This window comes from Nicotiana tabacum, chromosome 6 (assembly GCF_000715075.1).
Source record: "Nicotiana tabacum cultivar K326 chromosome 6, ASM71507v2, whole genome shotgun sequence".
Taxonomy (NCBI): domain Eukaryota; kingdom Viridiplantae; phylum Streptophyta; class Magnoliopsida; order Solanales; family Solanaceae; genus Nicotiana; species Nicotiana tabacum.
The window spans coordinates 31,051,669-31,195,847 of record NC_134085.1 but is presented as its reverse complement, the minus strand read 5'-3'; the positions used below and the strand labels follow the sequence as shown (position 1 = coordinate 31,195,847).

General features: G+C 40.1%; 1 protein-coding gene across 17 annotated transcripts; it reads right to left on the bottom strand.

Moving 5' to 3' along the window:
* Window positions 1-36,096: 36,096 nt before the first annotated feature.
* On the bottom strand, window positions 36,097-69,849 carry LOC107832737 (uncharacterized). 17 transcript variants are annotated; one of them, XM_075254649.1, is made up of 15 exons: window positions 69,742-69,849; window positions 69,422-69,524; window positions 68,708-68,809; window positions 68,518-68,596; window positions 68,194-68,415; window positions 67,793-68,052; window positions 62,091-62,244; window positions 61,396-61,505; window positions 61,200-61,287; window positions 50,562-50,897; window positions 50,411-50,485; window positions 49,543-50,153; window positions 48,564-48,672; window positions 48,289-48,468; window positions 36,097-37,287 (listed from the first exon to the last, which is right to left on the bottom strand). In XM_075254649.1, exons 5-15 carry the CDS (start codon window positions 68,356-68,358, stop codon window positions 37,111-37,113), a joined length of 2,265 nt encoding a protein of 754 aa, XP_075110750.1. In that variant the 5' UTR covers window positions 68,359-68,415; window positions 68,518-68,596; window positions 68,708-68,809; window positions 69,422-69,524; window positions 69,742-69,849; the 3' UTR covers window positions 36,097-37,110. The 17 variants fall into 17 exon arrangements, with proteins under 17 accessions (XP_075110750.1, XP_075110747.1, XP_075110753.1 ...); XM_075254646.1 differs by having other exon boundaries at window positions 69,437-69,524; XM_075254652.1 differs by having other exon boundaries at window positions 68,711-68,809; window positions 69,437-69,524.
* Between the last annotated feature and the right edge of the window lie 74,330 nt (window positions 69,850-144,179).

Here is a 144,179-nt window from a genome sequence, read left to right as displayed (position 1 = left end):
ACCAGTATAATGCGGGAATACTTTTAAGTTCTAGGTCGCCCACCAGTATAATGCGGGAATACATTTTAAGTTCTAGGTCGCCCACCAGTATAATGCGGGAATACTTTAGCTCTAGAGTTTGGAATCAGTAGCCCCACCTGAAGGCGGAAGGTTACAACAGAGAGCCCCAAGTAGGAAAAACAATAAAATCCCCAGCACCAAGAAGCAGACAACTGCAGAGGCAAGCGCGCAATTCAAAAGGAAAAGGGAATGCGTCTCAAAAGAAGCAGTTTGGGAACGCTATGGCATGCCCAACATAACAATTCTGACGAAAAGCCATACCGCTGAAGAAACCATTGAAAGATTTAAGGAAGAAAGCCATGTTCCCAGCAAATCAAGCAAAGTGATGAGAACTGACATTCAGAAAAGGTGAAGGACCAGCATCATCTCCAAGTTCACAAAATAAAGGCATCAGAGGAAAGCGTTAGCCGACAAGAAAGCAAGACAACAAGAACAAGTGGGAGATAGATGAGATCTCATACTCTAGCTTAACTTCTTGTTTTTCCTTTTAGAGCAATGTAAAAGGGAGATCGGTTTGAGCAGTAGCATCCTACAGTAGCATGCAACAGCGCACAACAGCAGCAAGCAATACAGTCACACGGTAGTCCCAGCTACCAAAATTTCCCGAACTACATTGACCTGATTCCTGTTTCAGCCCAGGATATGTAGGAAACCTCTGAAGCAAAGGTTCGGTCAAATCTTTTTCAAAAAATGCTTCACACGGAGTATTCGGACGGGCAAAAATCGCTCGCTTATCTTTGCGTGAAAACCCTTCGTGTCTTCGTGCAAAGAGGGGCAGCTGTAAGCACGTGATTTTTGCTTTACGAGCAATCGCTCCAAAAGAAAATAAAAATAGTAACAAATGGTTTCGCTGTACAAATGTTTGAGTTTTCGTGACATGTGTTGTTAGTCATTTGTGGATCTGTCCATTTTTGTATTTAACCATTAACAAACAAAATATGTATGTCAGGATGATTAAACCATAATTCGGTCAGTAAAAGAAAATTCAAAAAATAGATATATATGTGTGCATCGTTTGTTCTAGGTTTTTAACTTACTTAAATAATTTTTGTGGTAATTGTGTTAAAATGTTGCATTGTTGTTTAGTTTTAATTTCGTTATTTATTATTTTTATTTCTATTTTTGTTTTAAAAGAAAAAATGAAATTAGAAAAACAAAAGTGAAGGAAATCGGTTTGGGCCAAAAATTAAACAAAATAACTGGCCCAACCAGCACTCAGGCCCAGTCCAAATCCGGTTGCCCAGACACCTCCTGAAACGACACCGTTTCAGGCCAATCCATCTCAGCCGTTCCAATCAATCCAATCCAACGGTCCAGGATCATTTTCAGCAACCCGTGTTCAAACCCGACCCAATAACCAATCCGACCCAACCCCTCACTTAAACCAAACGACCCCGTTTAACTACCAAACGACCCCGTCTCATTTCTCAGTATCAGATCTAAGTCGTTGAGATCATCTGATCTAACGGCTCAGATCCAATCAGCCTCCCCGTATATAAGCCTCCTATCATACCCCGCACCCCCTATACCAACTCCACCCTTCATCATCCCCAAACTCAAACCTGAAACCCCCCGAACCCTAGCAGCCGCCCTAGTCTCCTTCGCTATTAAAGCCGGCGGCACGAACGCCGGTGACCACCTCCTGAACACCCTAAGACCCCCTCACTCTCCTGAACATGGATCTACTATCCATTTGCCTCGAATCACTTTCGTTCGTCTCGAATCTTCATTTGAAGATTTGAGTCGAACCCGGACCTATGCCAAGTTACCCCATCTTCGTACCAGACACCCCCCTGACCTTCCTCGTGACCAAACCAAGCTTGGTTTGGTCCGAATCTACCCACAACTCCCTAAAAATCAGATCTGGAAATCCAGACCTTAGAACACATGCACCTGGGGAATCCGGCCGGTTTTTCGACAAGGGTTTGAGGTCTAATAGACCTTAATCAAGGTGTTCTCATGTGAGAACACCCTGATTAAAGTTTGTTCGGCCTCAAGAGTTCGAAGTTGAGTCTGACTTGGGGTCCATTTTGATTTCAAACTTTGTCGGTAAGTTTTTCTTTCCCTTTTCGTTTATATCAACTGCTGATTAAGTCATTAGCATGCTTTGTGTTGATTTTTTGTTACTTTCTGATAGTTTCTTAAATTCTTTCATCTCTGTAAAGACCTTTTATTTGGTCGATTGGTTTCTGTGTATGATTTAAATGTATCCTATGATAAGCATGTCCGATTAGTATAGTCGTCGCATGAATAAACTTATATAGGTTCCTAGTGACTGACCAAGTTGTCCGAAGCCCTTTAGGTCCCTGTATGTGTTGTTTATTTGAACGACTGATTATTACCTGTTATAATTAGTATAGTCGACTCGATAAATGTCGTCGATCAGTTTTCTATAACTAATGAATCGAATGAGCTAATAATGTCGCATGACTAATTGAACCTTGCCATTGACTGAATGCCCCAGCATTGTTTGAAATGGTTTGTTTGCATTGTGAAACTGACTGAAAAGGTTCAGTCCAGGCAGTCTTGAATTTGAACTTTCATCAGTTCAAAAATGCCCTGATGCTGCAATAGGCAGGGCAGTAATAATCAAGGTTAAGCAGGGGTATTCTGGGGTTTGAAAAAGGCAGAAAAGGTTAGTTTAAATGAAGCTGACAAGTAGGGTACTAATTAAGATTAAACTAATACTAATGGGGAGCAAGACATAAGAGTATGGGGCTTAAAATGAATAAATAAAATGAGCCCATAACTCTTGATTAAACAAAGACCAGGCGTGGGGAACAAAGGGGCTGGCACCAAAGATGCTTAGGCATGGGCTTAAAGGGTATGGGCATTCTGCCAATTGGCAGGGCAGGCAGCTTAACTGCACTTGGTCATTTTTGCTTATAAATAGGCCATTTGAGAACTTAAAAGGGGCTGGAATTTTTAGTCTTCAGAAAAAGAGAAAAAAAGCTGGAATTTTTAGTCTTAAAGCTGAAACTTTTAGTCTGAAGAAAGGTTTACTGAGTTTAAAGAAAGCTGAAAAACATAAGTTAGTTTCCAAATAGATTGTAACCAAACACCATCTGAAAGTTGAGTAAGAATTCATATTGGTCAAGTTGCCTTGGCCAAGTTCTGTCGTCTGCATTGACTGAGCTGTTTGTTGGTTGCTGAACTGTTGGTATTTGCTGCATTGAACACTCTCTTACTTCTGGTGTTTTCATTACTCTTCGTCTGGAATCACTGGTTTGGTATTCGACTATTGCTGGTTTCTTTCGTTCTGGGAATTATTGTGGGTTGTCTGAGGGCTGTGGAAAACATTTGATTGTTGGTTTGTTGCTGTGCTGTTGCTGTGTATCTGCTGTTGCTGTGTTACTGCATACTGCCCAGCTGATCACTTCTTTCTTCTTTGTCCTCTATACCAGGTACACAATTAATACCACCAATGTAACTGAAAGTTTGAGCATGAATGCAAAAGAGAGGACCTGCAGATTGTTTTTTACATATACATGAACTGTTACATTAAATGTCATGAAAATGTTACATTTTCGTTTGGATAATAGAAGTAGCCTACATACTCAGTATATCAATGTAGGTTAATGAATGCTAGTCATGTATGTATACTGTTAAGTGAAAAACATTCCCAGTGTAATAACTTGTATTTTAGACTTAGTCTGATGGTGTGGTATATTCTCTAACGTAGGTCAAAATAGGAAAACTATCCACTTTAATTAAAGTACTTTCCTCTCTGGTCAGATTGTCACATACAAATTGATAAACTCATTTACAGAACAAAGAACCAGTTTTGGGCCTCAACCTCATGAAGGTCGAGCCCAAATCGAAGCAAACCAAGTAGGCCCGCATCGAACAAGCAGAGGCCCAGGTCTGGCCTATCACGCATGGGCTGGATTTGGGCCTATGATTATTTGTTCGGCTGACTGTACATGCAGCCTCATTTCTGATTTGTTTAGCTTTTCTGAATGTCATTACGAACAACTTGCAAGCATGTAATTAATTAGGGTTATCTACTGTTTCCAATTGATAAGGACAAACAAGACAAGAAACGTAGTTGTACAGGATATCCTTTTAAATAAGAACGAGATGAGCCTCGATGAAAACAAACAAAACGCGCAGATGCGGGGCCCTTGTTAAATGTATATTATTGAAGCATTTAGTTTCCAGGACGGGTTGCTTAGCAAATCTCACAACCCTCCTAAAATAACAACACGTTAGTCTCTTTAGGATACGCTTTAATAAACCTTACCTTCTTAAACTCGGGTGCACATTTATGTGACCCAAATCCAAATCTCGACGGATTCGAAATGTGTTTCTAATCACGGGTACATTGATTGTGACGTGGTTCGAGATGCATGTCCATGACGTTGCAAGTTCACTAAAAATAAGAACGAGACGAGCCTCGCCAAATAAAAATACAAATTGCGGGGCCCTCAGTAAATATCTGTTTTTTTTATTTGGACTTCGGGATGGACCGTTTAGTAAAATTCCACGGTCTTACCCAAAATGAATACGCTAGTCGCTTTAGGCGCGTCTTTAATAATTTAATTTCCTTAAACTCGGGTGCGCATTGATGTGACCCAAATCCAAATCTCAACGGAGTCAAAGTGTGTCGACGACCACGGGTACATTGATTGTAACGCGGTTCGAAATACATTTTCACAACGTTGCAATTCCTGATAAAAACAATAGAATGATAAAAGCGGTTAAAAGTTAAATTTTGCACATAAGTTCACACTTGTATAAAATCAGATAATCAAGCCGAATATGACAGTTGAGCGACCGTGCTAGAACCACGGAACTCGGGAATGCCTAACACCTTCTCCCGGGTTAACAGAATTCCTTATCCGGATTTCTGGTACGCAGACTGTAATATAGAGTCATTATTTTCCTCGATTTGGGATTAAATTGGTGACTTGGGACACCCTAAATCTCTCAAGTGGCGACTCTGAAATAATTAAACCAATCCCGTCTCGATTGTCCTTTAATTGGAAAAAACTCCCCTGCGCCCCTCGGGTGCGTAAAAAGGAGGTGTGACATGCTAAATGTACCAATTTCAACTATTGCATTAGAAAGCGCATTTAACCAAGCAAGGCAAATCTATGAGACACCTGTCATATTGGGAAGCAACAATTTGAAAGTTCTATTATGTTCCAAAGACTCGAGTAGATCGGAGCGAAGAAATCAATGACATGAAGATCTAGATAAATCGGAGGACGTGGAACTTACAAATATATTAAGGAATGATTGACCATCTAAATTAAACACTCCAGAAGCCGGACAAAATTTTCATATTGACACGAAAGAACTACAAAGGGTGATGCAAAACTTTTGAAAACTATATCCAAATTGGAATGTACTCTTTTTAAATTTAGTTTAGTTGTTGTAAAATATAAAATTTAATTTGCAAGAAAAACTTGCAAATTATAAGTGAGAAGATCTTCATATTTAAGGTATTATTTTAGTGAAATATAAGGCTTTTAAGCTTTTGAAATTTTTATCTAAATATTATTCTTAGTAGTTATGTTTTAAATTCACTTAATATAAATTAAAATTATTATTAAAGACTTTAAGTTTTTAATACATTATTTGTTAAAGTTTGATGTTTAATTTATTTATTTATAAGTTAGAATTTTCATAACATTTGTTGAGCTGAGAACCTATTATGTTTTGATGATTAGCAAACTATAATGAGAACCAGGTTTCAGGATTGAGTCTAGCGTGTTGTAAGACTACTGTGCAAATGAGACAAGATGATAATATTTGAACGTCAAAAGAATCAGGTTTGCGGCAGGCTAGCTGAAGTAAACAAGCCAGACGCGAAAGATTATCATTCCCACGCGAGTAAGGATTTCTGGAATATCATACCCGTGTCCAAAATGGATTACGCGTCTGGGAGGACTTCGTGCAATAAAAGGAATTCACAAATATAGAAAATACTCGTGGGAAGCAAGAAGGATGCAAGTTGTATTTAAATAAGGAAACCAAGCCTAAACGGGAGAAGATTTCTTTAATCGAAATATTTTAGGTTTTGGAGTATTAATTGAAGAAGAATTTCGGCCAACCTTGCACCTATAAAAGAAGACCTTCTGCCACAATTCAAGACTACTGTTATTGAGAGAAATCATGAGAATACTTCTGACAATAGAAAGCAAAGCAATAAGGTACTTCTGAAGATTCAACTCAATCAACTGAAGAACATGTTCTTGAAGATGAAGCTGCTCAAGTCTTTAGTTATTAGGTTGAGTCTTTTGTTCTGAACTGTAACCTATTTGCTTTTATAGAAGTATATTAATAGGTTATTGTTGAGACTTTATTTTTGTTAGCTTTTTAGGCTAGAGTCACTCTAGATAGGGGTTGCTACAATTAGGTTGATTGTAGCGGTTAGAGTATTAGGGTATTAGAGTTAGTCCCTTTGGTTATTGAGTTGTAACCTAAAACTACTCTTTGAAGTTAGTGGAGATTTGAGGAAAATCCTACTGAGTAGGTCGTGATTTTTACTCCCTTGATCGAAAAGGTTTTCTACGTAAAATCTCTGTGTTGATTACTGTTTCCTAATATTCTTGTTTGACTTTGTTTAACTAGTTCAAAGAATTAGGTTCTTTGAAAACGTGAAAATCATCAAGCACAATTCAACTCCTCTTCTTGTGTCTAAGTGTAGTCTAAATTAACAACATTCAAATTAAATTCACATTGTATTATACTTAATAACTTTATAAAAATATTTTTTTACAAACCCGACCCGACCCAGTCCAGGCAAGATTTAGCACATAAAAGACCAGGATCAGTAGATCCTGGTAAGATCAGCCCGGTAATGGACCGGTATCAAGAAACTAGGTTTTTTTTCTTTTTTTTTCCAGGACTGGCTCGAACCGGCTGTCACACCTCCTTTTTACCTACCCCGAAAAGGGTATTAAGGGAGTTTTTTCCAATTTAAGTGACAATCGAAATGAGATTATTTCATTAAATTCAGAGTCGCCACTTGAGATAATTTATGGTATCCTAAGTCACCGGTTCAAATCCCGAATCGAGGAAAAGATTGACTCTGTTTATGTCTGCGAACACAAAAATTCGGGTAAGGAATTTTGTTAACCCGGGAGAAGGTGTTAGGCATTCTCGGGTACCGTGGTTCTAGCACGGTCGCTCAACTGTTATTATTGGCCTAATTATCTGATTTTAAAACACTTTAAACCTATGTGCATTTTACTTCAAACTGCTTTTAATTATTATAAGGAAGATTTCAACGTCATCTAAAACACGTCTTTGGACCACGCTACATGAAATGCACCCGCAGTCCGAGACACATTTTATTTAACGTTGTTAAGATTTGGATTTGGGTCACATAAAATGCACACCCGAGTTTAGGAAGGTAATTTTAAATTACGCGCCTAAAGCAACTACGCATTTTCAAATTAGCGAGGGCCATGAAAAATTCGCTAAATGGCGCGCCTCAATTTTTAAGGATAAAAATATTAATTAAATGAGGGCCTTGCATTTAATATTTTTGTTTGGCACGGCACGCCTCGAATTGTTATATCAAAGTATTTCTAACTTAGCTCATGAGGGCCATAAATTATATATTTGGCTAATATGGCGCACCTCAACTTATTTAAAGAAACTTAACTAATTATGAGAAAAAACTTAAAGAAGTCCATCTACTAATCTTTGCTGAAAATACGGACTCAACTGGCTACCAATAGGCACCATATCGAATAGGCAAGTATCTAGAGCAAACATTGCTTCCACAACAAAGCTAAATAAAGACAAGGAGTCGACAGAGCAAACAGGCCCAAATGATAAAACGTGAACATTCCCATTTGTTGCAAATGTCTACGGGCTCACAGCCAAAGTAAGCCCAAATCCGATTCATAACCAATGCAGGGAAGCAGGGATTCACATCGATTCCCTTAAGAGGGAGACCTTTGATATATAAACTCCATAGCCCAATCTGAGCTTAAATTGACCATGTAACAAAGCCCAGACATGCTTTGAGTCTTTACTAGGCTCTCATGAAGCCCAATACGCATGCTAAACTGGCAGCAGAGCCGGTTTGGCGTGACTGGGCCAATGCTGAAGCCCAGGTCATGATTAATTCCAAAAAAGAGATGAGTCAAAATTTCCATAAAAAGACCTTGAAATGAAGCAAACGTTTGACAACCTTTGCAATTAAAAAACATGCAACATGTATTCTGATACCATCTTGTGAGAAAATGTAACCACAAACCTATACGTAATTTCTTATTATTTTTGAGGTCTAATGCAGCTTATCATTTCTGACCAAAAATGGCTAACTAAATGGGACTGTTTACTAGCATGTATTCCCATCAAGCATCTATACACATTACTTTAATAAAATTGGAATAGAATCATCATATAGCATTAATTCCTACAAACTTAAATGAACATGAAGCAGGCTTGATTCTACTGAAGTTTACTATCCTGATTCTCATAGTTCATATATACATACCAAGCTCCAAACATTCCTAAGCCATTCAATAGAAAAGCATCACAGTAACTAAAACATTGAAATGGGTAAAAGCAAGGAAGGATAATCAGACTACATGGCCCAAAAGCAAGGTGCAAAATAAAGTCCTAAAACAAAGAAACACCTTCTGATTGATTTCAAATAAGGAACAGGTCTTTCGCTTGACATTCAGCACTTCATTCCCAAATTCATAGTCAAATTAATACCTGGAAATAGAAGGAAAAAGAAGTGAGGAATCAACAAAGTAGTAGAATTCAGCTTGGAAATCAACCAATGCAACAGTATTTCAACCCAACAGCTCAAAACCAGGCTTCAAAATTCCCAGAACCAAACCATTTTCTCAACCAGATGTAGGAATTTGAAATGCTTTCAAAATTCTCGTTAGTAAGGAGGATTACCAAACCTAAACTAAGCAGAATTTGAACTGTTTTGAATAAGGAAATGTGACGAATTTCAGTGTTGATTCAGAGTTTCTCCAAAATTCAGCCGTTTCAGTTTTTTGCAAGATTTTTATCTCATTTTTTTTCTGACTTGAATACCAAGTCATGGTACCTTTATAGGCAAGACATTAGGGCAGCCTCAAAGAATTCAATTTTGCACTTAGAACCTTTTGATATTTTTATTTTAGCTCCAATACCCTTAGTTCAAAAATTAAACTTTCAAACTAACCCCATCCCAGCTTCCTAGAAACTTCCCTAGTATGTTACTGAAACATTCCCTACGCCAATTACCGGGAATAACCCTCAATACCCCTATTTTTACTGCAGGAAACCAAATGGGTCAATGCTGACCCAAGGTCCAAGTTCTAAAACTGGGCCTGCCAATCCGGCTTAATCCCTTTTGGGCTTCTGAATTTCAAATACCCAATTTAATCGACAATCAAAATTACCCAACTAAATGACCTACAGAGTCATAAAGACTCCTAAGGTCTCGGGCTCAAAGAAAGGTAGAAACAGACAAAACTTAAACAAAAATCTAACAAAATCATGCTAATTAAGACAAACTTAATACTATCATGCATAAACAATGACTATGAAGAAATTGGGAAAATAAGAGAGAATAACAAGGAAAGCAGGAGAGAAGAAAGAAGCAGAAGATAATGAGATGAAAGGAAAAACCGAAGAAAAGATTAAACAAAAGAAAAAGGGAAGATACCTAAAACAACTCGGATAGTAAAGAATGGCAACGAATCCAAATCTTCAAATTTAAGCTGAGTTTGACATTAATCGTGTGTTCTTATCAAGAACGCACGAATAATATCCAACTAGACCCCAATCTTCGCGGAAATCTTGATTTTGAGGTTTTTTGAGATTTTAGGGTTCGAACTTCGATTCAAGATTCGAATGGTTCTGGGGAGATTCGAAGAAAACAGAATGGGGATTTGGAATGAGGGGGCCTTGGAGGTTGCGTGGTGTTAATTTGGGGTCATAACTAATTTAAAACCAAATTTAAAGAAAATCTACCAAAATTAAAAATCAAGAAGTGCAAAAATAAGTTATTTTTGTGATTTTCTCATTTCTTATAAAACAACTAATTTGCTAATTAATCTGAAAAATATCAAATTAAATCCTAAATGCAAATGCAACATATTTTTTATTTTTCGTGAATTAAATAAAATAAACGTGCACAGACAAATGCAAACAGTCGACAAAAATTGCCACAAAAATCTACAAAACTGCAAACAATGGGAGAAATTTGTTTTCTTGAATCTATGGGAGTAATTCATATAGGGCAAAAATTACGTGATCACAGCTGCCCCTCTTTGCTCAGAAACACGAAGAGTTTTCGTGCAAAGATAAAGTGAGCGAATACGAGCGATTTTTGCCCGTTTAAATACTCCGTGGGAAGCATTTTTAAAAGATTTGACTGCACCCTGCTTCCGAGGCTGCCTACATATCCTTGGCTGTAAAGAAATTAGGTCAGTGTAGTTTGGGAAGTTTCGGTAGCTGGGACTACCAGAAAACTGTGATTCCACTATTGTTGTTGCTGCTGCTACTGCTTACTGAACTCCTTATTACACCACGACAAATATAAAAGAAGCTAGACTAGCTATGATCTATGCATTACAAAAATCCTATCTATATCCTCAAACTTGATCTTGTGATTCCCGTTGCCTTGTTGACTTGTATTCTCCAAGTGAAGTCCCTTTGTTTCCGACTTGAATTGTAATCTGAGATGTTTTCCCTTTTCTTCAGGTGGGCTCATGATTACTAAACTTGAACTGTTTTCCTTCGAACATTGCTGTTTTCCCTTCGTTCTTCAAGTGGGCTCCTGATTACAAACACTTGAATCGCTTTGTTCTCCAGGTGGGCTCCTGATTACCGACGCTTGAATTTCTTTGTTCTCCAGGTGGGCTCCTGATTACCAATGCTTGAATTGCTTTGTTCTCCAGGTGGGCTCCTGATTACCGACACTTGAATTGTTTTGTTCTCTAGGTGGGCTCCTGATTGCCGACACTTGAATTTCTTTGTTCTCCAGCTGGGCTCCTGATTACCGACACTTGAATTGCTTTGTTATCTAGGTGGGCTCCTGATATCGACTCTTGATTTGCTTTGTTCTCCAGGTGGGCTCCTGATTACCAATACTTGATTTTCTTTGTTCTCCAGGTGGGCTCCTGATTACCAACACTTGAATTACTTTGTTCTCTAGGTGGGCTCCTGATTACCGACACTTGAATTGCTTTGTTCTCCAGGTGGGCTCCTGATTTCCGACACTTGAATTGCTTTGTTCTCCAGGTGGGCTACTGATTACCGAAGCTTGATTTGCTTTGTTCTCCAGGTGGGCTCCTGATTTCAACAAAATAGACAAAACAAAGAAAATTTCCTGCCCCAGTTTGATAGCTGGGCACATCGGTGAATGTTAACTGAATCATGTTACCACATATTAATAAGAATTTGAAAGCTAGATCCCATTATCCAGGAAGGTCCTGAAAACTCCTAGTTAAATGACAATTTTAAATCTTCTATAGGTATTGCTTCCGCTACATCTTGTTATCTAAGAAGATCTTAAAACTACATCCCATTATCCACGAGGGTCCTAAAAATAAAAAATCAAGTCTGATCTTAAGAGTGACAACTTTTACGGCTGAATTATACTACCCTACAACAGAACTTACACTAAATCTTATTATCTAATGGAAATCTTAAAGCTAAGTCCCATTATTCAGGAGGGTCCTGAAAACTCCTAATTGAATCCTATCTCAAACATGCAAACTTTGAAGCCAACTTATATTCCTTTGGGGTACATTTATGCTAGATTATGCTACTCATGATTGTTTTGAATTTTAAACTAGGTCCCATTTTCCATGAGGGTCCTGAAAATTTACTGTCAAACCTGTCTGGTGCTTGCTTTTCCCCTATAGAGGGTTTCTCCGAAACAAACAAAATTTTCTGCCCCTGTTTCAATCAAAGAAAAATCTTGTCAGTTTAAAATGTGGTGATTAGTTTGTGGCATTCTTGCTGAAGGTGGCCTCTCCGCTGTCGTGCTTTGTTTTGACTGGCTTCCCCGAACTGGCCAAGAACCGCTTGACTTTCTGACTGCCTTTCAATCATATGACCATGGATGACCCGAGTGTTCTATACCCAAACCGTTGTGTTACATCTCTGACCCATCTATCTGAACCTCTGCATCTCCCCCGAAATTACTAAACCCTTTCACCGATGGAACTTTTGGTGACCCTTTATATCCCATTTCACATCATACTATCTCTAGCAATGCTTTGGCCGCCCTGTGCCTTTGTGCAACTTTGGAAGTTGGTAGTGAGCTTTGAAACTCTTTCTTATTTGCTTAAACAAAACTGACATTAGAAACATCTTAGAGAAATAAACCCGAAAGAAATGAAATGCAATGACTTTGAGAGTTAGGGATAAGACAAATCCAAAACTGGAAGACTGTCTTGAAGGAGAAAAAAGAAAAGAGACTTATCTGAGTAGAGCAACTGGTACCAATGATCAGGACATGTATTTCGGATTAATCAACCCAGTCTATCCCACCAATCAACTTTTAGTTGTCGTACGTTATGCCCCGAGACCTTCAAAACCCAATTTCTTTACCAAAACCTTGTCCTTGTTCGGCCTGCGGTGCCCCGAAGGGTTTTCACCAACAAACCTCTCTCATTTATTCATCTCTCAACTCACTTTCGCCTTAAGGTGCCCGTGAAGGTTTTCACCAATAAGACTCTCTCATTTTTGATTTCTCTCAGCTTCTCATCGCCTTACGGTGCCCCTGAGAGTTTTCACTAATAAGACTCTCTCATTTTTCATCTTCCTTGTTTGGACTGAAGAGTTACCCCTGATATGAATCACCTCTACTTGCTCGACATGGCATCTCTCGAAGACTGGTCATAAGCTCTTTCTTTGGACCGTAATGTGGGCTTTTGGATAGGGTTAGAAAGAAAGGGTATCACGAAGGCTCAAAACAACTTGAATGGGTTCAAACTTACAACTTTTGGAATCAGATCTTTTACATAACCACAACTTCTACCCCAGTTTCTTTGCTTGGGGACTTTTGAATTTTTATTTTGATGGGACCGAACCGTGAGGCTTCCTACGTATCCTTAAAAGGAATCAGGTCGAACGTAGTTCATGACATAAGAATTGCTTTATTTTGTTGTGATTTGCTCTTTTCTTTTCTTTTCTTTCTCTTTTTTCTTCTTCTTTTTTTCTCTTTTTGTTGTTTTTTTTCTTTTTTTCTCTTTTCCGTTACTTATCTTTTGATTTCGCGTTTCTGAACTTTGCTACTGATTCCAAAAGAGGGGTATGAAAGGAAATAAATAAGGCTCAAAGGGGTAACAAAGGATAAAGTGTTTAGATAGTAGAACTAAATGCCTTCGTCATTCCAATCTTCAAAACATGCCAAGTACAAACAAATATAATTTAACCAAATAAATCATACATAATATCTTGACCGCATCACAATTGATATCCATTTCTACACATTTGCCTTCTATATCTGTTAAATACAAAGCACCATTGGGCAACACTCTCGTTACGATGAACGGCCCCTACCAATTTGGGGCGAACTTGCCTTTTTCTTTAGCCTGATGTGGAAGGATACGTTTCAATACTTGTTGACCCACTTCAAACTTCCGTGGATGCACCTTCTTGTTATATGCTCTTGCCATTCTCTGTTGATACAACTGGTAATGACACACTTCTGCCAATCTTTTCTCATCGATCAAACTCAATTGCTCTAGGCGGGTTTTGACCCACTCATCATCATCAATTTCAGCTTCAGCGACAATCCAAAGGGATGGGATTTCAACTTCTGCGGGTATCACTGTTTCAGTGCCATATACCAACAAATAAGAAGTTGCCCCTACTGAAGTGCGAATAGTAGTGAGATAACCCAATAATGCAAAGGGAAACTTTTCATGCCACTGCATGGAACCCTCTACTATTTTTCGAAGTATCTTCTTTATGTTCTTATTGGCTGCCTCAGCTGCTCCATTCGCCTTGGGGCGGTATGGGGTGGAATTGCGATGCATAATCTTAAACTGCTAACATACCTCTTTCATCAGATGACTATTGAGATTAGCATCATTATCTGTAATGATCACCTTTGGGATCCCAAACCGACAGATGATATTTGAGTGCACAAAATCGACCACCGCTTTCTTGGTCACAGACTGAAAGTTTTAGCTTCAACCCACTTGGTGAAATAATCAATGGCTACTAGGATGAACCTGTGCCTATTGGATGCTGCTGGCTCAATCGATCCAATGACATCTATGTCCCAAGCAACAAAAGGCCATGGTGCAGACATTGTGTGCAATTCAGATGGCGGAGAATGAATCAAGTCTCCGTGTGCTTGGCATTGATGACATTTGCGCACAAAACTGATACAATCTCGCTCCATGGTGAGCCAATAATAACCTGCTCGGAGAATCGTCTTTGCCAGAACGTACCCACTCATATGCGGTCCACAGACTCCAGAATGTACTTCGGTCATGATAGCTGTGGCCTGTTTAGCATCTATGCATCTTAACAATCCAAGATCTGGAGTTCTTTTGTACAAAACTCCTCCACTGAAGAAAAATCCACTTGCCAAACGACGAATTGTTCTCTTTTGATCACCTGTGGCTTGTACCAGATATACTTTCATTCTGATGTATTCCCTGATGTCGTGGAACCACGGCTCACCATCAAGTTCTTCTTCCACCATGTTACAGTAAACATGCTGATCATGGACCTGAATATGCAAAGGGTCAACATAAGCCTTATCTGGGTGATGTAACATTGACGCCAGAGTAGCCAAAACATCGACAACCTTATTATGAATCCTTGGAATATGCCTGGACTCTACTGATTGAAACCGCTGACAAAGATCATCAAACATTGTCGATACGGTATTAGTTTCAAATCCCGTGTTTCCCATTCCCTCTGAATTTGGTGCACCAGAAGGTCCGAGTCTCCCAAGACCAAAACTTCCTGGACACCCATGTCAGCAGCTAATCTCAAACCCAAAATGCATGCCTCATACTCTGCCATGTTGTTAGTACAATAGAAACGAAGCTGAGCCGTAACAGGGTAGTGATGCCCTGTTTCAAAAATAAGTACAACTCCTATCCCAACGTCTTTCATGTTAGCAGCTCCATCAAAGAAAAGTTTCCAAACTGGCTCTTCAGCTTGTTCCAACTCATCAATGTGTATTACCTCTTCATCAGGGAAGTAAGTCTTCAAAGGCTCATATTCTTCATCCACTGGATTCTCGGCCAAATGGTCGGTCAATGCCTGGGCTTTCATCGCAATCCGACTCACATAGACAATGTCAAATTCTGTTAGCAAGATCTGCCACTTTGCGAGCCTCCCTGTAGGCATAGGCTTCTGAAAGATATACTTTAGCGGATCCAAACGAGAGATGAGGTAAGTAGTGTAAGATGACAAATAATGCTTCAACTTCTGTGCTACCCAAGTTAGGGCGCAACATGTCCTTTCCAGGCGAGTGTACTTAACCTCATAAGATGTGAACTTCTTGCTGAGATAATAGATGGCCTGCTCCTTCCTGCCGGTGATGTCATGCTGACCCAACACACAACCAAATGAATTGTCTAGGACCATCAAATACAAAATCAAAGGTCTCCCCGGTTCTAGTGGCACCAACACAGGTGGGTTTGACAAGTACCCCTTTATCTTATCAAATGCTTCTTGACACTCATCTGTCCACTTGACCGCAACATCCTTCTTCAGCAGTTTGAAGATAGGCTCACAAGTTGTCGTAAGCTGAGCAATAAACCTGCTGATGTAGTTCAACCTCCCTAATAAACTCATCACCTCAGTCTTGTTCCTTGGGGGTGGCAATTCTTGGATAGCTTTAATCTTTGACAGGTCCAATTCAATACCTCGACGACTGACTATGAATCCCAACAGTTTTTCAGACGGCACCCCGAATGCGCACTTTGCAGGATTGAGCTTAAGATTGTACCTGCGAAGCCTTTAGAAGAACTTTCTTAGATCTCTGACATGGTCAGACTGCTTTCTAGATTTATGATTACATCATCCACATAAACCTAGATTTCCTTGTGTATCATGTCGTGGAATATGGTCATCATTGCCCTCATGTAAGTTGCCCCAGCATTTTTCAAACCGAAAGGCATGACTCGGTAGCCGTATATTCCCCATGACGTGATGAATGCCATTTTTTCTGCATCCTCTCATCCATTAGGATCTGATGATAGTCTGCATAACAATCCACAAAAGACCCAATATCATGTTTGGCACAATTATCAATCAAAATGTGGATGTTTGGCAGTGGGAAGTTGTCCTTTGGACTTGCCTTGTTGAGATCACGGTAATCAACACACACTCTAGTCTTACCATCCTTCTTTGGCATAGGCACAACATTGGCTAACCAAGTGGGATACCGCGTGACTTGAATGACTTTTGCATCGAACTGCTTTGTGACCTCTTCTTTGATCTTCACACTCATATCGGTTTTGAACTTCCTTAACTTCTGTTTGACGGGAGGAAATGCCAGGTTAGTGGACAATTTGTGAACTACCAAGTCAGTGCTTAGACCCGGCATGTCGTCATATGACCATGCAAAAATATCTTTGTACTCAAACAATGCTTTAATCATCTCTTCCCTGAGTTGAGGTTCAAGGTGGACACTTATCTTAGTTTTTCTGATATTATATGGGTCCCCTAAATTGATTGCTTCGGTATCACTCAGGTTGGGCTTGAGTTTTTCTTCAAAATAGTTTAATTCTTTACTAATCTCTTCAAAGGTCTCATCCTCATCGTATTCTGATTCATCATAACACTCTATTTCTTGAATTATTATTTCATAAATAGATTGGCTTTTAAGACTGGACCAAAGATTCCTCATGCATGTCATGTCATTGAAACCAGCATAAAAAGAACTGTACAAAGAAGAAAAGAAAAATAAAAATAAAACTATCAGGAATGATGGAAAAGGGAGATTGCATTTCATTAAATTTAAAGGATAATAAGGTTTATACATCCAAACGGACGGAACATAGAATCTGAATTACAACCCTGGAATAATCCAGATAAACTGAAAGAAAATCAAAGCAAACTACCAAAACTCCTTCTGGGTAGGGAGAGGAGTAGCTTCCCAATTGTTAAGCTTTGCACTTGGCCCGACAAATTGCACATTCGCCTTGCTAGGACCTTCTCCAGCTTCCACCATGTTCACATCGTTGAACAACTTTTCGAACCTTTCAATCAACTCTTTATCAAGATCAACCACAGAACTGGGAGGTGTTGTTACTGGGTGTTTCCTGGTGCCAGGCTTGACAAACGATCTGGAGAGACATGGGACAGGTTTTGGGAGGACCCATGCCCTCTGTTTCAACTTTCTGGATATTTTCACGTCTGCGGCTGTGGGCTTGAATCCCAAACCAAATGTACCCAAGTTTTCAGGGAGAGACACCGGTTGTATGGTACCTTGCAGAGATGCACCAAAACCCTTACCAGGTACAAAACCATTTTTCGGCATTTCAAAAGCTACCATGACTGATGCGGCAGTTACCCTCGGCATTGGAACGCATTTCCCTTATAGAATTTTCTCGACTGATACTGTGTCAAAAACCTGATAGACCCAAGGTCCCTTGTCATCTTCAACCTCAATGAACGGAACAATGGCATCACTGGGACACGCAAATTATCTTCGCCGTGCACAACGATTTCCTATCTATCCCATTCAAACTTGACTATCTGATGCAGAGTAGACGGGACTACTTTGGCAACATGAATACAAGGTCGACCTAACAACAAATTGTAGGAAACAGCCAAATCCAGCACCTGGAATTCCATGGTGAATTCAACTGGTCCTATTGTCAGCTCAAGGACTATATCACCGACTGAATCTTTCCCTCCACCATCAAATCCTCGCACGCAGATACTAATCTTGTGAATCCTTTCATCATCCACTTTCAACTCGTTCAGAGTGGAGAGAGGGCAAATGTTCGCACTGGAACCATTGTCGACCAATACCCGGGTAACCACAGAATCTTCGCATTTCACTATAAGATATAGGGCTCTATTGTGCTCAGTACCCTCCACGGGCAACTCATCATCAGAAAAAGTGACTCTATTTACCTCAAATATCTTGTTGGCTATCTTTTCCAAATAGTTTACTCAGATTTTGTCAGGAACGTGGGCCTCGTTCAGGATTTTCATCAAGGCCCGTCGATGCTCGTTTGAATGGATTAACAATGACAACAGTGAAATCTGAGCAGGCGTCTTCCTCAACTGCTCTACAATGGAATAGTCTTGCACCTTCATCTTTCTCAAAAACTTTTCTGCCTCTTCTTCGGTCACAGCTTTTTTCACTAGCACTGGGTTATCTTTGGAGGTTTTAGCTTTTCTTAACTCCTCGGGGGCAAAGCATCTCCCTGACCGAGTCAATCCATGGGTCTTATAGACTTCTTCTTTAACTTCTTTGCCTTTGTAAGTCACTGTCACCCGTTCATAATTCCACGGGATAGCCTTGCTATTGACTATTGGTAACTAGGTTACAGGCTTGATAATGACCGGATCTGTGCGGGCACCTTCCACAATTATGGCAGGCTTGTTCGCCATTCCCGGAACAACCACTTTTACCCTTTCTTGTTTCGCTGCAACATCACTTGAGAATCCCTTCTTGACTACCGCAGATGGTTCACTATATGTCCCGCTCAACTTGATCACTGATCTCTCACTTGTTGATTTTTCAACCAGCTTGACCTCGCTGGATCGAATCATCATGATGGTCTATGAAGGCTTCTTATGTTACCCTCCATTATGAACTATCTCGATCATATTTGTCTCCTGATGGGTTGGCAACGGGTTCTGGTTGATATTGGGTGCCTCCAAAGCTTGGACTTTAATCCGATTTGTATCAATGAGCTCCTAGATAGCATTTTTCAAATGCCAGCATTTCTCCGTGTCATGCCCCGAAGCACCAGAACAATATTTGCAGCTTACAGAATAATCAAGATTTCATGGGGGAGGATTTGGCAATTTTAACTCGATCGGCCTCAGCATAATTGTCTTAGCCTGTGGAACAAACTAGTATAGGACTCGCCCGATGGAGTGAAGGTTTTCTTTCTCTGCAACCTCTCGTTCTTAAATGCTTAATTAGGCCGGAAATCTAGTCTAGGAGGGTTTTTGTAGGCTCGTGGGGGCGGGTAGGTGTTTTGTGGGGCTAACGCACACCATTGTGCGTAGGCGAGGGGTTGGTTATATGTTTGGGCGTGGTGGACAGAAAAATGGGGGTCTGGTAGGGGGTAGTAGTGTTGGGGTGGATTATATGGGGTATGGGGGTAGGTTTTGTGGTGGGGTTGAGGCTGATTATAGTGGTGAGATGAGCCCCTAGGTCCGAACCAAGCTCCTGAATCAATCGTTTCTACATCCTCTTTCTTCTTCTTTTCGATTACTCCCCCAGTTCTGCTCTGAATGGACTGGGTAGTTGCTTTAATAGCCGAATATCTCATAATTTTGTTTGACTTGAACTATTCTTCCACCATACCACCCATCTTCACTACTTCATTGAAGGACTTGCTTATAGCTGATACCAAATGGCCGTAATAAGTAGGCTCTAGGGCCTGCAGAAAATAATCCACCATTTCACTTTCTTTCATTGGAGGGTCAACCCTTGCTGCCTGTTCTCTCCACCGAAAACCATACTCCCTGAAGCTTTCATTGTGCTTTTTCTCAATATTTGTCAAATACAGACGATCCGGAATAATCTCGAGATTGTACTAAAAATGACAAGCGAATGCCTGGGCTGGATCATCCCATGTATACCATCTGTAGTGATCCTGCCGAGTGTACCACTCCGGTGCTGAACCACTAAGACTTTGACTGAAATATGCCATTAGCAACTAGTCTTTCCCGCCAGCTCCCCTCATTTTGCTACAGAAACCTCTCAAGTGAGCCACCAGGTCTCCGTGCCCATCATACAAATCAAACTTGGGCATCTTAAACCCCACCGGCAACTGAACATCTGGAAATAAACATAGATTTTTGTAAGCCACGCTTACCTGACCTCCCAACCCATGCATATTCCTGAATGACTGTTCCAGGCTCTTAACCTTCCTAAACATCTTCTCTTGTTCAGGATTTTTAGATGGTTTCTCAGTTTCCACAGGGAGATCAAAACGAGAAGTGTAGGAATAGGGTTCTGGAGCTTTGAAAGTGGGCTCTAGGGGGTAATATTGGTTGTCGTGGGTTTGGAATAAAGGCTCGCTAGAGGATCAGTGGAGTGTAGTGGGTGGGAGTGCCACGAAAACAGGAGTGGAGGAGGGTACGGAACTGGTTTGGGTGGTGGAGCTTGTGGTGTTAAGTAGTACCTTGATAGTGATGGTAAATGGGAAAGCCCAGGGATGAATCGGCCGTGGGAGGTTCCTGTGACTGAGCCAATGGCGGTACAAAGGCAGGGTTGGCGGGGTAAAGTGGTGGAGGGTGTCCTTTTACCCATGCTTGGTACATCTCGGCGATCTGTTGTTTCAGCTTATACATCTCTTCTTTCAAATTAACATTCGACTATTCCCCCTCTCTCGAAGGATCAATAACACTCGCATTAAGTTCCTGGTTGGCCATGATCGACTTGTTTTTGGACCGGGTGTTGTATGGGTGAGTTGCCAGAATGCCAAACAAACTAACCACCTGACTGAACTTGATGACAACAACAAACTTGCTAGCGATCAGGGTTTAACATATAGGCAATCGCACATTTGGGGAATGCAATGCACCTAAGCACTTAACCGTTTCTTTTATGCATTTGATCGGTTGCTTGCATCATCCCGGCTTTTCCTTATTTCCATTTGAAACTTCTTCTTCTTTCTTTTCCAATCATGCCTTTCTCTGCTTTTTATTCTCTCATTTCTCTCTCTTTTTTTGCCATTGTTTCTTTCCCACGGCTTCTTTGTTTTCTGTCTCTTTTCTTTTCCTCTCTTATTTTTTTTCTTTTCTCCCCCCCCCTCTTTTTTCTTTTTTCTCTTTTGATTATGATCAAATCCTATGGAGATTGCCTACGATCATGACCCCACATGAATCAGACTGAGCGTAGTTCTGGGGGATAAGTGTAAAAATAAATACATTTTGGGATTTTCAAACTTTCCATAAAAATAAAACATTTTAATTACAACGACTCCTCTTTCCGAATTTTAACCATAAAAACTAACAGACTCGGAAAAAAAAAGGAAACTAACAGACTCCAATAGAAAGATGAAAATAAAGACTCGAAAATAGACTGACAGACTTCAACAGAAGGGCAATATAGACTTGAGTAAAAATTACGAATACATCAATGCCTCAAATGCTCCTAGGGCCCGTGGGACATCATTCGGTCTCGCCACAAGCCTACGTGCGAGATCCCCTTGAAGTCGCTCCAAATCACTTATTATCTGGCGGACAAGTGTCATCACTACAGCGAAGAAAGTAGTATGAGTCATGTCCTCACATGCTTGGCATTTCACAACAATGTAGTCGGCAATAGCTCTAACTCTCTCTTGGATTCTACCCTTTTCCTGAAGCAGACGCCCGACCTGCTGATTCTGAGCTTCTAACACCTGAGTGTCATGATGGTTTTGATTTTGCAACTGTTGCATTTCTTCCTCCATCTGAACCATCAAAGCATAACAATGTTCCCTATCAGCTTTAAAGTCCTTGGCCTGCTTGGCTGCCTCATTCTCAAGGGTAGTTACTTTTCTCTTCAGATTGGTGATTGTCCCTTCATATTTGTTGTACAAACCGTGCCCGCCCTTCTGCATTCTTTGCCAATTGGGCCCAGACTTTCGCTAGACTGGCCTCAGACTTTTCTAGGTCATTTTGACACTCTAGTGCTTTCTTTCTCAGACTGCTTATAAGCCTTTCATCCGCTCGGCTTCTTTCCGGGTTTCTAACAACTATTCTCATTTTATGGATTTGAGCTTTGAGAGCTTTATTTTCCTGAGTCAGCTTTTTCTTTTCCCCTTCATCTGTGGCCGCCTGGATACTGTTGCCAAACTTAAGGTCCCTGATTTGTCCTTCTAACTTACTTATTTTAGCTCTGTAGCTTTCTTCTTTTGCTAACCAGCCCCACTGCTCCTGCGAGTCGTTAGTAAACTATTGGACATAAGCTCTCTTAGCAGGTCTCTCAGGAATCTGAAACCTTTTGCCGAACCAAATAACGTACTTGGGGTCTACCTCACCTTTAGCTAAATCCCGGACCATGGTCTTAGGTTCAAGAAATCTACATTCATTCCACACCTGGCGAACTCTTCCTTCCGGAAATGCAGCCTTTGGGCCCAATTCGATGACAAGTCTACTCAAATCCTCGTCATGGGGAATGGTTTGAAATCTGCCTAGTTGGCGCAAAACCCTGTGAGGAGCATATGGCTGGATGCTCCGGATGACCATAAGGAGAAGATAACACACTTCGGCTGACATTTATACTGCTTCGGTGACAGGAAGCCATCCGAACGCCACTCAATTTTATCGGCAATCAAAGAGCTCAAGAGTGCAAACCGAGCCTCAATACCCTTGGGAAAGGCAATACCCACCATTCGACTTTCAAATTCTTCGATGCATTTCAAACTGGTCATACCGTGGTTCATATACCCGACATGGTGGCAGAGATGTTCCTGTATCCACAATTGTAGTAGTAGATTGCAGCCTTGGAAGAACTTTACCCCTTCCCGACAAATGGTCAAAGCTCGATAAATCTCAGACAAGATTAGGGGAACCAAGGTGCCATTAGCTCTCTTAATTGCCACATCAACCATTCCCACGAGGCTCAATTCTATGTTGTCGTCGTCTCGTGGACAGACTGCAGTACCCAAGAATGCTACTATAAAAATCAGACCTCGCCTTGCCTCCCACTTATCTTTATTTTCGGCATGAGTCAAACCAGTGTTTGGTGCTTCGAAGCCTTGGGGGTTACCATAGCGATGATACAAGAACTGGAAAGTGCAATACTCTTCAGACAAACTCCCATCTTGAACGTCCCGGCTAATACTCAACATATCGAGAAATTTGTGGGGAGATATCGGTCTTGGTGAAACAAGGTAAAGACTTCTAAGGTTTCCACTAAGGTCGGCGTAACCCACAATTTCCTCTAGCGTGGGTGTGAGCTCGAAGTCAGAAAAGCGGAACACATTGCGAGTCGGATCCCAAAAAGGTATCAAGGCTTCAATCACGTCCAATCTTGTCCTGACGTTCAAAAGTACGATAAGGCCACCCAAAACCTTGACCACGGTTCCTCTACTGTCTTTCCCTAAATCGTTCCACCACATGTGGAGTTGTAAGGGGATCTCTTTAAGAGCTGAGAGGGGTTCATTTTCATCTATGCTCATCCTGCACATTTATTAGGGTGATTTTAGTTAGGAGAAAAATTAAGACTCATTTGACTCAAGAAAAAGTTATCACTATTTTTCAAAATTTTCATAAAAATATCCAGCTTTGCCAATACGACCTTTCAGCACTTCGAGGAAGAAGATTTTAAGGCTGTGTTCGCTAACCCGCCAAAACCTTGAAAAATGATCAAAGGCGGTTGTTCTTGCAAAACGGCCTTCCAGCGCCCTTTTGGGGACATTCGGCTATTTTAGACAAGAATGGCATCACCCTGCTTATTTACAATAAAAATAAAAATTTTGTTTCTTTTTGGGCTATTTTCGCAAAAGGGGAAGTTGGACTCGATGGGGGTTGCCTACGTATTCCACATCCGGTGAGAATCAAACTGGCGTAGTTCGGGTAGATTTGACGGGAAAAAAAAACTATTTTTTTTCCAAAGAAAAAGAAAGAAGAAAAGAAAAAAAACAGAACAGAATTTTGGCAGAGTTTCAGTATATTTTTGGACAACGATTTTTAAAAACAAATAATTATCTCTCTAAGCCCTCACATTGACTTTTCTTTTCCAACTCTCCTCTAATTATTCATAAGCCGGTCAACATGCAATTCCGAAGCAAATAAATGCACAAGCAGCAAGTAGGATGCATCAGGATGGTCTTTTCATTTCGAGTACACCTGTCCTAGATAGACCCAACTCCTGTGTTGAGTCTTCAAAGTCAAATGCACGTGATGCAAACAAACGTTCCTACTAGGGATCCAGCATGAGGCTTTGTTATACTAGGTTTAAAACCTGGGTTTATTGTTCTAGACCTGGCTTACCCGAGTGGACAACTCGAGTCGGGGGGGGGTAGCGTACTGGGAATACATAAGCTTCACCGGCTTTGCAACTTGTCCGAACCTTGTTCTAAAATTGGATAAGACTCTAGACAGAAGAGAAGTCACATGAAGTGCACCCTTCTCAAATGATTTAGAAGACTTAGAGAGAATATGGGTTTCGTAGCAGTTTATATATAGTTCATAGAATATCAAAGCGGTAAAAGCAACACTTAGCACATTAGGCCCAAACATGTAAATAAAACCAGATAATAAATAAAGCCAAATATAACAATTATTCTAAGCTCGAATTCTTGAACCCTGAACCAGAGATTCTAGGTTCGATCCCCAGCAGAGTCGCCAGAGCTGTCACACCTCCTTTTTATCTACCCCGAAAAGGGTATTAAGGGAGTTTTTTTCAATTTAAGTGACAATCAAACGAGATTATTTCATTAAAATTCAGAGTCGCCACTTGAGATAATTTATGGTGTCCCAAGTCACCGGTTCAAATTCCGAATCGAGAAAACGATTGACTCTGTTTATGTCTGCGAACACAGAAATCTGGGTAAGGAATTCTGTTAATCCGGGAGAAGGTGTTAGGCATTTCCGGGTTCCGTAGTTCTAGCACAGTCAACTGTTATTATTGACCTAATTATCTAATTTTAAAATACTTTTAAACCTATGTGCATTTTACTTCAAACCGCTTTTAATTATTATAAGGAAGATTTCAACGTCATCTAAAATACGTCTTTGGACCACGCCACATGAAATGCACCCGTAGTTCGAGACACATTTTATTTAACGTTGTTAAGATTTGAATTTGGTCACATGAAATGCACACCCGAATTTAGGAAGGTAATTTTAAATTACGCGCCTAAAGCAACTACGCATTTTCAACTTTGCGAGGGCCATGAAAAATTCGCTAAATGTCGCGCCTCAATTTCTAAGGATAAAAATATTAATTAAATGAGGGTCGTGCATTTAAGATTTTTGTTTGGCACAGCACGCCTCGAATTGTTCTATCAAAGTATTTCTAACTTAGCTCGTGAGGGCCATAAATTATATATCTGGCTAATATGGCGCACCTCAACTTATTTAAAGAAACTTAACTAATTATGAGAACAACCTTAAAGAAGTCCATCTACTAATCTTTGCTGAAAATTCAGACTCAACTGGCTACCAATAGGCACCATATCGAATAGGCAAGTAACTAGAGCAAACATTGCTTCCACAACAAAGCCAAATGAAGACAAGGAGTCAACAGAGAAAACAGGCCCAAATGATAAAACGTGAACAATCCCATTTGTTTCAAATGTCTCCGGGCTCACAACCAAAGTAAGCCCAAATCCGATTCATAACCAATGCAGGGAAGCAGGGATTCACATCTATTCCCTTAAGAGGGAGACCTTTGATATTTAAACTCCATAGCCCAATCTAAGCTTAAATTGACCATGTAACAAAGCCCAGGCATGCTTTGGGTCTTTACTAGGCTCTCATGAAGCCCAATACGCAAGCTAAAATGGCAGCAGGGCCGGTTTGGTGTGACTGGGCCAATGCTGAAGCCCAGGTCATGATTAATTCCAAAAAAGATATAAGTCAAAATTTCCATAAAAAGACCTTTAAATGAAGCAAACGTTTGACAGCCTTTGCAATTAAAAAAACATGCAACATGTATTCTGATACCATCTTGTGAGAAAATGTAACCACAAACCTATACGTAATTCCTTGTTATTTTTGAGGTCTAATGAAGCTTATCATTTCTGACAAAAAATGGCTAACTAAATGGGACTGTTTACTAGCATGTATTCCCATAAAGCATCTACACACATTACTTTAATAAAATTGGAATAGAATCATCATACAAGCATTAATTCCTACAAACTTAAATGAACATGAAGCAGGCTTGATTCTACTGAAGTTTACTATCCTGATTCTCATAGTTCATATATACATACCAAGCTCCAAATATTCCTAAGCCATTCAACAGAAAAGCATCACAGTAACTAAAAACATGATGAAATGGGTAAAAGCAAGGAAGGATAATCAGACTACATGGCCCAAAAGCAAGGTGCAAAATAAAGTCCTAAAACAAAGAAACAACTTCTTATTGATTTCAAATAAGGAACAGGTCTTTCGATTGACATTAAACACTTCATTCCCAAATTCATAGTCAAATTAATACCTGGCAATAGAAGGAAAAAGAAGTGAGGAATCAGCAAAGTAGCAGAATTCAGCTTGGAAATCAACCAATGCAACAGTATTTCAACCCAACAGCTCAAAACCAGGCTTCAAAATTCCCAGAACCAAACCATTTTCTCAACCAGATGTAGGAATTTGAAATGCTTTCAAAATTCTCGTTAGTAAGGAGGATCAACAAACCTAAACTAAGCAGAATTTGAACTGTTTTGAACAAGGAAATGTGACGAATTTCAGTGTTGATTTAGAGTTTCTCCAAAATTCAACCATTTCAGTTTTTTGCAAGATTTTTATCTCATTTTTTTCTGACTTGAATACCAAGTCATGGTGCCTTTATAGGCAAGACATTAAGGCAGCCTCAAAGAATTCAATTTTGTATTGAAGCTTCCCTAGTATGTTACTGAAATATTCCCTACGCCAATTACCCGGAATAACCCTCAATACCCCTATTTTTACTGCAGGAAACCAAATGGGTCAATGTTGACCCAAGGTCCAAGTTCTAAAACTGGGCCTGCCAATCCGGCTTAATCCCTTTTGGGCTTCTGAATTCCAAAAACCCAATTTAATCGGCAATCAAAATTACCCAACTAAATGACCTACAGAGTCATAAAGACTCCTAAGGTCTTGGGCTCAAAGAAAGGTAGAAACAGACAAAACTTAAACAAAAATCTAACAAAATCATGCTAATTAAGACAAACTTAATACTATCATGCATAAACAATGACTCTGAAGAAATTGGAAAAATAAGAGAGAATAAGAAGGAAAGTAGAAGAGAAGAAAGAAGTAGAAGATAATGAGATGAAAGGAAAAACCGAAGTAAAGATTAAACAAAAGAAAAAGGGAAGATACCTAAAACAACTCGGATAGTGAAGAATGGCGACGAATCCAAATCTTCAAATTTAAGCCGAGTTTGACATTAATCGTGTGTTCTTATCAAGAACGCACGAATAATATCCAACTAGACCCTAATCTTCGCGGAAATCTTGATTTTGAGGTTTTTTTTTTGGGATTTTAGGGTTCGAACTTCGATTCAAGATTCGAACGGTTCTGGGGAGATTCGAAGAAAACGGAATGGGGATTTGGAATGAGGGGGCCTTGGAGGTTGCGTGGTGTTAATTTGGGGTCATTTTGCGGTGGCGCCGCCGGCCCAGGCCGGTGGAAAATCAGGGCGGCGGATTAGGGTTACTAATCTGATCTCTGAAGAGAGGGGGAATGACAGAGACGATCGAGGGGGGCTAGATTCGGACAATCAAATAGCTAGGGGAAACTAGTTCCGGTCCGTTGGATGAAGAGGGATGAAGGGCTCAGATCATTTGGACATTAGTGAATTCGAAACGACATAATATTGGCTTTATACTACGTCGTTTGGATGGTCTGAAGGATCAGCCGATTTGGACCGGGTGGGGCTCAATTTTGGGCTCAGGTAGACGGGTTTGGGGAAAATGATTTGGGCTGGGGAATTTAATCAATTTGGCCCAAAGTTTTGATCCTCTCAATTCTTTCCTTTTCTTTTCAATTCATTTTTCTTCAAAATTCTTTTCCCCTTTTTTTCAAAAATTAAAATTAAAACCTAAATTTAATCCTAAAACCAAATTAACCTATCAAAATACTAATTAAATACAAATAATAATTATCATAACTAATTAAAAACCAAATTTAAAGAAAATCTACCAAAATTAAAAATTAAGAAGTGCAAAAATAAGTTATTTTTTTGATTTCCCCATTTCTTATAAAACAACTAATTTGCTAATTAATCTGAAAAATATCAAATTAAATCCTAAATGCAAATGCAACATATTTTGTATTTTTCATGAATTAAATAAAATAAAAGTGCACAGACAAATGCAAACAGTCGACAAAAATTGCCACAAAAATCTACAAAACTGCAAACAATGAGAGAAATTTGTTTTCTTGAATTTATGGGAGTAATTCATATAGGACAAAAATCACGTGCTCACACCGACCCGACACATTGACACCTTTATTTTTAGCTTCTCTAGATTTCTTGGAGATAACTCTTATTTAGAAATATATATTACATCAGTATTAGAACAATTTTGTTTCTTTAATGTTCCATGTGATGTGTTGTGAAACTTGTACATGTTTAATTAGCAGAAAGTCAATTGGTCCTATGTACTAAAACTGTAGCTCCACATGAGTGCAGATGTGGTAAACTAGGACTATGTATTTACAGAAAAAGTAAAAATTAATCACTTTCCTAAATGTAAGTCTATTAAGAAGAATATAGTATTGTCTTTATTGTCTTGACATATAAGTTAGAGCACTTCATCACATTGATACATACCTTTCAACTCCTAATAGTTGGTTCCTTTTTTAAACTTTGGACCCAAGAATTACGAAGAGACAAAAAAAATAAAAGTAAATAAAATAACTATTCCCTTCTTTTTACTCCACAACCATAGCATGAATGTAGACTATTCATTCTGTTGTTTGTTTTCACAAGAAAAAACCAACAAGAGTTTAAGAAGCTTCAACAAGACAGGTGTCAGTCAACTATAGGTTCAAAAATTTGTCATTTTTCCATACAAGTACCAATGGTTTTTATTTATTTTACTGTTTTGGTGGATAGACGTGGAATTTTGTGTATTTGTCTTCGTTCCTTTGACCTCAACAACCTGGAGTTCACATTTAAAATTTATTTCCAAGCCTCACGTGAACTAAAAGATGTTTTTGACAAAAATAATTAAACCTTGAAACAAACACATATATCTGTGTCAAAACATATTTTCTTAAAAAGTCATTCAAACAAGAATACTATATTTACCCGTCTTGCATAAATTGACATGCTCCTATTTTGGACATTTTTTTTATATACATATACAACCCATCCAACTTGGCACCATTTTTCATTTTGGCACTCTATCTGCACATTGTTCCATTTTAGCCCTCTAACCTTATTTCTTATGTTCCACTTTAACACAAAAGCTGAAACCAGGCAAAAAATATAGCGCGTGTGTATACACAAATCTAAGGTATAATAAATATCCAATTAAATGTTGCCACCTAATTTTTTTATCCATGTCAAACGGGTCAATACTAAAATACCTGAATTCGACCGTATTTTTTGTGAATATATTTCATCTAAATGGGCCAAGTATGAAATCGGCAGATGAAAGCTTTGCAACTTAGAGAATAAAGATGGAGCAACAGTGGATGAAAAAATACGGTCGGGTTCGGATATTTTAGTATTGACCCATTTGACATGGATGAAAAAACTAGGTGATAACATTTAATTGGATATTTATTACACCTCAGTTTTGTGTATACACACGCGCTATATTTTCTGCATTGGTTTCAGCTTTTGTGTTAAAGTGGAACATAAGAAATAGAGTTGGAGGGTAAAATGGAACATATAAAATAGAGTTGGAGGGCCAAAATGGAACAAGGTAGAGATAAAGTGCCAAAATAAAAAATGGTGCCAAGTTGGATGGGTTGTATATGTATTTGGCCCTTTTTTGTTGGGTTGAAAAGTAGCATATCCATGTGAAAGAAGTAAAAATTGCACGGGGCGCCCTATTTGGTCGCCCCCATTTAACATATACCTATATTTTTTTTTAAACTTTTAACTTGTACCCACTTTTTAAATAACTTCAGCCTCCTTTCTTCTCCTCCTTCTCCTCCTTCATTTTCTTCTTCAAGTTACAAAACAAACTGGTATTTATCTCCAGAAGCAACGCTGCTTTAGTTATAAGATCAATTTTTTTTAATTGAAAAGTTCGGCAGTTGTACTTCTGCTCCAAATTTACAGCAAATTAGTCTTAGGAAAAAGTTTAAGTTACCAGTAGGATGAGCTGTAAAATTTTGGAGTTTTTGTATGTTTATTCGTGTTTGAGCTGAGAAGATGTACGCTATTTTTCTTAAAAAATCACTACTAATTGTGGTACTTCAGCTCTAGAGCTAAAGCTTACAAACAAAAACTTCAGCTCTAGAGCTGAAGTTCGCCAGTTACAAACAAAAACTTCAGCTCTAGAGCTGAAGTTCGCCAGTTACAAAACAAAAACTTCAGCTCTAGAGCTGAAGTTCGCCAGTTAAAAAACAAAAAACTTCAGCTCTAGAGCTGAACTTCAGGCCCGGCTACTAGAATTTTGAAGTTTTGTGTGATTGTCTTTGCTACTTCAGCCCCGTATGCTGAAGTTATGCAAAAAAGCGGGTACGCTTGCAATTGTTTTTGCAAAGCGGGCACAAGTTAAAACGTGACACAAAAAACGGGTATAGATGCAAATGCGCCGTGAAAGAACACTCAATGATTAATCTTTTTGGATAGATAAAAAAAGGAATAATAAATATAGGAAAGTCAAACCTAAAACTAGAAGACGTACAGTTCTATATTTAATTTTCTATATTTTCTAAGGATTAATCCTGGATAAAGTATAAAGTATACTCTTTTACTCTTACAACTTTGCCCTTTAGTTTCTTTGGGGCCAAAAGATAAACTCCCCAAAAAGGGAGAAAAAGGCTGTCAAACCAACCACTCATTATAGATTATTGTATCAACAAAAAATGGAACCCTTTTGCCTTAAATTTTTTTTAAACAAATGAATTAAAGATAGTTTGTAGGAATCCAATGATTATTTTTGGGTAGTATTTGTACCTTTACACGTGTGTTTTGAAACTGCCAATTTGTCCCAAGCCCTTCAGAAAAAGTCCTTGAAAAAATAATCTACTCCAAAAAGTTATTTAAAATTCTAAATTTTTCCTCGAAAAAGCTCCATATTATTCCCCTCTCTAACTTGTATTCTTATCTAGAGCCCGATTGGTCATGAATTTTTTGTTTTCGACTTTTTATTATTTTTTTGAAATTAACGTTTGACCATATAATTTTCAATTTTCACTTGAAGATGAATTTTGAATTTTTTAAAAATTCAAAAAAGTTATTTTCAAAATTTTCACTCAGATTACTCACAAAAATTTAAAACAATCCAAAATTATATTCATGTCCAATCACAACTCAAATTTTTAAATATCATATTCACTTGAAATTTTTTTTTCTTCACTTTTTTTGAAATTTTACAATTCTTATGTCCAAACGCCCACCTGGTTTGGTCAATGATTATTACGTTCAGCAACTGTAGTATTATATATAAAAATAAAAAAAGAACAATAATATATATATATACACACACATTATATCTATTTAAATAAAGTTTCTCTCGATTAAATATCAAAATATTTATTCCCTCACAGCATATAATTTTATGCACCAACGAATGTTAGTAATATATATATTTTTTTTCGTTCTCATAATCAACTCTCAAAGAGAAAATTCCAAAATTTATTTAATATAAAACGTAATATTCAATGGTATCTGCTAAGAATTTTGGTGGGGTACGTGTATACCTAACAAGAACTGGGAAAAAAATAACATATTTCATTTTCAAAATGATCTAATATGCCAAAAATAATATTAGGTTGCCAGCATCATTCTGTTTCTTTCTAATTAGCCAACAAATATAAAAGTTGGAAGTTGTAGGTTGTAATCTTTTGGCTCCACCATTATTCATGCAGACAACTGACTTACCAACTATTATTATACCAAACCTTATTATAAACCTAATATATTTATTGAAAATGACCACTCATATGTCTTAACAAACAGGATTTTTCTTTTTTGTTCTTTCTCTAATTCTTTCAATAATTGTACAAAAATAAAAACAACAATGAAAATAAACCGTCAATCGTGAAATTTGAGGTTTTATATATTTGTTCTTTCGATTATTGCACTAAGTTCTTATTACCTCCATTAGTACATGTATTAGGTGACACTATACACCAGACTTTGGACAATGAAAAAAATACTGTAAAGTAAAGGGAAAATAATAAATATAAAATACTAGAGTTGCATGATTAAAGTATCTCACCAAACGGCCTAGATGTTGATGTCAGTATCAGCTAACTAATAAAGGTCACTATTTGTCTTCTAATATACTTTCCATAATAAGTCCAATTCAATACATCACACTAAGATACTATAAAGTATTGCGCCTTCCCCCCCCCCCCCCCACCCCAACCCCAACCACCCAAAAGAAAAATTAAATAAAGAGAAAGGCAGAAAGCTGCTGTTTTGTAATTTACAATCAAAATCATGACCCTCCTATCTCGGAGGAAGTACACGGTTAGTCACTAATAACACATGTATTTACTTTTAAGTCACTGTTTAAAATGTTTTTAGTCTTTAGCCACTGCTTTAATAAACTTTAACTGTCCGGACGAAAATACCCTTCTGCTCATGTCCTTAACTTTTGAGCTTAACTTCAGGACATTAGGATTACATGTCCTTAACTTTTGAACTTGTAACTCTAAGTTTAGGACTTCAGGACTACATGTCCTTAACTTTTGAACTTAACTTCAGGAATTGAGGACTACATGTCCTTAACTTTTGAACTTGTAACTGTAAGTTCAGGACCAAGTGTCCTTAACTTTTGAGCTTGTTAGTCTAAGTGCAAGACATATTGTCCTTAACTTTTGGGCTTCTTAGCCTAAGTTTAAGACCAATTATCCTTAACTTTTGAGTTTGTTAGTCTAAATTCAGGACTTCAGGACCTATTGTCCTTACTTTTGAACTTGTAACTGTAAGTTCAGGACCTATTGTTCTTAACTTTTGGGCTTCTTAGCCTAAGTTCATGACCTATTGTCCTTAACTTTTGAGCTTGTACCAATAGATCCTTCTTATTTGATTGATTCACATTTTCATCGTCATCACTGTCATCCTCATCAAAAGGCTTTTCCTTGTGAAATATACAGCAAATCTTAGAGCTTTTCTTGTTGAGGAACTCGTTATCCACTGTACCTGGCTTCCATGAAACGCTCTTCTTCTTCAGTTTCAGTTTCAGAGTTAGGGTTTCTGTTGTATGTTGCTGATGCTATTCGGACGATGATGATGAAGAGGATTGCGATGAGTTGTTTAGGGTTAAGGTTATTGTTGTTGTTGTTGTTGTTCCGGTGGTCGCCGGTAATGGTGATTGTCTTGCGCTTCTCGCCATTATCGGGGCTCCGGTTCTATAGAAAAAAGGGTAAAAATGTCTTTACATATTAATTTTAATAGAGTAGTGGCTATTTTTGCTCAACATTAGGATTGCCAGATAAAAAATAAATACCACCTTAAATAGTGGCTATCCCACGCCATTTCTTCTCCTATCTCTGATCTCTCCCAGGGAAACCAATAGAGCAGGTTGCATAATTCTAAGAGAAATATTCGGGGTATTATCACTTTTCGCCTGCGCCAGAAACTATTTATATTAGTTAGTCGAAAAAGTGTATAGAATTTATATAATTTTTATATATAACATACAAAATGTATATATACAAAAAATATATATTTTTTGGGCTATTATTTTGAGAGCGGCTACACAATATCATTTTCCCGAAATAAATTATCTCTTTATTTTGGTATTGTGATTCAATTTTATTTTCTTTTTGCTAAATCTGGCTCATAATTCAATAGTCCATGTTACGCACTGTACAAATAGTTGGTAGTATAAGTTTGTTTTTGGTGTTAGATGAAAAAAGATCAGTCCATATCACCAACCGGTTTTTATTTTTTATATTTATAAGATAATATAAAGAATGATGATCTCCATCCCACCTAAATGTTAAATGGGAACTAAGGAAATCAATCTAACCACTAGACTCTGAACACCAGATTTTCAAATGAAAACTTTTTCTATCTTAAATTTGTACTAATAGTTTATAATTCTCTCCTCATTAAGCTTATCATCTTTTCCAGAACTGAAAGGGAAATCACGGACTCGTTTTTAAATTCTCCACTTAGTAATTTCATATTTCTTATATATTGTTGTTATTTTTATTACGCATTTTTATGGTACTAATATATCATCTCCTGTTGCTTTTTTGAGCCGAGGGTCTCCTGGAAACAGCCTCTCTACCCTTCGGGGTAGGGGTAAGGTCTGCGTACATATTACCCTCCCCAGACCCCACTTGTGGAATTATACTGGGTCGTTGTTGTTGTAAGTTTTCCAACTTCTTATACTTTCTTCTAATTAGTATTTCTGTTTTTTTAGTTTTATAGACTAAGAAGATGGAACTTCAGAAAATTTCTCGGTGTGCAACTCCGGGGGATACGACTTCCTTCTTTTAGGCCTACTTGGCGATTGCATAGGTAAAGGGTTCAAAATGCTCCTAAACTATTGAAAAAAGGTTTAAAAATATCGTTCATCCATCTATTGGGATAAAAATACTCATTCATCCACCTTTTTCGTTCACTTATGCCCTTTGACCGTTAGGTTAATGCTGAATTAAAAATAATTACTTAAAAAAATATTTTGCAAAATATTTTTGTTTTTTTAAACTAATGCACCAATAGTCCACTAATTTAATAAAGTCTTTTTTTCCAGTTTTTACAAAAAACAATTCCATTTTACAAAAAAAAATTTTTTTTTTCATTTTTTCCAATTTTTTTTGTAAAAAACAGAAAAATTGTAAAAACAGAAAAAAATTGTTTTTAATAAAATATTTTCGTTTTTCAAAAACTGAAAAAATATTTTCAACAAAATAATTTCGTTTTTGAAAAATATTTTTTTTTCAGTTTTTTTAAAGAATTTTTTTTGTAAAAACTGGAAAATACAAATTTGTAAAAACTGAAAAAACTATTTTCGTTTTTTAACAAAATATTTTTTTTTTAAAAAACTGAAAAAACTAAAAAAAATATTTTTCAAAAACGAAAATATTTTTTCCAGTTTTTAAAAAACGAGAATAATTTTGTTAAAAATAATTTTTTTTCTATTTACAATTTTTTTTCAGTCTTTGCAAAAAAATGCTTTAAAAAAACTAAAAAAAATGGATTTTTTTTTTTTTTTGTAAAAACTGAATTGTTTTATTTTTTTTAAAACTGAAAAAAGAAGACTTTACTAAATTAGTAGACTACTTGTGCATTAGTTTAAAAAAACAAAAATACTTTGCAAAATATATTTTTTAAGTAATTACTTTTAATTCAGCATTGACCTAACAATCAAAGGGTATAAGTGAACTAAAAAGGTGGATGAAGAGATATTTTTAGCCCAATAAATAGATGAAGGGTATTTTTAAACTTTTTCCAATATGATAAGTATAATTCCTATGAGACTTTGATTGCAGAGGTAAATATGATAAGTATATACAAAGTCATGAGTTCGAACTCTGAGAAAGATGGTAAGGAGAATTTTACCGCCTCCATCGACAGGGAAAAATAAAAAATAACCTGATTTACAATTGCTAATTGAAAATTAGCCATAATTTCGAAAGTAATTAAAATTTAGCCACTTTTTTCATGTAAAAATACAATCTAAACGAAAACACCTTTAAAAATCTGGAAACCTAGAATTCGATTATATATATACACACACAAATATATGATATTACAACATAATATGTTGGAAGTTTATACGCAGTGGCTCCATAATCCAACATATTATGCTAGAACGTTTCATGTTTCAACTATTTCTCCAGATTTTATCTCAGCATAAAAGAACAACTATTTTTAATGACTTTGCAAATGCTGGTTATTTTTTAATTACTAGTCCAAAAACTGCCAAACTCATGCTATTTTCACTCCATGGACCTACTCGGCCAATATCGAGTGACAAGAGAAAAAAGAAAAAAGAAAATATCACCTCCATTGTAGCCATAGACCTACAACACCAAAAAACAAGTTTGTACAAAATTTGTTCTATATCAACATATACTAGTACAATTCAGATGGCAAGGACAAAGGCAAGTTGTTAAAAGGTCACTTTACTATTGCTGGGAGTTCACGAGCAATTAGGTCAATTTCACATCTAATATGGAATTAGTGTATAAAACATGAGTGTCATTTTCTTCATCACACCAGTTCATGTGTACCCTGCCCTATCCTCTACCCAAAACACCCGACAAAAGGGTAAAGAATCTAAAACTTAGAAATTCAAAAGAAAAAAAAGGAGTAAATTACTACATTCATGTCCTATTAATCAACACCTCAAAGTTTTTTCTCCAATACATGTTCCAACTGCACACTTAGCACAATCCAGCAACAAATAATCTACCATGGCTTTGACTTAGCCAATCACCAGAAGCCACCAGAAGACCATTGGCTAGTTAGGACAAATAACGCAAGCCAAAGCTCACTCCCCCCTATCATCAGCAAGAAGCAGCAAACTTTATGCTCAATTCATCATGCCCCCTTTTTGATACAAATCTTCAACCTAGCTTTCATGGATCTCATTGTCAAAGCAAGGTTGAAGATAACTCCCTCCGGTATCACATGTAATTTGTCATTCTCTCTAGGGAACTTCTACACTTTCATTAGATGTAGACTTGTTTGTATTTGGAAGATAATCCTCCAACTCAAAATCTTGGTAGAATTAGGTTTACATGTGTTTTTTTGTATGGTTGACCTAGATTTACTTCACTCGGATTTTGCACATCTAATTGATTATCAATGTTTGATAGTCAACTGGATCATCATCATAGGTCCAATTCCAGGTTCTCTCTGGTCATTATGTTTACATGACCAGGTGCCTATGTATTATATTTTTGGAGGTCAGGTTTATGTCCCCCTCCTATGTTGTACTTCGCTTATTATTTATGAAAATCAACCCTAGGCACAATGCCTAGTGGATTCAACTAAAACAAAAAAAAAATACATGTTCCAAGTTTCCTCCAAAACCCCTATAGCTTATTTATGTCTGTTTAGCACAAATTTACCTGTATCATTCAAAACTATGACACTGAACAAAAGGTTGGTCTTCGAGGGGAAACAAAGGGTTCAACTTCTTGATTTATGTCAAGGTGGCCTCAAGCAGTAATCACTGAATTCATCTCAGCAAGACAACGGCTATATGTTTGGTGGTCAGTAGTGCTATTGAACCCAGGAATGAAGTCTGAGAAAAATCTAAGAACTGCAGCCAGGTGTTGCGAGTCATTAGAAGCATAAGCTGCTTCAAGAAACAATGAAGGCTGAACAGTATTCACCTGAATAAAACTCAATTATGTCAGAATCCTCAGTTGTACAAGAACTTTTTTCTCAAGTTTGTATAGAGTAAAATCACAACAGAAACGGAAGATAAAGCCCAGCCAGAAAGCAAATAATATTGGCACATTACTGAAACAGTGTAATCAATAGATGTAAAGTACAGTTGAAGTGGTCAGGCAGGAGTAGTTCTAATCTCAACAAACCAATACTATATCCAAAATTGGCATCAAGTACAGAAGACTTAAAAGAATGGAACCTTCAGGCTTTCGCACATGTAAACTTAGCATGCACATATAAAAGAGCTGAACTCAAGGTTTTTTTTTTATCTTTATTATTCTAGTTCTTTGGCAGGATTGACGGTTAGGTTTTGGAATGTAACGACCCGACCAATCGTTTTGAGCTATAGCGCGTCGTTCAGCAGTTTGAGGCCATGAGCAGCTTCACTTCAGGTATTATGACTTGTACGCATGGTCGAAAATGAATTCCGGGAAGTTCGGAGTTGATTTGGAAAAGAGAATTCTCATTTCGGAAGCTTTAAGTTGAAAGAATTAACTAAGACTGAATTTTTGAGTAAACAACCTTGGAATTGGGATTCGAAGGTTCCAGCAGGTTCGTATGATGATTTCGGACTTGGGCGTATGTCTGGACCGGGTTTTGGAAGACCCGGGAACGTTTCGGCACCGATTGTGGAAGATAGCATTTTGGAAGAATTTCATAAGTTTGGGTTGAAGTGCATTTCAGTGTTATCAATGTCCGTTTGGGATTCCGAGTCTGGGAATAGCTCCGTATGGTGATTCTGGTGTTGGGAGCGCGATGGAAGTGAAGTCGGAGGTCCGTGGGTCATTTTGGAGTCATTCGGCTACAGATAGAAATTTGAAGGTTTTCGAGAAGTTTGACCGGAAGTGGACTTTTTAATATCGGGGACGGAATCCAATTCCGAAAGTTGGAGTACGTCCGTAATGTCGAATGTGATTGTGTGCAAAATTTGAGGTCAATCGGACGTGATTTGATCGGTTTCGACATTGAACGTAGAAGTTTGAAATTTTAAAGTTCATTAAGCTTGAATTGGAGCGTAATTCATGATTTCGATGTTGTTTGATATGATTTGAGGCCTCGAGCAGGTTTGTGTCATGTTATGGGACTGGTTGGTTTGATTGGACGGGGTCTCGGGGGCCTCGGGTTTGTTTCGGGGTGGTTTCGGATCATTTCGGGATGTTTTGCTATAGCTGTTGCTGGTGTCTGGTGTTGTTCTTCGCGTTCGTGAGGATACTCTCGCGCTCGCGAAGAAGGTTTGGGCTTCAGGGATTTTGTCCTTCGTGTTCGCGAAGAAGAAAATCTCTGTTGCGCAGGTCTGACTTCGGAGGCTCATATCTCACAATCTATAAGGAATTTGGAGATAATCCAAAAATGAAAGTTGTAGCCCTTTGTGTCTAGTTTTCAGAAATGTAAACCATTTAGCATTTGGATTTGTGTACCAAAAGTTATGGCTGGTACACTACAGGCTGTCCGGGAAGATGAAGAAATTTGTGTTGCACATGGCTGAATTTGGAGGCTTATATCTCAAAATCTATAAGGAATTGGGAGATGACCAAATCATGAAAGTTGTAGATCTTGGTGTCTAGTTTTCAAAAAGTTAAACCATTTGTCATTTGGAGTTTTGTACAAAAAGTTATGGCCATTATACTAGAGGATGTCTAAGAAGAGTTTGGAAAAATGATTTTTGGGAATTTTCTTCTTCGCGAACGCGAAGAAGAGTCGTCTGGGCAGTGTATAAGTGTAAAGAAATGGGTTTGGCTCATTTCATCTCATTTCCTCCATGGGAGCCGACCTAGGAGCGATTTTGGAGCTCCATTTTCATCATCCATGTCAAGGTAAGTGATTCTCACCTATTGCAAGTTAATTACTTGGATTATATCTAGATTTTAACATGGAAAATCATGTAAATTAGTGGAAATTTTGGGATTTTGAAGAAAACCTAGGAAATTTGTATTCTTGGATTTTGACTACGATTTTTGGACATGAAATTGAGAGCCAATTATATATTTGCGTTCGTGAGGTTGTGGTGAAATTTATCTTCGGAAAAATTCAGAATCCGGGCACGTGGGCCCGAGGGCGATTTTGTCAACTTTTCGAGCGGAGTTGGGATTTTATATAAATTGAATTGTTATGAGTATTAGGGTGTATTTTCATTGGTTTGCCCGTTATTTGGCTAGTTTTGGAGCGTTGGGGCATCGGTTTGAATCGTCAGAAGGAGCTTGGAAACCGGTTATTGGACTTCGGAGCGAGGTGAGTCTCCTTTCTAACCTTGTAAGAGGGAATTGTCCCCATAGGTGAATTAATTGGATATGTGCTCCAATTTGCCGGGGCTACGTACGCACGAGGTGACGAGAGTCCGTGCGTAGCTACTATTATGCTTAAGTCCGGGTAGTCTAGGGCCCAACAACATGCTTCACTTGTAATATTGCAACCTTGTTGTCAACTTAAAAATGCTTAAAACATATCGAACGTATAAATAAATTTTTAAAAGGCTAGACATCATTTCTTGACTTTTAAAAGAGAAGCTTGCCTTTTCCTGAATAATTGCTCCTTGATAAATTCTTGATTTGATTGTTTGAATGTGTTTATCTATTGTGGAACGGGCCGAACGCCTCGGTAGATTAAATAGATGCATCTATGGTTCGCGCCATTTGACCCTCGGGCAGTGCACATTTTAAATATTGTTGGATCGGGTCGTACGACCTCGACATGATTTGCGCATGCTTGTATTGCTTGCCTTGAGATTTATAGAAATTGATATTTGCTCTCCCTGACTTGAGATAAATTGATAATTAATAGGTTATGAATTCGGAGACTTTTAATATAAAAAGGAACGTTTACCTATTTCGTGACTTATTTGAATTTACTGCCGTTTTTAATAAATCCCTGATTATTCGTATTAATAATATATTACTATTGGACCACTAGTAAGTGTCGAAGTCGACTCTCGTCTCTACTTCTTCGAGATTAGACGGGATACTCGCTGGGTACACGTTGTTTTCGTACTCATACTACACTTGCTGTGCATTTTGTTGCACAGGTTCATGTGTGGCTGGTGACTTAGTGGCATAGCGGCATGGTTGATACGGAGACTTAGGTGAGCTGCATTTATCAAGACGACCCGCAACCAGCAGAGTCCCCTTTAGAGTACTGTACTGTATTTTATTTCTGTCCATTTTGTATTCCGGACAGTTACTGTATTTTATTTCATTCCTAATAAATGCTCATGCACTTGTGACACCGGGTTCTGGGATAATTATTGGGTATTCTTTTATTTACCTTGTAAGGATTATCTTTTACTAGTAGAATTGAAGGAAAATCATAGCTTTCAAAATTATTAAAACGAGAATTTAATTAAGTATTTTGGTTGCTTTGCCTGACAGCGGTGTCCGGCACCATCACGACCCTTAGTGGATTTTGGGTCGTGACAACATGGTATCACAGCACTAGGTTCCCTTAGGTCTCACGAGTCATGAGCGAGTCTAGTAGTGTCTTGCGGATTGGTACGGAGACGTCTGTACTTATCTTCGAGAGGCTACAGGATTGTTCGGAGCACTTCCCTTCTTGATTCCTCATCGTGCGATTTGATTCTTTGAGGCTTATGCCCTTGCTTCCTTCCTACTCAATCTTATGCGACGTGAAGCGCTTGTCATAAATCGAGAATTGAATAATTGTATTGGTACCACAGATGTGATGCGGGATGTTTCTCCCGGTATAGTTGATTGGGCTATTGTCGTCGCCTTGCGGAAGGATATCTTGTCATTTCAGCTCAGTAGCTGTACTTCTGGGAGCTTTGAGTCCATGCACAGGTTGCTTTGATGCTCATGAATGATTATCACACAGTAGTGACGTGATGGTAGGATGCATGTCCATGTGTCGGGGCAGTGAATGACTTGGAATGAGGTTTGCACAGTGCATGGTTCCGAGATTCAGTATCTTATTTTCGGAGGGGAAAAGCAATTGGCTTATGAATGCCCAGATTTAGGTAGAGGAAGTAACGAGACTTGGTATTTTCGAGCGTGGTGGAATTTTCATCAGCGATGTAGTGTCGTCGTCCTCAATTGTATGTGTTAAGTTCGCCGATGTTATGGTCTTCTGCAATTCGCCTTTGGGGCAAGATATTGTGAAATAATATTGGAGAAACGGTTGTCAGAGATCGCGGGGTGCGGTGGTTCAGGATTGAATCGGTGTTTCTAATGTTGACGGTCCGAGAAAGATGATCTTCGGAAAGGTTTAAAGTTAGTAGCGATTTGTGGGTTCAAGTGCTACGAAGATATATTTTATTTAGGGCAACAACTGAGCAACAAAGGAAGAGGAAGGACATGTGGGAGTGTCAGGCGGTGGTTAAAATTTCTAGAAGGTCAGATATAAGAAGCGAAGGTCGAGTAGTTGATTAAAGGAGTGAGTTCCGCCAAAGTGGGAGAGTGGCGGAGTTGCATATAGGTTTTGTGATAGGATGACAACACACCTTAAGGAAAGTTTTGAATGATTTAGGGATTTTAGCGGTCGATGATTGGGTCTAGGGATTTAATTTGAAGTATTGGCTGTTATGCGGTGGAGATTGGATATGACGGAAAGGAGCTGTTCGATATGGAGAAGGATACAACATAATTTTGAATCGGAAGATATTGTCGCACATTCGGTTGATGTCCACAAGGAGTGAATGGACTTGTGCAGCTGGTAAATGAGCACGGGCTCAGGTGGGTTATTTCCTGTGAGCAGATCAACGGTCGCATGGTTGGCGAAGCTCCTGCGAAGGATTTTGCTGGCTATCCGGTAAGAGGTCGAATATGTGAATATCGCTAGAGATTTAGAGTATTCATGAAATATTAACGGAATGATTTCAAGGAATCTGGCGGTTTGATTGCGCAAGGTCATGTCAATAAGAGAGAAAGGATCTTAATGGATTCCAGAGTTGTGTAATAGTGGCTTCAAGCTAAGTGGGAGAGTCTCACCGCCTACGGTTGGATTGCATGGTCGTCTATTTATGAGATTTCCGGTTATTAGCATATTGATGGGTTATTTCAGCTAAGGGAGAGTAATATAAGAGGTGATCTGAGCGAAGGAATTGTTAAAGGTGTGCTATGGTTGGCCTTATTGACTTATGTTCAGACTTGGGGAAGGATTCAAGATTTATGCCTTGTATAGATGCGGGTTTCAAGGGAAGTGATTCTACCGGGTGCTTCGTCGAGAGGGTATTCATGTGCTAGAAGATTCATGGAGTTGATTATATTCGGGGCCAAGTTAGAGCGGGTGGCTCTCAACAACGGTCCTAGTGGATTCAAAGGGGTAAAGTGTGGTGCCTAATGATTTCTAGCCTATAGGTACGGTTAAGAATCAACCTTTTGTAGCAGCTTATGAGAAGAGGCCCAGAATGTTCTATGATGTTTTGACTTGCAGTGTAGCATTTGGGAGGTATGAAATGGTTCGTGGGATTTGAGACAGCATGGTCTCGTGATTCAAGGTCACTCGGGATGAGTGCGGATGGAGTGTATTATGTGTTGAATGGAGTTGTCACTATTTCTAAGGCAATCAAGGAATTGGAAGAAGATAGACTGGTTAGCCATAGTTGAGTTGGCATATTGGTGGTAGTGATCAGTTCCTTCAGCGTGATCAGTTATGCAAGTGAATTGTGACGGTACGTGTGAGGTTTGCCGGCCGCTGTAAGTGATGTTATTCAGAAGTATTCTATTGTTATGGCCTGTTATGTGTAGGCGGATCCCGGAAGGGCTATGGTGGCTTAGTCCACTACTCAGAGATTTGCATATTCTACGGTTATGAGAATTCATCTGTGTGTTGCTATGGTCCTCCTGGAGTGAGTTAAGTGAAAAGTTTTTATATGATGAAGTGTTGATCTGTTAGCGGTTCCGGAGTTATGATGAAAATTGTGTCCTATCGTATATTGGCATAATGGGTGCAGTGAGTGGTATGGAATTCAAAGTGAGGATCAAGGTTGCAGTTCGGTATTGACAAGGATGTCACGAGCTCGGATGAGCAGGAAAGGAGTTTCGATGTTTAAAGGAAGTTGGTATTGTCTTCAGCGTCACATGAGATCGGTGTTTTGTGAAAAAGGATTTGTATCCTGGTTAAGGATTCTTGATCACTTTTCAGCGTTAGTGCGGCCGGTGGTTTGGATGTACAGACCTGTATCTGTTACGGAAGGTTGTGGGAGCGTGCCCCACGGGAGGGTTGTATAAGTGTGGCATGTAGTCACTGGATTGATTGAAGAGTTAAACCAAGTATAAAGATTGTGGTAATGTCGTTAAATTGAGAATTGATGCCCGGAGGGCACTCGGTTTATTGGGTTGTGGACTGTGGAGGATTACTCCAATTATGATGGTTGTTCTTGTGTGTTATGAGAAAAAGGGGAGTTATTATGGACCTTCGAAAGGTTATTAGCCTAGCTCAGTGCGATTAGAATCAGCTGGAGGTTTGTGGATGGATTTAAATGAGAATATGGGCTCTATATCAGGCCAGATGTGTTCATTTCAGCAATGCGCTCCTTATGGAAGAGTAGTCGGGGTGTTATTTCGTCGTCAGCTATTTCATGTAATGATATATTGCACCGTGTGAGTTGTGAGACAGCTTGGTAAATTTCTTATGTGTTAAGGTTCCGCGGAGAGATGATGTTATATGAGCAGAATGACTCTTGAGATTCAGATCGTATATCGCACCTCAGCTGTGCTTGAGCTTTGTAGCTTATAGCGCTATATGTCTCCCCAAGGATGGTATTATGCACTTAGCGTGCTTGTGACCGATATTCGGTATTGTGTTGTAATGCGCAATTTAGCTCGGTGTGTATCTCCTTATGTGAGTTTTATGTGTGGATCGGGTGGCACGCCACCACGGGTATGTTATTTGGATCGGGTTGCGCGCCGCAACAGTGTGATGTTGAGTACAATTACCTATATTTGTTTTTATGTGTTTTGTTTTTTATTTTTATGAGAACTTGTATTAGCTATGTGAGTTGAGTAGTCCCTTCCAGAGTTCGCTTTCATTTTGAATCGCGTTCGAATTAGTAGCCTATTGGCACATTGTGGCATCACATGAGACTTTTGGTCATGTCTGAGTGGTTTAGTTGCTGAGCAGTTCATTCTGGGTGAGATGAGATTATTGGATCTAAGATCAGTGCAATCGGATTATATGAAGAATATTAAAGGGCAAATACCATTATTTGGTTCAGAATGGGGTGATGGTTCTTGTCAGGGGTATAGACTCAATGAATTATTGACTCGGCAGTTGGTTGTGAATTTCTACGCGCATCTTCCGTCATGGCGGTATTGTAAAAGTTAGAGCAAGATGTATGTGGGTCGTGAGATGCATTGGGAGCGTCAGATTCGTGGAATTTCGACTAATTATGATCAGAGGATATTATTATGGTTGTGTGAGTTATGCAGGGCATAGTGTGAATTCAGCAAAGGTATGCAATCTTGTATCGGTGCATCGTGGGGTGATTGATGCGGTGTTCATATGTTGAAAGCAAGCCTGGCAGAGAGTTCTGGATGTTGGAACTGGGCTCTAAGCTTATTTGCCTGAATAAAAGAGAACATCTTCAAACTTGCTCGAACTAATGTGCTCAACCGAGTTGTGGTAGCACGGGTAGGTGCACGAGGTGTTAAGCAATGATTTCAGACAACTCCAGCGCAGTTCTTAGCACATTCGAGGACGAACGTGAGTTTAAGTGGGAGAGAATGTAACGACCCGACCGGTCGTTTTAAGCTTTAGCGCGTCGTTCAGCAGTTTGAGGCCATGAGCAGCTTCACTTAAGGTATTATGACTTGTACGCATGGTCGGAAATGAATTCCGGGAAGTTCGAAGTTGATTTGGAAAAGAGAATTCTCATTTCGGAAGCTTTAAGTTGAAAGAATTAACTAAGACTAGATTTTTGAGTAAACGACCTCGGAATTGGGATTCGAAGGTTCCAACAGGTTTGTATAATGATTTCGAACTTGACCGGGTTTTGGAAGACCCGAGAACGTTTCGGCACCTATTGTGGAAGTTAGCATTTTGGAAGAATTTCATAAGTTTGGGTTGAAGTGCATTTCAGTGTTATCAATGTCCGTTTGGGATTCCGAGTCTGGGAATAGCTCCGTATGGTGATTCTGGTGTTGGGAGCGCGATCGGAAGTGAAGTCGGAGGTCCGTGGGTCATTTTGGAGTCATTTGGAAATTTGAAGGTTTTCGAGAAGTTTGACCAGAAGTGGACTTTTTGATATCGGGGTCGGATACCAATTCTGGAATTTGGAGTAGGTCCGTAATGTCGAATGTGACTTGTGTGCAAAATTTGAGGTCAATCGAACGTGATTTGATAGGTTTCGACATCGAATGTAGAAGTTTGAAATTTTAAAGTTCATTAAGCTTGAATTGGAGCGTGATTCACGATTTCGATGTTGTTTGATGTGATTTGAGGCCTCGAGCAGGTCTATGTCATGTTATGGGACTGGTTGGTGTGATTGGATGGGGTTCCGGGGGCCTCGGGTGTGTTTCGGGGTGGTTTCGAATCATTTCGGGCTGTTTTGCTATAGCTGTTGCTGGTGTCTGGTGTTGTTCTTCGCGTTCGCGAAGAAGGTTTGGGCATATGGATTTTGTCCTTCGCGTTCGCGAAGAAGAAAATCTCTGTTGCGCAGGTCTGACTTCGGAGGCTCATATCTCACAATCTATAAGGAATTTGGAGATGATCCAAAAATGAAAGTTGTAGCCCTTTGTGTCTAGTTTTCAGAAATGTAAACCATTTAGCATTTGGATTTGTGTACCAAAAGTTATGTACAGTTATGGCTGGTACAGTATAGGCTGTCCGGGAAGGAGGCTCATATCTCACAATCTATAAGGAATTTTGAGATGATCCAAAAATGAAAGTTGTAGCCCTTTGTGTCTAGTTTTCAGAAATGTAAACCATTTAGCATTTGGATTTGTGTACCAAAAGTTATGTACAGTTATGGCTGGTACAGTATAGGCTGTCCGGGAAGATGAAGAAGAAATTTGTGTTGCACAGGGCTGACTTTGGAGGCTTATATCTCAAAATCTATAAGGAATTGAGAGATAACCAAATCATGAAAGTTGTAGATCTTGCTGTCTAGTTTTCAAAAAGTTAAACCATTTGTCATTTGGAGTTTTGCACAAAAAGTTATGGCCATTATACTAGAGGTTGTCTGAGAAGAGTTAGGAAAAATGATTTTTGGGAATCTCGCGAAGAAGAGTCGTCTGGGCAGTGTATAAGTGTAAAGAAATGGATTTGGCTCATTTCATCTCATTTCCTCCATGGGAGCCGACCTAAGAGCGATTTTGGAGCTCCATTTTCATCGTCCATGTCAAGGTAAGTGATTCCCACCAATTGCAAGTTAATTACTTGGATTATATCTAGATTTTAACATGGAAAATCATGTAAATTAGTGGAAATTTTGGGATTTTGAAGAAAACCTAGGAAATTTGTATTCTTGGATTTTGACCACGATTTTTTGACATGAAATTGAGAGCCAATTATATATTTGAGTTCGTGAGGTTGTGGGTGAAATTTATTTTCGAAAAAAATCGGAATCCGGGCACGTGGGACCGATGGCGATTTTGTCAACTTTTCGAGTGGAGTTGGGATTTTATATAAATTGAATTGTTATGAGTATTAGGGTGTATTTTCATTTGTTTGCCTGTTATTTGGCCAGTTTTGGAGCGTTGGGGCATCGGTTTGAATCGTCGGAAGGAGCTTGGAAGCAGGTTATTGGACTTCGGAGCGAGGTAAGTCTCCTTTCTAACCTTGTTAGAGGGAATTGTCCTCATAGGTGAATTAATTGGATATGTGCTCCTATTTGTGGGGGCTACGTACGCACGAGGTGACGAGAGTTCGTGCGTAGCTACTATTATGCTTAAGTCCGGGTAGTCTAGGCCCCAAAAGCATGCTTTACTTTTAATATTGCAACCTTGTTGTCAACTTAAAAATGCTTAAAACATATCGAACGTATAAATAAATTTTTAAAAGGCTAGACATCATTTCTTGACTTTTAAAAGAGAAGCTTGCCTTTTCCTGAATAATTGCTCCTTGATAAATTCTTGATTTGACTGTTTGAATGTGTTTATCTATTGTGGAACGGGCCGAACGCCTCGGTAGATTAAATAGATGCATCTATGGTTCGCGTCATTCGACCCTCTGGCAGTGCACAGTTTAAATATTGTTGGATCGGGCCGTACGACCTCGACATGATTTGCGCATGCTTGTATTGCTTGCCTTGAGATTTATAGAAATTGATATTTGCTCTCCCTGAATTGAGATAAATTGATAATTAATAGGTTATGAATTTGGAGACTTTTAATACAAAAAGGAATGTTTACCTGTTTCGTGACTTATTTGAATTTACTGCCGTTTTTAATAAATCCCTGATTATTCGTATTAATAATATATTACTATTGGACCACTAGTAAGTGTCGAAGTCGACCTCTCGTTTCTACTTCTTCGAGATTAGACGGGATACTCGCTGGGTACACGTTGTTTTCGTACTCATACTACACTTGCTGTGCATTTTGTTACACAGGTTCATGTGTGGCTGGTGGCTTAGTGGCATAGCGGCATGGTTGATACGGAGATTTAGGTGAGCTGCATTTGTCAAGACGACCCGCAACCAGCAGAGTCCCCTTTAGAGTATTGTACTGTATTTTATTTCTGTCCATTTTGTATTTCGGACAGTTACTGTATTTTATTTCATTCCTAGTAAATGCTCATGCACTTGTGACACCGGGTTCTGGGATGATTATTGGGTATCTTGTATTTATTTCTATACATTCTTTTATTTACCTTGTAAGGATTATCTTTTACTAGTAGAATTGAAGGAAAATCATAGCATTCAAAATTATTAAAACGAAAATTTAATTAAGTATTTTGGTTGGCTTGCCTGACAGCGGTGTCCGGCGCCATCACGACCCTTAGTGGATTTTGGGTCGTGACATGGAATTAGTGGATGCAGGGAAACTTAAGAATACCTTAGTTTTCCGGGCATAACGTAAAGCTTCAAGATAGTATCCATCTTGAACAAGTAGCAACACATAGTCATGGTGTAATGTGAGCTCTCTGAGCATATCCAGGCCCAACTTCTTTGTTTGAAAATTCTGCCTGCCTGACGCCAATAATTGCATTGCAACTTCTTTTGAGGGCTCAATTATCTGAAACACAATAAACACAAGTTTAGGGCTCATATAAAGTGTTTATCACAAACTCTTGGCATTTCTTAAAATATACACTACCACAATTTGCTAACCTTATTCATGATCAACAATCCAAGTTCCGCATAATTTTCGTTCCGTGCTAGCAGTTGTATCATCAATATATAAATATTCGGAGGCACTTTCAACCTTTCCAGGTTAGCACTGAAAGAATGGATACATGATCTATAAGATACAGAAAGAACAGTCCATGCATCAAAAGAAGATAACTGATCAGAAAGAAGAACAAGCAACTTTTTGTCCTTTTACCAGCAGAAAGAACATGGTACAACTGTAGCAGTTCAGACGGATGAGGATTTAGTTACAGACAAGGTGAATCCTATATTTTAGGAGAATTGGATGGGGTTTGAACGGTTTGGTGGTAAATTTTTCTTAATAAGTTTTCTTTCGGAAAATTTTCTGAAAACCAATGAGTGTTCGGATCCAAAAGGGATTGGATATTTTAACAATACTATAAACTAATTGGCAATCATTTATTTTTTAAGACTATCAATCAAACATCCACATTACTAGTTCATCCAGATCATGTTAGCATTGTAACAATATTCCTGAACAAGCATTAGACTATTAAGTAAATTTGTAACATAAAACAACATAGAAAGAAAATTTAAAAGAAAACAGATAGTAACTTTTCTTTTAAACAAATACATGAACTGGAATAAATTATAAAACTTTTTTGATTATAACAATATGGATATAATGTAGGTAACTTTTTAAAAAGGATAATAACGTATAAGAAAGGGGGCAAGGGGAAGAAGTGAGATCATTTAAATACCTGTGACCTACTGTTGAGGTAAGATTGGTTTGACTCTAAACTTCCATTGAAAAAGTTTTGTATATTTCTTTCGGGGTCAAAAATGGATCCTCACAGATGAACTATCTTTTATTAACAGCAGACTTATTGCATCCTCTATTAGTGAATGTAATATTCAAACTGTTTCTTTCTTTCTAAATGTGATTAGATAACGATGGCATCATGGCCGTTATTTATGAGATAGCTCCGAGAGAGTGTACCTGCGTAGGAACTCAACAATGACAGCAACCAAGTAAGACGAATCCCCGGCTATTTCTTCTTCTACAGGAGCAAACACAAAGCTGCACAGATCATCAGGGGATATTGCAGCAGAAGTTACCAGAGACTCCTGCTGCTCATCAGTTCTTAGGGGAGTGCTACCTGTTCCAGGAGCTTGAGGTCGTATAACAGAAGGCTGAGCTTCAACACCAGATATATCTGTGCCCACTAAGTAACCTCCATCTTGTTTACTACTAGACAAATTGATATTTTTAGATTTGCCTCTATTTGGTGCAAAGCTAACATTGTCCTCAGAGTCCGAAGTAAAGGAAGAGGAATTGACAATAGACTTGTCGTGCATGCCACTAGCGCTTTCTTGTTTTAGTGACTTTTCAGATGCATCTGTTTGATTGATGGATTCGCCAACAGCACTATTAACATTAGAACCACTGGCTGTTGAACTTCTCTCCACTTTTGACCCTGCCTGATATATTCCAGTTTTTATTGAAAGAGAGAAAAAATTCACTAAGACGTCTATTGCCCTCGCGACCATGGGCACAGGTCTTCGTTCGAGAATAATTGTCCGAGCAATTGCCAAACACAACTGTTTAGCCTGAAACAGACAATTTCAGATGGTGAAAATATTAACTTAGTGCAAAATATTCAACAAAGACATTTCTGGGAGGTACTATTGATACAAAAATATTAATGTCTCGATGGAAACTGCTTCTATCCCAACAAATAAACCAGAGCAAATCATCCATTATTTTTTGTAACACAACATGTTCATGCATAAAACAGGAAAAATCAACATTTGTATGTGCGCAAGCAGCAGTTGCATTAAAAGAAATTAGAACCGAAAGATGAGACCTTATTTGCTTCCAATTTCCTCCTCTGCAAAAATTCAAGGATTGTTTGCACTTCTGAGCTGCTAGCGGAAATGGCCTGTAAAAGATAAAGACAGTAGTACAGTAACTTCCGTATCGTGATATTGACTAGCAATCAGAGATTCAGAATTTACCTCCAGATCTAAATTGATCTTCCACAAAACTCCATTGGCAATATCACATATAAGGTCTGGAACGAGAAATACCCACTCGTCTGCATAGATGACTGTTTCACCATGATTTGAGTCCTTTCCCGCCGGACCTTCATCATTTTGGCACATCAATTGAGAGGCTGCAGCATTTGCTCTAGAGAAACCTCTAACTAATAATGGAAGTGGAGCAGATACAGGCGCTCGAGAATCTGCAAATATATCATATATAATAACCACCTTCGCATCCACTTGGTGAACAAGCAGTACATTGTCTACCACACTGACAGTTATCTTATTGGAATAAACTGGCAAAGAACCCTGGAAGTATAATTAGGAGTCATCAGAGAAGAAGGAAAAGTTATTTCCGACAAATATTAAATGAAGTTGGTATCTGCCAATATAAATGCAAGCAGAGCAAATACCACATGAAATCCTCCAAAGTGTAACTTTCACCTATTTCATTAGGTTAATGCATTTATTTGACCTCAAGTTCTAGAAGAAAGCCAACCTCTCGGTAATACAATCAAAAAGCAGACCAATATATGTTTTAAGGACAAGCAGCTCTAGAGATGAACTAGAAGTATGAGCAATTAAACACAAGACATCATTTCAATTAAACAAAACCCATAAAAGGGGATGAAAAAATAGAATGTCATATGAATATCAGATACACCATATTCTTCTCAGAAATGTTTAAAAAGAGACATTCTGCCTACACTTGGTTCTGATGCAGTTGGTCACCTGAATGTTGTCCATTCCTAAGAACTAGTTCAGCATCACTTGTAAAAATCAAATTAGGAGCAACACACAAATTTATACAGATTATAGAAAATTAATGTACTAGCATTTTTATCGTCAGATCAAGAGCGGATGGGAAGAGCCAAATGATCTGGTCAGAAAACTTAGAGAATAAGCTAAAGACAAAACTAGAAAGTTTGAGTAGGCATGAGAGATGTTAGATTAGGGCTTCAGTCAAACCCTCCACACCCCGCAAGAATGCTACCAAACCCTCCATGTGTCATCATGCACCGCCAGAACCTCCTAGACTTTGTCATTATGCAATGAGTGTAGTCTGCCTCGATTAGTTTCAAGTCCACTTTGTTGGATTCTTGGTGGTGGACTCCTCTTCCAACTCCAACTTAATTTTAAACTTCCTGGTGGTTGGAACCCTATTCCGCCAATGTAGACTTTCCATGCAAATCGTTCACTTTCTAGCCATTCCAGTCTTTTCCATACTGCAGCTCGAGGGTCGATTCAGGCCATTGTGCAAAATTTTTTGGCTACTTTCTGGAAAAAAAAAATTCCAGCAATTTCCTTTGGATTAAAATTTCCAGCAAGTTCAATTTAGGTGGCATTTGTTTTGAAAAACTAAAATTCTTTTTCAGTTTTTGCAAAAGGCATTCACAAAAGAGGAGGTGTTGGAGAGTTAAATTGGTAATGGAGTCAATTTCAAAAAGGACTACAGTACCCTCGGATAAGGGAACCGGTTTGGTTGAGTAGGATGAATCAGTTCACTAAGTCCAAAACTGCCTCAATACCCAAAAACCAAATGGTTTAAAGGACCAAAATCGAACCGATATCAAACGCAGGGGAAAGAAGGGAGGTTAAGGATGGATCAAGGGGAAAGAAGGAGGGGGAGATTAAGGATGGGAGGTCTCCATGAGAGTCAATTAAAGCATGGAGCATGCAGAAACCAACGCAAATCAGTTTAACTGGGGGAGAAAGGAGGAGGACAGCTGTGGGCAGACTCTAAAATTTAAAGATCCTTCTCCGTTGGCCTCTAATTTCGCAAAACCGGCCTCCCAAGGATATTGCCGAGTCACTAATGGTTATCACCATCACGTACCTTTGCAAACTCTTTCACTTCTTTTTCACTGAATGGTTTTTGTAGCCACACTCTGCCTCCCTCGCGTAAAACTGGTAAATTACCAACAACAACAACAACAACCCAGTAAAATCCCACAAGTGGGGTCTAGGGAGGGTAGAGTGTACGCAGACCTTACCCCTACCCCCGAAGGGGTAGAGAGGCCTACGTGGTCTTGGGCAGTGAGGGAGAATTTTCAATTGGGTGGAGGTGAGCGTTGGAAGTGGTGTGGTAAAGGATCAAGTAGTTGAGTACATGGGTAATCTTAGAGGAGAAAATGTGGAAGTGGAGGAGAATATCCACTCTTAGCAATCTTCAAAGGTGGAAGGAGATTGTCCGGATTGGCGAGGGAACAAATACCTCAACTTTGGGGAATTTTTGGGTGTTACTTTTGAAGGTCTATCGGAAACAGCCTCTCTGTCCTTCTAGGATAGGGGTAAGACTGCGTACATCTCACCCTCAGACCCCACTTGTGGGAAAATATTGGGCTTGTTGTTGTTGTTGTTGTTTACTTTTGATGGCAAGGGGGATAGGGCCATACAACTTCTACTTGACATTGAATATGACCCAAAGGAGGTAGTGGGGAATAGGAGAGGGAAAGCGAGGATAGCAACAGAGTGGGAGTTGACTAGAAGACATGACGGGAGGGGGGAACATTATGGTGTATACGAAAAGGTTTAGGGACAAAAGGAGGGGAAAGAAGGAGGGAGGAATTAAGGATGGGAAAGGAAAAGCAGTAGTTAATGAATATTAAAATCATTACATGAAACGTGAGGGGGATAGCAGTGTTATCAAAGAGGTGAAAAGCGCAAAAAAGCTCTAAGGTCCATTGGGGCTTTAAGCGCAAAGCGCAAATAAAGCGTGGGCTTTAGTGAAAAAAGGCGCAAATGGAGAAAAAATACAAATACATATGTGTAGTCCAAGATTAATAATTATAAAGCAAGAATAACAAATATAAATTGTTTAGTGTAACCTCTTTAGGATTACACTCATTGGTAAGAAAAAGTATTCCTTAGAGCGTAGATTACGACACCGAAACGCCAGCTAAGTGAGGCAAAGCGCTCAACATGTTTTTCGCTCGCTTCAGGGCTTAAGCGCACCTTTAACAACAGGGATGAATGACCCAAACAAAAGAGCTATTATCAAGGTGGGAGTTAAGGAATTTTTTTTTGGGGGGGGGGGGGAGGGAGGGGGCAACCATCCTTGTACTTCCAAGAAACTAAAATGTGAGAGATGATAGATGCTATGGAATCTAAGACCTAGAGAAAACTCGGAAGATTAGCAAATAGAAGAGTTCAAATCTCCTCAAATCATTTTAAGGAAAAAATGATCATTCATGGATCCGGACATGCAGACATGGAAGGGGATATAGCAAAGAGCTATTGACGCTGCAGTCTTTTCTATCCTAAGCTGCTGGTGAGGAAGACCAAGACATTCCCCATTGTTCGGAGTGACTCTAAGAGCACCTAAAAGAAGTATGTTCTTTTATATAGCTACCAGCATGTAACAACTGCTAACTTGAGAAAGAGGAAAAAGAGTTCACATAAGCTGGTCTTTCATGAGGCTTGTTTTTTAAAAAAAATTCAAGAGCTAGCTATCAGGATAAAATTAAGCTGGTCTTTCATGAGGCTTGTTTTTCTAAAAAAAATTCAAGAGCTAGCTATCAGGATAAAATTAAACTATATGTTGCTTCACTATCAGGTACCACAATAGTTATGAAGCATAGTATGAAACTTGTTCGAAATCGAATGTCAATGTCAACCACAGTAAAAGATTTGCTCAAGCAGGACTCTTAGGAGGAATAGAGCACAGGAAGTAGGCCCCTACCGACTCATGAGGACTATCTGGAAGGAAAGACACAATAATCACAAATTCACAATAACTTAGTCCATTTGGTGATATATTTTGTGAATTTTGGAGCAATTCTGACTATAGATAGTCTTTGAAGAAAACCACATTTTTGTGTGAGATTTTCTACTTTTTGTATTCCCCTTTTATATTGGGACAATCATAACTTCATCACAAATAAGCTGTTGAAGGAAGTAAAAGGCTTGAGAATACGCGAGAGCAGTTTTTCTTAGAGCCCTTGAGACTTTTAAGGATTCCTTCTCTCATTAAGGGACACCCAGTCGCATTGATAATGATATAATATTCCTACTTGACTTCTTGATTTCTCTAACTATGGGATAACAATAGTTTTGGGTGACCTATTCACAATCAACGGAAACTATTGCCTTCTAATCTAGAAAATGCCAACTAAAATCAGCCTCATTTGAGCAACTAGGGTCTCCTAATAAAGAGGCGGGTCTAAGATTTTTAAAACATGGGTGCACCACTAAAGAAAAGAGAGAAAAAAAGTACTAAGTTGGAATCCATCCCTATTCCTTTGGGTAAATAACTTAACCTTCAACAAAGTGCACCATTCAACCTTTTTGGAGCATGGGTGCCAATAAATAATATTAGATAAATTTGAGGAAATATATACATAAAAGACCTAGTTTGACGGTGAAAGCATGGGTTCACGTGCACCTTTATTTTGGGCTAAATCCGCTCCTGTCCTAATTTGACTTTTTTGTCCATCAACCCGTGTTGAAGACCTTTGACATTTAGGCCAAAAGTTTTGACTTCTAACTAACTTATACTTATAGCTAGTTGGTTCAAACTCCCTTACGCAGTTTATCAGCTAACATTATTGAAGGAAAAAAATTAATCCTCTTGACATAGCAACAATTACAACTACTCCTCAGTCCCAAACAAAGTTGGAGTCGCCGATATGAATCCTCACTTCTTTCTTTAAGCTCAACTCATATCATCGTCATGCCAAAATAAAATAATAGTTGTGAATATATATATATATATTTTTAAGAACAGTAAAAGTTCTTTAACAAATTTAAAGCCTATTCCTATCTAGTAATTATAACATATACGGATTTTTTTTTTCCATTGTACCCTATCTTTAGCTAAATCTGCATTGATTCCAAGGATTTGTAGGTCTTCCGAGACAACTTCCTTCCATGTGATTTTACGTCTATCTCGTCCATTTTTAACACCTTCACTCACCATAGTTTCACACATACGGACCAGTGCTTCTGTAATGCGACGCAAGACATGACCAAACCATCTCAAGCGACCTTCTCTTATTTTATCCTTAATGCATGCTACTTGCACCTTTGGTGAATTTGATCATTTTTAATTTTATCTAATCTTGTATGACCGCCCATCCATCTTAGCATCCACATCTCTGCAATACTTATCTTGCGGATATATTGGACTTTAGCAACCCAATATTCACTACCATATAACTTTTTAGAATAGATATGATAGTTCATTGGAAATAGCTTCCAGCAAATGATCGGTGTATAAGCTTATTTATCCATATGTTATAAGAAGCATATTTGTGAGAAGGCACGAGAGAAAATATGATATATATTGATATATATTGTGTGTGATGCAATACAAGAGGTGCTATTTATAGTTACTCTATACAAAGGGGATACTACTCCTATTCCAATGTGGGACAATTACATAGCTATCTCTAACACTCCCCTCAAGCCGGAGCATATAAATCATATGTACCGAGCTTGTTACATATATAATCAATGCGAGGACTAGTGAGGGACTTGGTGAAAATATCTGCAAGTTGATCATTCGATCTCACAAACTTCGTAGTAATATCTCCTGAGAGTATCTTTTCTCTGACGAAGTGACAATCAATCTCAATGTGTTTAGTTCTCTCATGAAACACCAGATTTGATGCAATATGAAGTGCAGCTTGATTATCGCACACAAGTTCCATCTAACTGATTTCACCAAATTTCAACTCCTTGAGCAATTGTTTGGTCCAGACTAGTTCACATGTTGCCATAGCCATTGCTCGGTATTCTGCTTCTGCACTAGACCGAGCAACTACATTCTGTTTCTTACTTTTCCAGGACACCAAATTTCCTCCTACTAAAACACAATATCCAGACGTAGAACGTCTATCAGAAGGTGATCCTGCCCAATCAGCATCCGAGTACCCAACGATCTGCTCATGACCTCGATCCTCAAACAGTAATCCTTTACCTGGAGCCGATTTTATATACCGGATAATGCGGACAACTGCATCCCAATGACTATCACAGGGAGAATTCATAAACTGACTTACAACACTCACGGGATAAGAAATGTCGGGCCTAGTCACTGTGAGATAATTTAATTTACCAACCAGCCGCCTATAGCTTGCAGGATCGCTAAGCGGCTCCCCTGTCCAGGCAGAAGTTTAGAATTCGGATCCATCGGCGTGTCAACAGGTCTGCAACCTGTCATCCCTGTTTCCTCAAGAATGTCTAACACATATTTCCTTTGAGAAATAACAATACCTGAGCTAGATTAAGCAACCTCAATACCTAGAAAGTACTTCAATCTGCATAGATCCTTAGTTTGAAAGTGCTGGAAGAGATGCTGCTTCAGATTAGTAATACCATCCTGATCATTGCCCGTAATAACAATATCATCAACATAGACTACCAGATAAATACATAGACTTGAAGCAGAGTGGCAATAAAACACAGAGTGATCAGCTTCACTACGAGTCATGCCAAACTCCTGGATAACCGTGCTGAACTTACCAAACCAGGCTCGAGGAGACTGCTTTAGACCATAAAGTGACCGACGCAAGCGACATACAAGGCCACGAGACTCCCCCTGAGCAATAAAACCAGGTGGTTGCTCCATATAAACCTCATCCTCAAGATCACCATGAAGAAAGGCATTCTTAATGTCCAACTGATAGAGGGGCCAATGACGAACTGCAGCCATGGATAGAAAAAGGCGAACTGATGCCACTTTAGCCACTGGAGAGAAGGTATCACTGTAATCTAGCCCAAATATTTGAGTGTATCCTTTGGCAACAAGACGTGCCTTAAGTCGATCAATCTGGCCATCGGGACCAACTTTGACTGCATAAACCCAACGACAACCAATGGTAGATTTACCTGAAGGAAGAGGAACAAGCTCCCATGTACCACTTGTATGTAAAGCAGACATCTCGTCACTCATAGCATGTCGCCATCCTGGATGAGACAATGCTTCACCTGTAGACTTAGGGATGGAAACTGAGGACAATGAAGATATAAAAGCATAATGGGGAGATGACAGACGATGATAACTCAAACCAACATAATGAGGATTAGGGTTTAGTGTGGTCCGTATACCTTTTCGAAGTGCAATCGGTGTACTAGGAGCAGGATCCGCAGTAGGAGCCGTGTCAGGTGCAGGACGAGAACCAGATGGGCCTGATGTAGGGCGCGAACGACGATGATAAGTCAAGAGTGGTGTTCCTGTGGCTGGGGAACTAGGAGGGATAACACTGGACTCCTCAAAAGTTGGTATTGGTGAAACCTCTGTGGTTGAAGGTGGAGGAGGATTACTAAATTCCTCAAAAATCGGTATAGGTAAAACCTCAGATATGTCATGGTGGTCAGCAGAAGTGACATTAGTTGTGAAGAAAGGTTTAGACTCGAAAAATGTGACATCAGCTGACATAAGGTACCTATGAAGATCAGGTGAATAACAACGATATCCCTTCTGAACACGAGAATAACCAAGGAAGACACACTTGAGAGCACGAGGAGCTAACTTACCTTTCCCCGGGGCTAAGTTATGAACAAAACATGTGCTCCCAAAAACCCGAGGTGGAAGAGGGTATAAGGCTGACTGGGGAAACAATATTGAATGTGGAATCTGACCCTTGATGGGAGATGAAGGCATCCTATTAATCAAATAACAAGCTGTGAGAACTGCATCGCCCCAAAAACGCAGCGGAACACGAGACTCAATTAGAAGTGTGCGAGCAGTCTCAATAAGGTGCCTATTCTTTCTTTCTGCAACCCCATTTTGCTGAGGGGTATAAGGACAAGATGTCTGATGAATAATTCCATGAGAAGACATAAACTGCTGAAACTGAGAAGATACATATTCTAAGGCATTATCACTGCGAAAAATGCGGATAGAGACACCAAATTGGTTTTTGATTTCAGCACAAAAACTCTGGAATATAGAGAATAACTCAGAACGATCTTTCATTAAGAAAAGCCAAGTACATCTTGAGTAATCATCAATAAAGCTAACAAAATAACGAAATCCCAAGGTTGAACTGACTCTACTAGGACCCCATATATCAGAATGAACCAAGGAGAAAACAGACTCTGCATGACTCTCAACACTACGCGTAAAGGAAGCTCGGGTATGTTTCCCAAGCTGACACGACTCACAATCTAATCTAGACAAACTGGATAAACTAGGCACCATCTTTTGAAGTTTGGATAAACTCGGATGTCCTAAACGTCTGTGGATTAGATCTGGAGGATCTGTAACTAGACATGTTGTGGAAGGACTGAGCGAGTTAAGGTAATAAAGACCTTCTGATTCACGACCTGTACCAATTGTCCGTCCCGTACTGCGGTCCTGCATAATAAAAGAATCATCAATAAAATATATACCACAATTGAGGGCACGAGTCAAACGACTAACAGATGCAAGACTAAAAGGACAACCAGGAACATAAAGAACGGAATCTAGGGTGATAGAAGACAATGGGTTGGCTTGTCCAACTCCTTGTGCCTTAGTTTGACATCCATTGGCTAAAGTAACAGTAGGAAGAGACTGTGTATATAATATATTCGACAAAAGTGATTTATTACCAGAGATATGATCAGAAGCGCCTGAGTCCATGACCCATGGTCCAAGAGTACTAGACTGGGAAACACAAGCAAAAGAATTACCAGCAATAGGAGTATCAGTCTGGGCAACTGAGGCTACTTGTGGAGATGTTTGCTTACTTGCTCGATACTGAAGGAGCTCATTATATTCTTCTTTAGATACAGAAAAGCCCTGGTTACTTGTAGTCTCGCTCTGAGCAACGTAGGCATTTTTGGATGGACGGCCATTTAAGGAATAACACATTTCGCGAGTGTGTCCAAGTTTGTGACAATAAGAACACTTGGGTCTAGATCTCCCAAAACGACCGCCTCCTCGTCTATTCTCTATAGCTTGAGATGCCCGAACATCCACTGTCTGGGATGCAAGAACAGAGGAATCAAGTATCTGTGATGAAATCACTGGGTGACTTGGTGCTGCAGCAAGGCGAAGTAATCGAGAGAATAATTCATCAACTGTAGGGACAGTCGGACTCGCCAAAATCTGGTCTCGTACTGAATCAAGATCATGAGGAAGTCCAGCGAGTGTAAGAACTAGAAACATTTTCTGTCGCTGCTCTTGTTGTTTTGACACACTAGCAGAAACTGGCATCAATGTCTCAAATTCCTCCGTGACTGCCTGTACCTGACCCAAGTAAGTAGACATATCTAATTCTTGCTTCTTTAAGTTTGTCATCCGTGATATCACATCATAGAAGCGAGATATATCATTAGTGTATAACGTACGAGCCTTTGCCCAAACCAAATAACATGTCTGGAATGGCCGAAACAAAGGCATCAACTTAGAATCAATAGAACGCCACAAGATGCTACATAATTGAGCATCAATTTTTGCCCAAAGCGCTATCGCCTTTTCATCTCCTTCGCTAGACTGTTTAATCAGATGATCTTGCACACCTTGACCTTTACACCACAACTCGACAGATGAAGCCCAAGCTAAGTAGTTTGAACCTCCCATTAAAGGTTCCGAGGTAATCATAACATTAGAGTTTCCAGAACTCATGCTTTTAGACCCAAAAACATCAATTCCCAAAGACATCTTGTAAATTATTACCAAATAAGAGAAATAATCAACTGTAATCCACTGAAAATAGAGTAAGGAACACTGAACCAGAATAGGAAACTACTGTAGCAGTTGGAAAGTTACTGTTGCAGCCGGAAAATATTCAAAGTGGTCGGAATGAAATAAAAACAGTAGGAGTAGGATCGGAATTACCAGAAGACCCAACTGTTCTGAAGGAACTTTTTCAAAAAATGGCCGGATGTCCACCTTTTTTTTTTGAAATCACTATTCACGCCGGAAAAATAAAAAAGTTGTCGGAATTTGGTGTAACCTGGATAGGTAGGCTCGGAATTGCAAGGGAAACAATCTGTCCTGAAGAGTCGTCGCCAAAAAAATGGCCGGAAGGTGACCCACGCAACGTTGGAACTTCGCCGCAAAATTTTCTTTGGACAGCTACAGTACCGCCGGAGATTTTCACTGGGATTTAGTCGCCGGACAGTGACTACTCTTGTGGTAGTGTTGGATTTTGTGCACAACACTGACCGAGACAAAGCAGACACAAAACAACTTTGAAAGTCGCCGGAAAAAAGGGTTCCGGTGACTGATTTTACTTCCCGGAATCGCTGGAATTTATGCACATCGATAAATCTCTCACGATAGCTCTGATACCATGTGAGAAGACACGAGAGAAAATATGATATATATTGTGTGTGATGCAATACAAGAGGTGCTATTTATAGCTACTCTATACAAAGGGGATACTACTCCTATTCCAATGTGGGACAATTACATAGCTATCTCTAACAATATTCAAATTTAGACCTTTCTGTTATTTTGAGAAGCTACAACACTGTCTCTTAGATAATTAGAATCATCAGTACCTTTTTTTATAAGTATTAGAACAATCAGATACCATAATCATAGAGCACTAGTTTTCTCTTAATCTATCTTTATAGCCACTACTACTTCAATGTAAGTTCTAAATCTCAAGGGTCAAGAATGCTATGACGTCATTGCGTAAATATACGTATATCTTGGTGTTGGTAATAGCTTACCTGTTGTATCACAGCATCCCGATAAAATCTGTAACAATGGAGCTGCATTGCTATTCTATCAAGTTGCAGGCAGTAGATCCTACCATAACTGCGAATTAACAGGGAAACATATCTTAATTTAGGTGAAAAATCTACTTAATGAAGAAGATTAGTTGAAAGATCTCTCTTAAGGAAAGAAAACAGGAAAAGCTCTTACACTGTGACGATATGAATGTCTTCTGTGGCAAGGACAGGCTTATTATTTGCGTCAGATTTTGCCATTGCCATGTCAAACCTTGGCAGTCGGACTATTCCCACTGATGAAATCTATAAAACAGAATCAAAACTAATGTTAAACTATCAAAATCAAAAGGATTTTCATGATGAATCACACATCTCACGAATTCTGAACACAAAGGATTTCATCTATTTTAATCATACAAGGCATAATAGGACAAATGATATGCCGAGTAAATGAAAAGATCTCACTTCTAAAAAAGAATTCAGCGACAAGCGGGCTTATCATAAAATCTGAATAACCAGTAATGATCCTGAAAGGTGAAGACATGGATATTTCTTCCTTGGAGAACAGATAGTGCTTTCCTACCAGTGAAGCTTCATATACTTCAGCTCTGAAGCTTAAGCTTGAAACCACCAATCATGAGAAACCTTAAAGACTAGGATGGTAAACTATTCAACCCCACTATAATTTGGATCTAGAGAATATTAAACCAACCAAAGCAACAAAAAAAACTCTGTTTATGTTTACTATCAAGAGCCTTTTTAACTGTTGCTTCATTTTATTTATCATGTATCGTCAACAATCATGCTTCTGCAGAAGTGATGTAAGGTATTTTCATCCCAACAATCTAGAGATCTAAACAGAAAAGGCACGAAAGACTATAAATAAACCTGATATCCTGTAAAGCTCTTGCACTGCATTCCCGAGGCAAGGAGCACCAATCTACTCTCATGAGTATAGACATACCAGCTCACATTCAATTTCTTAGTCTCTACCAATTGAAGCGCTCTTGATTCAAAATTGCATGAGAATAACTCCAGTCCGCTGCAGTTGCAATCTAGATCAGAGACGCATGCCAATAATGTTGAAAATGTTCAAAATCATATATATTTTACTAATTTAAGCAAAGCTTGTTTGGAATTGAGACGTGGTAATAATTGTTTTTTTTTTTGATGAAGTGAGATGTTTCATTGATGGCATCCAGAAGATGCAGAGATACAAAATAGGCCATTGTTAGCTCCATTACAATGTGTTTCCCGTCAAAGAGCTAACAAAAAATCAAAAGAATAAAAGTATGGCCTAAGTCAAAGTAAGTGAACTGATAAAATCTAAATAGGAGGCAACATTATTTACAGGGGTTAGGTTGCTCCAACTAAAAAGGTACACTAGACCTTTAGCTTTCAAAAAATGGGAAGGAGTTGAAACTCCATCAAAACATCTGTGATTCCTCTCTGTCCAAAGAACCAAAAAGATGCAAGGAGGGATCATCTTTCAGATTTTTCTGATGGCTTTGTCAACTTTCCACTTGTTCCACCCTTCAACTGCTTCCTTAATGCCCTGAGGTAGGGTCCAGCTTATTCCCATAATGGAAAAAAACATAGACCACATGGAAGTGGCTACTGGGCAGTGAAGAAGAAGGTGGTTAATAGACTCTGAGTTTTGTTGGCACATGTAGCATCTATTAGCTAGTTGGAAACTCCTTCTACAGAGGTTATCTTGTGTGAGACAAGCTCCCTTTAGAGTTGTCCATGAGTAGCAGATGACTTTTGTGGGCACTTTTGTTTTCCAAATCAGTTTCCAGGGCCAGAAATCAATGATTTCATTCTGCTCACAGAGGTGTTTGTAGCCTGCCTTCACAGTGTAAGAGCCTGATTCAGAGTTACCCCACCTGAGTCTGTCTGATGCTTGTTCATTCATGAAGAAGTTCCCAAGTCTTCCATACAGTTCCAGAAGACTTTCTAGTTCCCAATCCTGCATGTTCCTTCTAAATAGGAGGTCCCAGGAACCTTCTAATCTGTTTTGAACTATTGTTGAGTCTGGAGCATTGGCTATTTGATATAGGGATGGATAGCTGTCTTTCAGGGTGCTTGTGTCTAACCATTTATCCTTCCAGAACTTGACATGTAACCATTTCCAGTCTTGAATGATATGTTCTGGGAGAATTCCTCCCACAGGATGCTGATGTGCTTCCAAGGGCCTACTCCATGAGGTGCTATGTTGTGTTTAGTGCACCAGTGGGACTGTTGTCCATGTTTGGCAGCAACCACCTCCTTCCATAAGCTAGAGCTTTCATCTCCAAATCTCCCTAGCCTTTTCATTAGCATGCTCTTGTTGTGCTTTGCTAGGTCTCTGATTCCGAGTCCACCCTGGGATCTTGGTTGTATTACCCTGGACCATTTGACAAGGTGGAACTTATGATCTTCAGAGTTACCTTTCCATAGAAAGGTTCTTCTAACTTTGTCTAGTTGTTTTAGGACCTTACTAGGCATAGGAAAGAGTGACATGCAATAGGACGAAATGCTGTCCAAGACACTATTTATCAAGGTCAATCTGCCACCCATTGAGATGTATTGTAGCTACCATGTTGCCAGTCTTTTTTCTACCTTTTCAATGACTCCATTCCACACATCGGCTGATTTGTATCTAGCCAAGGGGAGGCCCAAGTAAGTAGTTGGAAAGGTACCAGTATCACAGCATAATATATCAGCCAAAGCTTCCAAATCAGGGACTTCATCGACGGGGTATATTACATACTTTAACATATTGATATGTAGGCTTTTGAAGAATTTCCAACACTGAACCCTTCTATCCATTGTAGCTGCTTTGCTTTATCTAGCATCTGACTGAGTCCTTCCATGGCTAGAATGAAGAGGAAGGGAGATAAGGGATCTCCTTGTCTTAACCCTTTTTGTGGAGAGAAAAAGCCGACCTGGCTTCTGTTAATAAGAACTGAGAATTTGACCGTTGTTATGCAGTATTTTATCCACTTAATCCATCTGTGCCCAAACCCCATTTTTCTAAGCATTGATAGTAGATAAGACCAGCTGACTTTGTCAAAGGCCTTCTCTATATCCAACTTACATAGTATGCCTGGAATTCCACTCTTCAATCTGGCATCCAACATCTCATTGGCTATTAAGGCTGCATCAGTGATTTGTCTGTGTTTGATGAATGCATTTTGCACTCCTGATATGAGTTTCCCTATCACTAATTTGATCCTTTCTGCTAGTAACTTGGCTGCTATCTTGTAGACACTGCCTATAAGACTTATAGGCCTGAAAAGTCTTTGAGTTCTAAGGCTCCTTTCCTTTTAGGGACTAGAGCTATGAAAGAGGCATTGTAGGATCCGACCATGTAGCAATTTTGATGGAAGTGGTTTAAGGCCCCCATTATGTCATGCTTGATTATGTCCCAGGTACCTTGGAAGAATGCCATAGTGTATCCGTCAGGTCCAGGAGCTTTGTATGGTGCACATGATTTGATACTAGCTAGAACTTCCTCTTCTTCAAATGGCCTTTCTAGCCAGTCCTTTTCATCACTGGAGATAGATCCCAGATTACCAAAATCAGCAGTAGGCCTCCATTGCTCCTCTTCCGTGTATAGACCCTGGTAGAAAATGAGTATTTCTTCCTTGATTGCATCTTTGTCTTCTATCACCGCATCACCAATCAACAATTTATCTATAAAGTTGGATCTCCTATTGGAATTTTCCATTCTTTGAAAGTACTTGGTAGTCCTATCACCTTTTTTGAGCCAAAGACACCTAGACTTCTACCTCCAAGATAACTCTTCCTCCTTTGGTTATATTGTTGTTATTGAATAGCAATGCTTATATGATATAATGGCGCAATATACGATATAATTGTAATGCTTATAAGCAGAAGGTTTGAAATCTATAAGCATAAGGGAAAATGTCAAAATTTGCTCCTATACTATCCGAAATTGCTCAATTTTCCACCCACCATACTTTGGCCCATTCATACAGTTGTTGTTAGCAAAATAGTCTCGTACTGAGTGGACTCCACGAATTGAAATCTTCCAAGAAAAAGGTCCAAAATTACCGACTTGACTATGGTTTAAAATTACCATCTGCTTGGAGCTCCATTAGGGGTCAAGAACAAAAATGAGCCCTTTTCCTAATGGCCAGGGTAATATGAGACCAAAAGCTAATGGAAGACAAAGTTGTTCAATCTCGGATAGTACAGGGTAAATTTGACCCTTTTCCCTAAGTAGAAAGCATTCTACTTTGCAGAAACTTTATCTCTGAGAAACCTTTTTTCTCACTTAACCGTAACACTACAAAATTACCAATACCTTGTCCACAGGAGAATCAAATATAATACAAAAAAACTTTTCAGTAACTATCTACCAAAATGCTCACGTGGACAAAGATTTTTAAAGAGGAAAAAGGGCAGCCTAGTGCAAACGTTCACGCAGGGTCCAGAAAAGGGCCGCACCCTAGGGAGTGTGATGTAGCCAGCTTATCTTGACGCGAGCATCAATTGTTGCTTCCATGGCTCGAACACGGAGACAGCTTTGTCGTTGCTTCAAGGCTCCCTATCCGAGACATATTCTATCTTCTTCCTTGCTCCAGATTTTTAATCTGTCAATAGTCTTAAGTTACTTCACAATTTCTAATCACCATGTCTGTTACTTGGACCAAGTTTGCACACTCAAATGTTAAGTTCACATTTAGACAAATTCATTGTGCAAATTATGTGAAAGAATCTAGGCATCCAACATAGCACCTTAAGGCCATGGTGGAGATTGTGGAGTAGGCGCAAGACCTTTATAAACCCCTTTGGATGCCCTTATACAATCCATGAGGTATTGTGCATGTGTAACCCAAAACGGGGTTCAAACATGAACAGTAAATGCAGAGGGGTGACCTTTAAAGGCAGAGTTATGGATCTGAGAATGGGTTTACAAAAGGTTCTGATAACACGTAAAAGAGAAAATGACCAAAATGGTCCCCTAAGTTTAAAAGTTGATCCAACTTTGTCCTTCAAATTTCATATTGAGCATTAAATGTCCTCCAAGTTTGCATTTTTGGGTCATTTTTGGTCTCTAGCAAATAGAGTGTTAACTTTAACAGAAGAAAACTAGAAACATGCAACAAAATGCAGCCATTCTCCTTCATGTGCGGAAACATCTTTCTGCTATAGCAATTTTTGCCTCATATAACCCATCTATACAACAACAACAACCCAGTATAATCCCACTTAGTGGGGTCTGGGGAGGGTAGTGTGTACGCAGACCTTACCCCTACCCTGGGGTAGAGAGGCTGTTTCCAAATAGACCCCCGGCATCCTTCCCTCCAAGAACTTCCCACTTTGCTCTTGGGGAGACTCGAACTCACAACCTCTTGGTTGGAAGTGGAGGTTGTTTACCATCAGAGCAACCCCTCATATAACCCATCTATAACAGATGATAATGAATTAACAGCAAAATTTTGCTCTTCTTTAGGAAAATGCTCCAGCTTATCCCGTGCAGGGTTAACCTTTTCATCAGTATCGAAGCACATGCTAATCAACAATTTATTAGAGATTGGGTATTAATATATTTTATCATCTGCCAACAAGTAAACCAAGGTGCACATCTTTATACTTATTTCCTTCACATATATAAAGAGATAATCTTTCCCACTTTCTCAAACAACTTACCGGCATCGGGTCTTCTCACAAACACAAGCAGCCCATTAGCCACCTATTGCCCTTTCAGGCATACGAAACTTTTTTCCACCTATGCAAGAATGTTTTTCTTTTGTCCAAGTCTTCACCATTTCCCAAAGAGCATAGGCATTCCCACCTTCACTGCAGATTGTCTAACCAAGCAACTTTATTGCCCTTTCAGGCATACGAAACTTTTTTCCACCTATCCCCACTTGGAAAAGGAATCAAATTCTCCCCAGGGGAAGAGAGGCTCTTCGGGACTGACCATAAACTTTGCAGTTATAGCCAAACTCATTACCTCAAGGCTACACTTTAGTGATCCATCAACAACACTGCTGCTCTGCAACAGAGGCAATACACTCAAATTTCTGCCAATCTGCTTCTTTTATCCCCAAAGACTGCATTATTTTTCCTTCCATTTCAATTGATTCAGCGTTAGCTCTAAACCCAAAACCACTATGAACTGCAACATTATTCTCCAACTCCATTAAATAATAACAAACATTCTTCCGGGCTTCACAATAACAGGCTGTTTAGTTTGGATTCTGAAACTGATTTCTAGATAGTTGATTATTGCCTCATTAAACAATTGTCAGCTGTTTGCTGAAAAGTGATCCTTTCTCTTTGTACCAAACTCTAGTTATGAGCATGAAAACGACTAAATTCTGAAATAAATAAGGTAAATATACCCAAACTAAACATGCGAATATACCGAATAGTCATAAAGATCTATCTGAGGAGGTTAATTTTAAAGTCAATTATACCAATTTCAGAAAGACAAAAAGTAGCTTGAGTTACTAATGCAAATCCATTTTTTCTTTTCTTGGGTAAACATTTAAGAACCATGAAGTAATCAAATAGTTATGTTTAAAAGCCAATAAAGACAAGAAACTTAAGAGATAAGTATTTGTGCTATATACCTGGTCTTCACAAAGACAATATCACATGTCGGAGAATCTGTCCAAAAGAATCCAAGAATCCTTTCTGATTCAGACCTGCACTTGTGACTGAAAGTATCCCCACTCTCTCTGTTCTGGATATGAACCTCATGAGGGGATCGTTGTACAGCCAAAAGCTTTAAATCTAAAGAATATCGAATGGACAAAACTGGACCTTCGCCTATTAAATCAGAGGACGGAGTCACATTTGGATCAAATGGAGTTGTTTTCCAAGAAAAAACCTGCAAAAGGAGTGACCGCTATTTAGTTCAATGATAAGAGACAGCAAAGAAATATTGCAGCATCATTTGTCAAAACGTCAATGCTGACCATGTTTGGTTGAGTACAAATTTTGAGTTCATCTTTCCTTCTCGGCATTTTACCTGATCAGATGTGAGTACAATAAGCTGTTTCGTGCCATCATCATAAAAACTATTTCTTGCTCCTGGGATTTTGCTTCTTAAGGGTGGATGCTGGATATACACATGTGATAGAGCACCAGAACTACCAAAACCAGAAGGCTGAGAAGAAGATGCTTTTGTTGACATGTTTCACTTCCCCCTATGTAGAACTACTGACCTGAGAAACACCTAAACTATGCCGAACTGCAAATGAAAAAACAAATATAATGGTGCAACAAGTTATATGCTAAAACATTACAATTAAACGAACAATACTATCCTTCAAAAACAACTAAAACGTCAAACCTTTTCACGGATGATTTAATCTTTCAACAACAGCTGCTTACACACACATACTATTCAACTTTCAACACTTTCTTCTTAGCTGTTAAATAAACAAGGTAAACATCAGGCAAACGAAGGAATGACATACTACCCTGTGGTACACACTTTGAGAACTTTTCGTTATCAAATAATGATGGTGAGTTTGTCATACTACACTCTGCATGCAGCTCCTTAATTCAAGGAATTCTTTTAAACACATGTCACGTTCTACTTCTGGAACCTTTGCTGCAACACAACTGCCGTACACTTTCGCCTGTGTTTTATGAAGAGCAATAATAATAAGTTGTTAAAAGATCCTGATGCTTTCAATAGTCTTCAATCTCTGACAAAATGGTTATGGAAACAATTGAAACACAACAAGCAGGATCAGCTAGGTCTGGGGGCAGGTTTCATTTTAAGTAATAATCCGTCTCCTACATTATCCGTAAGTCATCAGGTCATAATTTAAAATACACACATAAAAAATCCCTCCTTCTCCTTCCACCCTTTCTGAAACTAGAGTTAATTCCAATTACCACAAGCCTCAATTGTCATGTAACAAAGTCTTGTAAGAGAGACCACCAAATATATCTTTTTTATGTCATAATTCTTTGAACTATCCTACTCATTACAAATCAAGTATACATGATCATATAAAACCAAAGAATATCAAGAAAACATAAAAATTCACCAAAGGACAAATAAAATTTAATTCTTCAGCTATATGTATAAAATATAAGAAAAAACAAACAATGAAAAGAAAGGATATCAAGAAAACATCAAATATTTACCATGGGACATAAAAAGTTTACTTCTTTAGCAATATGTATAAAATTTAAGAAAAAATAAACAAACAATGAAAAGAATAAAGGAAGTTAAGGGATACCCGTATTGGACAAACCTGAGCTGAACAATTCAACAATACTTTCTTGAAAATTGACGTAGTAGCAGCAGCAGCTGTTGGGTTCTTCTCTTTCATCATCACATGCCTAAAACACACACTTTCGGATCCTCAACAAACATTTCCTCAAATATTTCAAAAATTAACAAAATTAATGAATAAATTCACCTAAATCGTTGAAAATTAGTTAAGGCTGTTAAGCATCTGAATTGAAACTACTAGTAATTTAGTGCACTTTTTCTGACTCTTTTCTGCAAATTTCCGAGGTGAATTTCGAGAAAGGAAGCAGAAAGCTGAAGGTCTACCTAACAGTCTTCGCCTCATGTAGGCCCGATGCCAAATAGACTACGATTTGGCCCAAATTAGTCATGTTAAGGGGCGAAGGGCATAAATAGCCCTTTTTAGGAACCCTATTTAAAGAATAGCCGATATTTATAATTTTAAAGTTTAATTGCCTATGAATCAACTTTGGACATGCCGGTTTGAAGTTGAAAATAGCGAGTCTGAAGTTTTCAAGTTCAGTATTACGATTATGAATTTAAGATCCGCCAAAGCTTAGAAATTCAAAATCAAACCTTGAGCAGAGGTTTGAAGTTATAAGAGGAAAAATGAATGCTTTTACGTTCAGTCTAAAGTTTGTAAAAACTGACTAAACTTCAAAACAAAATTAAGAATTGAATATATTTAATCAGTATTTTAAAGGTAATTTTCTAGGCGTGCCTTGGAGCGAGGCGTACTAAAAACGCATTGAAGTATACTGGCGAGGTGTAAGTACCATAGGGCGTAAGCCTCGATATTCCAAGCGTTTGCCTAGGCATAAGTTCGTTCTCGGTGTTCATTTGGTGCATAAGCCCTTAGAACTTTTTCAAATTTGAGCTAAGATTGCTTAATATTTTTATTTTAACTTAAATATCCAAAAGTTAACTCTATTAATTTTCAAACTAAAAATCTCAAAAGCTAATTTTTTTTCTTTCTAATTGTTTATTTTAATTTCATAATTTACTAATGAATAACAAATACACATTAGACCTTTGTTTGCAAAATACAAAGAGTTTTGTCCTACAATTCTTACTTTGCTTTCATACTTGCATTTTGCTTCTTTATACTTCATTTTCCCTAAAAATATTTGTTATACTTTTTATTTTTTATTTTCAAGTTAATTTTTGTTTTTAGAATTTCTTTCAATATCTCTCTAGTCTGTCTATATCTATATCTATACTATATTAAAAGCACAAACCTCTATCGAAATATGATTTGATTTTTTACCCCTTTAGAATAGATTTTACATAGTATAAAATTATAACTATAAATTAATTATTTTTCTAATATTTAGGAATTTCAAATCAACTATAATATTGGTTATTAATACATTCCTTATTTGAAATTATGCAAAGTACCTAATATTTAGGAACCTCATTCACATAAGGAATTTATATCGTTAACTTTTTTTTAAAATCCTAATTAGACTATCTAAGACCATACGTGTGGATGAATTTTAATTAATAAAACAACAACAACAATAACAACAACAATAATAATAATAATTAGTTATAATTACATAACAATTAAAAATAACATCGATCAATTTATGAAAAACCACTAAAAATATTTAAGTGGCTGATATGATTCAAGTACATTAATGATTCTACAAACAAAAATTCAAAAAGTCAAATATCGAATTATTTTATTTTACTATTTGATAATACAACTTAGATAAAATTATAACCATAACTAATTACTTAAAATTGGATGAGCAAATACGAAGAATTTGAATTAACAAAAAATAATTATTTTCTTTAATATTAAGAACAAATAATTAAGCCTTTGAATTAACTAATTAACAAGAATCAATTTAATTATTTTTTGAATTCATCATATAAGTAAGATTATTTTCAAATTGACAAATCTCATAGGATACATAAATTTGTTATGATAAGAATAGCATTTGCATATGGCAAAATTGGTTATAATAGTATTAAGAGTCAAATTCGTAAAAATACAAACTTGAAGCAATAGGAGGAAACAATAGAATACAAACTATATTCTAAAGGAATTGTCATTTATTATTATTATTATTATTATTATTATTATTATTATTATTATTATTATTATTATTATTATTATTAATATTATTATTATTACCCAAAATCCATTAAAGGTTGTGATGGCACCGAACACCACTGTCAGACAAGCCAACACTAAATAGTTATTTAAATTCTCATTTTAATATTTCTGAAAACGTAAATTTTCTTCAATTTAATTAGTAACAATGAACTTTAAGGAATAATATTAACGTTTCCCAATTTCAATAGTAAATATCTCATAATCATCGCAGCCCCCGGTTGTCACGACTCAAAAACCAACCCGGTCGTGATGGCACCTATCATAAAACTAAGCCAGCCGACACATTTCCAAAGTAGTGCAACATTTCGTTAAATTTAAATAACAGCCTTTTTCAACTAAAATTTCCATAAAGATATAAAGTCAAGAACCAAAATGCGAAAAATAAAAGCACGACCTCAGGTGTCACTAAGTCATGAGCAATACTATAATTGTTCCGAAACATAACAAGATCAAAATAGTCTAAAAGTAGCCAAAGTATACTAGAAGGAAGATAAAGAAGGAGAAAGGCGGAACTGCGATCGCTAGGCAACTACCTTGCTATCTCCGGTGATAATCTGCGACTGGAATAGTCAACAGTCACTACCGTGACCTGAGATACCTGGATCTGCACACAAGGTGCAGGGGTAACGTGAGTACACCAACTCAGTAAGCAACAAGTCCAAACTATGGACGGATAGGTAGTGACGAACTAAACCTCAACAATTATAACATATTTAAATTGTACAGTAAAGTAGGCATGCTGGCAATTCAATTATTCAACTCAACAGTAAAGCAAAATACCAATCCGAACAATGTGAAGTATAAAGCTCAGCAAATCTCTACATATCAGTGCCAAAAATGTATGAAAATGCATCGTGTGCTCCCACTCTCAAGTGCTCAACCACTCGGTACCGCATATAGCCATCTGGCCCAGGGAAATCCATCTCGGAATATATACAACACTGACTTCAAGTCAACCAGTATTGAGGAACAAGGGTAATCCAACCCTGAGGAGAAATCCATCTCCAGGTATCAATACTTCAGACAAATTTGTGTCCAAGGAAATCCATCCCTCAATAATGTCATCCACGCTCACTGGGGGTGTGTAGACTCTGGAGGGGCTCATTTCAGCCCAAGCGCTATAACAAGCCAATGAAGGCATAATCAATAATCTGTTGCGGCGTGCAGCCCGATCCCATAACTGTCACTCATATTCAGGCTCTCGGCCTCACTCAGTCATCGCTCTCCAGTCTCACACACGAGGGCTCACAATGCTGTGAAATTAGCCCGAAACAATGATATAATGTGCCAAATAACAACAAACGATATTGAGATATAATATGATATTCATGAACAAGACTAAGTACAGAATATAAATGAAACTAATGAGATGACAGCAAGAAACGACCACTCGGGTCTCAACAGTATTGGCGTGAAGCCCTATTATTATAATTAGCATGATTTACAGTTCATTTCCTTAATCATATAATCATAACACAGATATCAATAAGAAAGAGTAACTAAGCGGTGCCATGGAATAAACCAGGCCATAATCCTCACGGTGCACGCCCACACGCCCGTCATTTGGCATTTGCGTCACCCCAATATAACACATAGTTCGGGGTTTCGTACCCTCAGAACCAAGTTTAGAAGCGTTACTTACCTCAAACCAAGCCAAATCCTACTTCGCTACGCCTTTGCCTCTTGAATCGGCCTCCAAACATCCCGAATCTAACCAAAACAATGCAACGCAATCAATATAGGCCAAAGAATCAATTCCAAACAAAAAACTATCAATTCAAACCAAAATCCCGAAATTCACCCAAACCCGGCCCTCGAGCTCAAGTCTCGGAATCCGACAAAAATTGCAAAACAAGAAACTTCTTCCACTCACGAGTCCATTCATACAAGATTTATCAAAATTCGACTCCATTTGATTCCTCAAACCCTCATTCAAAACTCTCCAAAATCCCAAGCTCTAACCCATCATTTCACCCTTAATCACCACTAATTACATGATTAAACCACAGAAAACTACAATAATAACGAGTATTAGTGCTCAAATTACTCACCTTAGTGAAAATCCCCTTGAATCTCTCTTCAAACTGCTCCCAAAAGCTCCAAATCTGGATAAAAATAGTGAAGAATGACCAAAATTCGTGAAGGGTCCTTTTTATACATTCTGCCCAGCACTTCCGCATCTGCGGCCAAATTCACGCACCTGCGGGACAAACACCGCATCTGCGCATTTTACTTAAATTCCCAGTTTTCGCACTTGCGCCTCAGGCCTCACACCTACGGGCTCGCAGATGCGGTCCAACTTCCGCTCATGTAGTCCTTCTCCGCTTTTGCGGCCTAGTTCCGCTTCTGCGGACCTTGAACCTGCGGTCCCCAATCCGTAGTTGTGAAAATGACAGAAGCAACAACTTCAGCTGCTCAAACCAATTTCCAACCATTCCGTTAACCATCCGAATTCATCCCGAGGCCCTCGGGACCTCAACAAAAAATACCAACAAGTCATATACCACTATTCAAACTTATTCGAACCTTCGGAACAATCCAAACAACATCAAAACACCAAATCACGCTCGGATTCAAGCCTAAGAACCTCTAAACTTCCGAATTTTGCAAACGATGCCGAAACCTATCAAACCTCATCCGAATGACCTGAAATTTTGCACACACGTCAAAAATGACACTACGGACCTACTCAAATTTCCAGAATTATATTTCGACCCCGATATCAAAATTTTCACTACCGACCGAGAACTCCAATTTCGCCAATTCAAGCCTTAATCTACCACGGACCTCTAAATTACATTCCGAACACGCTCCTAAGTCCAAAATCACCTAACAGAGCTAACCGAACTGTTAGAATTCACATCCAAGATCATCTACTCATAAGTCAACATCCGGTTGACTTTTCCAACTTAACTTCAAAATAGGAAACTAAGTGTCTTATTCCTCTCCAAAACCACTACGAATCCGAAACCAACTCGATACCACAAAATATAGCTGATCAGCATATAAAGAAGCATAAATGGGGAAAACGGGGCTATAACTCATGAAACGATCGGCCGGGTCGTTACATCCTCCCCCTCTTAAACAAATGTTCGTCCTCGAACAAGTCTAGGTACATACCTGAAATATCAAATAGGTGTGGATATCTTCTCAGCATCTTCTGCTCGGTCTCCCAAGTAGTCTCCTCCATGGGCCGACCTCTCCACTGCACTTTCATTGACGCTATATCCTTTGATCTCAACTTTCGGACCTGCCGCTCCAAAAAGCCACTGGCTCTATGTCATAAGTCAAATCACCGTCTAACCGAACTGTGCTGAAATCCAAAATATGAGACGGATCGCCGATATACTTCCGGAGCATAGAAACATGAAATACCGGATGCACCCCTAACAAGCTAGGTGGCAAAGTGAGCTCATAAACCATTTCCCCAATCCTCCGAAGCACCTCAAAAGGCCCAATGAACCGAGGGCTCAATTTGCCCTTCTTCCCAAATCTCATAACACCCTTCATAGGTGAAACCTTCAGTAGAACCTTCTCCCCGACTATGTAAGACACATCACAGACCTTTCTGTCAGTATAACTCTTTTGTCTTAATTGCGCTGTATGCAACTACTCTTGAATCACTTTCACCTTATCCAAAGCATCCTGTACCAAGTCTATACCCAAAAAGTCTAGCCTCACCTGGCTTAAACCAACCTACTAGAGATCTACACTGTCTCCCATATAAAGCCTCATATGGAACCATCTGAATACTCGACTGATAACTGTTGTTATAAGCAAACTCTGCGAGCAGTAGAAACTGATCCCATGAACCCCCAAAATCAATGACACAAGCGTGCAACATGTCCTCCAATATCTGAATAGTACGCTCGGACTGCCCATCCTTCTGAGGGTGGAAAGCTATGCTCAACTCAACCCGAGTACCCAACTCTCGCTGCATGGCCCTCCAAAACTGCGATGTAAACTAAGTACCTCTATCTGAAATGATGGAAACTGGGACACCATGCAGGCGAACAATCTCTCGGATATAAATCTCAGCTAACCACTCTGAAGAATAGGTAGTACACACAGGAATGAAGTGCGCGGACTTGGTCAACCGATCCACAAGCACTCAAATAACATCGAACTTTATCAAAGTCCGTGGGAGTCCAACTACAAAATCCATGGTGATCCGTTCCCACTTCCACTCTGAAATATCCATCTACTGAAGTAAGACACCCAGTCTCTGATGCTCATATTCCACCTGCTGACAATTGAGACACCGAGCTACAAATCCCTACTATATCCTTCTTCATTCTCCTCCACCAATAGTGCTGTCTCAAATCCTGGTACATTTTCGCGGCACCCGAATGGATGGAATACTGCGAGCTATGGGTCTCCTCAAGAATCAACTCCCGAAGCCCATCTACATTGGGCACACATATCCAGTCTTGCATCATTAATACCCTGCCATCACCAATAGTTACATTCCTAACATCACCGTGCTGAACTCTGTCCTTGAGGACAAGCAAATGAAGATCATCATACTGGCACTTTCTAATACGATCAAGCTAGAAAGACCGAGAAACCACACAAGCTAAGGTCCGACTAGGCTCCGAAATATCTAACCTCAAAAACCAATTGTCCAAAGCCTGAACATCAACTGCAAGAGGTCTCTCCCCAATAGGAATAAATGCCAAACTACTCATACTCACCGCCTTCCAACCCAAGGCATCGACCACCACATTGGCCTTTCCTGGATAATACAAGATAGTAATATCATAGTCCTTTAGCAGCTCCAACCATCTCCGCTACCTCAAATTGAGATCTTTCTGTTTGAACAAGTGTTGGAGGCTACGAATAATCAGTAAATACCTTATAGAGATAGTGCCTCCATATCTTCAACGCGTGAACAATGGCAGCTAACTCCAAATCATAAACAGGGTAGTTCTTCTCATGGGGATTCAATTGATGAGAAGCATAAGCAATCACTCTACCCTCTTGCATCAACACACACCCGATGCCAACCCGAAAAGAATCACAATATACCGTGTAAGAACCTGAAGATGATGGAAAAACTAACACTGGAGTTGTAGTCAAGGCAGTCTTGAGCTTTTGAAAGCTCGCCTCACACTCATCCGACCACAGGAAATGAGCACCCTTTTGAGTCAACTTGGTCAAGGGTGATGCTATAGATGAAAATCCCTGAACAAATCGACAATAATAACCCGCTAAACCAAGAAAGCTACGAATCTCTATGGCTGAGGACGGTTTGGGCCAACTCTGAACTGCCTCTATCTTATTCGGATCAACCTGAATACCCTCACTAGACAACACGTGCCCCAGGAATGCCACTGAACTGAGCCAAAACTCACACTTGGAGAACTTTGCATAAAGTTTCCCCTCCCTCAACTGTTGCAATACAACTCTCAAATGCTCAACGTGCTCCTTCTGACTACACGAGTACACCAGAATATCATCAATGAATACAATAATAAACGAGTCGAGATAAGGCCAAAACATGCTATTCATCAAATGCATGAATGCTGCTGGGGCATTGGTCAGCCCAAAAGACATCACAAGGAACTCATAATGACCATATTGGGTCCTGAAAGTTGTCTTAAGAATGTCCGAGTCCCTGATCTTCAACTGGTGATACCCTGACCAGGAGAACACTCTCGCTCCCCGAAGCTGGTCAAATAAATCATCAAAATGAGGCAAAAGATACTTGTTCTTGATTGTGACTTTGTTCAACTGCCTGTAATCAGTGCACATACTCATAGTGCCATCCTTCTTCTTCACAAATAGGACAGGTGCACCCCACGGTGACACACTCCAACCAGCGGAGTTAACAATTGAATCCGATTTTGACCATTATTTTCATATCCGTAATAGTGCAAAAAGAAGGCTTGGCTCCAAGTTGTTCAAGAATAGTGGCATTGAGTTTCTCGACCCTTTGACTTAGGATTAGTCAGTTCTATTTCTCGATGGGGCGGGAAAGTGATATAACTCAGCGATAGAGTGTCACCTTGACGTAGTGGAAGTCATTAGTTCGAGCCTGATTATCCCTAAGCCCAATGTGAGTTTTTCTAGTTGGATTTTCTCCCCCGCCGTCGTTCAATAAGAATGGATAAGAGGCTCGTGGGATTGACGTGAGGGGGAAGGGATGGCTATATTTCTGGGAGCGAACTCCGGGCGAATATGAAGCGCATGGATACAAGTTATGCCTTGGAATGAAAGACAATTCCGAATCCGCTTTGTCTACGAACAAGGAAGCTATAAGAAATGCAACTATGAATCTCATGGAGAGTTCGATCCTGGCTCAGGATGAACGCTGGCGGTATGCTTAACACGTGCAAGTCGGATGTGAAGTGGTGTTTCTAGTGGCAGACGGGTGAGTAACGACATCAAGAGTAACAATACTATTTATAATGCTACAACAGCAGGTATAGTAAGCAAAATCATACGAAAATAAAAAAGTGGGTATGAGATAACTATAACGGATGCATCGGTGGAATAGAAATGGGCTGAGTGCCCGACACCAAATCAATACCAAAGTCAATATCCCTATCTGGTGGCATGCCCAACAGGTCTGCAGGAAACACATCCGGGAAGTCCCTCACTATCGGAACTGAATCGATATTAGGAGTCTCTGTACTGACATCCCTCACAAAGGCCAAATAAGAAAGACAACCCTTCCCAACCATCCGCTAGGCCTTTAAGTAAGAAATCACTGTACTGGGGACATAATCCGTCGAACCTCGCCACTCAATTCGTGGCACCCCTGGCATAGCCAATGTCACTGTCTTAGCATGACAGTCCAAAATAGCACGACATAGAGATAACCAATCTATGCCCAATATCACATCAAAATCAACCATACTAAGCAACAAGAGGTCCACTCGGGTATCCAAACCCCCAATAGTCACCACACAAGCCCGATATACGCAGTCTAGAACAATAGTATCGCCCATCGGGATAGATACACGAATAGATGAAACAAGAGACTCATGGGGCATATCCAAATAATGAGAAAAATATGATGACACATATGAAAAAGTAGAACCAGGGTCAAATAATATAGAGGCATTTATGTGGCATACTAAGATAATACCTGTAATCACAGCATCTGAAGCAATAACATCTGGTCTGGATGGGAGTCCATAGAAAGGGGCCTGACCACCACCTGATCGGCCTCCCCCTCTAGGGCGACCCCTAGATGACTAACCTCCACCCCGAGCTGGCTGGGCGGGTGGGGAAGTAATTAGTGCTGAAGCCGAAGGCTAACTCCTCTGCTAGGATAAATCTCCCATAAGACGGGGACCAAACCTCTTGATATGACCCAAATCTCTACACTCGAAGCAACCTCTACCGGTTAGTGGCAATAGGAACTGAAGGGAGCCCCGAGCCGCGGGATACCCACTAGAAGAACCAGGCTTAGATGAACCCTGAATCGATGGTGCATGAGTCGAACTCTGAGATGGAAGGACACTAAGAGATGAGTGACCCTGATGTGAACTGTGAGAACCATGGCCAGATGATTCACCACGGTGACTCGATCGAGCTGACTAAGCATGTCTGAATGGACAGCCTATGCCATGCTAGAACTGACATCCAGAAGGAACACCACCAAAACTACCAGATCCCTGAGGCCTCTTGGCCTCCCTCTCAAATCGCTCCTGGCGGCAAACTGATTCTATCTCTTTGACAATGTCAACCACCTCATCAAAAGAAGCGCCAGATACCCTCTCTTTGGTTAGAAAAATTTGTAGCTGATAAGTGAGGCCATCAACGAACCTCCTGATCCTCTCCCTATCCATGGGAACTAGCCAGATAGTATGACGGGCCAACTCGGAGAATCTCATCTCATACTGCATCACGGTCATATCCTCCTGATGCAACTGCTCGAACTGCCTGTGCAACTCCTCTCTGCGGGACTACGGTACATACTTCTCTAGGAAGAGAATGAAGAACTGATACCAGGTAAGGGGCGCTACACCAACAGGCCTACACCTCTCATAAGCCTCCCACCAAGTAAAGGCAGCTCCAAAAAACTGAAAGGTAGTAAATGAGACCCCATTGGTCTCCAGATACCCGCTGTACGTTGAATCCTCTGACACTTGTCCAAGAAACTTTGGGCATCCTCACCCTCTACACCACTAAAAGTCGGAGGCTGAAGTCTACCAAACCTCTCCAATCGACGTTGCTCGTAATCAGGCATGACTGGTACCACAAAATTCTGAGCAGGTGTAACCGGTTGGGCTGGTGGTGCCTCCGATGTCTGCAGTCCCTGAACAACCTGCTCGGGTGTACGAGCGGCGGGAGTTTGAGTGCCTCCCCTGGCCTGGGAAGTAGTTGTTGTAGCAGAAATGGCGACCGCCTGAGCAAGACTGGTGCACATGATCAAAATCTGAGCTAAGGTCTCCTGAAGACCTGGGATAACAATAGGCACAATCGGTGCCTGAGCTGGTCCCGCTGGAGCATCCCCCATTGGGACCTGATCATGAACTAGGGCGGTTTGTCGATCTACATATGCTGCCCTAGTTGTTGTGAGGGCTACACCCATGCCCCTACCACGGCCTCGACCGTGACCTCGGCCTCTAATGGCCCCAACTGGTGGCCGTTTGTCTTGATCGGTAGCACGTGTCCTTACCATCTGTAAGAGAATAGAATAACAAAAGTTTAGTACTAGAATCAACAGATTCGCACGACAAGAATCAAGAATGTGAAGCTTTTCCTAAAGGTTCTGCAACCTCTCAAAGATAAGTACAGACGTCTCCGTACCGATCTGTAAGACTCTACTAAACCCGCTCATGACTCGTGAGACCTATGTAACCTAGGCTCTGATACCAACTTGCCATGACCCCAAAACCAACCCGGTCGTGATGGGGCCTATTATGAAACAAGGCCAACCGACACATTTCCAAAGTAGTACAACATTTCGTTAAAATTTAAATAACAACCTTTTTCAACTAAAATTTCCACAAAGATATAAAGTCAAGAACCAAAATGCGGAAAATAAAAGCCCGGCCTTAGGTGTCACTAAGTCATAAGCAATACTACAATTGTTCCGAAACATAACAAGATCAAAATAGTCTATAAGTAGCCAAAGTATACTAGACGGAATATAAAGAAGGAGAAAGGCGAAACTGCGATCGCTAGGCAAATACCTCGCTATCTCCGGTGATAATCCGCGATTGGAATAGTCAACAGCCACTACTGTGACCTGAGATACCTGGATCCGCACACAAGGTATAGGGGTAACGTGAGTACACTAACTTAATAAGTAACAAGTCCAAACTATGGACTGATAGGTAGTGACGAACTAAACCTCAACAATTATAACACATTTAAATTGTACAGTAAAGTAGGCATGCTAGCAATTCAATTATTCTACTCAACAGTAAAGCAAAATACCAATCTAAATAATGTGAAGTGTAAAACTCAGCAAATCTCTACATATCAATGCTAGAAATGTATGAAAATGCACCGTGTGCTCCAACTCTCAAGTGCTCAACCGCTCGGTACCGCATATGGACATCCGGCCCAGGGAAATCCATCCCGGAATATATACAACACTGACTTCAAGTAAACCGGTATCGAAGAACAATGGTAATCCAACCCTAAGGAGAAATCCATCTCCAAGTATCAATACTTCGAACAATCTGTGTCTAGGGAAATCCATAATATCATCCGCTTTTACTGGGGGTGTGTAGACTCCGGAGGTGCTCCTTTCAGCCCAAGCGCTATAACAAGCCAATGAAGGCATAATCAATAATTTGCTACGGCATGTAGCCCGATCCCATAACTGTCGCTCATATTCAGGCTCTCGACCTCACTCAGTCATCGCTCTCTAGTCTCACACACACGGGCTCACAATGCCATGAAATTAAGCCGAAACAATAATATTATGTGCCAAATAACAACAACTGAGGCTGAGACATAATAGGATATGCATGAACAAGACCGAGTACACAATATCAATGAAACTAATGAGATGACAGCAAGAAACGACCACTCGGGTCTCAACAATATAGGCGTGAAGCCCTAACATGATAATTAGCATGATTTACAATTCATTTCCTTAATCATATAATCACAACACAGATATCAACAAGAAAGAGTCACTAAGCGGTGCCATGGAATGAACCAGGCCACAATCCTCACTGTTCACGCCCACATGCCCGTCACTTGACATTTGCATCACCTCAATATTTAATCATATAACACATAGTTCGGGGTTCCGAACCCTCAGAACCAAGTTTGGAAGCGTTACTTACCTCAAACCAAGCCAAATCCTACTTCACTACGCCTTTGCCTCTGGAATCGGCCTCCAAACGTCCTGAATCTAACCAAAAGTAATGCAACGCAATCAATATAGTCCAAGGAATCAATTCCAAACGAAAAGCTATCAATTCAAACTAAAAACCCGAAATTCACCCAAACCCGGCCCCCGAGCCCATTTCTCGAAATCCAACAAAAATTGTAAAACTAGAAACTCCTTCCACTCACGAGTCCATTCATACAAGATTTATCAAAATCAGACTCCATTTGACCCCTCAAACCCTCAATCAAAACTCTCCAAAATTCCAAGCCCTAACCCCTCATTTCACCCTTAATCACCACTAATTACATGATTAAACCACATAAAACTAACCATAATCACGAGTATTAGGGCTTAAATTACTCACCTCAGTGAAAACCCCCTTGAATCCCTCTTTAAATTGCTCCCAAAAGCTCTAAATCCGGATGAAAAATGTTGAAGAATGACCAAAATTCGCAAAGGGGCCTTTTTATACATTCTGCCCAGCACTTCCGCATCTAAGGCCAAATTCATGCACCTGCGGGACCGCACCTACCGTCCAAATGCCGCATCTGTGCATTTCACTAAAATTCCTAGCTTTCGCACCTGCGCCCCAGGCCTCGCAGATGCGGTCCAACTTCCGCTCCTACGGTCCTTCTCCGCTTCTATGGTCCAATTTCACTTCTACGGACCTTGTACTTGCGGTCCCTAATCCGCAGGTGCGGAAATGACAGAAGCAGTAGCTTCAGCTTCTCAAACCAATTTCCAACCCTTCCGTTAACCATCTGAGTTCATACCGAGGCCCTTGGGACCTTAACCATAAATACCAACAAGTCATATACCGCTATTCAAACTTATGCGAACCTTCGAAACACTCCAAATAACATCAAAACACTAAATCACCCTCGGATTCAAGCCTAAGAACCTCTAAACCACCGAATTCCACAAACGATACCGAAACCTATCAAAGCTCATCCAAATGACCTAAAATTTTGCACACACGTCACAAATGACACTACGGACCTACTCAAACTTCTGGAATTTCATTCTGACCCCGATATCAAAATTTCCACGGCCGACCGAGAAATGCCAAATCTCTAGTTTTGCCAATTCAAGCCTAAATCTACCACTGACCTCCAAATTACATTTCGAACACGCTCCTAAGTCCAAAATCACCTAAAAGAGCTGACTGAACCGTCAGAATTCACATCCGAGATCATTGTATGCGGTTAAAATCAAGGAGACCAATTTTGAAGTCTTAAATAGGGTCATGAGTCCGGGTTCGAGCGACTCGAAGTGGGGGTCGGACCCGGCTGAAGGACACACTCCTCGAGGAGCAGATCGAAGTCCTGGCACGACCTACATCGCGGGAAGTAAAATATCGAATACACTTAAGTAAGAGCGGGAATTTCTCAAGGACACGTGGATCATGGCATAAATTAAAGGATAAGATTTGTACGGAATGGTACAACTCCGTACTAGGTTGTTATACACCTATACCAATAGAATTCTTTACCATAATTAGGAATGTACTGTATTGGGGTTTTCTCCTCCTATATAAAGGGGACCCTAATCATTTGTAAAAGAGACATTATTCACTGTAATAGAATATTATACTCTGGTTTTCTTGTTTATTGTGCTCAATAATTGTTCTTCAACTTTATTGTTTTTACTTTATTGTTCATACTTTATTGCTCTTAGCTCACTTCGAGGCCCCCAAGAAAATCGAGCTCGAGGTCCTTATTGCTCTAGCAACACTGGTTTGGTTCATCAATTCTTCTTACTTACACCTAGTATTACTTGTACATTCACTAGTATTGGAATAAATCACATATCTTTAAAACCACAAATCATATTTAATTATCACTCACATTTTTCTAGGTAAACAGTTTGGCGCCCGCTGTGGTGCTAAAGATAATAGTGATTATTTTAGTGCTAGATTTCTAATAAAACACGTTATCCTTCACACTTTTTCATGTCAAAGATTCTTTAATTTTAGGCTTAAACATGTCTAGCGCACATAATGTACCTATTCACGAGGACGACGGTCTAGGAGAAAACAATGTTATAGGGGTCGGTGTACCACCCATAAACCCTGAGGGACTGCCAAATATGGAGCCAGTTGATGTTAGTTCACATAACGCTTTAAACACAGACGCAAGCACAGACCCATAAGGAATGCACATAGGGAAGCTCGACCCGACATCCAAAGAACACGAGGAATGGAAGAAGGAGGGGTCAGCCTCCAGGTGATATTCAAAATGTTGCAAGCCCAGTAAATTGCCATCGCTCAACTTCAGAGTCAGAATAGAACTCCAAACATAGCCAAAACAGTGAACACGCGGCGTGTTGAACCAGCACTAGAGAGGCCCGATGAAAGTGGCTCGGGGACTGACCCCACAATTATGAAAATGCTCGAAGAGCTCACCAAAAAGATTGAGACCGGAGAAAAGAAGATTGAAGAAAATGACAAAAAGGTGGAGCATATAACTCAAGGTTCGATCAAATACCGGGAGCACCTCCAATTTTGAAAGTACTGGACTCGAAGAAGTTCGTACAAAAACCATTTCTCTAGAGTGCGGCTCCTAAGCCCATCCCGAAGAAGTTTCGGATGCCAGATATCCCAAAATACAATGGAACCACTGATCCCAACGAGCACATCACCACATACACTTGTGGCATAAAAGGAAATGATTTGGAAGACGAAGAGATTGAATCCGTTTTGCTCAAAATATTTGGGGAAACTCTGTCTAAAGATGCCATGATTTAGTACCATAACCTACCCCCGAACTCTATCGATTCGTTTGCCATGTTGGCAGACTCATTTGCGAAGGCACATCCGGTGCCATAAAATTTACAATGAGGAAGTCCGATGTATTCAAAATAAAGCAAAAGGGAGAACGAGATGCTGAGGGAGTTTGTATCCCGTTTCCAATTAGAACGAATGGAGTTACCACTAGTCTCCGATGACTAGGCCGTACAAGCCTTCACTTAGGGGCTAAATAAACGAAGTTCGATAGTTTCGAAGCAGCTGAAGCAGAACTTGGTCGAGTATCCCACTGTAACTTGGGCGGATGTGCATAGCACGTACCAATCAAAAATTAGGGTCAAGGATGACCAGTTGGGAGCCCCCTCAGGCTCAGTTTATCCAAGCAGGTTACTAGCAAGGTAGTCAGCAAATGCAGACAGGAGGTCAAGATCGAATAAGGAAAGATATCAGCCATACGTCGAGGATCAAAGGAACATGTCAAAGCGTAAAATACCTTAGAATGATCGAAGAGTAGATTGAGGCCAAAGTTCTCGGGGACTCATGAGCAAAACCAGGTTTGATAGGAACTTGAGACCGACAAAGGCGCCCATATTATCGGAGTACAACTTCAGTAATAATGCCTCAGGGATCATCTCAGCCATTGGCAAAATTAGAGATACTAGATGACCCAAGCTTATACAAACCGATCCTTCTCAGAGGAACCCCAACATGATGTGAAAATATCATGGTACTCATGGGCACATGACCGAAGATTGCAGGCAGCTTAGGGAAGAGGTAGCCCGATTGTTCAACGAAGGGCATCTTCATGAATTTCTCAACGACCGGGCCAAGAACCATTTCCGAGAAAGAGATGCAAATAGGAAGAATGAACCAGAAGAACCTCAACATGTCATTCACATGATCATCAGTGGAGTCGACGTCCCGTAGGGACCTATATTCAAACGTACCAAAGTTTCCATCACAAGGGAGAAACGGACTCGAGACTACATGCTTGATGACACCCTCACATTCAACAAGGAAGACATCGAGGCCTTATCTCAGCCTCACAATGATGTACTAGTAATCTCTATCCTTTTAAATAAAGTTCAATTTAAACGTTATGCACGGTGAAATCTGGGAGGCCGATTTCTCCTCGACTGAATACCTTGAAGGGTGATCCCGGAAGCCCGAGATCTCGATCCAGTCACTTCCCTCAAGATCGGTCGGTACCCTACCAAGGATGGTGTCGACTAAAGCCCCGACGAATGCAGGAATCTCCCGAGGATGCACCCGGGGTCGATCAGGTCTATTCAAGTGGCTCGACACAAGCCCACGCATACATCGCAAAGCTAGCCGGTTGTCCCATCCTATTTCTTTTATCACGCAACGTATCTTGTACAAAGTTGGGATTTCCCCCTCTCTATAAAAAGGGAGTCACTAATACCCTGTAAAGGTAGAGCTCCAATCATTCTACTCAAGTGCAATAATATCTTCTCTCTCCTTCTCCTCTCTAACTCGCTTGCCCTTATTGGCTCGAAGCCATTTAACTTTTATTGCCTTCTTGCCTGTTCTTTATTTATCACTTGGTACTGGCCTGAATTCACCTTAATATACATTGCCCTCTTACTTGTTCTTCATTATATTACTTAATATTGGTCGTAAAGAGCCTTGTTTAATTATATCCTCAACTGTTATCCCATCCCCGATAGCTCGAGTTCGACTCTGACTGTCGACCCCGAGGTCCCCCATCAACCAGACCTATACCCGGGCAGCAGGCCCTTAGGTTCAATTACTATCTCGATTTAGCTCACATTCCATTATTAAACTTCATATTATCAGCATCAACTGCTCTAACAACTAGCTCGGGAATAGATCACGTATTTTTAGAATCCCATTTACAAATTTAATTGTTGTTACCATTTTCACGGTAAATAGTTTGGCGCCCACCGTGGGGCTAAAAATAATAGTGATTATTTTCTTGCTGGTTTCATTACACCAACACACATTATCTTTCACACTTTTTCTTGTCCAAGATCCTTTGATTTAAGGTCAAAATATCTGGCTCGGTAAACGGAGTCGAGAACGACTACCTCGAAAATTATGGGGAAAATGGCGTGGCTGTCCCGACCACCGGAGCACCACTACAGCATCCCGATAATGCGCCCGAACTGATTCTAGCGGAGCAGATTCACAGGACGCACAGCAAGTCGACGAAACTTCATACACTGATAGGAGCATACGGCACAACGACCGATAAGAAGCTTAGAAAACCCCGACCCGGGAAGAACAGGAAGTTAGCCTTCATTTTATTTTTGAAATATTGCAGGCACAACAACTGGCCATTGCTCAGTTGCAAAGCCATCCGAGAACTCCCAGCACTGCGGCACCAGAGACACCTCCCCCCGCCGAGCAAGTACCCGAGAGATCAAGCAATAACGGGTCAGTGGCTGACCCCGCCATAGTGAAGATGCTCGAGGACCTCACCAAAAGGATCGAATCAGGTGAGAAGATGATTGCGGCCAACAATAAAATGGTCGAGACCTACAACTCTAGGGTGGATCAGATCCCGGGAGCACCCCCGATCCTGAAAGGTTTGGATTCGAAGAAGTTCATACAGAGGTCGTTCCCCAAGGAAGCGACCCCAAAGATCATTCCTAAAAAGCTCAGAATGCCAGAACTGCCTAAGTATAATGGTACCACTGACCCCAACGAACACATTACTGCCTATACCTGTGCAGTAAAAGGTAACGATATAAAGAATGACGAGATCGAGTCCGTATTGCTGAAAAAATTCGGAGAAACGCTTTCGAATGGGGCCATAATGTGGTATCACAACTTGGCTCCCAACTCCATAGATTCATTCGCCATGTTAGCAGACTCCTTCGTAAAAGTACATGTTGGAGCCATCAAGGTAGCAACGAGGAAGTCTGATATTTTCAAAATTAAGTAGAGAGAGAGAATGAGATGCTGCGGGAATTCGTGTCCCGCTTCCAGATGGAACGGATGGAGATGCTGCCAGTCTCCAACGACTGGGCAGTGCAGGCCTTAACCCAAGGCCTGAACGAACGAAGCTCGGTGGCTTCGAAACAGCTGAAGCAGAACCTGATCAAATATCCGGCTATAACCTGGTCGGACGTCCACAACCGGTACCAGTCAAAGATCAAGGCCGAGGACGACCAACTAGGAGCCCCTTCGGGCTCAGTGTACCCAAACAGACTCCTGGTAAAAGAATCAAAACCAAACAAAGAAATGTACCAGCCGTACCTCGAAGATAGAAGGAACGCCCCAAGGCGCAACCTACCTCGCAACGATCGGAGGATAGATCGAGGACAGGACCCTCAAGGGATTGTAAATAGAACTAGGTTCGATCGAAACATAGCGCCAACAAACGCGCCCCACTTATTGGAATACAACTTTAGCGTCGATGTATCAGACATCGTGTTCTCTATTAGCAAGATCAGAGATGCCAAGTGTCCTAAACCGATACAGTCAGACCCTTCGCAGAGAAGTTACAACTTAGCGTGCGAGTTCCACAACACGCATGGTCACATGACCGAGGATTGCCATCAACTACGAGAAGAAGTGGCACGACTGCTCAACAAAGGATACCTTCAGGAATTCCTCAGCGATCGAGCCAAAAATCAATTTCGAGAGAGGGAGGCAACCAAGAAAAACAAGGCAAACGAGCCGTAACACGTCATCCACATGATCATAGGGGGCACCGATGCCCCACAGAAACTTGTAAAGAGAAGTACAAAAATATCCATCACCAGAGAAAAACGAACTCGGGGATATATCCCCAAAGACGCCCTCACGTACAGTGAAAAGGACACCAAGGCCCTGTCTCACCCCCATAATAATGCCCTGGTAATCTCCTTTCTTGTAAATTCTTTTTAGATAAAATGTGTACTCGTGGATCCAGGTAGTTTGGCCAATATCATCAGGTCGAGGGTGATAGAACAACTCGGGCTGCTCGAACGAATCGTGCCTGCCACTCGGGTCTTCAATAGATTCAATATGGCGAGCAAAACGACGAAAGGGGAAATCGTCCTTCCGGTTACCGTGGCCGACACAACCCAAGATGACAAATTTCATGTCATCGAGGGAGACATGAGGTATAACACCTTATTTGGACGGCCATGGATACACTGCATAAGAGCAGTACCATCCACCCCCCACCAGGTGATAAAATTCCCGACAAAGGAAGGGATCAAAACCGTCTACGGGGAACAACATGCGGCAAGGGAAATGTTCGCTATACACGATGTGATACCAACGCTCATGCCTCCTCCCCCGAATGAAACAACGGGCAAACCAAGTTTTGCACCCCATCGAACTTGACAAAATAAAATAGAGATCCACGCCGCATCTACGCCCCCGAGCAGTTACAGTAGACCAATCCCAAGGCATCGCCAATATATCTCGTTTCAAGGTACGTCCATTCCTTTTCTATTTTATTTCAAATTTGGATTTAACCTTTGTGCAGGAACCCAATCGGAGCTGCCGGGACATTAGTGCCGTCACAAGTCCTCGAGGCCCCAAAAGTGCACCCGTTGCACTCTTTTCCTTCAACCGAGTTTTTATTCTGGAAAGAGGGTTTTTACCGGCAAGGTTTTTAACGAGGAAATGTCTACAAGCCGTTTAAGGGGGAACTCCGCTAAAAGTATTCAAGACTTTCCCTGCGGCTGAATTTTTAAGCGAGGGGCATTCCCCCCGGAAAGCTGCCCGCTCGTAGACGTTTTGAAAAATGCCAAATGAGGTTTCCTATAAGAAAACAATGTATCAGACCAAACGGCCGATATAGTCAGGCCCCGTCGGCAAATGCATGTACTATTGTATCGAGCAATCAAAAAAACACCTTTTGTCAAAAAAAAGGGGGGGAGGGAACTCCTTCTTAGAGTAGGGTAACAAATTCTTTCACCAGAAACGTCTCGAAAACTCGGGAACAGACGCCAACAGTTCAAATGCTCCGACGGCCTCTGGGTCAAAAGCTCTGAAATCACAAAAACTTCAGGCAAGACAAATCTCCGAGCAATCGACTTCGACCCGATATAGGTCGACTCAAAACAACAATATATATTACGATAATGGATCGAAAAATGTCTATCGGCATCCCATTCTCCAAGCGAGGAAATCACAGTGTATTCCCAGCAGGAACCTCTCCACCAAACGTGTCCCGAGATACTTGGAGACTTAGCATCAGCAATTCAGCACCCGCACGACCCCAGGGTCGGAACTCTGGGCTCATAAAGCCCTTATAAGGCAACTCCGAGCTCACGAAAAGCGGTCTTCAAGCTTAAACAAATTCGATGACTCGGAGACTATCGTTTATCGCTAATCGCCATGCACTGGGAAACCCAAAACTGTAAGACCCCTAGCGGGCAGACTCGGCGTAACTAGATCTATTATATATTACTACAAAAACTGTAAGACCTCAACAGACATGACAAATTGTAAGACCTTAACAAGCATGAAAATCCTGAAGTTCAGGCTATACGTCACATTTGTAAGAGTCCCGAAAGGGCATACCCTCAGTGTAGACACCTGAACTATCACTTAGGATCAAAAATGGCTCTGGCCAAACACATATGACTACGGTCAAAACGGCTGATACAACCAAACTAATGCGACTCGAGGATGCCTGACCATCGCTAAACAAAAATCACAGGCCACTACTTCGAATATACTTTGAAAAGAACCAGTTAAAACAAGCTTCCCTCAACAGACAAAAAAAATGAGCTTCGACCTGCTCAACCTACGAGCTATAAACCTGCCGAGGTGCTCAAAACATCGCCGATAACGACTTGAAATCGAGGTTATTCCAGAACCGACGACAGGTTAGGCAAAATTATTTCAAAAGATCTTAACGAGCGGAAAATAAAGCCTATAAAAAGCTTACGCGCTAATCAGCGTAAGAGCCATTATCGCCAGCCAAACGATCCTCCGAGCCACACATTGAAAGGTCTCTATGACCAAACAACGTAAGAGCCATTGTCGTCAGCTTAAAAATTGACAACTTGAGGATTAAAATGAGCTCGAATCGTAACCCGATTCAGAGATCGAATCCAAAATAGTTAACTATGCAAGCCTCCGAGCCACATATTGAAAGGTCTCAACGACCAAAACAACGTAAGAGGCATTATCGCCGGTCTGAAAATACTTAAGGGTCAATTAAAACTCGAATCGCAATGCGACTCGGAGACTGGACCCAAAATAGTTAAACTGTAACATGTCTAAAGGCACGACATAAATGCCACTGTCGACCAGTCGAGTGAGCCTCCGGACCACGCGCATGTAAGGTCACTTCGACCCAAAGCACAAAAGGCCATCGTCGATCGCCCATGTAGGCAAGAGAGAACTTAAGGGTCAAATTAAAGCTTGAATCGCAATGCGAATCGAAGATTGGACCCGAAATAGTTGAAAAGACAAAATGCCCGAGGGCGAGAAATGAAGGCTACCATTGTCCGCCCATGTAGGCAGGAAAGAAATTAAGGGCCAGTTAAAGCTCGAATCGCAACGCGACTTTGAGACTGGACCCAAAATAGCTGAAACAGCGAAATACCCAAGGGCAAAAAAATGAGAACAATCACCATCCGCTCGCGTGGGCACAAAAGATCAAAGGATAGGCAAGCTCAAATATAGGCCTGACTCAGAGACTGAGCCTAAAAACAGCTGGGCAAAACATAGAGGCCCCAACACCTGCTCATGTCAAGGATTGCGGTTGAAAGCCCCCAGGCTTGCTTGATCAGTTTTGAACCCACGAGGATCCCGCCAAAGCACGGAAACTAGCCCGCCAGATCAAAGGCGATACGGGAAGAAATACAAAGGAGGTAAAACTTCAAGATTTCTCTCATTTTATATATGCATGAAAGGTGCGCTCTCTATCTACAAGCATGCTCTATAAACAGCAAAATACAAAGTGACAAAATCTACGCTCCACCCCTAAAGGGTTACAGCCTACCGGCCCCAGCCTCGCTCTTCTTGACATCGGAAATAAGCAAACCAGGCATCACACCTAACCACCTTCGCTCAAGCGAATCCTTCTAGAAGAACGGAACCCCTAGCATGAGTCTCTTTAAATGCATGTCCCGAATATCTACGACGAACACATCCCTAGAAGGCCCGTTCCAACCCGGCTCGATCATCGGCAACGAGTCGCCACTCCTTCATCATCCTCAGAACAACTTAGTACTATACCAATCTGGGCACCGGTTGTTCTCAATCCGAACTTTTGAGGAATCAAGCTACAACTTCACAATCATATCCACTCAGATTAAAGCTTGAAGCTTGCATTTGATACTTCAAGTATTCTTAGCTCGATCGACTCCACCCCTAAGGTAGAAAAGGCGAAACGCTTACTACAAGAAGACTCATGCCTCACCAAAAGGCTTCTATAATGCAAGCTCCGATATGTCCCGAATCGCCAGTGCACCGACTCGACCCTTCTTTCCCCTCACCAAGAAGCCTAAGGGGACTACCCTCGTCCAAGGCCCCCCGAAGTGTAGCCCCTTGACGGAACAGCTCAAAGCCTGGGTATGTTGGAGTCTTATAGAGGGAAAACCCTATAAGAAAGGGAAAACTCGAGATATAGAGGAATCATGCTGAAACTTACCACAAGGTGAAACCGGTAAACCTACTCGACGGCCGAGAACTCTCCTAGTGGCCCAACCCTTGTTGGCCCAAAGGAACCGCTGCTCTGGAACCAAGGACTCCAGGAATGCCAGGATCAAAGGATGCACTCTCCCTAGAAACACGGGCCCATCTTGCCCCGATAAAAACTCCTTCATGATTATGAAGCACACATCTCATCTATCGCCGTGCCCGGTCTCTGACGTGCTCCGAATAAGTAGCCGCTAAGGGCATGTCCTACCAGCACCACGAAATCAGCAAACCTCGAGGACCCCCGGGAAGCGGAAGCAACCTCACGACTACATACGAAAAGGGCGAGAACGATTCAACACCAACCAAAGGCACCAACCACCGGCACCGCCTCCAATTTTAAGGTAATGCTCAACCTTGAAGACCTCCGCCATAGCAAAACAGTGCCCCAACAGGCTAACAATGCCTTCACTGAATTGGTATATAGCTTCAAAAGGCCTCCGCCAAAGAAGGCTAGCTTACGAAGAAATGGGCGTCCCTAACAAACGCCCGTGCGAAACAGGTTCCGGGTAATGACCAGGATGGCCCGCAGCACGGCTAGGCCTCCATTCAGAGATTGTCTCCAGGAAGTCACCGGCATCCCAGAACCACGAGTCCTCAGGTAAGTCTCTTCTCAAAGTCCATTATGAGGCCCGAAGATATTATCCACGCTTTCACACAGAGAAAGGGTCCCGACGGCCCGAGGTTATTGGCCTAATTTGGGTCCGGTTCAAGAAGTCACGAAAGACCCCATGCGAAACTGTTTTATCAACTGAAGGCTGGGAGGAATACTCGTGCCCAAGGCCAGTGACACAGGCAACGAAACAGGATCATGCGTTCGAAGCAACCAAAAATATAAAGAGATACAACAAGTGTCAAATGAAGGAATCAAGGAAATATCTTTGTATTTATACAAGTGTTCACTTACAACGACCCTCGACGGGTCCTTACATATAATTACAAAAGCCCACAGGGGATCCTTACGTAAAAACAAAGAAGTATGAGTGATATGCATACACTAGGAGCCTAAGGGCCTAGCCTATTCATGATGCGTCTCCATCATCATCCTCTCAGGAACATGACCTCAAAGACAATATCTTCAAGTTTGATCCCCTCGGGGACCACATCCTAATCCTCCCGGAATGGCATCTTCAAAAGGGAGGGTATGGAAAAGGAAGGTTGGGGAGAAGAGCAAAATGACGAAGGAGAGGCTGGAAGAACAGAAGAAGTGGCTAGGTGAAAATTTTGGCTAGTACGAACTCTGCCAGTACCGCCGTTTTGAAGCCACTTCTTGAGAGATGCCTCGGCCCGGAAGGCAACAGCCGGCAAAGACCGCCGACACACCCCCCGGGAATCCAAAAGGTGTAACATGCCGAGCTGAGGGAGGAGGATGAGAAGCAGTGTATAATCCGAGCCCCCCTCTTGAGCAGCGGTGCATAATCCAAAGTATCCCCGGGGTCGGAGGAAATTGGTCCTTTACCTCATCACCCCCGGCCAACGACGACAACAACAGCATCACAACGGCACAACTTTGCCCAATCAAAAGTGGATCGAGGGTTGGGCCACGATGCACATAGCGTAATACCTTGAGGATACGAGCTTCAAACATGATGAGATAGCAAAAATTCAAGATAGCAGGAAAGGAAGAAAAGATGGGTGTCAAAGGAAATTTAGATAAAAAGCCAACCACGAAAAGTCCCATTTATAGGGAGGGTAAAGTAACCGACGACGCCATTACCACCCTCGAAGAGCGTAACAGCAAGCGCAATCAATGCATTCATAGAAGCTGAACCGATAGTGACGAAGATCGAAGAATCGTGACATTTCGGGTAATCCTGGAGAAGCGGAAAGGCGAGGCACCTCGACACCTATAAAAAGGAGGCTGTGCCGTCAGCGCGACGTCGTTATGGGAGATCGAGAAGAAGGGTGTCAAAATCATTTCTTATCACTTCTCTCTACGAAATACAGAGACTATCTATACACGGTAAAATCTGGGAGGCCGATTTCTCCTCGACTGAATACCTTGAAGGGTGATCCCGGAAGCCCGGGATCTCGAGCCAATCACTTCCCTCAAGATCGGCCGGTACCCTTCCAAGGATGGTGTCGACTAAAGCCCCGATGAACACAGGAATCTCCCGAGGAATGCACCCAGGGTCGATCAGGTCTATTCAAGCGGCTCGACATCAGCCCACGTATACATCACAAAGCTAGCTGGTTGTCCCATCCTATTTCTTTTATCATGTAATGTATCTTGTACAAAGTTGGGACTTCCCCCTCTCTATAAAAAGGGAGTCGCTAACACCCTATAAAGGCAGAGCTCCAAGCATTCTACTCAATTGCAATAATATCTTCTCTCTCCCCCTCCTCTCTAATTCGCTTGCCCTCACTGACTCGAAACCATTTAACTTTTATTGCCTTCTTGCCTGTTCTTTGTTTATCACTTTGTACTTGCCCAAATTTACCTTAATATCCATTTCCCTTCTACTTATTTTTCATTATATTACTTAATATTGGCCGTAAAGAGCCTTGTTTAATTATATCCTCAACTGTTATCCTATCCCCGATAGCTCAATCTCGACTCTGACGTCGACCCCGAGGTCCCCCATCGACCAAACCTATACCCGGGCAGCAGAACCTTTGGTTCAATTACTATCTTGTTTTATCTCGCATTCCATTATTAAACTTCATATTATCAGCATCAACTACTCTAACAACTAGCTCAAGAATAGATCACGTATTTTTTGAATCCCATTTACAAATTTAATTATTGTTACCATTTTTACGGTAAACAAACGTGTTCTCGTAGATCCAGGTAGCTTAGCAAATATAACCAAATCAAGGGTCGTGGAGCATATCAGGCTGCTTGACCAAATTATACCTGCCCCTCGAGTCATGAATGGATTCAACATGGCTTGTGAAACGACAAAGGGAGAAATCATCTTTCCAGTCAACGTGGCCGGAATAATACAAGACATCAAGTTCCATGTCATCGAAGGAGATATGAAGTATAATGATTTATTGAAAGGCCGTGGATCCATAACATGATGGCAGTGTCATCAACCCTTCATCAAATGATGAAATTTCTAACAAAGGATGGTGTTAAAACAGTATATGGAGAGCAACATGTAGCTAAAGAGATGTTTGCAATACATGACTTGGCACCGGTATCAACACCATCTATATCGGAGAAGTCAAAGGACAAACATGCCACCAAATAGCAAACACAGATCATACCCTCAGTTGAGCCCGAGGGGCAGATGATCAACAAACAGGTGGACGATGATGAAGAAGAGGAATTCCTCACCTCCCGAACCTTCGTTGCCCCCGAGGAATCAGACGCGACAAAGTCCACAGTCGAAGAACTCGAGCAGGCCATATTGATCGAGGATCTTCTGGAACGAAAGGTATACCTAGGGACGGGGTTAACCCCCAAACTCAGGAAAAAAACTCATTCAATTTCTTATCGATGACATTGATTGCTTTGCCTGATCCCACTTAGATATGACAGGGATCCCGCCGGAGATAACTACCCATCGACTAAGTGTCGATCCCAGAATTAAGCCGCTGAAGAAAAAGAGGAGACCTCAGTCCGAGGTAAAGCATGCATTCATCAAAGAAGATGTATCCAAACTTCTCAAAGTAGGATCCATTAGGGAAGTAAAATATCCTGAGTGGCTAGCTAACATAGTGGTAGTCCCTGAAAAGTGGAATAAACTTAGAATGTGTGTAGACTATAAGGATTTGAACAAAGCATGCCCTATAGATTCTTTCCCACTGCCCAACATCGACCGATTGATCGATGCTACGGCTGGTCACGAGATCCTTACCTTTCTCGATGCCTACTCCGGGTATAACCAGATTCAAATGAACCTGGAGGACCAGAAAAAGACTTTGTTCATCACGAAGTATGGTACATATTGCTATAATGTAATGCCTTTCGGGCTAAAGAATGTAGGAGCCACGTATCAATGCCTAGTTAATAAAATGTTTGAATATCAAATAGGCAAATCTATGGAAGTTTATATTGATGACATGCTAGTTAAGTTCCTGCATGCAGAAGACCATTTGACTCATTTGCAGGTGACGTTCGATATCCTAAGAAAGTGCAACATGAAGCTCAACTATGAGAAATGCACTTTCGGAGTCGGTTCGGGCAAGTTCTTGGGCTTCATGGTGTCGAACAGGGGGATATAAATCAACCCCGATAAAATCAAAGCCATCAAGGAGATCACCATGGTAAACAATGTGAAAGCCGTACAACGGCTAATCGGGAGGATATCTGCCTAGGCCGATTTATCTCGAGGTTATCATATTGGAGCCATCATTTATTTTCCCTACTCAAGAAGAAGAATAGCTTCGTATGGACTCCCGAATGCCAACGAGCCTTGGAAGAATTAAAACGGTATCTCTTGAGCCCACCCCTGCTCCATACTCCGAAGGAGGATGAAACTCTCTATTTGTATCTAGCTGTGTCCGAGGTGGCGGTAAGTGGCGTGTTGGTTTGGGAAGAGCAAGGTACGCAATTTCCTGCCTATTATATGAATCAAACCCTAGAAGATGCTGAAACCAGGTACCCCCATTTGGAAAAGTTAGCTCTTGCATTAATAAGCGCATCTAGGAAATTAAAACCATATTTTCAATGCCATCCTATATGTGTGCTGACTACATACCCATTTCGAAATGTCTTGCATAAGCCCGAATTATCAGGTAGATTGGCCAAATGGGCCACTGAACTTGGAGGATACAATATTGAATATGAGCCTCGAACGGCTATCAAGTCTCAAATTTTAGTAGACTTTGTGGCCGATTTCGCTCCTGCCCTCGTACCCAAGTAGAAAAGGAACTTTTGTTAAAACGAGTACATTATCGAGGGTGTGGACCGTCTTCATAGACGGCGCCTCGAATGTGAAAGGATCTAGGCTTGGCACGTTTTAAAACCGCCTACTGGCTGTGTCATTAGGAAATCTATCAAAACTTCTAAATTGACAAACAATGAGGCCGAGTATGAGGCCATGATTGCAGGTCTCGAACTAGCCAAGGGTCTTGGAGCAGAGGTCATCGAGGCAAAGTGTGACTCCCTTTTGGTAGTAAGTCAAGTAAACGGGAGCTTCGAGGTTCGAGACGATCGAATGCAGAGGTACTTGGAGAAACTTCAAATGACATTGCACCGCTTCAAGGAATGAACACTGGACCATGTACCTCGAGAACAGAATAGCGAGGCCGATGCACTTGCAAACTTGGGGTCATTGGTCGAAGAAGACTATATCATCCTGGGGACTGTCGTCCAACTATCGAAGTCAGTGGCCGAAGAAGGCCATGCAGAGATTAATTCAACAAGTTTAATGTGGGATTGGAGGAATAAGTATATCGACTACTTGAAGCATGGGAAGCTCCCAGCGGACCCAAAAGAGTCGAGAACACTTCGAACCAAAGCATCTCTATTCTCTCTCGATAAAAATGGAACATTGTATAGAAGAACCTTTGATGGACCACTGATAGTGTGCTTTGGACTCGGGGATACCTATTACGTACTATGAGAAATCCACGAGGGTACTTGTGGGAACCATTCTGGTGCAGACTCTCTGGTTCACAAGTTGATCAGAGCGGGGTATTATTGGGATAGCATGGAAAAGGATACTAAGGAGTTTGTTCGAAAGTGTGATAAATTCCAAAGATTTGCACCGATGATCCACCAGCCCAGTGAACTACTCCATTCGGTCCTATCCCCGTGACCATTCATGAAATGGGGGATGGACATCTTCGGCCCCCTACCAACAACGCCAGGCAAAGCTCGATTTATTTTGTTTATGACTGGCTACTTCTCAAAATAGGTTGAAGCGCAGGCCTTCGAGAAGATAAGAGAAAAAGAAGTCATCAACTTCATATGGGACCACATCATATATCGGTTCGGGATACCCGCCGAAATAGCATGTGACAATGGAAAGCTGTTCATCGGTAGCAAAGTAAAAAGATTCCTTGAGGACCATAAAATCAATCAGCACCTTACCACCCAAGTGTAAATGGTTAGTCCGAGTCCACAAACAAAACCATCATTCGAAATTTAAAGAAAAGGTTAGATGATGCAAAGGGGAAATGGAGAGAAGTATTGCCCGAGGTGTTATAGGCATATCGAACAACTTTGAAGTTGAGCACGGGGGAGACCCCATTTTCTTTGGTATACAGATCCGAAGCATTGATCCTTGTCGAAGTTGGGGAACCTAGCATCAGGTTTTAGCATGCTATCGAGGACTCAAATCACGAAGCTATGAACACTTCTCTCAAACTACTTGATGAAAAACGTGGGGATGCATTAATTCAAATGGCCGCGCAAAAACAAAGGATCGAAAGGTATTACGACAGAAGGACGAACCTTCGATATTTTAGAGTCGAGGACTTAGTCCTAAGGAAAGTCACTCTCAACACTCGAGATCCAATCAAAGGGAAACTAGGTCCCAATTGGGAAGGACCGTACCATGGCCTCGTAGTCGTAGGGAAAGGATCCTACAAACTTAGCACAATGGAAGGCGAGAAACTACCAAACAATTGGAATGTATCGATGCTCAAGCGATATTACTACTGATGTATGATCTTCTCCCTTTATCCATTTGTATTTAAAACTAACTCCTTGCAGATGTTTGATTGGAGATATCGAGGCATCTTTCAGCTCAAAGACCTTGGGTTTGAAAGCATGCGTTGCACTATTTTTCCATTAGATCGGGTTTTATCCCAAATGGGTTTTACTAGAAAGGTTTTTAACGAGGCAACACCTATATGCTACCTAAGGAACATTCAACAAGTATTCAAGGCTTTTTTTCAATCAACCTCGAATACTGGGGGCAATCACCCTCGGAGGTTATATTTTTTAGAAAGATATTTCACGCCTAAGAGGGCCTCAATAATGGGCCAAACGGTTAAATGAACCGTGTCCATATAGAATAGTCGAGCCCTGACGGCAAAACATATATGCATGTATCAACTATTTAAAGAAGCATTCTGGTTAAATCAAAAACACTTTGTATCTCATACGAGCACTACATTTACAATCCTAAGGGAAGTAGCTCAAGGGCCAAAATACCCCAAAATACCGGGGGATTGTCACTGACATTAAATACATCCGAGTCATCGAAAATTCGGACTCATAAGACCTCAAAGAGGCACCCCCTCGAAACAAAGGCCAAGGCCAATATACTCGGGGACTAAGTTTTTGAACAAGTTCGGAAAGTTATCGGGAAACAAGTCCAAGTGACAAACCCGAAGGCTACGACCATACTAAAGACTACGGTCACATAATGGCTACGACCAAAATAATATGATTTGGAGACGTCCGACTCCCGCTATAAAATTAAAGGCCTTCAAACATTGAAAAACCGGTTAAGTTAGGCTACCCCTGGAAAAAGAAAAATATAAGGCGCTACGATAAATTTGGCCCCCGAAAAATCTAAGGGCTTCGATAAATTAGCCCTCGAATAATCCAAAGGCTTCGATAACACCAACCTTCAGAGAAACCTTAAGAGGTATTCAATTATGTCTACACAAACGAAATGACTAATAAGGTTCCAATATGTCGAGCCTTCGAAAAACTCAACAAGTACAAAAATACATGCTAAGGCATACAAAAATTTCACTAAGACTTTTAGCTGAAATGAGGGAAAAATTATATAGCCATTTTAGAGGCCAAAACAGCCCAATTTAAAGAGCCCAAGGACCAATTTTGAAAGAGCCTAAGGACCAGCTTAAAAAGATGTAGGGCCAAAAGCTTATGGGAGTCCGAGACTTCATTCTCATTCAACTCGGACCCAAAGGCCCCATCATTCCGAGCTAGCATCAAAGTAATTTTAAGCTTAGCTCGAGGATCATCTAAAACCTTAAGGGGTATGATCATGAGCAATAAAAACCTAAGGGTTCATTACAAGTCTAAACCTATAGTAGAGCTAAGTGCTTGAATCATCAGAATTTTCCACAAACGGGGATAAAATAAAATTCAACACAAATCGAGGATATAGCAAAAAGATACTTTATATTCATTAGGGAAATTTATAAAACATATTACAATGCCCACAAGGGGCCCTTGCACAAAAAAGGAAACCTAATCTAGTTTTGGGGTCACACCCCCGGGAGTGTCGTCTTCATCTTCAGCGGCTCTATCTTCGAGAGTCTCTTCCTCTTCGGGAACATCTTCTTCACCTTCCTCATCCCCATAGCCACTCACCACATCCTCGTCATCGTAGGAGACAAGAAACCTAGCATCGGTTTCCCGCACCTTTGCTTCGTCCATCTCCTCGACGAGGTTGAACCCTCAGGCATGGATTTCTTCGAGAGTCTCCCTCCGGGCTTAGCACTTAGCCAATTCATTGCTCCATCTCCCTCGGTCGAAGGCATCTCTCAACTCAGCTTGAACGGCCGAGACTTCCCTTGTGTATATACCAATGGATTTATCAACCGCAGCCTTCGCCTTCTCGGCTTCGGCCTTAGCCTGTATAGCTTCAGCTTTAGCCTGTGCAGCTTCAGCCCGGGCTTTAGCCAGCTCGGCCTCCAACCCCTCAATTTTCCTGGCCTAAGCTAGACCCTTATCCTCAACACCTCTAATCTGAGCTTCAGTCGAGGTCAGTTGGGCCGCAATAACTTCCTTATTGGCAGCAAGTTGATCCTTGTTCTTCTTCCACTGATGGCAATCAGCTGGAACTTGATCTACCTCGCCCCGGAGCTGCCCAATCATATCTAGCTTTTGCTACAGCTGAGATATCGAAGTATTAGCCTCTGAAGTAGGGCCAAGAAGGCTTTACTCTGTTAAAATCAAAGTTACCTGCTCATCTAGCTCAGATTCGCTTTTTTGAGCTTTGGCCAATGCGGTTCGGAGATCCTTAAGCTCCTCTTCCTTCTGGCTACAGAGGAGCCTCATGGCTTTCTCTTTGCCTGAAACTTTCTTGAGCTCGGCCTCACATTGTCTCAACTCATATCTAAAATTTGCGATATCCTATACATGAAATGGAGACATATCGGTCAAAATAAAAGAAAGAAAAAATTGCAATACTAAAGGTAAGTACCTGCCCGGGAAAGGAGATGTTGAGCCTTCTAAAAGATAGTGGATACATTATTCAGGTCATCGACATCCTCAATCCCAGCGTAGCAACCCTGGAAAAGATCGTCCTTGACGATCTTATTCGGATCAGGCATGTGTAGAGCGTTGGCTTCACCGATTGCCCCTCGAAAAAAATTGGCAATGAAAGGGAGTGACATGTTGTCGCAACCCCGAGCTCTTCACTTGGGGCATTCTCATTACCATTGGGGTCTCAGCATTTACCCCCTCTGGTATAGTTGTTGAAGACGGAGGGACAATCTCAACCTCTAGGGACATAGGGGCCTGGCCCGTTTCTTCCTTCGGGGCTTCCTCACCACGAGATGAGATTTCCGGTTCAAAAGGCTTGGTAGCCTCGACTAGCTTCTTAGTCCGAGTCACCAACGCCGACTCTTCATCATTATTTTCTTCATCATACGGGGAGTCATGGGCCGAATCTGCGCCCGTTTGAGCAAATCTTTTCCGCAGCCTTCGAGCGGAGATTTTCTTGTTTTGAGGATCTTCGGGCTTTGAAACCCTTTTTCTTTTGTTGTCATTCTTGGACTTTGGATTTGAAGGCTTGTATTTTTCCCCGATCATAGCCGGCCTCATTTCAGATGCATCATTGAGACCTGCACAGGTGAGCGTGAATAAAACGATGCCAATATATGAAAGGAGTTTGAAACTGTTGAAAGACACTTACCATGGTTCTTGGCCTCCCACTGGCCCCTCGATAATTTACGCCACTTGCGCTCATTATAGAGGAAGTGGCAGCTAACTTTCGGACCCAATCCTTGAGGTCAGGCACCGCTGGGGGCGCCCAAGCATTGGCTGCCAAAAGGAGGATAATAGCATTATGAAATATGGAAGCAGAATATAAATAGGTATAGGGAATATGAACTCCACTTACGGTTAAAGTTCCACCTCTCTGGGAACGGTATTTTATCCTCGAGGATAACGTCCGAATTCTTTACTCTAATGAACCGGCTCATCCTACCCTGATCTTTGGGTTCGTTAGTACTGGCAAAGAAGGATTTCGTTGTTCGGCGCTGTAGCTTGATGAGCCCTCGAAATAACTGAGGTCGATACAACAAAATTAGGTGGCTGAGGGTGAATTCCAAACCCTTGGCCTTTTCAAAGAAATACCGCAACATGATCACGATACGCCAAAAGGAAGGGTGAATCTGATCGAGGGTGACTTCATACATTTGGTAGAAGTCGATCACCACCAGATCGAGAGGACCCAGTGTGAAGGGGTAAATGTAAATGTGAGCACGTGATTTTTGCCTCATACGAATTACTCCAAAATAATTCCCAAAATTAGGTTTTGGCCTTGATTATTTGTTATTTTTAGGAATTATTGCATGATTTCTGATTGTTTGGATATATTTGTGGGCATGAATAGTTTTATTAATGCATTAAAAATACAAAAATATAGCATTGGTATTTAAGATTTGATTTTACATTTTTTGGAATTAATTAATAATTAGGATATCGGAAAACTTTGAAATGGTGTCTCGTTTAATCACTTAGGCAGAATAACTGGGATTAGTTCAATAATTGGTTGAATGTGTATAATAATCCACTGATTAGTATAATTTTATGCAAGTGGTTACTAATTGAGAAGCTCCTAATAGTGGTAGGGTAGTATTTGCATTATCAAATTAACTAAAAGCATTAATTGAGTGGACAATTAAGTAGATGATTAAAGAAATGAAAAGTTGAATTGGTAGTGAAAAATGCACTAATTGAATGCCCATTTAAGGGAGCTGAAAATCAGATTCAAGGAGCGGAGAGAGCAGTATACACTCGATATACAGTCTGGATACACTAGATATATTGGGGCAGAATTCATTTTGGAGAGAGTAAAAAAGATAGAACCAAATTTTCTAAAATATTGAGAGCGGAAGAACACCAGAGAGAGTTCAAAGCTAGAAAGAGAAAACAAAGAGAGATTTCCGGACTATTTTTCTTCTCCATTTTACTGATTTTCTCCGTATTGTTGGGATTTCTGGATTGAGGTGTTGAAGCTACTGTGTTGGGCTTTCTGCTGCTGTATTTTGCTGTTTGCTGTTGCTGATTGCTTACCCCATTTTTTTGTTCTACATACCAGGTATTCTCTTGAAACTATGTTGGAAATGAAGCCTGATTAAGTTTGTGTAAAGATCTGTGAACCGAGCTGGAGTTTAAAGGAAAAACATTAAGTTCTTGTTGTAATTTTTGCTCGATGCTGTCATTTTATTGTTCATGCTTTTAGTCTAGTTTATTTTGGATATTTCATTCCTAGATGTATATTTGATTTAAATGTTGGGTGAACTTTGTTTGAATATAGGTGATTCAGGAATGTTGTAAACCTCGTATAATCATGTGTTAATTGAAGATTATGATCCTTAATTAATTAGTTAAGATTGGATGATTTGGATGTATGTTTCATGGTTGTGGTTCAAATTACAAGTTTAGACCCTTCATGTGGTTGGTCTAGTAAGCTTGGTTTGGATTTATTTCCTACTGTCCATTTTAGATCTGTTCCTATATAGCTTGAAATACAGCACAATGGTTTTAGAGTTGTCCTTCAGTTCTGTTGTTGCTCATGTATGAGCACTTTTTTTATCTTAAAAAGGTTTTTGAATGGGGTTTGAGCTTGGTTTTTGACTTGAAATTTTCAGATTCAGATTAACCTTTCATATTTAGTTTTTCTTTGGCAAGTTTCCATGACATGTGGTATGTTTTAAATATGTTATGCTTGAATCAGAATTTAATATAAACTAGGGGGAAGGGACCTTTGAGTTTTGTTAATTGGTGAATAATTTGTGTAAAGGTGTGTTGTTGCAACTAGGATTGTATCTTCATTTTGGAACCTATGTTAGCATAAAAATGTGCTTTGCATTTGATTCAAAGATTATCCGTATTTGTTCAATCCCAAAATTTCTTGAATGATGCAATTTGCTTCAAACATATTTGTTGGGTCGTGTATTAGGCTGCCATCATTGGCCTAATTTTGATGGTCTTCCTCTTCCACAATCAGGCTGCCAAACTGGGCTTCAAGTTGAGCCCAGTTACTTCACACGCTGAGCCTGCAGTAATGGGCAACCAGACGTGAGTTTTTGACTAACTCGGCCTTTCCACAATCAAATGTGGGTGGTCTGCTACCAGTTCATTTTTTTATTAAATTATTAGTTTAAGCTTTGGCATAACATAAGTAGGAATCCCCTTACGTTCTTTGATGAACTAGTCACGTCCTTTTAATTAAAGTCAGGATGCACCGTGCCAAATAAAAATGACAAATGCGTGACCCTCATATAATTATTTCTTTTAAAAAATACTTAAAATTTGAGGCGTGCCATTTAGCTAATTTTCAGGGCCCTCGCAAAGTTGATAACGCGTTAGTTTCTTTAGGCACGTTTAATATACTGTCGTGGTTGTGGACACGTTCGCGTTACATGATTACAATTCTAAAGACAATTCGGAGTATGCGTTTGCGCAACTTCGAACAAATCTTCTCAATAAAAATGGGTTTTCGGAGGTTATTAAATTAAATTAGCTCATATAGTCCGAGATGCGCCGCCTACCATTTAATCATACAAAAATGACAAATGTTCGTAGTTTGTTTTAAGCACGCGCAACTTTGGCCAAATTCATTTTTATAATAAAAATATTATTAATTCAATTGTGTACACGTTCGCGCGACACGATTACAATTTCTAAAAAATGAACACTCGTAGTATGCTTTAGGCTCGATTTAGACTAGTGTTGTAATTACGTATACGTTTTGCGTAACATGATGGCAAAATTTGATTCTAAAAAGTGACTTGAGGGATACGTTCGCGCAACTTTAACCAAATACTTCTTAATAAATCGACAAAAGTGTTATTAATCGAGGACACGTTCGCATGACATGATTTTGACGCGCCAAAAGTGTTATTAATTATGTACAATGCAAAACTAAAACGAATATACGTACGCGTGATTCGTTTCAAGACAATTCTATAATTACAAATAATCAAGCTAAAAGCGGTGATAAAAGCTAAAAATACACAACAAGTTTAAAACGTGTAATAAGTCAGATAATTAGGCCAAGTATAAATTGTTAAGCGACCATGCTAGAACCACGGAATTCGGGAGTGCCTAACACCTTCTTCCGGGTTAACAAAATTCCTTACCCGGATTTTCGGTTCGCAGGCTACAATACAGAGTCAATCTTTTCCTCGATTTGGGATTCGAACCGGTGACTTGGGACACCATAAATTATCCCAAGTAGCGACTCTGAATCTTTAAATAAACGAATCTCGTTTCGATTTTCCTTTAATTAGAAAAACTCCCTTATACACTCCTTCCCGGGGGTGTAGTGAAAAGAGGAGGTGTGACAGTAAACACTCAAAAACTCCTCCTTATGGGTAGTAATGCTTTCATCAGGGCACGAGATCTAAACCTCAACCTCATCTCCCCAGTGATATTCCCTCTTGGCATCCTTGATAAGCTTCTTTGTGATCAAGCTAATGTACCGATATGCGTGCTCACATCGTCCTAAGACATCGGGAGGATTCTTGATACTGAAGTCTTTCTTAATAATGCAATTACCGGGGTGATTTCCTGAAGTGTTGGTAGCACCACCGATTTGGCCTGCCGGGAGGCAGAAGAAGACGATGCTTTATCCTTTTTGGGGACCGTTTTGGAAGTTTTGGCCATGATTGTAAGCTAAATAATACGGGTTGCACAAGGATGTGGTGTTTCAAGCAAGAGCTTGGCGTTTTTCGGTGCTTGAAGAGGTGGAGGAAATGGATGATTGGAGAAAGAGATGAAGATGGAAAAGGGGAGAAGAAATAGTATAGTTCCTTACTTGGAGGAGTCACCTCATATTTATAGGAGGGCAAATGACGGTTCAGTGACACTTGTGGCCGACCAATGCTGGCATGCATTCAATGTTTTTGGGGAAATGGACCGATGGGACATTTCGGTCACTTTGAATGCCTGCATCACAGGGATGATGTCATCACTAAGGACTTAAGGAATCCAAATCGTTTCATATCATTTCATTCTAAAAAATGCGGGGACTACTTGTATATGGTCAAAATCAAGGAGCGCGATTTGGAAGTCTTAAATTGGGCTATGAGTCCGGGTCCGGACGACTCAAAGTAGGGGTCAGACCCGGCTGAAGGACACACACCTAGAGGGAGCAGATCGAAGGCCTAGCACGACCTACATCGAGGGCAGTACAATCTCGAAGACACTAAAGAAAGAGCGAGAATTTCACAAGGACATGTGGATCATGGCATAAATTAAAGGAAAAGATTTGTACAAAATGGTACATGTCTGTACTAGGTTGTTATACACTTGTACCAATAAAATTCTTTACCACAATTAGGAATGTACTATATTGGGGTTTTCTCTTCCTATATAAAGGGGACCCCAATCATTTGTAAAAGAGACATTATTCACCGCAATAGAATATTCTACTCTACTTTTCTTGTTTACCGTGCTCAACAATTGTTCTTCAGCTTTATTATTTTTACTTTATTGTTCATACTTTATTGCTCTTAGCTCACCCCGAGGCCCCCAAGAAAATCGAGCTCGAGGTCCTTATTTCTCTAGCAACATTGGTTTGGTTCATCAATTCTTCTTACTTAAACCTAATATTACTTGTATATTCACTAGTATTGGAATAAATCACATATTTTTAAAATCACAAATCATATTTAATTGTCACTCACATTTTTCGAGGTAAACAATCATTTACTTATAAGTCAACATCCGGTTGACTTTTCCAACTTAACTTTAAAATAGGAGACTAAGTGTCTCATTCCTCTCCAAAACCACTCCGAATCTGAACCAACCAACCTGATACCACACAATGCAGCTGATCAGCACATAAAGAAGCATAAATGGGAAAAATGGGGCTATAACTCATGAAACAACCGGCTGGGTTGTTACACCGGTGTCACAAGCGCATGAGCATTTACTAGGAAGTAAAATAAAATACAATAACTGTTCGGAATACAAATTTGGATAGAAAAGAAGATACAAGTACTCTGAACGAGACTCTGCTGGCTGCGGATCGTCTTATAAGATGCAGCTCACCTAATTCCCCGTATCAACCACACCGATGTGCCCACAAGGCCACTATCCATACATGTACATGTACAACAAAATGTACAATAAGTGTAGTATGGGTACGAAAAAAATGCATACCCAGTAAGTATCTTGTCGAAAGTCAAAGAAGTAGTAACGAGAGGTAGACTCTGACACTTACTAGTGGTTCAATAATATGATAATATAAACTTCTAATTAAGCACGATATATAACATAAGACTCAGAACAAGAAATAACTGAACAAGTCTTCCCCATAATTAAGAGCTTAAATCACTTCCATCCTTTAAAACATGTAATCACACAAACAATGAATTTACACCAATTACAAAAGGGACTTCTAGTTCTATTATCACAAACACATACCACCAAGGATGTTCGGCCCGATCCAATATAAATGTAAACTGTGCACTGCCGAGGGTCGAACGGCGCGAACGATAGATGCATCTTTTACCCCGCTAGCGAATCATACATGCGACACGGTCAAATATAAATTTAAAAGAATTACCCCGCTCGCGAAGCAAACATGCGACGCGGTTACACATATTTCTTAAGTTATTATAGTATTCTTTCATTCTTTTCAAAATATGAAATTTCAATGAAAACTTTTAAGATCCTAATTTTTCCTCAATTTCAACTCCTTTCAAAATATTTAATATGCAAACTCAATCCCACTCTTTCTCAAGATAAATAATAAATGTAAATCAATAACAATATCAACAAGGCATGATGTAAGCCTAAAACTACCCGGACATAGGCATTGCTAGTAGCTACGTACGGACTCTCGTCACCTCGTGCGTACGTAACCCCCACAAATAGAAGAACATAGTAATTTAGTTAACCTATGGAGTTAATTCCTTTTTACAAGGTTAGAAAGGAGACTTACCTCGCTCCGGAATTCCATAGCCGGCTCCCAAGCCTTTCAAACAACTCAACCGATGCCCAACGCTCCAAAACTCGCTTTCGTTTTATTAACATTCACAAGCTTTTAATCCTCCTCCGACATCGTAACATTGAGTAAAATTCTCATAAGCCACCAAAAAATTGATATCTACAATTACAATCTCAATTACAACCAAAATATGACACAAAAATATTTATCAATATCCATTTATGGCTCACAAGTTGGCTACAAGACTCCAGTTTAAATCGTCTAATAGGTTCACTTACTAGCACATTCAACTCCACTCTTATCATTTAATACCCATTTGAAGTTATCAATGATACTAAATTAATTCTCCAACACCACCAAATTACTATTCATCGTCTTCCTTAACCAACATTTCCAAATTATTCAATTTGGTGATTACTTAGTTGAATACTCCCAACTAAGCAAGAAAATGATTCCATAGGTTCATTGCATCCTTTAATTTCATTTCTAAAAATACTATTTATCTCTCCTTCATTTTCTCAAGAACACTATTCATGCCATGAACTAGGGTTTATGAAATCAATTATCCAACCATAACAGCTTGAAACGAATATTAGTTACTGTCACTGACTCATAATAAATGAGCTTGAAGCATCAGTATTACCTTCCTGAAGCTTTTCCTTAAAAATTTAATGTTTGGAAAATTTGGTGTTCTTGAACAACTTGAAGGATTTCTAGGGATTTCAAAGATTGAATGATGTTAATATTAGTGTTAATAGGATGTTATTAACTTAAAATATCCAAAAAAAAAACTCACCTTGTATTTTTAAATAGTCCCTAAGGTCGAATCCACCATGAAAGAACCAATCCCTAGCTCAAGAAAATCCCCAAAAATGGCTGCTGCTCGTGACTGCCTTATATAGGCACAGGTGCTTCAGCGAGTTGTACCTTGCATTGTGCGGGTTGTACCTCATATTACAAGTTTTCCCCTGCTGGACACCTTTTCCTATAACGTCCATAACTCCTTGTAGAAATATCCAAATGACGACAATTTGAAGTGTTAGAAACTAGACTCGAAGATCTTTCATTTGATAGGTTGTCCACCATGTAACTCCTTATAGATTTCGAGATATAAGCTTTCAAAGTCGACTTCCAAATGATGAATGGTTTAACTTTCTGGATACTAGAATCAAAGAGCTAAAACTTTTATATTTAATTTTCAGATTCCTTATAGATTTTGATATATAAGCTTCCAAAGTCAGCTCTGCGATTGCACTAGTTTCTGTCCAAAAACAGATTTTGCAGCAGAAAAATTCCAGGAACTCCTTTGTCCGAAATTCATTCCATTAACCTTTTGAAATCCACCCGAGGTCCTCGGGACCTTAACCAATTATACCAGGATGTCCTAAAATATAATACAAACTTAGTCGAGGCTTCAAACCACATCAAATAACACCGAAATTATGATTCGTACATCGAATCAAATTATGAGTTTTCAAATCTTTCAACTTCTATATTTTGCGTTGAAACATATCAAATCAATCCGGAATGACTTCAAATTTTGCACACGAGTCATAAATGACATAATGGAGTGATCACGCCCAACTATGCTATAAAAAGGACTAAGCGGTCGTTGTAAATATAATCCGATTTACAAGTCCGGAGTTGAATCCCATATATAACTAAGGCATAACTACAACTGTTCACTATCACTAAGAAGACAAGCTTGAATAATTCCTAACTTATAGGTATTAAGATTCTTGTGTTTAACTAATTAACTAACAAATTAAAATAGTAAATTAACAACTAAAGATACTAAGGGTTTGAGACAAGATTGAGGAGGTCTAGAGTTATGATTTCCTCTATTGTCGGAATCCTTTCCGCTACGTTTTTTATAAATTCGCCTAAGTATTCTCTACCGATCATGAGCGCTCTGATTGTCGTAACTCTATCCCGAGTAATTATCATAATTTACTAGATATATTCTCCCGAATTACGCTAGCTGGCATTAAGTACGGCTCACTCGAATCGCACCCAAGGTTTCGTTATCCCTAATCCCACATTTAAACCCTTCGTATTTATCTCTCATATACGTTAGGCGTGATGTTATTCAACAACTACCTAAATATGCACTCTCTCCAGATAAATCACATAAAATAGACACAATCGATTGAGAGCTCTTCAACCAACCACAATAATAATGTTGTTGAACAAATAGAGAAAATACTACAGCAAATCTATATTAACGTAACAGAAAAATCATCCTCCAATTGGTTCCATCAAAACCATAGATAACAAATTAGCTATTCATAATAGTATGCATAGCTACAATACTAGAATTCATAACCAATAATGAAAATAGGAAAAAGGAAGTAAAAAACTCGTAGAAGAATTCTCCACTTTTCTCCTAGTGTGTTCTTGCCTCCTTAGGTCGAATCTCCGATCTCCACGATGGCTCCGTGCTCTTCCTAGGTCTAAAGTGTGTCTAGAGTCACAAAATACCATTTTTCCATGTATATATACCAAGTAGGGTTCGGCCCAGACGAAAATACCTTCTCCTACGCGAAATAGGACAATCAATCTATAAAATTTGTACAGGAGCGCCGTAGGCTGCGACGCACTGTGCGGCACGGCAGTGGGGAAGTTCAAAGAGTTGTTTCCTGGCAAACTGTTGGAAAATTGCACAGATGCGTCGCACGCTGAGGCGCACTGGGCGGCGTGCTATTAGGAATTCGCAAAAATGCAAAACATTAAAGTTGTAGCTCTTTCGAATAGCTTTCCAACGATATATTGTGGAGCCCAAGCGGAGTTCTGAGCCAAAAGGTATGTGTATTTTACTAGACAATGCGCCGTATGCCGCTCTATTCTCCATTTTGTTCTTGACTATCATTCGTTGATCCCCGAACACGCTCCCGACTTGATTCTTTGGGCTTTTACTCATACTTCAAAGCTCCAAATCACTTGGATTCATTCCATAATATCTACATAGCTCGGAATCACTCCTTCAAGGCATACAATACACAATTTAGTGCAAAACACTAGCAATTAAAGCTCAAACTCAATTAAAGTGAAGTACATTAGAGTGTAATAAGCGACTAAAATACACAATTATAGCCTATCATCAACACCCCATAGTTAAACCATTGTTCGTCCTAGAACAATCAAACTACACTTTATATAGACACGACCTTTTTAAACACTTCTCTTAACTCATTACACCAAGAATTTTTAAAATAGACTAAGCACAATAGTGTAACATCTTCACCTTAAGAATTGACTCACAAGTACCACGCATTATTTACAACTTACCCGCTTACTCTAACATAGAGGTCACTGAAATTACCTTTCCTTCACGAATCAAGTGCCCTCACACAACAAAAGAGAGTAGTTCCACACAACAAAATTTAAGAACAATTAGGAACTCAAGATAGAAAAAATTCACTCACTCTCAGAAATAACATTCATATGCCACAAAAGATGCACCATAGGCTTGCCCGTAGTGTACTACTCTACTAATCGAGCTCATTCAGTCTAGGATCAAGTAGGACTTTATTTGGTTGTAATGTAGGCTGAGGGAACGGGTAGGATATATTTAGATATAAGAGTGACTACACCTCCCTAAGCACTTTAATACATACATTTTAACATTTAAAACCCCACTTATGTCAAACCAAAACTCTACCTTCACATCAGTGTATATTACTCCATACTTCTTTAAGCACAATTACATCAAGAACCACCACGTATCAAGGAATATTTTTCGCAAAAAATACAACTATTTTTTTATTTCTTTTTTTTCTTTTCCAATTCAAGTGGTTCTTACTTTTTCAAAACAGCGCATCTTTCTCCTTATCTCATTAGTTCCACTAAAAAGCCAAACCAATCACCCCACACTTTAACTTTTACATAGTTCATAACTATTCAAGTGGTCATGAGAGGTTAAAAGGTTCAAATAAATGATTAATTCAAACAAATGGGTAAGGCTTGTAATGTGGTTGCCAAATAAATAGGATTACAGGCTCAAAGGGGTTAACTACGTTATATAACAATTAGACGGGTAAAATATACATATCTGGCTCAACAAAGAAATGCCTATATCACTTCCAAGACTGAACAAAACTACTATTTCGCTTTGCAAACACACAGGGCAAGTTCTAGACATCAAATGCAATGCACTGAATACATACAAATCTTACACACATATGGCACATAACTCACTCAGGATTGGACTCATCAAGACACTCTAGTCAAAGCAGTTAAGCAAAGTTAAAATCATACAATTTAAGGTACTTCTACAAGAGTCAAAAATTGAGCCTAAGCATTACAACCAAAGTACTCACTATTCTCAAGGCATAACAAAGTCAAGAGATATTGCTTCAATTCAAAACATAACACAATGTCTCCTATTCCTAAAAAAGTTAAAACTAACTACACCCAGTTCAAGCAAAACCCTTAGAAAAGAACCACGACACAAAGAAAAACCAAGGGGAAATTACTACACTACCTACAAAGAAAATGTCACGACCCCTGTTCGCACTCCGTGAACCATCGTGACGGCACCTAGTCCTCTATGACTAGGTAAGCCTAAATTGCAGAAGATAACCAAAGTGCGGAATAAAAACAAACTAAAACAGAATGAAGAGTGATAAAATCATGTTTAAAAGTGCCGCTCGGTATACACAATATTTAACTCTCAGAAACTAATACATGTCTCCAAGAACCGGAAACCCATGAATCACAAGCTAAGGATCACTACACAGTACTCTAACTCCAGAATATCTAACAAGGAAAAGAAATACAGAAGGGAAAATGTTTAAAAGCTAGAATAGAAAGGGACTCCTCGGTCTGCGGACGCGGCAGATATACCTCGAAGTCGCTGGAGCAGTCGCCTCACCTCAAGGGTGATAGTACTGAGTCGCAGTACCTGGATCTGCACATGAAAAACATGCGCAGAAGGGGCATGAGTACACCACAGCGGTACTTAGTAAGTGCCAAGTCTAACCTTGGTCGAGTAGTGACGAGGAAGGTCAGGGCCCTACTGAGGTTAAATAAAATATAAAGTTTGACAGTGTAGAATAGAACAATATAAATAAATAAAGCGGTAAAAGTAACACATGATATAAAAAGGGCAACAACAACTATTACAGAGACAAGGCAAAACACGGAAAAAAATGCAACTTAGCACCAAAATAACAACCAGGGATCTCCCAGGATACCATCCTGTAGTCCCATATGTACATATCCAATGGATCTCCCGGGATCCCGTCCCGTAGTCCAACTCATAGTGCACGGGGATCTACCGGAATCCCGTTTCGTAGTCCCAAATGTAAATACCCAGTACTGGGGGAATCTACTGGGTGCATTCCCGTAGTTTTATATAACTGTGCAGGGGGATCTACTGGAATCCCACATCCATAGTCCCAAAATAAACAGACAAGGGGGAGCTACCGAAATCCCACATCCGTAGTCCCAAAATAAATACACAGCAGCAACAGAAAAATATACAAAAATGATAAAATTTCATATTAAGGTAACAAATGATTCTAGCCTAGTATGCTGCACAGAATTCAAGTAAGACAGGTTGAGAAAATAAAGCAATTAAGTCACTTAGACATGCTTTCCTAAGCTAACAACAGGCTTAATAGTGCAAGTAATAAAAACAGGAAAGAAAACACACTAGTGATTACTTAATGAAAATTAGATTTCCAACAATTAGCACAAGTACGCACTCGTCACCTCACGTGCAAGGTATTTCAATTACCAAATATACCAATCCTAAGGGGAAGGTCCCCCACACAAGGTTAGACAAACCACTCACCTCGAACCGGCTCAAAATCAACCCGAAACCACGCTCTTGCCACAAGTACTTGACTCCAAATGACCCAAATCTATTCAATTCAATTATATAATGTAAATAACACTTCAAGTAACTGATTCTACAAAGAAATTCTAAGCTAATACGCAAAATTAGATAAAATGACCAAAACGCCCCTCGGGCCCACATCTCGAAATTGGGTAAAATTTATATTTTCAGAACCCTCACGCTCTCACGAGTCTAACCATATCAAAATTATCCCAATCCAATGTCAAATCCCCAATCAAAACTCAATTTCTTGGTCTAAGAACTTTTCCCCCAATTTCTACCATAATTTCGAAATTAAAGGATGAATTTATGTGTAGATTCATGGAAATTAGTCTAAACCGAGTAGGAATTACTTACCCACATCGCCCAGGTGAAAATCTCTTCAAAAATTGCAATCTCCCGAGCTCCCAAGTCCAAATATGAATTATGGCTTAAACCCTCGATTTTGGGTTTTAAAAATCTGCCCCGACAATTCCTTAATCGCGATCGCGGAAGACCAGTCGCGATCACGAAGAACAAAACCCACGCGCCTCAGATTAACTCTAAGCGAACGCGAAACCCTGTCCGAGAACACAATGCTTAGCTCCTTTAGGCTTACGTGAACGTGGTTGGCTATACGCGATCGCGTAGAGAAACATTTAAGAATCCACTGCCGCCTTATTTCTTCCACGCGAATGCGGCCTAGTCCACGCGTTTGCGATTCAGTACTGCCCCAAAGCTATGCGTTCGCATTCCTCTTCACGCGAACGCGAAGAGCAAAATTCCCTTTGCCTCGCCTAAGCCTTCGCGATTGCGATCCTCCCCATGCGATCGCGATGAAGAAAAGTCTGCAACACATACCAGCAAAAATCAGATGCTTTTCCAAGTCCGAAAATGGTCCGTTGAGCATCCGAAACTCATCCGAGGCCCCTGGTACCTCAACCAAACCTACCAACATATCCCATAACTTCATTCAAACTTGATCCAACCTTCGGAACGCTCAAAACACCTATTTTTCATCGGATTCAAGCCTAAAAATTCCAAAAACTCTAAAAATACGCTTTCGATCAAAAAGTCTAACAAACCTCGTCCGAAAATGGTTCGTTGAGCATCCGAAACTCATCCGAGGCCCCCGAGACCTCAACCAAACCTACAAACATATCCCATAACTTCATTCAAACTTGTTCCAACCTTCGGAACGCTCAAAACAACATCAAAAAACCTATTTTTCATCAGATTCAAGCCTAAGAATTCCAAAAACTCTAAAAATACGCTTTCGATCAAAAAGTCTAACAAACCTCGTTCGAATGACCTAAAATTTTGCACACACGTCACATTAAACATTACGAAGCTACTCCAACTTCCGGAATTCCATTCCGGCCTTCGGATCAAAATCTGATTATCAAACTGGAAACCTCAAAAATTCAACTTTCGCATTTCAAGCCTAAATTAGCTATGGACCTCCAAAATACAATCTGAACATGCTCCTAAACCCGAAATCACCAAACGAAGCTAACAGAACCATCAAATTTCCATTCCGAGGCCGTTTTCACACTGTTCCGACTATGATCAACTTTCCAATACTTGAGCTCTCATTTATTGACTAAGTGTTCCAAAACTCTCGAAACTCAAAACCGAACATCCCAACAAATCAAAATAGCAGAAACAAACTTATGGAAAGCAGTTAATGGGGGATCGGGGTGTAAAATCTTAAAACAACCGGCCGGGTCGTCACAGAAAATCTTTTTATCTTTTTTTCTTTATACTTAAATCCCTCAAGAAAATAGTCTAGGATATCCATCGTCGGGAAAAGTCCAATATTTTATTAAAAAAATCCATTATTCAATTAAACTAACACAACTAAAATAGCATAGAAAGTCACCCAGACAATCTCCTCACCCTACACTTAAAATTGTGCATTATCCCTAATGCACACCATAATTAATAAGAGGGTAAAAGAAACTTTCTTGTAGGCCAAATGCCGAAGCACTAGCAGCTCATGGGATACTCAGACTTCTCCTAGGTTTGGTCCTTCATGCGGGTACCTCACACTTAGTTCCAACCATCTAGTTTGTTGTTGCATCTTCCAATAGCTTTGCTTTCCATGCTCCTAGAAAATTAAAAGTCGACACTACAAACATAATACAATTAAAAAACATAAAATAAAATAAAGCAGTAAAGCTGGGTTGCCTCCCAACAAGCGCTTGATTTAACGTCACGGCACGATGCGAATCACTTTCTGCCTCCACTTTGAACTTATGAATCGGACCCCAAGTTTTGATTCTGCTATATCATTATGCTCATGGGGTGGTAGAACGAATCTGACTGGCCCAATAAAACAATGTAGTATTTTTCACTTCTTGGCCTTTGGATGAGATGTGTATTCCCGACTTTCTGGCACAAAGAATTCCAGAATGTAGGCATCTTGTTCCTTACTCCTTGACTCCTCAAATGGCTCAGACAACTCTATTTCCATATCATCATCCAAATACAATGTGGAAAAATGCTTGGAGTGTGGACTAATGCGCTCAACTACCTGAACATTGGGACTGTCTACATTCTCAACACTAATGACAATAGAGTCAACTAAATATGTATCCTCAATATCCTTGGTTGACTCTAGTATCTCTTCTACAATATCGGCATCCTCAAAATCTAGTTCGATTGATTGTTGGTGTTTTACTCTGGTCTTCTCCACTAGCACCTCAATTTCTGTATCTAATTCACACTCTTCTTGGATACTATTCACAATATTGGCTTATTGAGCATTAAAATCTTCAACCAGTTGACACACTTGAACTTTTATGTTGTGAATAGTTTCCTCTTGCCTTTCTATCTGCAGTTGTAATTTACTATGTTGTTCCAAAATGCACTTTAACATATCTTCGATCTTCTTTAGGTCAATTTCCCTGGGTTCTTTGTTCCTGTTATCCTCACAAGAAAAAGTAGACCCATCAAAGTAAGGGGTTAGGGGCAGGTAAGAAATATAAGCACAACCGTGAAAGTGACCAGCTTGACCACCACACATATCACACACATTCCACATATAAGATTGAGTTGGTACACAAAACTCGCTCTCGAATATATTTTGATAATTTTGCCCTGGGTGGTTTCCTTCACAATATGCATAAGGAGGATTAAAAGTAGAATTACCAACATCAAAATTCTCATAATTCCATGATGCCATGTTTCTCAAATAAACAAATAAAAATAAAATAAAAATCAAATACTAAAAAATAAAATAAAGTTCAAACTTGAAACCTAGCAATATGTACACCTACAACTACACCGTTAGTTCCTCGACAACGACACCAAAATTTGATCACACCCAACTATGCTTTATAAAAAGAACTAAGCGATCGTTGCAAATATATTCGGTTTACAAGTCCGGAGTCGAATCCCACAAAGAACTAAGGCTTAGCTACAACTGTTCACTATCACCAAGAAGACAAGCTTGCATAATTCCTAACTTATAGGTATTAAGATTCTTGTGTTTAACTAATTAACTAAAAAATTAAAATAATAAATTAACAACTAAAGATACTAAGAGTTAGAGACAAGATTGAAGAGGTCTAGAGTTATGATTTCCCCTATTATCGGAATCCTTTCCGCTACGTTTTCTATAAATTTGTTTAAGTATTCTCTACCGATCATGGGCGCTCTGACTGTCGTAACTCTCTCCCGAGTAATTACCACAATTTACTAGACATATTCTCCCGAATTAAGCTAGATGGCATTAAATATAGCTCACTCGGATCACACCCAAGGTTTCTTATTCCTAATCCAATCTTTAAACCCTTCGTATTGATCCCTCATATACGTTAGGAGTGATGTTGTTCAACAACTACCTAAATATGCACTACTAAATAGGCACAGTCGATTGAGAGCTCTTAAACCAACCACAATAATAATGTAGTTAAACAAATAGAGAAAATACTACAGCAAATCTATATTAACGTAACAGGAAAATCATCCTCCAATAGGTTCCATCAAAATCATAGATAACAAATTAGCTATTCATAATAGTATGCATAACTACAATACTAGAATTCATAACCAATAATGAAAATAGGAAGAAGGAAGTAAAAAACTCGTAGAAGAATTCTCTGCTTTTCTCCTAGTGTGTTCTTGCCTCCTTAGGTCGAATCTCCGGTCTCCACGACGGCTCCGTGCTCTTTCTAGGTCTAAAGTGTGTCCAGAGTCACCAAAATAACATTTTTCCATGTATATATACCAAGTAGGGTTGGGCCCAAACGAAAATACGTTCTCCTTCTCGAAATAGGACAATCACTCTATAAAATTTGTACAGGCGCGCTGCAGGCTGCGACGCACTGTGCGGCGCGGTAGTGGGGAGGTTCAGAGAGCTGTTTCCTGACAGACTGTTGGAAAAGTGCACAGATGCGGCGCACTGTGCGGTGAGATAGTGGGAATTCGCAAAAATTCAAAGCATGAAAGTTGTATCTCTTTCTAATAGCTTTCCAACGATATATTGTGGAGCCCAAGCGGAGTTCTGAGCGAAAAGTTATGTGTATTTTACTAGACAATGCGATGTATGCCCGCTCGATTCTCCGTTTCGTTCTTGACTATCATCCGTTGATCCCCTAACACGCTCCCGACTTGATTCCTTGGGATTTTACTCAGACTTCAAAGCTCCAAATCACTTGAATTTATTCCATAATATCTACATAGCTCGGAATCACTCCTACAAGGCATAAAATATACAATTTAGTGCATAACACTAGCAATTAAAGCTCAAACTCAATCAAAGTGCAGTACATTAGAGTGTAATAAGCGACTAAAATATGCAATTATAGCCTATCATCATGGAGTTATTCCAATTTTCAGAATCAGATTCCGACCCCGATTTTTAAAAAGACAACTCTCGGTTAAACTTTCCAAAAATCTTCTATTTTTCAACTTTCACCAAAATACGTCGAATTGTCCTACGGACTTCCAAATCCAAATCTGAACATGCGCCTAAGTCCGAAATCACCATACAAAACTATTGGAATCATCAAAATTCCATTCCGGGGTCGTTTGCTCAAAATAACCCATAGTCAGATTCTTCCAATGTAAAGCTTCCGAAATGAGAATTCTCTTTCCAAATCCACTCCGAACTTCTCGAATTTCAATTCCGATCATGCGTACAAGTCATAATACCTGAAGTGAAGTTGCTCATGACCTCAAACCGCCGAACGACGCGTTAGAGCTCAAAACGATCGGCCGTCGGGTCGTTACAATTATTATTATTATTATTTTACAAATGACAACTACACTTATGTTCTATATTAAATTATTTGTTGTAAAAAATAAGTCATTTAGACTTTATGTTTCCCTTTATCAATTTTTCTATGAGCATAACATCAACCTCTTCGTTCCCAAAATGACAGAGAAATTCAAAAATTTTATGCTTATTTTGACAAATCTTGGTTGATAAAACTATTTGTATATATATTTTGTTTATTTTTTTTTAGGTCATAGAAATAATAATATTCTTTTATAAGGCATATAAGATCTTTTATGAAAGGAATTTATCGAGCCAGCTAAATTCATTTTCGAGAACTTATACATTTTTTGTATATTTTTATTTTAAATATCAAACACATTGTTTATTAATTCTTTTATAATTTTTTGAAATAGTATATTTTATGATGTAGGATACACACGCAAGGCGTGTACCCTAAGATTAGTACTATGTTAAAACTATGAAGGTCTTTAGTGAAATACCGTTCGCCTTTTTTACCCTTTAAAAAATTAATTTCACACTGGATAAAATAGTCATTTTATTATTTTTCTAAATTTTAAGACTTTAAAATGAATTAGAATATTACGTATTAAATTTTTCTTTATTTGAACTTTTACGTAATTAATCCTAACTAAGTAATATTTAACTCACGTACACCATAATTAAGCATTAAGAATCAAAACGAAATATTTTCTTTTATGGGGAAAAGACAACTTAAGGTTTAGCATAAATTGAAACTTGCTTCGTGGACCAATAAACGAGATAATCATTTATGTCCAAATTTTAATTAGAAAACATGTTCAACCTTGGACAAACTTTATTCTAAACAAATCTCCATTATTTCCTTTTTCAGTTGTTCGAACAAATGATAATTTTCTATATCATTTATATATTCAATCTAAATATATCTTTTATTATAAAAATGACAGCTGAATATTATTTCTTAAAACATCCTTCAGTAAAACATCATTTCCTGACACCCCTTTATATAAAATGGCATCCACCAAATCAAGCCACTTATAAACTAAACATCGATGGGTCTTGCTCCTCTAATAAGAGCAAATATGGTATTGGTGGTGTCTTTTGAAATCAAAAAGGCAACTGGATTATAGGATTTGCAGGAACCGCGGAAGAAGGAACTAGTGTTCAAACAAAACTTCTTGCACTCTTCATGAGACTGAAAATTGTTGTACAACAACATCTCAAACCAATCATCATTGAGATGATGCACATGCAATAATCGGTATGTTTAACTCACCTACAATGCAATACACTAATATTATTAATGATTGCAGGTTATTACTCCAACAGCTGAATAGTCCACCTCTACAAAACATCTACAGAGAGCAAAATTGTGTTGCAGATAGTCTAGCTAGATATGGAGCCATGCATGCACATGAGCGATGCATACTTTTTGGAAGACCATCAAATTTTGCTATGCCTTCTTACCAACAAGATCAACATGGCACATTACAAAGAAGGCTAATTAAGAATGACTATAGGACTTCAACACAAATACTCTCTGGTTCAAATATTTTGTCTAATAGTAGTGGCTTGCCTAATGCGATCCTCAACCTTGAGTACTGGGTTCGCAAACTAGATGCTACTTCACCATATGACAAACGCAAATGGCAGGACTTGTCGAAGGGCAAGTGGGAAGCGAACCATCATGGTCCGCGCCATAATGGTTTTTTCCTTATCAAGAATATCTTTCTTCATGTGACCTAATTTCCCTATCATGGGTATTAGTGAGTTCTTTGAGATGAGGTCGCCCCCTTCCGGGGAGGAAGCAGGATCTTCGACCCCAAAGCCAAAGGAGGATAACAAGAGAAAGAGGTCCTCGAAGGGGGAGGACACCCAAAGCCAATCAGAGACCGCTCGTAGGCATAGGAGAAACGTCGTCATCAGTGTGGATGTTGAATCGGCCCACCAGTTAATGGATGATGATGGTGACGAGATGGAGGGTTCGATGTTGGTGACTCGAACCGGGAAATCCTCCGAGGCTATCAAGCCTACTAAGATCGGGGCCCCTAGTCTCGAGGAAGGAGCTTTAAAAGAAAAGGGGAATGAAGGCCCTGTATCATATGACGCGGTAACTGCTTCTCAAACTTTTAGTGAATAGAATGCCTCAGGTGACCTCGTCGAGGCCATGACAGCAGGTCAACCTTCATCATTTTCGGCCTTCTCCGAGGATACCACCAGGGATGCTCAGAATATGAAGACGTCCGAGCTCGGAGGTGTCCCGAGTGAAAATGACCCCTTCCATGGTTATTTTGCCGGGGTCGATGAGACCGACCCATCAGAACTTTTTTTATCCTTTTGTAATTTTTTCTTTGTAGGACTCCCATGTAATAACTTTTTGTATATATAAAAAGGAGTCTCCTTGATCGTTTGCATTCAATTTTTCTTCAGCGTTGAAATTTCTTATGCTCTAACCTCTGAGCGTTGAATCAAATTTGGGGTAGAGTAGACCTTCAAATTTTTGTATTTTGATCAATGATCGATAATAGGTTACCTATTAAGGTTCAATCTTCGAGCTAAGTTTTAGCTCGGGACTTTTGAGTCTGAGTTGGGTAAGGTCTTCGAGCATGGTGTGCTTCGTCCTTAAAGCTCTTTAAACATTAGACCTTAAGGTCTTTTAGGTTGACCCTTAGGCTCTTTTGGGTTGGCCCTTAGGCTTTTTGGGTGGGACCGATTCAGACTCTAAAATGGCTATAAACGTTTCCCTCTTTTCGACTAAAAGACTTTAGTGAAAATTTTGTATGCCTTAGCATGTGTTTTTTGTACCCGTTTGGGTTTTTTAATTGATTCGAAACTCGTTTGTAATTTGATATGCAACATTTAATCGAATACCTCTAGAGGTTTTTTCGAAGGCTTAATGTTCGAAGCCTTCGCATTATTCGAGGGCTAAATATATTGGAGCCCCTTATAATTTGTTTTTGACGAGGGTAGGCTGATTTAACCGGTTTTTTCGAAGTATATGAAGGCCTTTTAGTTTTATGATGGAATTCGGACGTCTCCGAGCTGCATTATTTCGGCCGTAGCCTTTTATATGACCGTAGTCCTTTATATGGCCGTAGCCTCTAGTCCTCGAGAGTGATGGCCTTGGCCTTAATATCGAGGGAATGCCTCTTTGAGGTCTTATGAGCTCGAATGAGCCTCTTTGAGGTCTTATAAGTTCGAGTGTTTGACGACTCGATGTGTTGATTGTCGAGGACAATCCTCGAGGTCGGATCGAATTCTGAATGATTTTGGTAAGGTTTGAGACACTTAGTCTCTTTTAAGGAAGTTTAAGTTGGAAAAGTCAACCGGATGTTGACTTCTATGTTAGAGGGCTCGGATATGAGTTCCAATGGTTTGGTTAGTTTCGGGAGGTAATTTGGGACTTAGGAGTGCGATTGGAATGAGTTTTGGAGGTCCGGAGTAGATTTAGGCTTGAATTGGCGAAGTTGATATTTTGGCGATTTCCGGTTGGTAGGCGAGATTTTGATATAGGGGTCGAAAAGGAATTCCGAGAGTTGCAATAGTTCTGTTGTGTCATTTTGGATGTGTGTACAAAATTTTAAGTCATTCGGATGTGGTTTGGTTAGATGTTTTGATCAAAAGCGGAATTCGAAAGATTTTAGAAAGTTTGGCTTGAATCCGATGTGTTTTGGTTGATTTGATGTTGTTTGAGGTGTTTTGAAGGTTGGTACAAGTTTGAATAAGGTTTTGGGTTATGTTGATGCCTTTGGTTGAGGTCCTGGGGGCCTCGGGTGAGTTTCGAGGGGTTGAACGGATCATTTTGAAGTTAAAAAAGTTGCAGATTTTGAGTTCCAGCAGTTGCAGGTATTTTGGTCTTCGCGTTCGTGAGTGGACCCTCGTGTTCGCTTGGTCAGGAAGGGAGGCGTCAAGTTTGGCCTTCACGTTCGCTAAGGGGAGTCCTGCGTTCGCGAAGGGCCGGGTTAGTATGCATTGCGTTCGCGAGAGGCATTGTCGCATTTGCGTAGGTTTGAGAGGCTGATACATTGCGTTCGCGATGGTAGGGTCATGTTCGCGAAGGAGAGTTTTGGTCAGCGTTGTGCTTCGCGAACACGAGGCTTTGACCGCGTTCACGAAGAAGGAATTAATGCCTGGGCAGAAAGTTTTTAAGCTCGTCTTGTCCACGATTTTGGGGCTTATTTCCTCCATAGTTGGTCGTTTTAGGAGCTTTTTGAAGGAGATTGAAGATTGAAGAGGGATTCAAGGGAAATCACTTGGAGGTAAGATTTTTGGACTTAAAACTCGATCATTATGTGAATTCCACCTAGAAAATCATGGAAATTAAGCCAAAAATTGAAGAACTAGTGTTGGAAGCTTAGACCTTTAATTGAGGATTTGAAGGACCATTTGGGGTTGGATTTGAGAACTTTTAATATGTATGAACTCGTGGGAAGATAAGGAATCTATTGATGTAAAAATTATCGAATTCCGAGATGTCGGCCCGAGGGTCGGGTTTTGGTAATTTCGGGATTTGTGTAGTATTTTGATTATTTTCATTTGGGCTTCGTTCCCTTAGCCTATTTTAACGTCCTCGTTCTGATTTTGGATAGATTTAACATGAGTGGAGGCCGATTCGAAGGGCAAGGGCGTCGCAAGCTAGAGATTTGACCGGTTCAAGGTGAGTAATGATTGTAAATGATGTTCAGAGGGTTTGAAACCCCGGATTGCACATCGTAGTGCTATATTGAGGTGAGGCACACGCTCGATGACGAGTGTGGGGTCGTGCACTATTGGGGATTGTGACTTGGTCCATCCCGATTGATGATTTTACCGCGTATTTGATTGAAAACTATTTGGTATCATTATTATTTGGGTTGAATGCCATATTTGGTCCTAGTGCCAACTATTTGAACCCTTCGGGGTTTTTATTGATATTTCCTCACTGTTTTGATTTTATACTTGAACTCAGTCATGTTATTTTCCACTATTTTCATACTCAGCCATGTTTACTCAGTTTTAAGACTTAAATGATATTTTAAATGATGTTTGGGCTGAGAAACACAGTTTTACTATTGCCCGAGGGGCCTGTGAGGATTTTTGACTGAGTAAGGTCGATGGCCTATGTTGTGAGGAAACACTGATATTGGTTTTGAGGCCGAGGGCTTGAGATATGTACGCCACAAGGTGGCTTGATTGATATGAGGCCGAGGGCCTAGTGATGATGCCACAAGGTGGCTTGATATTGCGCTTGGGCCGTAAGAGGCCCCTCCAAGAGTCTGTACACCCCCAGTGAGCGTGGGTACCTATTGTGATTTGAGATTGAGCCAGAGGGGCTAGTATTGTGATCTGAGATTTGAGCCCGAGGGGCTGGTACTGTTCTGAGATGTTGCCCGAGGGGTGGATTCGTTGATACTGTGCCCGAGGGGCGAACCTTTACGTGTTTATTTTTTCTTAATTGCCTGTCCACTATCTACTTACTTGTTGAAAAAGGATTTTTCTTATCTTTTAACTGATTTGCTGTTTTCAAATGGTTTTACTGCTTCATTATAGAATGCTTTGTGCCTTACGTGATTTCTTGCTTTCAGTCTTTATTTACATTTGTTACTCACTGAGTTGGAGTACTCACTTTACTCCCTGCACCCTGTGTGCAGATTCAGGCATAGCTGGTTCCCTTCCCGAGTGCTGATCTTTCCAGCTTCAGGCGGACATTCGGAGTTCACGAGGTAGCTGCTTGATGTCCGCAGTCCCGTGTTTCTCCATCTTTCTCACCTCTATCTTCTTTCAGAGAGTTGTACTAGTTTATAGACTTAGCAGATTTGTATTGTGAGTTATAGATGCTCATGACTAGTGACACCCCAGTTAGGGCTGTGTTGGGTTATTCTTTCGCGTATTTATGATATTATCTGCTACTTTGGATTATTTATTCATGTTTCGACTGTTTCTAAATGCTTAACTGTTAATAAATTGGAAAATAAGAAGTGTCGGTTGGCCTTGTCTTCACGAGTGGCGCCATCACGACCGAGTCCGGGTTTAGGATCGTGACAAGTTGGTATAAGAGCCTAGGTTACATAGGTCTCACGAGTCATGAGTAGGTTTGGTAGAGTCTCGCGGATCGGTACAGAGACGTTTGTATTTATCCTCGTGAGGCTACAGAACCTTTAGGAAAAGCTTCATATTCTTGAAATTCTTATCGTGCGTCCTTGATTCCGCTTGAAATGTAACTCTTTAAATTCCTTCCACGCATTCGTATGCGCTCATGAGCGCTCAGTATCAAATGTACATCGATGGCTTGTGATTCCCTGATCGAGAGGCGAGATATGATTTTCTGTGCGTTGAGGTTGGGCTAGTCTGGAGGACTTGAGGCCGGATTTTTGCCTATAGCTCGAGCCCTGAGCTGTTGATTTCGTGAGAGCGTGCTTCTGGATCTATATGTTCTGTTGTGTCCCAATTAAGGGGAGTAATGACTGGATAGCTACATGATGAGTATGTATGATTACGAGGTATATTCATATGATTTGGAAACGACGAGAATGGTGTGCTGGAGGATAGAAGAACTATTAGGTACTTGATATTCATCATGATTTGAGGTATAGCCTGAGTTATGGGTGTGTGAAGAATCTTTCTATGTTTCCTAGTTGGGAGTGGAGTAAATTTCATGTTGCGGTCTGAGTTCAGACTCAGAAAGTTTAAGTGACTGAGTAATGTTTATGACGGTGGAAGGTATGCGGAAATGTTAGTTTGAGGCAAAACAGATAGGGTTATCTCCTGCGGATTGTTCTGAAGTTTGCATAATTCCTTGTGTCATTTATTGGAAGATCTTTGTTACCAGGGAAATATATGTTTCACAATTTGAATTTGGGTTGCTTAAGAGAGTAGGCTTGAATACTACGCGAGTGAATGTGAGATTTGCATAAGAGTTAAAGTACCAGATGGTCTGTGTTTCACGAACTTATGAAGGATGGAGTTTAATCTCACTATGGAACTATGGCAGCAATAGAGTATATGCGTTATGAGTTATTGAGTGTGTTTTGATCTATGGCTTCGAGCTAAGTGGGGGAGTCTACTATGGATTAGTTGACTGCACGACTATGTGCTATGTTGGTTCCTATTTGAGGCGTACGGGAGGTCGATCAGTTGGCGGTCAGGCCCGTTTCTATGCACTTCTAGCTAGACCTGATGCTATTGCTTCATATGCTGTTATTACAGGTATTGTTTTAGTCTGCCACATAGATGTCTCTGTATTATTTGATTTCGGTTCCACCTTTTCTTATGTGTCATCATACTTTGCTCGTTATTTGGGTACGCCCCGTGAGTTTCTTGCTTCACCTATTCATGTATCTACCCCGGTGGGAGATATTGTTGTAGACCATGTGTACCAGTCGTGTGTGGTGACTATTGGGGGTCTGGAGACCCGTGTGGATCTTTTATTATTGTGTATGGTGGATTTCGATGTCATTTTGGGCATGGATTGACTATCTTCGTGTCGTGCTATTCTGGACTGTCATGCTAAGACAGTCACATTGGCTATACTGGGTGTGCCACGGATTGAGTGGCGAGGTATGTCTGATTATCTTCCCAGTAGAGTGATCTCATTCTTGAAAGCCCAGCGTATGGTTGGGAAGGGTTGTCTTTCGTATCTAGACTTTGTGAGGGATGTCGGTGCTGAGACTCCCAATATTGATTCTGTTCCAGTTGTGAGGGATTTTCCCGATGTGTTTCCTGCAGACCTGCCGGGCATGCCACCAGACAGGGATATTGATTTCGGTATTGACCTGGTGCCGGGCAGGCAACCTATTTTTATTCCTCCGTATCGTATGGTACCAGCGGAGTTGAAGGAATTAAAGGAGAAACTTCAGGAACTCCTTGATAAAGGGTTCATTCAGCCTAGTGTGTCACCTTATGATGCGCCAGTTCTATTTGTGAAGAAGAAGGATGGCACAATGAGGATGTGCATTTATTATAGGCAATTGAACAAGGTAACAATTAAGAACAAGTATCCTTTGCCTCGCATTGATGATTTATTCGACCAGCTTCACGGAGCGAGAGTGTTCTCCAAGATTGATCTCTATTTTGGTTATCACCAATTGAAGATCAGGGACTCGGATATTCTTAAGACAACTTTCAGGACCCAATATAGTCATTATGAGTTCTTGGTGATGTCTTTTGGGCTGACCAATGCCCCAACATCGTTCATGCATTTGATGAACAGTGTATTCCGGCCTTATCTTGACTCATTTGTCATAGTTTTCATTGATAATATTCTGGTATATTCGCGTAGTCAGGAGGAGCACGCAGAGCATTTGAGAGTTATGTTGCAGAGATTAAGGGAGGAGAAGCTTTATGCAAAATTCTCCAAGTGTGAGTTTTGGCTCAGTTCAGTGGTTTTCTTGGGGCACGTGGTGTCCAGCGAGGGTATTCAGGTTGATCCGAAGAAGATAGAGGCGATTTAGAGTTGGCCTAGACCATCCTCAGCCACAAAGATTCGCAGCTTTCTTGGTTTGGTGGGTTATTATCGCCATTTTGTTCAGGATTCTCATCTTTCGCATTGCCCTTGACCAAGTTGACTCAGAAAGGTGCTTCATTTGTATGGTCAGACGAGTGTGAGGAGAGCTTTCAGAAGCTCAAGACAACTTTGACCATAGCTCCAGTGTTAGTTTTGCCATCAGCTTCAGGTTCATATACTGTGTATTGTGATGCTTCAAGAGTTGGGATTGGTTGTGTGTTGATGCAGGAGGGTAGAGTTATTGCTTATGCTTCTCGGCAGTTGAAGCCCCATGAGAAGAACTACCCCGTTCATGATTTGGAGTTGGCTGCCATAGTTCACGCATTGAAGATTTGGAGGCATTACTTGTATGGCGTATCTTGTGAGGTGTTCACTGATCATCGCAGTCTTCAGCATTTGTTCAAGCAAAAGGATCTTAATTTGAGATAGCGGAGATGGTTGAAGTTGCTTAAGGATTATGATATCACTATATTATACCATCCGGGAAAGGCTAATGTGGTGGCTGATGCCTTGAGCCAAAAAGTAGTAAGCATGGGGAGTTTGGCATATATTCCAGTTGGAGAGAGACCTCTTGCAGTTGATGTTCAGGCCTTGGCCAATCGGTTCGTGAGGTTAGATATTTTGGAGCCCAGTCGGGTATTGGCTTGTGTGGTTTCTCGGTCTTCTTTATATGATCGCATCAGAGAACACCAATATGATGATCCGCACTTGCTTGTCCTTAAGGACAGAGTTCAACATGATGATGCTAGAGATGTGACCATTGGAGATGATGGGGTGTTGAGGATGCAGGGCCGGATCTGTGTGCCCAATGTGGATGGGCTTCCGGAGTTGATCTTTGAAGAGGCCCATAGCTCGCGGTATTCTATTCATCCTAGTGCCACGAAGATGTATCAGGATCTGAGACAACACTATTGGTGGCGGAGAATGAAGAAAGACATTGTGAGATTTGTAGCTCGGTGTCTCAATTGTAAGTAGGTGAAATATGAGCATCAGAGATCAGGTAGCTTGCTTCAGCAGATGGATATTCTCGAGTGGAAGTGGGAGAAGATCACTATGGACTTTGTTGTTGGACTTCTACGGACTTTGAGAAAGTTCAATGCTATTTGGGTGATTGTGGATCGGCTGACCAAGTCCGCTCACTTCATTCCTGTGTGTACTACTTATTCTTCAGAGCGGTTGACAGAGATCTATATCCGGGAGATTTTTCGTTTGTATGGTGTCCCAATTTCTATCATTTCAAATAGGGGCACTCAGTTTACATCGCAGTTTTAGAGGTCTGTGCAGCGAGAGTTGGGTACTCAGGTTGAGTTGAGCACAGTTTTTCACCCTTAGATGGACAAGCAGTCCGAGCGCACTATTCGGATATTGGAGGACATGTTGCGTGCTTATGTCATTGATTTCGGAGGGTCATGGGATCAGTTCTTACCTCTCGCAGAGTTTGCTTATAACAACAACTACCGGTCGAGTATTCAGATGGCGCCATATGAGGCCTTGTATGGGAGGCGGTGTAGATCTCCAGTTGATTGGTTCGAGCCCGGTGAGGCTAGGCTATTGGGGACAAACTTGGTGTAGGTTGCCTTAGAAAAGGTGAACGTGATTCAAAAGAGGCTTCGTACAATGCAATCGAGGCAAAAGAGTTATGCTGATAGGAAGGTTCGAGATGTGTCTTACATGGTTGGCGAAAAGGTTCTATTGAAGGTTTCACCCATGAAGGGTGTTATGAGATTTGGGAAGAAGGGGAAATTGAGTCCGCGGTTCATTGGGCCTTTTGAGGTGCTTCGGAGGATTGGGGAGGTGGCTTATGAGCTTGCTTTGCCACCTAGCTTGTCGACTGTGCATCTGGTATTTCATGTTTCTATGCTCCGAAAGTATAATGGGGATCCGTCTCATGTTTTGGATTTCAGCAAGGTTCAGTTGGATGGTGATTTGATTTATGATGTAGAGCTAGTAGCTATTTTGGGTCATCAGGTTCGAAAGTTGAGGTCAAAGGATATAGATTTAGTGAAAGTTCAGTGGAGAGGTTGGCCAGTGGAGGAGGCTACCTGGGATACCGAGCGGAAAATGCAGAGTAGATATCCTCACCTGTTTGAGGCTTCAGGTATATTTCTTGATTCGTTCGCAGACAAACATTTGTTTAAGTTGGGGAGGATGTGACGACCCAGCCAGTCGTCTCATGGGTTACTGCTCCCTTTTCCCTATTTCTGCTTCTTTATGCTTTGTTATCCGTGTTTTGTGGTATCGGGTTGGTCGGATCGAATCCAGAATGATTTTGGTAAAGTTTGAGACACTTAGTCTCTTTTAAGGAAGTTTAAGTTGGAAAAGTCAACTGGATGTTGACTTCTGTGTTAGAGGGCTTGGATGTGAGTTCCGGTTGTTCGGTTACCTTCGGGAGGTGATTTGGGACTTAGGAGTGCAATCAGAATGGCTTTTGGAGGTCCGGAGTAGATTTAGGCTTGAATTGGCGATTTCCGGTTGGTAGGCGATATTTTGATATAGGGGTCGGAATTGAATTCTGAGAGTTGCAATAGTTCCGTTGTGTCATTTGGGATGTATGTGCAAAAATTCAGGTCATTCGGACGTGGTTTGGTTAGGTATTTTGATCAAAAGCGGAATTCGGAAGATTTTAGAAAGTTTGGCTTGAATTCGATGTGTTTTGGTTGATTTGATATTGTTTGAGGTGTTTCGAAGGTTGGTAAAAGTTTGAATAAGGTTCGTGAAGAAGGAATTAATGCCTGGGCAAAAGTTTTTTAAGCTCGTCTTGTCTGCGATTTTGGGGCTTATTTCCTCCATAGTTGGTTGTTTTAGGAGCTTTTTGAAGGAGATTGAAGATTGAAAAGGGATTCAAGGGGAATCACTTGGAGGTAAGATTCTTGGACTTAAAACTCGATCATTATGTGAATTCCACCTAGAAAATCATGGAAATTGAGCCGAAAATTGAAGAACTAGGGCTTGGAAACTTAGACCTTTAATTGAGGATTTGAAGGACCATTTGGGGTCGGATTTGAGAACTTTTAATATGTATGAACTCGTGGGGAGATAAGAATCTATTGATATAAAAATTATCGAATTCTGAGACGTGGGCCCGGGGGTCAGGTTTTGGTAATTTCGGGATTTGTGTAGTATTTTGATTATTTTCGCTTGGGTTTCGTTCCCTTAGTCTATTTTAACGTCCTCATTCTGATTTTGGATAGATTCGACGCGAGTGGAGGTCGATTCGAGAAGCAAAGGTATCACGAGCTAGAGATTTGACCGGTTCGAGGTGAGTAATGATTGTAAATGATATTCTGAGGGTTTGAAACCCCAGATTGCACATCATAGTGCAATATTGAGGTGAGGCACACGCTCGATGACGAGTGTGGGGTCGTGCACTATTGGGGATTGTGACTTGGTCAGTCCCGATTGATGATTTTACCGCGTATTTGATTGAAAACTATTTACTATCATTATTATTTGGCTGAATGCCTTATTTGGGCCTAGTGCCAACTATTTGAACTCTTCGGGGCTTTTTATTGATATTTCCTCACTGTTTTGATTTTATACTTGAACTCAGTCATGTTCTTTTGCACTATTTTCATACTCAGCCATGTTTACTCAGTTTTAAGACTTAAATGATATTTTAAATGATGTTTGGGCTACGAAACACGGTTTTACTATTGCCCGAGGGGCCTGTGAGGATTTTTGACTGAGTAAGGCTGAGGGCCTATGTTGTGAGGAAACACTGATATTGATTTGAGGCCGAGGGCCTAAGATATGTACGTCACGTGGTGGCTTGATTGATATGAGGCCGAAGGCCTAGTGATGATGCCACGAGGTGGCTTGATATTGTGCTTGGGCCGTAAGGGGCCCCTCCAGGAGTCTGTACACCCCCAGTGAGCGCGGGTACCCATTGGGATATGAGATTAAGCCCGAAGGGATGATATTGTGATATGAGATTTGAGCCCGAGGGGCTGATACTGTTCTAAGATGTTGCCCGAGGGGCGGATTCGTTGATACTGTGCCCGAGGGGGCGAACCTTTACGTGTTTATTTTTCCTTAATTGCCTGTCCACTATCTGCTTACTTGTTGAAAAAGGATTTTTCTTATCTTTTAATTGATTTGCTGTTTTCAAATGGTTTTACTGCTTCATTATAGAATGCTTTGTGCCTTACGTGATTTCTTGCTTTCAGTCTTTATTTACATTTGTTACTCACTAAGTTGGAGTACTCATTTTACTCCCTATACCCTATGTGCAGATTCAGGCGTAGCTGGTTCCGCTCCCGAGTATTGATCCTTCCAGCTTCAGGCGGACATTCGGAGTTCACGAGGTAGCTGCTTGACGTCCGTAGTCCCGTGTTTCTCCATCTCTATCACATCTATCTCCTTTCACACAGTTGTACTAGTTTATAGACTTAGCGGATTTGTATTATGACTTATAGATGCTCATGACTAGTGACACCCCGACATACGATGCCTAAATTCGACGATTCTTTTTGCTACGGGTCTGTAATTACAATACAGATCTAATGCTTCAATCAAAATAGAAATCAGAGCTTATTTATTCAATATGATATCGTTTATGCTTGAAAAAACAACGTCGAAACATAAGAAAAACGAGCGCAACCCAACCCAACCCAATCCGAAACTCATCCGAGCCCCTCGGGACTTCAACCAATAATTCCAACAAGTCATATATCACTACCCGAACTTAGTCGAACCTCCGGAACACCCAAAACAACACCAAAACACCAAATCAATCTTGAATTCAAGCCTAAGAACTTCTAAACTTCCAATTTTCGCCAATTCAAGCCTAATTCTACCACGGGCCTCCAAATTATATTCGGACACACTCCTAAGTCTAAAATCACCCAACGAAGCTAATCGAATCATAAAAATCTAAATCCAAATTCGTTTACTCACAAGTCAACTTCCGGTTGACTTTTCTAACTTATAAGCTTTCTAACTAAGAGACGAAGTGTTCATTTCATTCCAGAACTATTTTGAACCCAAACCTACCAACTCAATACAACTCAACATAGCTGAAAAACACACAAAGAAGAAGAATTGGGAAAAAACGGGGCTATAACTCTCTGAACGAACGACCGGATCGTTACAATAATTTACTTGGTTTTTTTTATATTTTTAATATATTTTTTTATATTTATTTTATTAATTTATAAAACATTAAAATTAAATATCCATGGGCTTACGACATGCGTCTCAGGGTGCCTCGCCCCGTTATAAATAAAATGTCTTGTCTCTCGTCCACACGTTTTAAAAGAAAGAATTAAAAGAAAATACACTTGACTTCACACCATAACAAAAAATAGCCCATATTTTTAAGTTTTACCCTACCTAGCCCATATTATATATATTTTGAAAGCACTAGCAAATTCAAAATCTATTTTCTTACAATCATTGCTTCTAAAAGCTATGGAGTTAAATCTATATTTTCACAACCATTGCTTTCACTCTCTTTTCTTCTCACATCTTCTATATATGCTTCAAGGGGTCGTCCACCATTACTGCTTCTTCCCTGTGTCACCTGGTTGCAATGTAAGAAAATTGAAGATTCAACATTCCACCATTGAAGGCCATTCAAAGCTTTGCTTTCAAAAATAAGATTTTATGAGTTTGTTAGTTGTTTGGATTGAGTGTTGTTCCAACTGATTGAAAATATCAAAAGGAGTACAAAATTTAAATTTGAAGTGATTTGGAATAGATTTGAGTTAAATTTCAGAAAAAAAACGCAAAGAAGAAGACGAAGTTAGTTTTTTGTATTATTATGTATAATCTTGTATAATAGTATATATGAGTGTATAAACACATCTTATACACTATTATTCATTTTTATACACCTTTATACAAGCGTCTGTGGACGAACTTCTTCCATGATTTTCAGTTGCAATTCTTATTCAAAATCCGTCCAAATCTCCATTAAATGAATTCAAATTTTATATACAACCTCCTTATACTATTTCTAACAATTCTAGATAATACCCATTCCAAATTTCTCACAAAAGCAAATTCGGAATCTAAACCATATATTTAAGCTTGTTAAAAATCTAATTTTCACCATCCAAATGGATTTGGTTTGTTGAACTAATATTTGAGTTACAGTTACTGATTCGAAAATTAACTTAAAAGCTTAAGCAATCTTTTATAAAAATTAAATAGTAACTTTGAGAACATATTGAAGTTGGATGTTGAATCTTAGCCTATTATTTTTGGGCTAGTTGGTTATAAATTGAAATATGTGCTATAAAATTGAAAAGTAGGGTTTCGAGTTGTTCTTATGTGAAATTTTCCCGTTTTAAAATACTGATTTTAATTAGGGTGTTATAAGTGGCAACCTTGTGTTATTTCTACCATGTTAAGATGTATATGTATATAAAATTTATTGCCCAAATATCTAACGAGTGGTAGAAATTTAACCGGGTATTACCATTTTAGGCCGCTGTTTATTTGTGACCTTTTTGAGCTTTTGATTTTTTTAGGAAGAATTAACCCAAATAGCAGCCACCGAACCTCTTAAACTAAAAATAGCCAGTGGAGGTATAATATGTGCATAATTTATGTATTATATGTGTATAATTGTGTACAATCAATTTATAATCTATGTATATGGCTAGAAAAAGTAAACAATGAATATGGCCGGCTATTTGAGTAAAGATCCCTTTTTTAGTTTAATAAAAACTTTGCAATAACAACCGCGCTTGACTACTAGAATAATAGGGGTATCAAATGGGCAGATTGACCCGATTTTGGGAGGGTTGAAATGGGTTGGGTCAATAATTGAACTAGTCAAATGACCCGCTCAAAAGTTACTTGAGCTAAGATGGGTTGGGTCAAGATGTGCTAAATTTTGGGTCATAGCGCAACCCACCCAACTCTTATCAATCTTTAGTTAATATATATTATTTCTTACGAATTGTATATTTACTAAATAAAACTTTTTTTTTGTTATGGGCATATATAACATATCAAATAAAAAATAAATTTATTTTTAATATATTTTAGCAAAGTTACTCATAGATCAATTTGGACTATAAAATAACCTAATTTTAACTGGGCTGAGATGAGTTGGATCAAGATGGGTTGAGTTCAATAAATGAGCGGGTCAATAACTAGTCCATCCTTCGGCGGGTCATTTGGGCTTAGCCAAATTTGACAGTCCTATAAAATATACACTATAATATACTATTTAATGATGTTTGTAGTCCAGTTAAAATTTAACAGTACATTAAATATATACTTGAATAACTGTTAAAGTATATTAATATTCTAATTAAAACCTAAGGGAAAATGCATAAGTACCCCACAACCTATGACCGAAATCCCAACTATAATTTTTTTCTTTTCGGGGGTCCTATTACCCCTAATCGGTGCCAACCCTGCACTACTACAAAGTAGCGAGAGTGGTCAAAGAAGCTTTTACCCGAGAAGGTCGGATCGATTTCCACAGGGAGCTAGAAATGGGAATTGGGTTTCTATCTAAATTAGAGATGCGTAATTACTCTTAATTGCACTTCTAATCATAGTTGGTCTTTTGATTACTTCTAATATTATGCTAATAAGATGCTAAATTAAGTTAAGAGTGAAATACTTGAGGGTTGTCTAAATAGTTAAGAAGGCACTAGGGAAGTGACTTTCTCCTAGGTGGGTACTTGATGGGTTCTCAAGGCTAAGGCTAGGTTGTCATGTTGGGGATTACGATATAACCAATGCACTGAAATTCTCACTCTATACCTCTTGGTAGTTTTTGAGTGATTTTGTCCTAATTGACTTTTCAAGACCAATTGGGTATGATAATTTGTGCAAGCAATTTAGGTTCAAGTCGGGTATTACTATCTCTAGGTTTAACCCTTTAATTGAGGCTATCAATCTCTTGAATACGCCCCAATTCCTTGTTGGACTAATTTTCCTAGACTCAAGTTCTCTTTCTCAAGAAAAACTCAAGTCAAATAGGCACAAATTAGTGCTTGCAACCACTAATTCAACATTGAAACCATAAATTAGTCCAAATATCAAACACCCATAGACATTCAAGCCTTAAAACACAAGACCCATCAAATACCCACACTAGAGTTAAGACACAACCCTAGCTAATGGGTCTAGCTACTCATGATAACAGAAGAAACCAAAGAAATAGATAAAGGAAAACCCATAAAATTTAATTACAAGCTACTACTTGAAGATTCAATGATAAAACTATTCTAAAATTACTCAAAATAGGTAAGGAACACTGTTCACGAGCGCAGATGGAAGTTAAAATACAATTGATGGCCTAAAAATGGGAAAAAACTATTTATACTAGGCCTAATTTCTGGACAAAAATACCCTTGCGGGGTAGTGCGGTCCGCACAAAATCGAGTGCGGCCGCAGTGAGGCTTTTTGGCTTTAAACTCTGCTCTCTGAACTTGGCCACCGCGGGCCACACAAAATGCACCATGGCCGCGATAGCTTCTGTTGCGGTCCGCACAAAAGGGACCGCGGACCGCATTGGCATTAACCTCCAAATCTTCAACTCTTTGAACTCCCTCTTTGCGGACCGCACAATATCGAGTGCGGCCGCGGTGAGTCTGTTGCACTGTGCATGGACTTGTTCTTGGTACTTGTGCATGTTTCACTCCTTTTTGAGCTGGTTTTGACGAATTGTCACCTTGTTGACCAAACCCTGCAAACAAGTACAACATGTAAGCCTTTGGGACCATTTTGTACACATTTTTAATCAAAACTCAAGTAAGAAGAAGTGTAAAATGCATCATAATCCCTAGTTATCAACTCCCCCAAACTTAAGCTTTTGCTTGTCCTCAAGTAAATAAAATAAGACCCACCCCTTAAGAGTAAATCTAAGAAAATTCAGCTGACCTAAATTCCTTTTATTAAATATATATAGTTTTTTAGTTTTTCTTTTCTTTTTTGTTTCTATCTCTTTTTTAATTTCTTTTCTTCCATTACCCGACTAGCAACATAGACGATGCCACCACCGCATCACAACCCCCAAATTTCTTCACCACTGAAACCCTAATTTATACTCTCTACCCTCTTATTTTCCTAAGTCCATAGCTGCTGTCACACCTCCTTTTTCCGCACCCGCGGGGGCGCAAGGGAGTTTTTTCCAATTAAAGGACAATCGAAACGGGATTGGTTTATTTATTTCAGAGTCGCCACTTGGGAGATTTAGGGTGTCCCAAGCCACCAATTTTAATCCCGAATCGAGGAAAAGAATGACTCTATATTACAGTCTGCGTACCAGAAATCCGGATAAGGAATTCTGTTAACCCGGGAGAAGGTGTTAGGCATTCCCGAGTTCCGTGGTTCGAGCACGGTCGCTCAACTGTTATATTCGGCTTGATTATCTGATTTTATACGAGTGTGATCTTATGTGCAAAATTTAACTTTTAACCGCTTTTATCATTTTTCTGTTTTTTTTATCAAGAATTGCAACGTTGTGAAAATGTATCTCGAACCGCGTTACAATCAATGTACCCGTAGTCGTCGACACACTTTGACTCCGTTGAGATTTGGATTTGGGTCACATCAATGTGCACCCGAGTTTAAGGAAATTAAATTATTAAAGGCGCGCCTGAAGTGACTAGCGTATTTATTTTGGGTAAGACCGTGAAATTTTACTAAACGGTCCATCCCGAAGTCCAAATAATTTTTTAAAACAAATATTTACTGAGGGCCCCGCAATTTGTATTTTATTTGGCGAGGCTCATCTCATTCTTATTTTTAAAATGAATTTGCAACGTCATGGACACGCATCTCGAACCACGTCACAATCAATGTACCCGTGATTAGAAACACATTTCGACTCCGTCGAGAATTGGATTTGGGTCACATAAATGTGCACCCGAGTTTAGGAAGGTAAGACTTATTAAGGCGCGCTTAAAGAGACTATCGCGTTATTATTCTGGGAGGGCCGTGAGATTTGCTAAACGACCCGTCCTGGAAACTGAATGCTTCGATAATATACATTTAATGAGGGCCCCGCAGTTTGTGCGTTTTTATTTTGTCGAGGCTCATCTCGTCTTTATTTTAAAAGGATATCCTATAGCAACTACGTTTCTTGTCGCATTTGTCTCTATTAGTTGAGAGCGGAGATAGTCCTAGTTAATTATATGCTTGCAGGTCATTTATAGTAGGATTCAGAATGCTAAAGAATTTCAGAAAACGAGGCTGCGTCTCACAGACGAGCGATCGAATCCCATAGGCTCAAACCCAGTTTGTGTGGGATTAGCCAGGCTTGGGCCACTGATTTTCCGACGAGGCCTGCTTGGTCTGTTTCAACTTGGGCTCGACCTTCGTGAGGTTGAGACCGTAAATTTGTGTTCTTTGTTTTAAAGGTGTGGTTTATCAATTATAATAAGGCAGTTTATCAAAAGAAATGAACTTAGCTAACAATGGATAGCTTCAAGCTTGGCATGTATTAAAGAATATGCTACACGATTAGACTAAGTCTAAGATACAACCCAATGCATTGGGAATACTTTTAACTAGCAGCATGCATATACAAACTGATATTCAATTACCATGCATTGATATCTACTAGGCGTGCAAGCTACTTCCAGCATCCAAACAAGAATAAAATTATTCTACATTACATGATTTTTAATGTAACAATCTATGTATAAAGAGACATTCTTCAGGTCTTTTCATTTGTATTCATGCTCAATTTTCCAATTACATCTGACAGTGTATTAGGCGTGTACCTGGTATAGAGAACAAAAAGAAGAAAGGAATGGTCAGTCGGGCAGTATGCAACAAACACAGCAGCAACAGATACACAGCAACAGCACAGCAACAAACCAACAACCACAAGTGTTTTCCACAGTCCACAGACAACCAACAATAATTCCCAGAACAAAGAAAACCAGCAGATAGTCGAGCACCAAACAAACAATCCCAGGAAAGAGTAATGAAACAACAGAAGTAACAGAGTGTTCAATGCAGCAACACCAACAGTTCAACAATCACAAGCAGCTCAGACAGTGCAAACAACTGAACTTGGCCAAGACAGCTTGACCAATATGAACTCTTATATAGCTTTCAGACAGTGTTTGGTTATAGTGTTTACTGGAAATTTCCTTATGTTTTCCGTTTTCTTTAAACTCACAAGACCTCTCTCAAGACTAAAAATTTTCCAGCCCTTTTTAAGTTCTGAAATGGCCTATTTATAAGCCAAACGACCCAGTGCAGCTAAGCTGCCTGCCTCCCTCCACTTGCAGACTGCCCATTCCCTTTAAGCCCATGCCTAAGCATCTTTTGGTGCCAGCCATTTGTTCCCCACGCCTGGTTTATTCTTTAATCAAGAGTCATGGGCTCATTTTAGTATTCATTTTAAATTCCCATGCTCTTATGTCTTGTTCCCCATTGGTATTAGTTTAATCTTAATTAGTACCCTACTTGTCAGCTTATTTAAACTAGGCCTTTTCTGTTCTTTTCAAACCCCAGACTACCCTTGTTAAACCCTGCTTATTACTGCCCTAAACCCATTGCAGCATCAAGGCATTTTGAACTTCTGAAGGTTCAAATTCAGGACTGCCCCGGACTGAACCTTTTCAGTCATTTTTGCAATGCAAACAAACTCATTTCAGACAATGCTGGGCATTCAGTCAGTGACAAGGTTCAATTAGTCATGTGAAATTATTTAGCTCATTTGATCCATTAGTTATAGAAAACTCATCGACGACGTTTATCGAGTCGACTATACTAATTATAACAGGTAATAATCAGTCGCTCATATAAACAACACGTACAGGGTCCCGAATGACTTAAAAACATTTTTGTTCAATTACTGGGAACCTATATGAGTTAACTTATTCGACGATTAATCTAATTGACGAGCATGTATATCACAGAGTACATTCAGAACACACATAGAAAATCAACCGACCAAATAAAAGGTCTTTGCTAGAGATGGAAGAAATCAGGAAAAATAAACAGATAATAACAAATAATCACAACAAATCATGCTGACAACTCAATCAAAACTAAAAAGGAAAGGGGATACTTATTGGGGGAGTTTAAACCGAAATGACCCAAGTCTGACTTAGCTTTGACCATTTGAGGCCAAACAAACTTTAATCAGGGTGTTCTCACACGAGAACACCTTGATTAAGGTCTATTAGACCTCAGACCCCTGTCAAGACTGGCCGGATTCCACAGGTTCATGTGTTCTAGGGTCTGGATTTTCAGATCTGGTTTTTTAGAAGTTGTGGGTAGATTCGGACCAAACCAAGCTTGGTTTGGTCACGAGGGAAGTCATGGGAGTGTCTGATACAAAGATGGTGAGGTTTGGTATAGATCGAGTTTTGTCTCGAATCTTCAAATCCAGATTCGAGACGATAGGAGGTGATTTGAGGTACATGGCTAGTGGATTCGTGTTCAGGGTGGTTGGATGCTTCAGGGGTGTGAAGGGGGTGGTCATCGGCGTTTATGCCGTCGGGTTTTGGTGAAAGGGAAACTAGGGCGGCGTTAGGGTTTGGGGGTTTTAGGGCTTGGGGAAGGAGATGACTGAAGGGGGGGTTCAGATAGGGGGCGTGGGGTGAAGGGCCAAGTTTATATACGGAAGGGGAAGGGAGATTGGAGCCGTTAGATCAAGTGATCTGAACGGCTTGGATCTGATGGTGAGGGGTGAGACGAAGCCGTTTGGTATTAAAACGGTGTTGTTTGGGCTTAAGGGATGGATTGGGTTGGACCGGCTAACCAGGTCGGGTCACGGGTGCGTATGTGGACCGTTGGATCAAGAGGCTTGGACGACTCAGATCGATTTGCCTGAAACGACGTCGTTTCGGGAGGTGCCTGGGCAGGCCTGGTCTGGACCGGGTCCTTGGTTGTGGCTGAAGTGGGATGGACTTGGGCCTCAATTCAAAATAGGCCCAAGTCCGATTTATTACACCATATGCATTTTCTCTTGTTTTTCCAAAAATTTTTCTTTTAAAAATACAATTAAATTAAAATGAACTTGCCACATCCAACTAATCAATACTTAACACAATTATTTACACATATACTAAAAAAATTCTAAATGGTTAAATCACAACCTAGAATAAAAGATGCATATATATTTTTTGAATTTTCTTTTACTGACCGAATTATGGTTTAATCACCATGACATGCATATTTTGTATTTTGTTTGTTAATGATTAAATGCAAAATGGACAGACCCACAAACGACTAACAACACATGTCACGGAAAACTCGAAAAATTGTTCAGCGAAGTCATTTGTCACTATTTTTATTTTCTTTTGGAGCGATTGTCTGTGAAACAAAAATCATGTGCTTACAGCTGCCCCTCTTTGCCCGAAGACACGAAGGGTTTTCGCGCAAAGATAAAGCGAGCAATTTTTGCCCGTCCGAATACTCCGTGTGAAGCATTTTTTTTGAAAAAGATCTGACCGATCCTTTGCTTCAAAGGTTTCCTTCATATCCTGGGCTGAACAGGAATCAGGTCAATGTAGTTCGGGAAACTTTGGTAGCTGGGACTACCGTATGATTGTAGTGTTCGCTGCTATTGTGTGCTGTTGCATGCTGCTGTAGGATGCTACCGCTCACCGATCTCCTTGTTACATTGTTCTAAAAGGAAAAACAAGAAGCTAAGCTAGACTATGGATCATGAGATCTCATCCATCTTCAACTTGTTCTTGTTGCCTTGCTTCCTTGTCAGCTAACGCTTTCCTCTGATGCCCTTATTTTGTGAACTTGGGAGATGATGCTGGTCCTTCGCCTTTTCTGAATGCCAGTTTTCATCACTTTGCTTGATTTGCTGGGAACATGGCTTTCTTCTTTAAATCTTTCAATGGTTTCTTCAGTGGTATGGCTTTCTTCATCAAAATTGTTATATTGGGCATGCTACAACGTTTCCAAACTGCTTCTTCTGAGACGTGTTCCTTCTTTCTTTTGAATGCGCGCTTGCTTTTGCAGCCTTCTGCTTCTTGGCGCTGGGGATTTTATTGTTTCCTGCTTGGGGATCTCCGTTGTAACCTTCCGTCTTCCGGTGGGGTTACTGATTCCAAAATCTAGAGCTAAAAGGTATTCCCGCATTTTACTGGGTGGCGACCTAGGACTTAAATGTATTCCCGCATTATACTGGTGGGCGACCTAGAACTTAAAAGTATTCCCGCATTATACTGGTGGGCGACCTAGAACTTAAAAGTATTCCCGCATTATACTGGTGGGCGACCTAGAACTTAAATGTATTCCCGCATTATACTGGTGGGCGACCTAGAACTTAAAAGTATTCCCACATTATACTGGTGGGCGACCTAGAACTTAAATGTATTCCCGCATTATACTGGTGGGCGACCTAGAACTTAAATGTATTCCCGCATTATACTGGTGGGCGACCTAGAACTTAAATGTATTCCCGCATTTTACTGGTGGGCGACCTAGAACTTAAATGTATTCCCGCATTTTACTGGTGGGCGACCTAGAACTTAAATGTATTCCCGCATTATACTGGTGGGCGACCTAGAACTTAAATGTATTCCCGCATTATACTGGTGGGCGACCTAGAACTTAAATGTATTCCCGCATTATACTGGTGGGCGACCTAGAACTTAAATGTATTCCCGCATTATACTGGTGGGCGACCTAGAACTTAAATGTATTCCCGCATTATACTGGTGGGCGACCTAGAACTTAAATGTATTCCCACATTATACTGGTGGGCGACCTAGAACTTAAATGTATTCCCGCATTATACTGGTGGGAGACCTAGAACTTAAATGTATTCCCGCATTATACTGGTGGGCGACCTAGAACTTAAATGTATTCCCGCATTATACTGGTGGGCGACCTAGAACTTAAATGTATTCCCGCATTATACTGGTGGGCGACCTAGAACTTAAATGTATTCCCGCATTATACTGGTGGGCGACCTAGAACATAAAAGTATTCCCGCATTATACTGGTGGGCGACCTAGAACTTAAATGTATTCCCGCATTATACTGGTGGGCGACCTAGAACTTAAAAGTATTCCCGCATTATACTGGTGGGCGACCTAGAACTTAAATGTATTCCCGCATTATACTGGTGGGCGACCTAGAACTTAAATGTATTCCCGCATTATACTGGTGGGCGACCTAGAACTTAAATGTATTCCCGCATTTTACTGGTGGGCGACTTAGAACTTAAATGTATTCCCGCATTATACTGGTGGGCGACCTAGAACTTAAATGTATTCCCGCATTATACTGGTGGGCGACCTAGAACTTAAATGTATTCCCGCATTATACTGGTGGGCGACCTAGAACTTAAATGTATTCCCGCATTATACTGGTGGGCGACCTAGAACTTAAATGTATTCTCGCATTATACTGGTGGGCGACCTAGAACTTAAATGTATTCCCGCATTATACTGGTGGGCGACCTAGAACTTAAATGTATTCCCGCATTATACTGGTGGGCGACCTAGAACTTAAATGTATTCCCGCATTTTACTGGTGGACGACCTAGAACTTAAATGTATTGAAGTTGCTTCCCCGTTCTTCCGAGAAATATTTTTGACAATCGGCAGAAAATTTTCTGCCCCGGTTTTTGGTGACTTCCCTGGCGTTGCATCTTGCTGCCATCATCAGTCCTTTGTTTTCCTGCAACAGACAAAAGGATTTAATTAGTTTTCATCGTGGTGGTAGAGGGTGCCTTTCTGGCGGATGATTTTTCCTCTCTTCCCCTTTTCTTGCTCTATGTCCCCATAATTGGTTGGTGGGCAAAATTGCCTGCTGGGGGTCTCTAGCCTGCTGGGGATTGGTTTTCAATTTATCCCCTTTTCTGCTTTCTCTTTAAGCACTTGCGGTGGGAGTCTGCTTTTACTCCCGAATCCACTCCCTTTAGGAGCTTACTTCCTCCAAAACTGCAGGGCACGATCACTGCATTGCCTGGGACCGGCCTTTAAGACTGTTTGTGTTATCCTGCATTGGACGAATTCCCCTTTGGTCTCTGGTAGTAAGCTTTGAAAAATCCTTTTCAAGACAAATTTTTAGGAAGAGAAATAAAAGATAGAAAAGGAGAAAATCTTTCTGAACCAATATTTGGTGGGAGAAGAAACTCAGAAGAACTTATCTGGAGGACATGACTGGTCCCCGTGATCATGACGTGCACCATAGATTCCCGACCCAGTCTATTTGTATCAATCGATTTGCCCGATGGTCTGACTTGCTGGGGATGATAAATGACTGTCCATTTCGTTGCAAATATGGTCGCTTTTTGTTGATCTGTCTTATCGCCTCATAGTGCCCTTCGAGGGTTTTCACTAATGAGACTCTCTCTTTTCTCTCATTTCCCGGCGCCTTATGGTGCATGTGAAGGTTTTCACCAATAAGACTCTCATTTCATATCCCTCCTCTTACATCGCCTCTCGGTGCCTGTGAAGGTTTTCACCGATAAGACTCTCATTTTATTTC

What these genes read in the sequence shown, in the direction of transcription:
- LOC107832737 (XM_075254659.1), bottom strand. Translation starts at nt 68,358, where the DNA reads ATGTCAACAAAAGCATCTTCTTCTCAGCCTTCTGGTTTTGGTAGTTCT. An exon ending in ATTGTCTTTGTGAAGACCAG is followed by an intron (nt 62,245 to 67,792) that starts GTATATAGCACA and finishes TTGCAACTGCAG; the next exon opens with CGGACTGGAGTTATTCTCAT. An exon ending in ATTGTTGAGTTCCTACGCAG is followed by an intron (nt 48,673 to 49,542) that starts GTACACTCTCTC and finishes CCATTCTTTCAG; the next exon opens with TGCTAACCTGGAAAGGTTGA.